This window comes from Musca autumnalis, unplaced genomic scaffold, assembly GCF_047663935.1.
Source record: "Musca autumnalis isolate F117 unplaced genomic scaffold, ASM4766393v1 scaffold_3, whole genome shotgun sequence".
NCBI lineage: Eukaryota > Metazoa > Arthropoda > Insecta > Diptera > Muscidae > Musca > Musca autumnalis.
In genome coordinates, this window is record NW_027411866.1 from 133371832 (window position 1) to 133497096 (window position 125265).

Sequence of the window (125265 nt, forward strand, 5' to 3'; positions counted from 1 at the left end):
AAACTTTTTGAAAAAACTTTTGTGTGACAACAATTAGCTAGTATATTGCGTTAACCCGCCCCGCTGAGTTGTTTTATATTTGATTCTCTCTCATGAACAAAACAAATGGCAAACAAAAATCATCCTCTGGCCTCTCCATAACAAAACGGCAAAAAGTACCAGACTACAAAAACGAAGCAAATATTTTTACGAAAACAACAGTTGGTGAATTTTTGGTCGGTTTTAGGGATAGGTAGTAGAAAGCAATAATCGATTTTTCGACTTTTCGATTTTGGGCTAAAACTATAAAAGCGATTTTTCGGTCTGGCGATTATTTCACTTGTCATAAAACTCGACTTTCGACTTTTTCATAACCGCAGAAAATCGATTATGATCGATTATTCGTCGATTTTCGAGTTTTCTTTTGATAATGTAAAACCGCCAAAAACTGTAAAACCGCCAAGTCAGTAATCAATGGGCAAACTCGAAAATCGATCACAAGATAATCGATTATGCGATTTTCCCTCCAGCCAAAAGGCGACCACGATTTTTAGACTATTAACTGCAAAAAGTCGACTAATCGATTAATCTAAAGTCGACTTACCTATCCCTAGACGGTTTTATATTCTTGTTCGATTTTTGTGTTTAGTATGGTTGCAATCTACCCCCAAAAATTGTATTCGAAAATGGCAATTGAGTGAAAAGATTGTGCACTCAATTCCTCTCTTTTCTTAAAATTGCGACAACTAATAATTTTTAAGCTATTTATTCTGATAGAAGACCATATGTGGGTAGTCGTTGGCCATATGTACATCCTGATATTAAAATATGCAAGAAAAGCTTGCAATCTATACCCAAAATTTGTATTAAAAAATGCAATTGAGTTAAAAGACTGTGCACGATTTCTCTGCCTTTGAGCGGGGTTTGCACTAGATATTTTTGCCGGGTTAACATTGATTATGAGGATTTATTTGACGCATGGTACAATAAAATAGAGGTAGGCCAGGTATGAAAATCACTGAGAAATGTCACCCTGCAGCCATGGCTTAAAACGTCAAATGGCATGGTACAATAATAATGGTATATGTACCTGCATAGGTATCCCGTATTACAAAAACATATGTCATATAGTGTAAAAACATTTCTTTAGCTAGGCTCCAGAATATTCTTGTTGGAAAAGTGTTCCAAAAATAGCAAAAGTTATTCCCAAACTTATGACAGTGAAAAAATGTCATTCACTTATTTTCTACTTGACAAGTTTGGCTAATCTGACATCGTGATTGCTGGCATCCGATTTGCAGATAAATGTCAGCAGAATTTTTACAAAAATTGTAATTTTTACATTCTCGTACTTTTGGAACAAATTTAAATTAATATCAATATTTGATAAATAGTTCATTCGTAAGTTTTGCTAAAAAAAAATCAACAATTTTATTTTGCCACGCGAATACACATTTTTTGTCCTTGTTTTCAATTTTAAGATATACCCCCATTATTACAACTTTCCTTTTGTTATTTTTTGGATTTAACGAACAGATTTATAGCTTTCCTGTTACCATAAAGTTAAAAGTGAACATTAAATTTGATGAAGGTCATTTGTACCATAAATTTTTACTGTGAAATTTATATTTTAAAGCCACCAAATTTCTCTATTATGCCTTTTAAAATCTAACCTTTAGCAAAAGGAAAGATGTAATAATGGGCCATAGTGTTACAGCAGAAGTTTTTTGTTGGAACAATTTAGCGATACATCTACCTTTATGATTGCATAATGTCAAAAACAGTACAAAATGTCAACCCTGCTTTTGACAGATTAGGCCATAAAAAGAAAAAAATTGTAATCAGCTGTTAGCTGTGGCCTACCTTTACTTTATTCTACCATGATTTGACGTTTACGCGATAGATTTGTCAAAATTCATTATTGTAAATAAGATTACATACAAAATGTAAACAAGCAATTCACAATAATACATTATTGTGACCAAATTTGACGTTTGGTATGATTTGATGCAAGATCTATTTAACAGGTCACGTAAGTAGCACAACAACAACTCATTTTTGGCAGAAAATTCTTCAATATGTCAAAATGCTTGTTTACGTTTCCATACAATTTATTCACAATAACAAAAATTTGACAGATTGAAACCAATCAGCTGGACGTTTTACGCCACCTTATTATTTCATCATGATTTGATGTAACATGCGTTTTCGCTTATATCAGGTTCTGGAACTGACTCTTTATGAGGATTTATTTGGCGTTTGCGCTATTGAATTGGCATTTGAAACCCAGTGTGTTTATTATTTCCGGTTACTTAAGTGCAAACGGGGTATCACATGTTGTCCGTAACGGGTTAATAAATATTAATAGTGATTGTGAATGATTGTTATGGTCAAAGACATAGAACTGTAAAGATTGGACATAGTGCATAATGCAGTTGATTTTTACTATGAAACCATAGATGGTGTTTGTGTATAACAGACAACTAACAGAACACGACGGCAACAAAAACAAGTATAACATAATTTTATGTCACCATATTGGAACATAACATTATGTTAGACCTCCAGCGCCATCTGCCGATGTATGGTAGCAATGAAAATGTCCCATCTTGTTATATTTAAAGTCTTTGTTATGGTTTTGGCCTAAGTGTATGGATTGTGTCTGCGATGGAAATTTATATAAAATAAATAATGCTATGCTATGACAGATGTCGCCCTGTGTCTTAAAAACCCGAACTCTGTTTTGGTCAAAGGTCACAGACACAAAAATAAAAATGCATTCTTTTGGTCGTCTATCTAAGTCCCTCTACAGTCAAACCTCTGAATGACCGAATCAAGGAACAAAAATTGAGATGGTTTGGTCATGTCGTAAGAATGCCAGCAGACAGACTTTCTCGTCAAGTGACGCATGCAAGGTGCGAAGGTCGAAGGCCTAGAGGCAAAATACGGATGACATGGGAGAAATCACTAACTGTTCCATTTAGAAAAAAACATAGATACGGAGAATGCAAAAAATATGGCCAGAGATAGAGTCAGATGGAAACCAGTTTGCAAAACACCCAACACTGAAAGATCCCGTCTACTTTGTATTAACTAAAGTAAGAAAGTAAGACCTTATTCATTGTAAAGAAAGAAAGTCGACTGCAGTTCATCTATAGACAAGAGGCCTATGGACACGAGATCTTCCATAGACCTTTCAATTTCTTTAAGCTTAAACATTGCTCTTATTTAGTTCTGTATTGTAAATAAAATACTTTAATATTGGAATAATAAAGGGATTAATAAAATCAAAATTTCATAACATTAACAAAGAGATTCCGCGATAGAGATTCTTTTCCGATATTTACATAAAAATCACAAAGTTCCACAAAGTTTTACTGGGAAACATAAATTTCAAATTCTTTGAACCCCATTTCTTCGCCGCCATAGGGTATATAACAGGATCCATGTGACGGTTGGACTTTTCCAACAGTAGTAGTGCCACCATGTTGAGCACGACCAATGTAAAGAGGTTCACCTTCGGCCGTTTGACCGCCAATTACAGCATTATGAGGCATGCTACCATTCCAGGGTACCCAACGGCCATAGCTATTGCACAAGACTTCATATTCTTTGTGGCTATGTTCAACACCACCGTATGGGACATAACAACAGCCATGAGATGGATGTAATTTGCCAGGAATTAAATCACTGCCGTGACGGGCACGAGCAATATACAAGTTGTCACTACCATCAATACCTCCGGAGACAGCATTGGGAGGTACCACCCCATTGGAGGCTGGTACCCAAGTTTCCGAAGCACCACCGCTGGGATAACTCATGGTAGTGGCTGCTGGATTCATGGAAGGCATGGGGTAACCCATGGCAGCAGGATTAAAACCGGGAGGTGGTTGATTGAAATTCATTTGTGGTACGCCCTGCATTGTCATCGATGGAGCAGTGGGTGCGGATTCAGCTAAAAGATAATAAGTTAAGGATCTATTACAGTTTCTTTGTTTTTTCTCTCACTTTTTAACTTACCTTCAAACGTCCACGATCCTGAGGCACCCCAACCAGTACAGATACCAACATATTGAATGGGAAACATATGTGGATCATGGAAGGTCATAAAGGCAGCAGCCTCACCCTCACGACCAACAGTAATGGTTTGATCATACCAACGAATCCAAAAGCCACGATATTCATTGGCATTTAAAATGCCTGGTGTGGGCACTTCAACAACATCAGGTTTTTGACGATTTTGACGTATTACAGATTTGGTATTACCCCAACCTCCGATGAATACCTCATACATTGGAAAACTTTCGGCAGGTTGTGCCGTCAAGGCCAAGTGAGCATCATTGGGAGCTTTTATCTTAAAGGTGAATACAAAATTCTGAGCTGGGAAAAATTGATATTCCAATTTGTCGGGAGTGTTGACTAAAATGGAAGATAAGAAAAAAATGAAATAAATATTTTTTAATGAATTTGTGTGTTTTGGTTTCGAAAGTCAATGCAAAAATGTGATTTAAATGAATTTGTGCGTTTTGGTTTCGAAAGTCAAGGCAAAAATGTGATTTACAAATGGTAGATAGTAGGTCAGATAGTCGTTAAAAAATAGTTTTTGAAAAATCTCATGATCCTTGAGAAAATAATAATTGAACAAATATTCTTACAAAGATCCACCAAAACATGGACAATATGTTGACAATTTGTAATGGAAAAGTTTTGCGACCACTGTGAACCTCACTTACTTACTTACTTAGCTGGCCCATTACAGAACATTTGTTCCAAAGACCGAACTAAGAAAAGATCTCCAATTCTCTCTGTTTAGTGCTTCACTTTTTGGAATACCGCGCCTTGTCATCTCTTCATCCACTTGTTTGCGCCATCTATTCTTTGGCCTGCCAATTCTGCGTGCACCGCCATGTGGCTCGAATTTATACGCCTTTTTAGCGGGTTCATCATCGTTCATTCTTATTATATGGCCTATCCAACGCAATTGCTGCATCCCGATACGTTTAACTATATTGGTGTTGTTGTATAGCAGATACATTCGAAGTCGATATTCACCGTCAACGCAGATTGGTCCATAGATCTTTCGAAGAATTTTTCTCTCAAACACACCAAGCACTGCTTTGTCTGCTTGCGCAAGTACCCAGGCTTCGGAACCATACATCAGAACGGGTAGTATCAGTGTTTTGAAAAGCGTTGCTTTTGTTTGACGAGGTATGGCTTTATTCCTAAACTGCTTACTCAGCCCGAAGTAGCATCTGTTGGCCAACACTATTCTTCTTCGTATTTCACAACTGATGTTGTTGGTTGTGTTTACGGCGGTGTCGAGGTAGACGAAGTCCCTTACTACCTCAAAATTATAGGAACCAACGCCAACAGTTGGCCCGATCTCTATGGACGCATTACGCGACGACACCATTAACTTTGTCTTCTCGTCGCTTACCGCCAGACCCACTTTAGCAGATTCTCCTTCGACTTTCATTAAGGTATCGGTTACTTCTTTTACTGATCGTCCCATTATGTCTATATCATCAGCATAAGCAAGTAACATGTGACTATTGGTGTAGATTGTGCCACCTCTTTTGACGTTTGCCACTCGTATAACCTTTTCTAGCAGGATGTTGAAAAGATAACACGAAAGGCTGTCTCCTTGCCTGAAACCTCTTTCGGTACAAAACTCTTCGGAGAGGTTCTTTCCTATTTTAACTGAAGATCTTGTGTCATTTAGAGTCATTTGACAAAGCCGAATGAGCTTTGCGGGGATAGCAAATTCAGACATTGCTTGGAATTCCTTTGAACGTAGCGGGCTGTCGAAGGCTGCTTTATAATCGACAAAAAGGTGGTATGTGTCGATCTGCACCTCTTGGGTCTTCTCCTGGATTTGCCGCAGGGTAAATATCTGGTCAATGGTGGACTTGCCAGGTCTAAAGCCGCATTGATATGGTCCCATTATTTCGTTGACCTAAGCCCATGGTCGTTCGCACAATATCCCTGACACTATCTTGTAGGTGATAGGGAGAAGACTTATGCCCATATAGTTGGAGCATAAAGTCTTATCTCCTTCCTTATGGACGGGACACAGGATGCTCAGGTTCCAATCGTCGGGTACGCGTTCTTCCTGCCAGATGGAGCTAACTAACACATGCATACACCTTATCATCGTGTCGCCTCCGGTTTTAAACAGCTCGGCTGGTAGGCCATAAGCTCCTGCTGCCTTATTATTCTTCAGCCCGTTTATTGCTGTCTTTACCTCATCTTGCCCGGGTGGTATACATTCAATACCATCATCTGGGATTGGATCTGTGGTATCTTCGTCGACTTCGCTACTATTGGATACCAACAGTTTGGAAAAATGCTCTTTCCATATCTTTAGCGCACTATGTGTATCAGTTACCAGATTACCTTCCTGGTCTCTACAGGAGGATGTGCCAGTTCCAAAGCCATCAGTTTGATGTTTCACTCTTTGGTAGAATTTTCGGACTTCATTCTGTCTCCTGTACATCTCGATTTGTTTACACTCCCGCTTTTCCATCTCTCTCTTTTTCCTGCGGAAAAGACGTTTCTTCTCTCTCCTTTTCTCTCGATACCTCTCTGGTGCGCTACGCGTTGCTACTGATTGTAAAGTAGCACGACACTCCTGGTCATACCATGGATTCCTTGGTGGAGGTCTCTGGTATCCAAGTACTGATTTTGCGGATGTTTGCATGGAGTGGGCAATGTTTTGCCATTGTCCTGATATGTTATCGGGACGAGGAGTGCTTTGATTAAGCAATTGGGCCAGTTGAGTGGAATATGCTGTGGCTATCTGTTGGGATATCAGCTTACCGATGTCCAACTTCCGTGTTGTATCTTTTGGCACATTTTTTGCTACGTTTAATCTGGTACGTACCTCGGAACGATCGTACATCCAACACGCTTGATGCATGTCTTTCATCTATCACAAAGTGATCAATTTGATTACTTGTTCTTTGTTATGAATATCGAGATGCTTAAATGTGGTACTACTAACTACCATGTTTCTTGCAGCTGCAAAGTCTATCAGCCTTATACCATTGTCAGATGTTTCATTGTGGAGACTGAATTTCCCGGCTGTTGCGCCAAAGATATTCTCCTTTCCAATTTTGGCATTAAAATCGCCATGGGCATGGGCAACGGTCATAAGCTTCTAAGCGCTCGTAAAATATACCTTTGGTCTGTTCGTCCTTTTCTTCAGTGGGGACATGAGCGCAAATAAAGCTGATGTTGAAGAATTTTGCTTTAATTCGAATTGCAGAGATGTTTTAACCTCCGACCAACTACAAATCCGCAACCAAACTCATGCTTTGTGTCATGGCAGCTATAATACAGTGCGTCACCTTTAGGTGTTGTTGTGACACCTTTCCCGTTCCATCGTATTTCCTGTATGGCAGTAATGTCGGTCTTGTACTTTTCAAGTACATCTGCCAATGCGTAAACTGCACCTTCTCTATAAAGAGTGCGAACATTCCAGGTGCAGATTCGCAGGTCATGGTCTTTAAAACGCTTGCGGGGTTCGTAAACATTAGAGGGGTTTGTTTTTCTTTTCTTTCGTTTTTTTCATAGTAGGCTGTAGGCCCAAACCCAAGTTTTTAACGTTCTTATGGGTGAACGCGCAGCACATGTTAGCTCACCACCTTTAACGGGTGTTAAAGACAGTTACCCAGGTGACACCACGGGGAGGTCAGCGTCCACTTGAGATGAAAGAGGGACCCAGATAAATCCTGGGCTTTGTCATGTTAAAGCCGGCCAGGACCGTTCCTTGGTATCTTTCATCCCCAACGTCCCCCTGTAAGATAATGAGACTAAATCACTGAAAATCGGGCGGTACCTTTCTAAGGGTGGCTATATCAAAACGTTGTAGCAAGGGGTATTTCTGTGTGGAAGTTTTGTAGGCCCAAAGACCGCTAAATACCAAATTCATTCTATTTTTGTGGCTAATGCGGCTAAAACCCTAAAAATACCGAAAATTGGGATGTACCGTCATATATCAAAACCAAATTTTTATATCAAAGTAGAATTAATAGAAACTTCTGTATCCAGTTATATGGAACTATCTTAAATAATACGATCTCTATCGTCATATCGACTTAGAATTTTGTGCTGACTTCGACGAATATTTTGATGTATTACAAGGTATGGTATGACAAGCTTAGTATAGCCTCCATCTTATAGTGGGGACTAAAAAAATCTGAATTTCTAGTTCGTCGTTGAAAAAATATTCTTTAAAAACAAAACATTCTCTGAACGATTGATGAATTAATATGTGAATATATAAGTGACGTCATAGTGAAACTGGTTGCTACAGTTCAAGTTCAGTTTGGGGTGACCTAACCATTGTAACATGTTACAACATAAGAACAACTAGCTATGATGACAAAAAAAAGTTTTATTTGATTTATATGTTATTGCCAAGTTATGCATCTAAAAATTCCGAAACAAATGGTACATGTATTTAAAATACATTTCAAATCAATATAATTTTATATGAATTTTTTCTTCATTATGGCAAAAACATGCCTGGCACTGGCATTTGTTTACAAATAATCGTCAAATTTGCCGATCATGCTATACACGCCCTCCTCCACTTTACGTTTTCTCCTGAATTGTTAACTTAAAATTTTGTTTTTATCCAAAAAAAAAAAAAAAAATTAAATTAAACAAATGTGTTTGCGAATCCACAAACATTAGGTATCTGGCATTGTCTATCTCTCCGCTGATGACATAAGCGCAACAGCCAATTCATTTGCTGTTGTCGTATGTTTGCTTTTAAAAAGAATTAACGAAAAATATAGAAAAATACTTGTTGACATGGAAAGTGGTAATTGTATGCATGTAACAGTTGGATGTACTACTAGGAGATTACCAGTCAAATCAATCTGGGCTACACATCTACATACATATGTATATACCAAGTAATTTTTCAATATGTCTGTTCCAGAACCTGCTAAATTTTACTAGCAAAAAGTTGTTTCCTTTATAATATCGAAACAATGTAAAAATTAGTAAAAACTTGCAGTTCTGGAACAGACCAAATATCTTCCCCGTATCACGTTAAAAAAACCTCTGTGAATCATTATTGTTGAGAATCCAAAAAATGATACATTTTCGCATTTATCTAGTTTCACTTCCAACTGGGTATATTCAGAAAACAATTCGCCGATACGCTTGAGATAATTTCGTATGGAGAACAGAAAAAAGTGTTATGACTCATTTCAAAGTTAAGCGCTGAATGTTGAAATAATCGCACCTCTCCTGTTATTCTCCAAAAGCAATGCAATTGCAAATGCGAACTACTAATTTGTAGGTGGTGGTTGCTATATTTGTAGTTGCAGCGACTTACAAATTATGATAATAAAATTGTTATTGTAACAAGTTAATGTGTATTGAATGTATAGCGCCCAGTCCGAGTGAGGTCAAGGTCGAGCAATATGCCGAGTGAGTAATAAAACAAGCAACAAGTAAAAAAGTATCAGTCGGCTTGGCGACAGAGATATTAACCTCAGCCTGTGTATATTGAAACAATTTTTCCCAAATAACGTATGTATTTAGAGGGTTTTAAAAATTTTAGAAGTATGAACCGACAAAAATGTTGATTAGTAGTAAAAGCAAATGTTTTGCGGAGGAAATACTTAAAGGAATGGATCGACATTGACCATTATGGAAGTGGATCTCCAGCCACAACATACGGTGCCATAGAGGGTTTTTACACCCTTCGGGCTGTTTGCTCAAGAAGTGTGGATTTGCCCCTGAAAAAACTTTTACCATTGTAAATGAGGCAGCGAATGCAAGTTGCTTCAACAAAAATCAAAATGATTCGATTTCAGGCCTTAAAGTGAACTTATCCGAAATTTTGTGTGGGAGGTACCGGATGGAGTGGGCAAGTATAGTCCATATTTGAACCTGATCTATATCTGGTAGATATATTAGGATGTGTAAGGTATAAACCAATTCGGCCACTCCTTTCAAGAGTAACCGTACGAACAATTTTTCCGAACATTTTTGAAATTTTGTGGGGGATGTACCTGAAGGATTGGACCGATATGGCTTGTCTTCGAACTTAAACTATGTTTCGACAAAATATTACTAAGGCCAAATTTTAGACCCAATCGGCAGATCCTTTCGAGAGTCATCTTGCGCTCCAACCACCTCACACGGTGTCACAGGGGTTTTGTGCAACTTTCAGGCTATTTTCTCAGGAAGTATGGACTTGCCCCTGATGAAACTTATACCGTCGTATGGAGGGCAGTGAATACAAGTTGCTACAACAAAAATCAAAGCGATTCGAGAGAAGTTCTTAAACTGAACTTATCCGAAATTTTGTGTGGGAGGTACCCGAAGGAGTGGACCAATTAAGTCCATATTAGAAACTCATCTAAGTCTAGTAGACATTTCACGATTTGCAAAGTATGGACCAAATCGGTTACTTTCTTCAAGAGTTATCGTACGTACAAATTTTCCGAGCATTTTCGAACTTTTGTGGGGGAGGTACCGGAAGGAGTAAACCGATATAACCCATCTTCGAACTTAAACTAAGTTTGGACAAAATATTACGAAGGCCAAATTTTATACCGAATCGGTTGATCCGTTCCAGAGTTATCGTGCGCACCAGCCAGACAGACAGACAGACGGACGGACATTGCTCAATCGACTCCAAATTGTCTGAAACACATTTCGTCCAAACATACTTGGGGTTTAAAACCATTATTTCGATGAGGCACATTTTGCCCGTATGAAAGTGTATATAACCTCGTTAGCATAAATGCTGAGGGCAAAAAACGGTATTAAGTTAGGTCGGGCCGAAGTTTTTATACACTCTATCACGAAATGTATTGAAGTGAATAGGAACAATTAGTATCCCTTTGTCTATGAAGGTACTAAGCCTCTTATTTCTTACTGGAGCAGATGATTTTGACTGATGATACTCCCTTTAAAAGAGCTCATATGGGGCGTCATCGTTGTTCTTTCCAAAACATGTACAACATAATTGAACTTTTTTTATGATTACAAGAAACCCCGCACAGATTATGAAAGAGGACCGAAAAAAAGAAGACACATATATCGGCGTTTTGAAAGTTTACGTCGGGAAGTAATCTAAATAGGCGTGGCAAGTACCGCTCATTTCTACAGGTTTAAACATATTCGACATCAGATTCTTTGGAATCCTTGCATTTTATGTATAAAGTATCTTTAGCAATATTACTGACAACAATGCGGGTTATCTTTTTATGATAAATATTAACTCTCAGGCGAGTCACTAAACGGGTCTTTTTGGTCCTTATTTCAAAAACTTTTAAAAACTTCTTTAAAATGTGATCGTATCAGATCAAAATATTCCACAAAATTATTTGGCTGCTCTGTAAAATTGACTGAATTAACCCTAGAAACTGACATACATGTCGCTCATTTACTCAAAGAGTGACATTTAAAAAAATGCGTTTTCTGAGTTGGCAATTTCTATTTTTTCTACGACTTCTACATTATCTTGTGTCAAATTTTCATGCTGATATCTCTAAAACTCGACGAGTTATAGCTCATTTACTACGAGTTTCGCACAATTCAACACAAACGTTTTTTGAGTTTATGAAGCACTAAAACACGTCAAATCATGCTTGAACATGCACAGAAATTTAGCACTGATATCTGGCTATCTGGTTGCAAAATATAGTCCAAGTAGTTATTTTAGTTTTAGAGTAATAATCTTTTTAAGTTGGGAAGTCAAATTTCAATCGCCAACTTCGCCAACGCGTTTTTCTCGAAACTTGATTTTTTGAGATGTGTCACTCTTTGAGTAAATGAGCGATGTGTGTAACATGAATGATCATAACAAATTTAATTAGGATATGGCTAGTTATTTGGATTTCAAGGGTTCATTCAGTCAATTTTGTCAGAGCAGGAGTAGTTGTCATCATTATAGTATTTAGGACCATCCAAAATCATGGATGTTAGGACCCGTATGTTAGATATATTCACTGGACTATCCCCGCAATTTTACCTATGACTTATCCTGATGACGTTATTTTAGTTTATAATACTAAAACGCATAATTTTTCAAAGTCCGATCTGGGTTATGAATATTTTCCCTATATATATTCACCATAGATATTTCGAAAACAGTTTGGATCGAGCACACGTAATCTTCTGAAAGAATTGATTATGAAAAAACATCAATAAAATATATTTTGTGGCAGCAGATAACGAAAATGTGGATAAAAACGGTAGCATATGGTCCTAAATCATATATAAAAAGCGAAAGCTTCTAGAGATGTTAAATGTTATAGCTACAAATTTCTTTTGTTCAGAGACTCATAATGAAATTTGATTTGGAACATTTCTTCTTTTGACACAATCCCCAAAAAGTGAGGTATTTTAGGAGGTTTAGGCTCAGTATGGAATAAATTTTAATTAAGAGTCTAAAAGTTTAACAAATAATTTCTACCTATAATATCTAATTTTGTAACGTCATTTTCTTAACAAAGTATTTTACTTAGGTATCTAGTTTGTTCTAGGACTTACAGTGAAATTGTGTGCAGAATATTTCTTCTTTTAACACATTTCGTCTTTAAATAAATTTCATGTTACTTTCATGTATCAACTCGAAAAAAGAACAAAACAAATTTATTCAAAAAATATTTGGGTGTTTTGTTGGCAAATTTGATGTATATATTTTCATGATATATATTGTAAATACATAATTTATTTATTCGGTAACTTATATTGAAATTTGATGGAGAATATGTTTGTCTTTGACGTCTTCTATCTAGAATGAAGTTTTGTGGGACAAATATTAATAAACTCAGATAAAGTACAACATTAACCCTAAAACGTGATTTTACTTTTGGCAAATTCCTGGCGTTTAGATACGATTTAGAGTTTTGGTGTATTCGGGGACCTATAGTAAAATTTTATGGCAAATAATTTTGTAGAATATTGTGATCTGATACGATTTAATTTTAATGGAGTTTTTAAACGTTTTTGAAAAAAGGGACCAAAAAGACCCGTTTAGTGACTCGCATGAGGGTTAATTTTTTCGTAAAAAGATACCCCGCATTGTTGTCAGTAATATTGCCAAAGACATTTTATACCTAAAATGCAAGGATTCCCAGGAATCTGATGTCGAATATTTCAAAACCTGTAGAAATGGGCGGCACTTGCCACGCCTATTTAGGTTACTTCCCGACGTAAACTTTCAAAACGCCGATACACGTGTCTTCGTTTTTTTCATAAACTGGCCGAATTATCTTGTAATGTTTTTTTCATAAACTGGCCGAATTATCTTGTAATTATTTTTTGTGTTGTACAGTGCAATTTTCCGAATGGAGGTTTTGTATCCTCTAGCAACATTTGACAAAAAAAAAAAAACACCGAAATTCATAAAATTGAGAAATACCGGCTAGACTAAAACCCGAATATACATGGATAGTTTTTTGCGAGTAAGTTTTTCTATATTCTGGGAACATAAAATTCCAATTAACAACCTATTCGGTAGAAAAATGTAACTAAGATCTTCAAAAAATCTTAAATGGGGACACTCTTATATGAGGGCTGTACCAAAACGTGGACATATCGTGTGATTTTTGTAAGGGATGATTTGTACCTGGAAACATGTGGTGTAGCTTTAACGAAGACTAAATTTCATTAATTCCGGTTGAATAATTTGGCTAAAACTTCCAAAATACCGAAAATCGGTACCGTTCTATGGGGGCTATATGAAGACGTGGACCTATACCGACAAATTTTAGATGGAAAGTTTTATACGCCCAACAAAAGAAGACAAAGTACAAAATTTCAGCCATTTCGGTTGAGGCCTCAACCTTCAAAATATCGAAAATCGCGAAGTACCGTTCTGCGGAGCGCTGATTTATATGGACAAATTATAGGTGGAAAGTTTTATACCCCCAGCAAAGACTAAATACCAAATTTCAGCCATTTCGGTTTGATATTAGTTACAGTTCAATGGAGGCTATATAAAAAAAAAATATAAAGCTCTATTTAAAAATTTACGAGCTGTATCTCGATTTCAACAGACGGACGTCTGCCTGTTGAAATCAAGACACAGCTTCCAATATTGAAAATAGAGCTCTATAATTTAAGCTAAAAAATGTGTTCAGCCAAGTGAAAGTGCTAAGTTTTATGACCACAGAGAACCTCAAATGTCAAATTACAGCTTGTACGGTTAAAAATTGTAGCTAAAATCCTTAAAATATGGGGGATACACCAAAACAAGAACCTATGTTGACGATTTTTGGTGGAGAAGTTTTGTGACCGAATCTGCGAATCTTCAATATTAAATTACAGGTAGTTTGGTCAAAAGCTAGCTAGCTAAAATCCTTAAAATACCGAATATCGGAAGGTACCGTTATATGGAGGTTATTCCAAAACCTGTACCTATCTTTAAAATTTTTGCTGAAGTAGTTTTTTGACCACTGGGAATCCCAAACGTCAAATTACAAGTAGTTCGGTAAAAAATATAGCTATAATCCCAAAAATACCAAAAACGGGTGATACCGTTATATGGGACTATACCAAAACGTGGGCCGATATACATAGCTCATCTTCGAACGTGATCTGCCTATGGAGAAAAGACACTCGGGTGCAAAAATACAGCGCTCTAGTTCAATTGTTGTGGACGCTAGAGTGATTACAACAGACGGACGGACAGACTGACATGGCTATATCGACTCCGAATTTTATCCTGATCAAGAATTAATATACTTTATAGGGTCGGAAATGTATATTTCAATGCGTTACAAACAGAAAAACAAACTTAATATACCCTCCATACTATGGTGGAGGGTATAAAAATCAGTTTTTACGGTCGTCAGTTACTTTAATTATTCAAATATTTGAAGATAATAAATGCTTTTAATTTTGGGAAAATATGGAAAAAAATTCACATTGCAAACAATTATCGGATTTGGACCCTTATATAGACAAAACTACTTGACGTATCAATGACAAAATGCAAAATCCTTCTAATTGGAATGTTTGCTATCGACTCCCATCAAAATATTTGTACTCCAAGGTACTTGTTTTTGACCGCTGTCGTGACACTGTGTGGCTTTCTTACTTGTTTATTTTATTTTAGCCGCATTATCCAGTCGAAATTTGGTTTTTATATAGCCTCCAAAGAATAGATTTTCGATAGTTTTAAAGTTTTAATTACATTATCCAACCGAAATGGCTATTTAGTCTCCGTTGGAGGTATAAAACAGTTGTGCAAATAGTCCCCATAGAACGGTATCTCTCGATTTTGGCAATTGTGTAGGTTTTAGCCATATTATACAACCGAAATATCTGAAATATTGCAGAGAATTCCCAGTACAAATCAACGTTTTTTCGTATAGACCCCTTAGAACAAATACTGCCCGATTATCGGTGTTTTTAAAGCTTTTGTTTCACTATTCAACTGAAATGGTTTAAATCTGGCTTCTTTGTGACTATTGAAAAATTATTTTCTCACACATAAAACATGTTCAATCTATACATATTATCCAAGTCCCTACATTGTATAGAACACTCCACATTCCCATTTGTTAACACTAAGAATATATTTTTTCCGCACTGGTCATTTCAGAGACAATTATAGGTTTTGTTATATTATTTTGTTTGTTGCACTAATTAGTACACAGTTTATAAACTTACCAGTAGGCATTATGATTGATTCTCTTAGATTTTTAACTCACACACAAATTGATTTCAGTTCCGACTTGAAGTAACCGCAATTCACTACTAAATAACGATTTTAAATTATTTTGAATAAAAACTCTGTTGAGACAAAAACATTTTTTTTGTATATTTCTTCCAGTTATCATCATTTGTTTTGTTAAACAAAACGAAAACAAAAACCATTTGAGTTTGTTGTTTTTGTTTGGATGTGGAACTTGACCGGCAAAACAACTCTTGAGTGACAAAAAAAGAGAAAAAAATATTCAAAAATAAAATAATACTGAGAGCATCATCGGTATTCAATAGATACAATTTATTGTTGTATTTATAATAATGGAGAAAAATATAAAGTTTACAATAGGGTGGAACGAGCAGCCACGAGAAATGGTTGATTAGATTGCCATTTTCAAACTGCAAGTAAAATATTATTGTTTTTGGATATAATAAAATAGCAAAGACAGAATGCAGAATAAAATCTACGGGAATTTGTATATTAGACGTATTAAATAAATATTACAAAATATTATGAAAAATATGATAATATTGAAAAAATGCACTAACATTGTTGCTATTTCTCCTGGTTTTAAGCTTTTTGTTTATCCCCTCTAATATATCAAATGTAGCTTTAATATTAATTGTTTGTACATATATATGTACATATATTCTAATACATTTGCGTACAAAGAGAGTAAAATATACACTGAGAACATCAAACAAACAAATATTAAAATAAAGAAAACAAAACAAAATTGTATCCATCAGCTAACAGCTGATAACAAAAATTAAACAAATTGTATCCCGCAAATGAGAAATTTAATTATTAAAAAATATACAAATGGTCAAGGTTATTTTATTAGAGATACACTGCCGCTCACTTGAAAAGAACCAACTACCAAATTTTTTTCAGCCTCCATTTTTTCCGATTTATACAAGATATGAAGCGTTGAACTTTTTTTAAATTTTGTTTCATGTGTTTGGAGTAAACCTAGTCATTCACTTGTATTCAAATCCGATTTTTATAAGAATTATACAACAAATGTGTGGTTTATTGTGTTTAAACGCATTACTAATTACGAAAGACATGGGTGTCCATTTCTTTCACCCTAAATGCGCACGACAAATTACAAATGAGTTCTAAAACAGGCATTTCTAGTAGTGAGAAGCATTTTTGGATGTCCGGAGTGGTAACTTCGTCACGATTTTATAAACTTTTGTACACTTCGAGTTATTAAATTATTAATTTTGAGAAGAAATGCGGATATCCTGAAATTAAAATTAACTTGTTGAAGGAATAAGGTAATACCCGTTAGCATTACACTTGATTATAAAAATAATCCTTGCCAAAGCAGGAGATACTGGTGTGTTCTTAATCAGAAAGGATATACTTATATCGAATATTACCGAAAGTTTTTTGTTTTCAATATTTACTGAATATGCTTCGATATTCTAATACAATCTTTCTGCATACCCAAGTTTGAAAGCAGGGTTCTATTCGAATTAACCACATTTTTTACTCAAGTTTTTGACTTTATTTTGCTTTCGTTGTATAATTCTTATATACATCGGATGTGAATATAAGTTGATGACTAAGTTTACTCCAAACACATGAAACCAAATATAAAAAAAAGTTCAACGCTTCATGTCTTGGATATATACATAAATAGGAAGAAAATGGAGGTTAAAACAAAATTTGGCAGGGGTTCTATTTAAGTGAGCGGCCCTGTAGACAGTTGTGGCCCTAAATTAGGGATAAATCTGTGTTTTATATGGAAAACTAAATATCGTCCATTTACTTAAAGAGTGTGATAACTTCTTTAATATTGGTCTCTTGTGGTGAAATTGAAAATTCGTCATTACAGTTAAAAAATAATAATAAACAATTTATGGAAAAACTTATTCAATGGTTGGTACCATTATATGAGGGATATACCAAAACACGGACCTATTCGGGACCTCTGAGCATTTCAAATGTTAAATTACAGCTAGTTCGGTTAAAAATTTTAGCTAAAATCCTTTAAATACCGAAAATTGCGAGGACCAAAGAAATGTCCTATGTGGACCTATGGTAGAGAAGTTTCGGGACCACTGAGAACCTAAAATGTCAAATTTCGGATAGTTCGGTTAAAAACTGTAGCTAAAATCCTCAAAATACCGAAAATCAGGGGGTACCGTTATATGGGGGCTATTCCAAAACATGGACCTGTATTGACAATTTTTAGTGGAGAAGTTTCGGGACCACTGAGAACCTTAAATGTCAAATGGCAGCTAGTTTGGTCAAAAATGTAGGTAAAATCCCTAAATACCTTAAATCGGGATGTACCGTTTTATGGGGGCTATACCCAAATGTTGGGCTATCCTGGCAATTTTTTAGAAGTTTAGTGGAGTATTTTTTGTTCATTTGGAACCTCAAATGTCAAACTCTCTTGGAACTACAGGTGCCAAATTGGAGACAATTTGTAGATTAGAGTCTCTAAATACCTTATATAAGGAAATTAGTGGAGAAAATTTTTGCCCATTGGGAATCCCAAATGTCAAATTTCAGAAAAATGTACCTAAAATCCTCAACATACTTTAAATCGGGTGGTAGCGTTATATACCAAAACGTGGACCTATGTAGCCCATCTTCGAACGTGACCTGCCTATGGAAAAAATACACTCGGGTGAACATTTTAGCATTCTATCTCAATTATTACGGACCCTAGAGTGATTACAACAGACGGACGGAGAGCCGGAAATGGCTATATCGTCCTAGAATTTTATCTTGATCAAGAATATATATACTTTATATGGTAGCAAATGATTAGTTCAATGGGTTAAAAACAGAAAAACATACTTAAAATGCCCTCCATACTATGTATAGTGAAGGGTATAAAATGGAAACATTTTATGGTTTAGCGACTATTTCGACATCCACATTTAGTCAGACAATTCAACCTTATTTGCATCATTGTAAAGTTGACATTTTCTACTTTCTGTCAGGCTTTTATTTTGGAATATCCTTAATAGAAGCGGAATATGTGCATAAGAATAAAACGTTGACTATTTCCTCATAGAAGTACAACTAAATATTATTTTTACCGCTACAATTAGGCTTCTTCCTCTGTGAGACATCCATATCCATCAACAAGTAAGAAAGTATCAGTCCGCTGTGCCGACTGAGATATACCCTCAGCCTCGGACCTAAACACAAGGATCTAACACAATACTTGTGACATCTATAGGGTTTTTTTTGAGTTTTTGGGCCAATTTCTCAAAAAAGTATGGATTTGCTCCCGAAAAAATTTACAATCTTAACTAGGGCCGCATACAGAACACGTTTCCAAAAATGTAAAAACGACCAGACGAGTCCTTAATCTGCACTCTTTCCAAACTTTGTGTGGGAGGTACCCGAAAGAGTGGTCTTATGTAGTCAATAGGCGGACATATGTATGTAGTTCGAGGCTGTAGAAAAGAATAATAAAATAGGATGTACAACGTTTGGACAATATCAATTTCTCCAATCGAGGGTTATCTCACGTACTACTCAGTTTAGTTAGTGCCGGCAGACTTTTTTCGTACGAACGCAAAAAAAAATTCAAAACCATCAGAAACGAGCTAGTAAAGTGCAACTTTCGAAGGCCGGGAACAATATTCCGACCTGATACATGACTATATGAAATAATACGATGTGCAAAGTTTGGACGAATCAGAATCTTCCTGCGATAGTAATCTAGTCGATTTGCCATTTTATTTAGTGCCGTCAAGATTTCTTGGAGCTTTTAGGCAATTATTTCAGGAAGTATTGACTTGTGCCCAAAAAAAGAATGTACCGTCGTAAAGGGAACCGCAAGGACAACCTGTTGAAAAAATTCAAAACGATCCAACAGGAGCTCTTAAACTTCACTTTACTCGAATTTTGTGTGGGAGGTACCCGAAGGAGTGGACCGATTTAGTCCATATTCGAACACGATCTATATTCCGAAGGCATAATACGATGTGCAAAGTTTGGACCAGGGCCAGAGCCAAAAATACCTCGACTCCGACTCCAGGCGAGTTTTTTTCACGACTCCGACTCCGGGTCGACTCCGAGAGGGAATTCCTCTACCACTAAAAATGAATAAAATGTGCATAAATTTTTAACTTTTTCCTATATTTTGGCCTATATAGGCTAATGTGTTAGTTTTTCCTTACTTATTCATTAGAAAGGGCATTGGTTCGAATACATTGGAACATATCAATACTGTTTCTGCCGAATCTTACATTGAAAAATAGCAAAGTTAGAAAGTTTTTTTGGGTTTTCATTTTTTGCACGAGTATATTCTGGACGGATTTCTTCCGCGTGAGAAAATCTTTAAGCCTTCAAAATATTTGAAAATGATAGGGCAATACAAATCGTAAGGACTACATGCAATAAAAACTATAAGCAATTTACGATTATGTGTGCTTAGCCTTAAAAGGAGACCAGTTGTAAAGCTCAATAAAAGCCATTTTTCATGATTTTTTTCCGAGAAAACTACGTAACTTTTTGGCAGAATTTTTTTTTTTCATCTGAAAGAGAAAAATATTACGAAGGTTTGAGGTCGTCTACGGAAATTTGTTTTCATTAAAGCATTTTGCGGTGCCAACTCTATCTCGAAAACTAATAAACCAATTGTCATATATTTTTGTGGCCGATTTCGAGAAAAACAAGGTTTATATGCTGCATACAAAATAAAATAAATTGTTCCCATCCAACGCTCATACTGAGGCAATATTGTACCGATCGACTTAAACATTTGACCACATATTCTATGCTATTTATACTTTCTACCTTTTTCTGAAATTTATAAATAGGGATCTCCCCTTAAACTAAAATTCAGCGCTCACATTTTGAAATTTGGTGTGGAGTGGATAATTTTATTGAAATATTTGAGATATATTGTGTACACCACTCAGCACGAAGGCAGATGGATGTTTTCTGGAACTGAAAAATTAGCAAACGATGAGATTTCGTGCATGCAAATATACTACAAATATGTTGCTAGGAAAATGTTATGTAGTGTCGCTTCACTAGGACAAGAAATCGATGTTGTCATGTTTTCATTGTCCTTTATCACTTTTACTCGATCCTTTCTTATGAAAACTCTATGATTATGGATTTCATTGAATTTCGTATGTATATGCAATTGAATGTGCAGAAAACTCTGACAGATTCTGTTACACTGTGCAACATTTTTAAGGTGATCTTGTGCAAACAATTCGAACTGAAGATTTTTTGAAAGTACAGATCCAAACGCCAAAACCCCTAGTTGGGTTTTGTTGTGTCAGATCCAGCTCGGAGTTTAGGGCCCCTTCTAAACATGGTTAAATATTGAGTTTTTAAAGAAATTCGGGGCTATATCTCTGAAACCAATGCGAATCTTCTTCTGACCTCTGAAGCAAATTTGTAGATAAAGACAAGAAAACAATATTTGGAGAAATAATGAACTCGAAAAACTACATTTATTGCCTCAAATTTCAAAATATATGCAAAATACCACAATTTTTATACATTTCGCACCGTATCTCCAAAACCGTTAATTTTTTCTGAAAATTTTCTTTTGGAAAAATATTCCCTGGAATGTAGTACACAACTCTTCAGAACATGTCATTGTTGTAAAATGCCTCTGTCCCGTTGTTTTCAGTACATTTCTCAACGACGATTTAATAAAAATGTCAATAATGTAGTGAAATCCGAAATGCGAGAATAAACTGTTGGTGTGAACTGTGTTTGAAATACGTGTTGTAAAAGATATGATGCAAAATACCGCTGAAACAACATGAAGTAAGCATTTTAGAATTTCAGAATGTTCTAAAGAATTGTTGAGAACTTTATTTGGAAGATTTTTGCAAAAGGTTACTTGGTTCAACTCCCAATAGTTTAGCCGATACTGACCAGAATTTCAGCAATTATGTAAATTTTTCTATATTTTATAGATTTTGATGCCCTAGATTGAGTTTTTCTTATGTAGTTTCTTCAAAAGATAAGTTCTACTAGTATATGGCTACAATATTGCTAAAGACAGCAAGGCCAAATTCCTATTCGTTTCTGAGATAAAGGCCTGATAAATGCAAAAAAGTGTAGATTTAGCCCGGTTTAGATGAGGCCATAAAATCCGAACTGGATCTGACAGGACAAAACCCAACTAGGGTTTTTGTAGTCTAAATATGTACTTTCAAAAAATTAATACTAGAAGTTGTTTGCATTTTCAGTGTTGCATAGTGTTATTTGAATATCTACATCTAAAGCCCTCATTGAGTATTTAATGAATCCTAGATGAAAGATTCGCCGTTTGTGAGGCTTCTGTTAACCGACAACGAATTTATTATGCCTAATTCAGAAGCGTAACCATCCGAATTTGATATATAGTTAATAGATTATGCAAAATTTACCGAAATACATAAACATACGTTTTTTTTGTTTTTGAGAAAGTAACGGGTAAAACTGATAACAGACAGTAAAAACGTGACAATATCGATTTCTTGGGTATGGGAAACCTACATATAATTTTCGGTGGAACATTTTTGTAGAAAATTTCATTTTGTTTTACTTTATGAGTTCAAGAACAAAAAGGACATGGAAGAAACTAAGCTAGAAGGACAGCATATTTGACATAAAGGTTCATCATTCCATTTAACTGAAAACATGTAATCTAAAAATGATGAAACAATATCTCCAAACAAAGATATACAGCTATTTTCTCAATGATTGATGAGGGTCAATCAAAAAAATCCTCATGACTCAGAAATTTCAGCTATGGGATCCTTTGGGGTTCTCAATTGGGGCTTTCATTCCCAAAAGGAATTTTCCTCCCCCAGATCTTAACTTCCGATTTGTGTCACAGTGTATTCAGTAAGATTTCCCATAGAGACCACAATGTCTTTAATAGAAGACAATGATGACTTCTCATAAAAAAAAAACAAGATGAGAATACCTATAGACCTTTGTGAGAAGACCTGTAAGACTTCTGACGAAAAAGGTTAAAGGTCCAATCTTAATTCGATTGATAGAACTTTACTATTGTTTGCAAAAATGTGAAGAAACAATTGGATCAACAAAATAGGGATGAATAGACTACACTTCAGAGGATAGTAAATATCCTGTGAATTGTCCTTTAACTTAGTATAATATATAATTTGCATATATATATTCTTTTACCTTTCTTTTAAAATAAATAATCATTTTAAAGAAATGTTCTTGTTGCAAATTTAAGGTTATATATCTATAACGTAGAAAAAAATTTTGCATGGAGTCGGAGTCGAGTTATTTTTTTCGACTCAGACTCCGACTCCAGCAAAATTGCTCGACTCCGACTCCGAAACCCTGGTTTGGACCAAATCGATTGTTCCCTGCGACAGTTACCGTTCACACCATTTTACAGATAATTTTTGAACTTTGGGGGGGGGGGGGGAAGTACCCGAAGGAGTGAACGCATATGATTCATCTTCGAACATAAACTAACTTTGGATTGTGATACTCAAAATTTGGTTCGAATCGGTTGATATCAAAGTTTATATACCCTCGTTAGTATAAATGCTGTGGGTACAAAAATTTCGTGACAATGAACAATCCGACGGACACATAGGTAGATCGGTTCAGTTCGTCGAGACATTTCTTTTGGTATATAGACTCAGGATAAAACTTATATGTATCTAATTTACATAATTATAAGCAAATAATAAAACAAGTAAGAAAAGCGTTAAGTTAGGCCGGGCCGAAAAAATAGAATAACTGTAATTTAGCATTTCGAATTTTCACTGGTCAGAACACATCCAGGTTTCATTGATGTTAAACATCGTATCATTGTATCATATAACAAACATATTCTACTCCTTCCACTTCTACTTAACGATGGTTTTGCTTTTTTTCCATTGAAGTGTTTAAACAAAGAAAGACGCATGCAAATGATAATGTAACGCCTAACTTTGAATGGAAATTAACCCAGTCACACTATAGATAACTATAAGGAAAATTTGTAACATTACTCATCGTTGTTTTGCAAAAGAATCAATTGTTATCGTTACAAACATTGAGATGAATACGTTTACTAAAATGCTATACTATAGTTTTAATAAAAATATATACACTGGTGACCAAAATTAAAGTAACTAATTTGCCTCTTTCACAAAATGTTTTTTTTTTGAAAATGCAGCATTTAGATGGATGCACATTAGGGTTATACTTTCCTGCAGTTTTTTTGCGAATATCAAAAATATCGCTTAAGAAATGTATGTGCCAACTGGATTCAAATTTTACATTGCAGAAATTTAATTTATTTCTTCATTACGACAGAAAAATAGTTCCTAATTAGGATCAAACAAGTGAGCAAAGGCTATAGTCGGGACGGGGCCGACCATACACCACTACCCCTGTGCATAAGCTTCTCACTGGTAAACATTTACTTTAGGGAACACAATCCGACTACCACCAAGCATATTTTGGCTTTTAATCAAAAACATATGCCTCTTTCTCTCTGGGACCCCCATAAGCAACCAAAATTTTGTGACCATCTGATCAAATATTCGACCTGTAGAATGGAAGAATTGGATGCATTACCGACTATTATGGTATATCCCTTTTTTGACCACCTTCGCCAACCTACTTTACACCAATGTACAGGTAATATTTTCTTCTTCCATTGACAGGCTTCACCGTTGAAATAACCCTACTAGAAATCGATATATTCACAAAGAATAAAATTTTGAATTTGTCTCCACATGAGTTTTTCCCCATTCCGATCCCTAAATAATATCCGACTATCACCAAAATCAATAGGCATCTTCCTCTGTGGGGCCCCCATCAACCCCCAAAAATACGTGACTATCCGATCAAAATTCCAACCTGTAGCGTGATTACAAAAAATGGAAAAATTGGATATATTATATTTTATAATATATTTTGCGACATCTCGGTTGTTTGCCCACTTACGCCAACATACTTGTCGTCAATATAAAGGACATCTTTTCTTCTTCCATTGGCAGGCTTTCCTTTTGGAATACTCCTACTAGAAGCGGAAATATTTGCATAAGAAAAAAACTTTGACTTTTCTCCACATAAGCTTTTCGCTTATTCCGACTCCTGAATATTATCCGACCATCACGAAAATAAATAGGCTTCCCAGCGAAAAGTTTGCCTCCAAAGAGGCAGTTAAATGATATGTACAAGTGATTTGGAAGTGCATCAAATTATGCATTTTCACTCATGATTTTTACAAGGGAGTGACCCCGGAAAGAGGCACTCCATTGCACCGCATTTTAACTGACCCTTTGGCATTGCATTTTAACTGAACCTTTGGCACTGCATTTTAACTGACCCTTTGGCATTGCATTTTAACTGACCCTTTGGGGTAGAATAGGAGGCAGTCCAGAGCACGTGTTTTGAATAACAAAATAAAATGCATTTATTATTTGTGTAAAACAAAAATATTAATAACTTTATTAAATTAACATTATGAAAATTCTCTATTGAATTCAATAACAAACATGTGTGTTCCTTCGCTCTTTATTTAATCCAAGCTTAAGTGCTTTTGCTTCTTCTGCTAAATGGGTTTGATATTGTCTTCCCATCACTAGTTAAGATTTCGACATGTACTCCAACAGCACCCCATTGGGAAATTTTCTTCTCGTGAGTTACCGGAAAAATGTTCACAAATTAAATATTATTTAGTTTGTATTAACAAATGTTTGGAAATGTTAACGCGATTATGTCTTTTATTCCGCTGCCTGTAGAGATGTATAAACTGATTTATGTACATGTAGGGATCTCTAACAACTGCTAATAAAATGTAGTGAACGGAGTGCCTTTTTCACGACTCCGTTTGCACTGCATCCGGATGCTGTTAAATTGTGAGGAATTGGAGTGCCTTTTTCACGACTCCGTTGAACTGCCTCCGGATGTTGTTAAAATGTGACGAATGGATGTGATTCTTTGGATTGCATCCAAATGCGGTTAAAATGTGAGGAATGGAGTGCCTTTTTCACGACTCCGTTTGAACTGCATAAAAACATGCCGTGAAAGAACTAGTCTACATTGCACTACTTCCAATTTATTTTGCTGGGTTCTTCCTGTGTGGGACCCGCATACAATTCCAAAAACTTCGTGACGATCCGATCAAAATTGCGACCTGTAGCGTGATTACAAAAAAATCGGAAAATGGGATGCATTACCGACTATTGCGATATCTCTGTTGTTTGAGCAGCTACGACAACCTACTTTACATCATTGTAAAGGTGATATTATCTACTTTCCTTGCCAGGTTTTGCTTTTGATACACCTCTTAAAGAAACAGAGATATTGAGATAAAACGTTGACCATTCTCCAAATAAGTGTTTGCCCATTCCGACCCCTGAACATTAACCGACCATCATCAAGATTAATAGGCTTCTTCCTCTGTGGGACCCCCATTAACCCCCAAAATTTCGTGACGATCCGATCAAAATTGCGACCTGTAGCGTGATTACAAACAAATCAGAAAATGGGCTGCATTATCGACTATTGCCATATCTCTGCTATTTGACCACCTACGACAACCTACTTTACATGGTTGTAAAGGTGATATTTTCTACTTTCCTTGCCAGGTTTTGCTTTTGATATACCTCTTAAAGAAACAGAGATATTGGCTTTGAAATAAAACGTTGACTTTCTCCAAATAAGTGTTTGCCCATTCCGACCCCTGAACATTATCCGACCATCATCAAAATCAATAGGCTTCTTTCTCTTTGGGACCCCCGTTAACCCCCAAAATTTCGTGACGATCCGATCAAAATTGCGACCTGTAGCGTGATTACAAAAAAATCGGAAAATGGGATGCATTATCGACTATTGCCATATCTCTGCTATTTGACCACCTACGACAACCTGCTTTACATGGTTGTAAAGGTGATATTTTCTGCTTTCCTTGCCAGGTTTTGCTTTTGATATACCTCTTAAAGAAAAAGAGATATTGGCTTTGAAATAAAATGTTGACTTTTCACCAAAAAACTTTTTTGCCCATTCCGACCCCTAAATATTATCCGACCATCACCAAAATCAATAGGCTTCTTCCTCTGTGAGACCCTCATTAACCCTCAAAATTTCGTGACGATTCGATTAAAATTGCGACCTTTAGCGTGATTTCCAAAAAAATGGATAAATGGGATGTATTGCCGACTATTGCGATATCTCCGTTATTTGGTTACCTACGCCGACCTAGTTTACATCATTGTAACAACGGGATCTTCTACTTTCATAGACAGGCTTTGCTTTTGGAAAGTTTCTAACCAAAGCAGTGATATTCGTCATTATAATTAAAATTGCGAAAGTGAAAATTTGGGTTTTATTTGCGACTATTGTGATATCTTCGTTGTTTGATCACCTACGAGCACCAACTTTACACCGTTAGAAAGGTTATATTTTCTACTTTCATTGTCAGGTTTTGCTTTTCGTATACTTCATACAGAAGCTGAGATATTCGCTTTGGAAAAAAAACGTTGTCTCTTTATCCACCTAAGTTTTTTGCCCTTTCCGACCCCTAAATATTATCCGACCATCACCAAAATCAATAGGCTTCTTCCCTTCCGGGACCCCCATCAATATCCAAAATTTCGTGACGATCCGATCAAAACTGCGACCTGTAGCGTGATTACAAGGTTTATATGGACAGACGGACAGACAGACGGACGGACACACATAGCCAGATCGACTCAGCTCGTCGAGACATTCATTTTGGTATATATAAGTATGGCTCTACGACCATTATTTCGATGCGTTACAAACTTTTTGGCCAAAACCAACTTATAATACCCTCCCCACATAGTGGTGTAGGGTATAAAAATACCACAGACTTAATAGCGTGCGACCTACTCGTAAGTGATTTAAAGGCAGCATTACTCATGCCAATTTTTCATATTGCTTATCAATTCTGTGACTTTTTACAAAGATTTCGGATTGGAAGACAATACAATTATAGCTCTGTTCTTTTACGTGCAAGAATCTTCAAGTTTTACGACTTTTTACTCGAAAAGCGTTTCTTTACTTCAGACACTATGCAATTCATATGGGACCAGTTTACAACTTTTACTACTTTAGCCGGTTTTACCATTTTCAAAAGTAAAGAAACAGACCACATGTTGAACTTATAGAGCCGCTGCACAGTGGGAAAAATACCAATCTAGCGTGCAGAAAATCAAAAAATGGAATTGAAAGAAACTATAAAACGTTAGTACAGTATTGAACTAAAGTGCTAATTAGTCACAACGGAATAACGGTACATTTAAAATAGATATTTTTAAAATGTTAATAATGACTTTTTTAGCTGTAAAATTGCGATACACATGTGCGTTCTGTAAATATATTATTGTGAAATCTTTTATATTTTTGATATACGGTAATGGTTTTTAATTAAAGGAAATATTTTTATAACCCATAATGCAGATGTTTCAGGCTAAATAGATGTAAATCCCATTTTTTGTAATTTCTTCGATTAAAATAGGGGTTGAGTATGAAAATCCATCGAGTTCCGCTTCGATTATTTTTTTAAATTTTTTATGTATCTTAAATTTCTTCCTGCGACTTTCGGTTTTATAGCAATTTTTAGGAAATATGCCAATTCGGGAAGGAATCTATTTTTAAGTTTGGTTCTAATAAAACTACGATTATGGAAAAATTTGATAAATAAGATCAGATATATTTTGGAATTGATCACAGCATAATAGATAAGAAAGTAGGGAAATTAATGTAGTGATGCGTTTCCAAATAAACTGTTCAATACAAGTGTTTATTACTAACAAGTAAGAACGGCATTAAGTTCAGCCGGGCCGAACTTGTAATACCCTCCACCACGAGTTGTATTGAAGTAAAATGGAACAAAATTTCGTTCATGAAAAAGACTAAATACCAAATTTCAGCAAATTCGGTAAAACAATGTGGCTAATCTTCAAAATGCCGAAATTCGGGAGGTACCGTTCCATGGGATCTATATCAAAACGTGGATCTATACCTGCAAATTTCTGGGGGAAAGTTTTTAGACTCAAAGAAGACCAAATACCAAATTTCCGATATTTCGGTAAAACTTTCAAAATACCGAAAATCAAGAGATACGCTTCTATGGGGGTTATAGGAAAACGTGGGCTTATACTAATATATATCTTCTGGAATATTTTATAACCCCATGGAAGACTAAATAACAAATTTCAGTCTTTCGGAAATTTCAGAATTACGAAAATCGGAAGGTACCGTTCTATGGAGGCTGTATCGAAACTTGGATCTATACCGAAAAATTTCATTGTCTGACTGCATTATTTGCATCACTGTAAAATTGGTATTTTCTGCTTTCTGTTAAGCATTTTTTGGAATACCTTTAATAGAAGCGGAGATATTTCCATAAGAATAAAACGTTGATTATTTCTTCATAAAATTATTTTGTTCATTCCGACACCTAATTATTATTTTACCGCTTCAATTAGGCTTCTTCCTTTTTGGGACATCCATCTCCATCAAAATTTTCGGGACAATGGAAAGACCGACGGACATATAGGTAGGTCGATTCAGCTCATCGAAAAAATTCTTTTGGTATATAGACTGAGGATAAAACTTATAACTGATATACATAGTTATTAGTATATAATAAAACTAGAAAGATAACCGTTAAGTTAGGCCGGGCCGAATAAAGAATAAGTTTAATTTGATATTTCGAATTTACACTGGATATAACACCTCGAGGTTTTATTGATGTTAAACAACGTATCATTGTAACAGAACAGAACAAAAGGAGCGAGCCAATGATAATGCAACAACTAAACTTTGAATCGAAATTAACCGAGGCACACTATAGATAACTGTATGGAAAATTTGTAGCATTACTCATCGTTGTTTTGCATAAAAATCAATTGTTATCGTTACAAACATTAAGATGAATACATTTACTGAAGTGTTTTACACAATAAAAATTACACATTGCTGACCAAAACTGAAGTAAATAATTTGCTACTTTTTCAACATGTTTTTTGTTTTAATTAAATATTTTCTGTATTCAGCTGCACTTTACAGCTTTCCAAAAAATAAATATTTGGTGGAATATTGAAATGGAAAAACTGCATTTATTGCCTCAAATTTTATAATATAAAATTCTATAAATTGTATATTTTTTGCAACGAATTTCCAAAACTTTGAAATTTTTCTTAATATTATCTTTAGGAAAAATAATCGCTGACATGTAATAAGCAACTCTTCTAACGCGTTGTTTCTAGAATATTTGTAACGACAACTTGATAAATACAGTGTCGGACATCAAAAAAACACAAACTTAAGGAATACTGAATTTAATAAACAAGTTAAAATTCAAAAAACATTTTAAATCGAAATATAAGAGGACAAAACTAAAACCCCCAATTTTAGGAAAAAACAAGTAAGAAAAGCGTTAAGTTCGGTCGGGCCGAACTTTTTATACCCTCCACCACAAATTTTAGCCAATTCGGTGGATTAATGTGGCCAAAACCTTCAAAATACCGAAATTCGGAAGGTACCGTTCTATGGGGGCTATATGATGGCGTGGACCTATACCTACAAATTTCTGGGGGAAAGTTTTATACGCCTAAAGAAGACTAAATACCAAATTTCAGCCATATCGGTGTGATAATTAGGCTAAAACGTTCAAAATATCGAAAATCGGGAGATATTGTATTATGGGGGCTATATCAACACGTGGACCTATATAAACACTTTATGGTAGAAAAGTTTCTTAGCCTCTGGAAACACAAAATACAAAGTTACAACCGATTCTTTGGTCAAATGGGTCTAATACATTCAAAATATATTAAAATGACGCGTACTTTATATGGGGCCTTATATGGGGGCTATACCAAAACGTGGACCAATATAACCCAACTTTGGTAGGAATATTTTTTGGCCTCTGAAGACACAAAATTCCAAATTACAACCAATTCTGTGGTCAAATGGGTCTAATACATTCAAAATATATTAAAATGACGCGTACTTTATATGGGGCCTTATATGGGGGCTATACCAAAACGTGGACCTATATAACCCAACTTTGGTAGGAATATTTTTTGGCCTCTGGAGACACAAAGTACCAAATTACAACCAATTCGGTGGTAAAATGGGCCAAATATCTTAAAAATTCCTTAAAACGACGACGCGTCACGCGTCATTTTGTATGGGGGCTATACGAAAGCGTGGACCTACATAGCCCGCTTTCAATACCAAAAGTCCTACGTAAATATAACATATTTTCCCAAAATTTCATCAACCTACGTCAATCCGTTCGGACGCTAGAGTGATTTCCACAGACGGACGGACATGGCTATATCGATGTAGAATTGCACGCTGATCAAGAATATATATACTTTGTGGGGTCTACAATGATTATTTCGAGTAGTTACAAACGTAGTGACAAACTTAATATACCCCCATCCTATGGTGGAGGGTATAACTAGTGAAATCAATATTTCGTTGCGTACCGGATAATGTTTAGCGGTACCTCGTTTTCCTACTAAATTAGCTGCACTTAGGTTTCATAGTGGTCACACAAATATTCCACCAAAAATTGTGGACCTGTGTCCACGTTTGGGTGTATTCCCCATATAACGGTACCTCCCGATTTCGCTTCAGTGTTGTCCACATATGTGTGAGACTTAAAATGTTTTTTTTTTTTTTTAATTTTAACTTTTTTTATTAACTTCAGAATTCCTAAAGTCTGTGTTTTTTTTTAATAATAAATAAGAAGAAAAATGCAAAAAATACAACCTTGTTTTCTTAAAAAAATATTATTTAAAAATATTATTTAGACATTGGTCCCACTTAGGTACAGCTCCCATATAAACGTACCTCCCGATATTCGGTATTTTGACGATTTTAGCCAGATTTTCCAACCGATTTAGCTGTAATTTTGTATTTTGAGTTCTTTGCACCTCCTTGCAAAAAATGTTCAATATAGGTCCACGTTTAGGTATAGTTCCCACATAAACGTAGCTCCCGATTTTCGGAATTTTGGCGATTTTACAGGCGTGGTATAAGAGGAATAACTTACAGGGTGGCAGCTGAGGACAGCTGGATCTCGTTTAATCGTAAACTAGAGATTTTCTCCTATATTTAAAAAAAAATGTACTTGACCTTACGGGGCCAACATTAGTAAAACTCAACATAAATTTATAGTAATGATTAGACATCGGATTTTTGCATGTTTTTTATTTCTCATCCGATTGGACTCAAATTTTGGATCTAGGCGTTTTAAGGGACAATTTTTCGATATTTGGGGTCATATCAAAAACATGCAAAAAGTATGCAAAATATATGCAAAAAATATGCAAAATATGCAAAAATATGCAAAAAATATGCAAAATATGCAAACAGTTTTTGGCCGAAAATCGTCATAAAAGTCGTAAATTTGTCAATTAAATTTGGAAAAACCATAAAAAAATACATAACAGTGTTCTAAACTAAGACTGTTGACCGTATAACATCGTTTTTTTCAGCAGATTATTATGTTATTGAGGGTATAAAAGGGTATAGGGTATAAAAGTATGGTATTGTAATACATTTTTATACCCTCCACCATAGGATGGGGGTATATTAAGTTTGTCACTACGTTTGTAACTACTCGAAATAATCATTGTAGACCCCACAAAGTATATATATTCTTGATCAGCGTGCAATTCTACATCGATATAGCCATGTCCGTCCGTCTGTGGAAATCACTCTAGCGTCCGAACGGATTGACGTAGGTTGATGAAATTTTGGGAAAATATGTTATATTTACGTAGGACTTTTGGTATTGAAAGCGGGCTATGTAGGTCCACGCTTTCGTATAGCCCCCATACAAAATGACGCGTGACGCGTCGTCGTTTTAAGGAATTTTTAAGATATTTGGCCCATTTTACCACCGAATTGGTTGTAATTTGGTACTTTGTGTCTCCAGAGGCCAAAAAATATTCCTACCAAAGTTGGGTTATATAGGTCCACGTTTTGGTATAGCCCCCATATAAGGCCCCATATAAAGTACGCGTCATTTTAATATATTTTGAATGTATTAGACCCATTTGACCACAGAATTGGTTGTAATTTGGAATTTTGTGTCTTCAGAGGCCAAAAAATATTCCTACCAAAGTTGGGTTATATTGGTCCACGTTTTGGTATAGCCCCCATATAAGGCCCCATATAAAGTACGCGTCATTTTAATATATTTTGAATGTATTAGACCCATTTGACCAAAGAATCGGTTGTAACTTTGTATTTTGTGTTTCCAGAGGCTAAGAAACTTTTCTACCATAAAGTGTTTATATAGGTCCACGTGTTGATATAGCCCCCATAATACAATATCTCCCGATTTTCGATATTTTGAACGTTTTAGCCTAATTATCACACCGATATGGCTGAAATTTGGTATTTAGTCTTCTTTAGGCGTATAAAACTTTCCCCCAGAAATTTGTAGGTATAGGTCCACGCCATCATATAGCCCCCATAGAACGGTACCTTCCGAATTTCGGTATTTTGAAGGTTGTGGCCACATTAATCCACCGAATTGGCTAAAATTTGTGGTGGAGGGTATAAAAAGTTCGGCCCGACCGAACTTAACGCTTTTCTTACTTGTTTTATTATTAAACTATGCAAAAATATAAAATTTTATAGAATATCAAACGCTCTATCTAAAATTCAATACTTTCTTTGTAATAATTTGTAGCGTTGGGCTGGTTATTGTTCAAAGGGAACAAATCGATGTCGGATTTTTTAAGGCTGCAACCGCATAAAGTTTTTAGTTGGGTCAGATTTTAAGACTGTCAAAGTTTAAGCACAATTGGAATATGTTAACATGTGCCACTGGGGCCCTGACGTTATGAAAATTTCGATTTTTTTTTTTTGGCTATTTAGCGATTTCGGCGACCCATTTCTCTGGAATGGTTAAAGCTTTTTGCCCATGTTAAGCATTAAATTAAAGGCCATTCTGTTTTTAACATTTCTTGCTGAACAACAAACTACGTAAGTATTGCAGAATTCGAGATAATAAAGCCAATTTCCCGAAAAAACGTGACTAGGTACGCCTTTGTGCGAAAATGGAGACTATTAAAAAAACATTTTCTTCATTTTTATCAATTTTTGGAATGAAAACAAATGTCTTTTGTTCTAAATTAAATTTATTCGAGTGTCAGACATCATGTGGTTTTAGAGCTATCTGGGTACAGCTGACTACTTGAAGAACGCTCTGCTATGTAGTTCGCAACTTTCAGGTTGTTTACCATACTTTGCGCCTCCTGGAAATTCGGAGTTAATGTTTAATCTCTTGAAAAACAAGAATTATGCCAGATCTTTTTCTAGGATTTTCGGCAGTTGCTCTTTTGGAAGTTTGGATCGAATATTTCTGAAGAAATTTGAATCTTTGCTTTGTTAAGATTTCTGTTGCCTTTTGGCTCTTTACGGCGTTTTGCACCGTTGGATCAAACAATACCAAGCGAACAAGTTCAGGTCTAAGATCCACAGGTGATTTATTATTTTGTTATTTCCTTTTTCTGATACTTGTTTGTCTATGTTTTCGTATTTCAATAGACTTTCAATGAGTTCTAGCTCTTGTTTTTATGCTAAACGTATCGTAGAATCTGAAGAACCATCTGTCCCGAAAACAATCAAGCGTGGCTTCAAGAAAATCGTAACTATGCAATTGTCATTGGTGCTGGACCCCTGTAAGGTGTATAGGAACGTTACTAGTATCATTATGGCTACAGTAGAAGCTATCGGAGAGGATCCCTACAAATATAAGATCTCTAGAAGCTTTATCCATGAACAGCGGAAAATAAACCGTGAAAAATAAACACAACAGCTTCAAGGAACGAGGCTATTTGTGCGCACTGGCATGGAAAACTATTACCAAATATTCTCAAAACAGAGAAGAAAAAACGGGTTGCTGTTCTGGTATCACAGTAGCTCATGGGAGAAACAAGAACTAGCAGTGTACAAATGCCTAGAAAAATGGGGTCCACGAGCTCGAGCAGATATTAGAGAGCTTCTGTACCACCGTACAAACTTGTTAGAAAATTGTTGAGAGGGATTTTTGACTGCAAGTTTGGAAGCACATCCGGACATCAACCAAACATATTCAAGCGATTTCTATAAGAATAGTCTGCGATTGACAAATCCAAGTTCGAAGTAGGCGAGAGTGTTTTAAAACTACTGACCCAGCCCACTTCCCAAGAACAAGAGGCCGTAGAAGCACCTTGCGTTTAAATCGTTCGAGACTGGTCGCCCCCAGAATGATTTTTTCTATTTTATTTATTTATTTGGTATCCCACACGACAACAACTGAGTGTAATAAGTGAGACTTTGGGTTATTGATTTTACAAAACGTATAATGAACAAGATAATGTTATAGGATATACTGGGTAAACATTATCAATAGGTTAAAAAGAAATAGAGACAATAGATTGAGTTTAATACAAAAAATAGTGAAAAGGATATTCAGAAATATTTTTAGGTCCAAAATATCAGATAAAGGAAATAGCAAAATGATAAATCATATGTGGTACCTTAGTCCTGAACTTATTGGTCTGGCATTATTATTGGAACTGATAGTGCAAAACTCCGTAAAGATCCAAAAGACGACAAAAATCTTAACAAAGCAAAGATAGAAATTTCTTCAGAAATAATCGATCCAAACTTACAAAAATCAACTGCCGAAATTCCTAGAAAAAGATTTACCAGGCATAATTACAAGTGAGACTTAATTGTTGTTCAAGAGATTAAACTTTAACTCCGAATTTCTTGAAAAAGATTCTGCACTTGACCACCGAACATCAATTACCAGGAGGGGTAAAGGATGGTAAATAACTTGAAAATTGTGAGCGACATAGCAAGGAGTCGAGTTCATCACCAAGTTGTCATCTGTACCCAGATGGCTCCAAAACCACATTATGTCAGTCCCTTCATGCCCGTAATTTCAACGCGTAGTTCATGGGTTCACGGATATATCCCGTGTAAGCAACATTTTATAATTTCAACGCATAGGTAACATTACTGAGTCAAAAACGGCCGTGTTACTTACACCAAGGATTTTACCTGGTTAATCGTTGCCAATGTGTTAAAAGTTGTAAAACACTTCTATGTGGCAATGATTTTGCGAAATCATGAATGAAAATCAACAATATTACCACATCATTTCAAAATTTAATTCAAACGCGTAGGCAAAGATAACAAATAGGTAGCTGCGTACCCGTATACCCAGACGTTGAAATTACGGGCATAAGTAAGTTAAAATATGTATGAACAAAATGTAAGCGTTTGTCATTGAAGCCATACAATGAATGTACAAATGTCCATCTTTGTAAAAACAAAATTGCATTTGAAAAAGGAAATGTTTGATGGATAGCGATGCCATTCCACGGCCGATATGTCAGATGAGTCTCTACAAAAGGCAAACCATGTCACATAATGGTGGTTGTGAGGGTTCGAATCTTCGGCTTTCCTTTTCACTTGCAAACATCATCGGTCATTAAGCTCGACTCCAACGAGAAATGAATTAAAATTAATATTAAAATAGATCTTCGCCCTAATAGGCAACATTTTCAAATAAAGTAAAATATATTCGTTTTCATCTTCTATATATATAAAAGAGCAGTGAGGTGAGGTATTCACTGACTGACTGATTCATCAACGCCCAGACGAAACCGCTGAAGCTAGAAAGTTGAAATTTTGGGTGTAGGTTGCTGTTGGTGTGTAGGGGTGAGATAAGGCTGGGTTTTTGGAAATTCGACCTAGAAGTGTACGAAAAGTACTAAAAGGTACTAAATATGGTACCCTTTGTATTTGGCAAACGGTAAGAGCTAGAATTCTGAAATTTGGAATGAGGGTAATTGATGGAGAGCTAGAAAGATGTACCAAAGGGTTTTTGGAAATTCGACCTCTAAGTATACGAAAAGTACTAAAATTTACAAAATTTAGTACCAATTGTATATTTTGAACGGATATAGCTAGAATCATGGAATTTGGTATGGAAATCAAGGTTGGGAAGTGGAGTTGATGTAATTAAATGGTTTTGGAAAATCGTACTAATGTGTACGAAAAGTACTAAATGATACTAAATTTAGTACAAATTATATTTGGGTGAGCTGGAATTCTGAAATTTGGAATTAAGATTACTGTTGAAGGGTAGGAGTTAGACATGAGGGTGATTTTGGAAATTCGTACTTATGTGTACGAAAATTACTAAATGGTACTAAATTTAGTACAATTTGGATTTGGGTGAACGGATAGAGCTGGTATCCTGAAATTTGGAATTAAGATTACTTTTAAAGTGTAGGATTGAGAAATGAGGGTGGTTTTGGAAAATCGTACTCTTGTGTACGACAATTACTAAATGGTACTAAATTTAGTACGATTTGGATTTTGGGTGAACGGATAGAGCTGGAATCCTGAAATTTGGAATTAAGATTACTGTTGAAGTGTAGGATTGAGACATGAGGGTGATTTTGGAAATTCGTACTTATGTGTACGAAAAGTACTAAATTTAGTACAATTTGGATTTGGGTGAACGGATAGAGCTGGAATCCTGAAATTTGAAATTAGGGTCAATTGTGGAGAGTAACAAAGAAAGGTTTTTGGAAATTCGAACTATAAGTGCACGAATTGTACTAAATGGTACAAAATTTAGTACAATTTGGATTTGGGTGAACGGATAGAGCTGGAATACAAACATTTGGAATGAGGGTCACTGATGAGGAGTAACAATGAAGGGTTTTTGGAAATTCGAACTATAAGGGTACGAAAAGTACTAAATGATACTAAATTTAGTACAATTTTGATTTAGGTGAACGGATTGAGCTGGAATACAGACATTTGGAATGAGGATCACTGATGAAGAGTAACAATGAAAGGTTTTTGGAAATTCGAACTATAAGTGCACGAAAAGTTCTAAATGGTACTAAATTTAGTACAATTTAAATTTGGGTGAACGGATTTAGCTGGAATCGTGAAATTTGTAATGAGGGTCACTAATGAAGAGTAAAAATGAAAGTTTTTGGAATTCGAACTATAAGTGTACGAAAAGTAATAAATGGTACTAAATTTAGTACAATTTGGATTTGGGTGAACGGATAGAACTGGAATACAAACATTTGGAATGAGGGTCACTGATGAAGAGTAACAATGAAAGGTTTTTGGAAATTCGAACTACAAGGGTACCAAAAGTACTAAATGGTACTAAATTTTGTACAATTTTGATTTGGGTGAACGGATTGAGCTGGAATACAGACATTTGGAATGAGGGTCACTGATGAAGAGTAACAATGAAAGGTTTTTGTAAAGGTTTTATAAGGGTACGAAAAGAACTAAATGGTTCTAAATTTAGTACAATTTGGATTTGGGTGAACGGATAGAGTTGGAATCCTGAAATTTGAAATTAGGGTCACTGATGGAGAGTAGCAAAGAAAGGTTTTTGGAAATTCGAACTACAAGTGCACGAAAAGTTCTTAGTGGTACTAAATTTAGTACAATTTGGATTTGGGTGAACGGATTGAGCTGGAATCCTGAAATTTGTAATGAGGGTCACTGATGGAGAGTAACAACGAAAGGTTTTTAGAAATTCGAACTATAAATGCACGAAAAGTACTAAATGGTACTAAATTTAGTACAATTTGGATTTGGGTGAACGGATAGAGCTGGAATCCTGAAATTTGGAATGAGGATCGCTGATGAAGAGTAAAAATGAAAGTTTTTGGAATTCGAACTATAAGTGTACGAAAAGTAATAAATGGTACTAAATTTAGTACAATTTGGGTTTGGGTGAACGAATAGAGGTGGAATCCTGAAATTTGGAATTAAGGTCACTGATGGAGAGTAAAAAGAAAGGTTTTTGGAAATTCAAATTAAAAGTATACGAAAAGTACTAAATAGTACTAAATATAGTACAATTTGGATATGGGTTAACGAATAGGGCCGGAATCCTGAAATTTGGAATGGGGGTCACTGATGAAGAGTAAGAAAGAAGTACCAAAGGTCGAAAAGTCCTAAATGGTAGTGAGTTTAGTATGATTTGGATTTGAAGAGCTGGAATCCTGAAATTTGGAATTAAGATTGTTGTTGGAATATAGAATTGAGATATGGAGGTAGCTTTAGAAAATCGTACTAATGTGCACGAAGCACAATTTGTATTTGCGTAAACAGATTACTGTTGGAGTGCAGGATTGAGGTAGTTTTGGAAATTCGTACTTATAGAAAAGTGCTAAATGGAACTACATTGGCTATAAATTGGGTTTAGGTGAACGGATAGAGCTGAGATATGAAAGTACATTTTGGAAATTCGTGTACGAATAGTGCTAAATGGTACAAAATTTGGTACCTTTTGGTATTTGCTATATGGTATAGAATTTTGCACAATTTGTGATTATGTAAAGGGTAGAACTGGAATTTTGAAATTCGGTACTAGATTAGCAATTGGTGTTTAGAGTGGAGGTAGGGAGGAGGTTTTGAAAATTCGTACTTATTTATACAAAAATTACTAAATAGTACTATAACGGGTTTCAGAGGAACGGATAAAGCTGGAAAAGTGAATTGGGGTTAGGATATAAGTTGAATATAAGGAAGTAATTTTTGAAACGTTTACCTAGGTGTACGAAAAGTTGGGTAACATGTTGGTACCAAAACCATTTTGGTATTGTGTAAAAAGTTAAGGTACTAAATTTGGTGTTGGGTGTAGGAACAAAGCTGGGATTATATAATTTGGAAATACGCTATTTGTACAAAAAATACGAAATGGAAAAATATTTGTTATGAATATCACTCTAAAATTCGAGACAAAGTTCTGAGTTTGAAAAATTGTACTGAATATTGTTCCATTGACTTGATGTTAACGCCAAGGCGTTTCTAAATAGTGTACTGAAATTAAGCAGTCAAACGCGAAGTATCTTTTTAAAAATGTTTTTGTTCTGACCGCTTTGGTATGTTAATTTGAAAACGTGATCCAATGCGAAAATTTTGTTAACTAGAAGTTATTTACCCCCTGATAATAAAAAAACCTAAATTGAAATGCCTCCAAAAAATTTTCCGTTATATACGGTGGACATACCCGTGCACATTAAGTAAAATTTTTTGTAAAAAGTTTTTCTAACCTTTCATGCTACAAATTCCAAATTTCAGTTGGAAAATGTGCCGAAGATCTTCAAAATACTCTAAATCTTCAAAATATCTCTTCTAATAAACTTTTATATCCTCTGAGTATTCAAGGTTCAAATTTAAAGAAAATTGGACAATATAGATTTGTTCTTCTTTTAAAATACACTAAGTCGAGAGGTACCGTTATATGGGGATATACGAAAACGTGGATTTTCATGACCATTTTGAATGCCGAAAGTTTAACGGACCTATTCGGATTCTGGGCGAAACCGCTAAAGCTAGAACCTTGCATTGGAAATGTGCGGGATTGTTGTTGTGAAGGGGTGAAATAAAGTTTAGTGTTTGGAAATTCGTACTGGAAGGGAATGCTGTGTTAGTGAAGGGTTAAAACCAGGAGTCAAATCTAAAATTTGCAATATGATACGTAGTTTTGGAAATTCGATATAAAAAATATGGCAATTTTTTTTTTTTGTAAATTCTGACTACAATCGAAAAAATATTGGTAATAAAATAGGTCTTAGTACAACAGAATCTCCAGTATTCACCATTCCCGTATTAAATATTGTTTATATATATTTTTTCCTTTCCGCATACGAAGTAGCGGGCATTTGCTAGTAATATATAATATAGGAAGAAAAAGGTTGTTTTTTTTTTTTTTTAAATAGACTCCATTTTTGCCCTAAGGCCTTTTTCGGGACATTGGGTTTATTAATTCGAATTCAGTAACACTTACGTACATTGTTGTTCAGCAAGAAATGTTAAGAACAGAATAGCTTTTAATTAAATGCGTAATACGGGCAAGTAGCTTTAACCGTTCCACATATATAGGCCGTCGAAGTCGCCAAATAGCAAAAAAATAGATTTTCATAACTTCGTGGCCCCAGTACCACGTGTTAACATATTCGAATTGTGCTCAAACTTTGGCAATCTTAAAATCTAATAATACAAAAAGGTTTAGGCGGCTCCCCGGCTAAAAAATCCGAGATCGATTTGGTCCTTTGAGTTAAAACCAGCCCAATGCTACAAATTAAATTAAGATGCTACAAAAAAGAAAATATTGAATTTTACATAACACGTTTGATATTTTATCAAATTTTATATTTTATATATATACATATTTATATATTTTTATTTATATACATAGTTTAATAATAAAAAAATTGTATTACGATACCATATTTTTATACCCTACACCACACTGTCATAAATGGTCTCAATAACATAATTATCTGCTGAAAAAACAATGTTATACGGTCAACAAACAGTCTTAATTTAGAACACTGTTATGTATTTTTTGATGGTTTTTCCAACTTTAAATGACAATTTTACGACTTTTATGACGATTTTCGGCCAAAATCTGTTTGCATATTTTTTGCATATTTTGCATATTTTTTGCATATTTTGCATATTTTGTGAATATGCAAAATATGCAAATATGCAAAATAAATACGAAATATGACCCTGCCATTGAATTTAGATTTCTTTGAAACGAATTTTGGTCCAATCAGAATCTTCGTATCTTTAATATTAAAAAATATGCAAATATGCAAAATCCGATGTCTAGTAATGATATTAAAAATAGCACAAAAATTCATTTACAAAGAATTTAGTTAGAAAATGAATTTTCAATATGTTTTTTTTTCGTAAAAACATAGCACGGTGAGCCTTAACTAATTTTAAATGGAAGGTGCTTACACCTCGGAAGTTTTTGCTGACTCTGAAACTACAATGCTCATAGATGAGAAATATCATGAAACAAAAAAAAAAAAAAAATCGCCGGAGGGATTTTAAAATAAATCGCGATTTAAGTTCACATTTTTAGGGGTTCTTTAGGTTTTCACGATTTTGCTTGGAAACCGCGAGTTCTATGTAAATGGCACTAAAGCAAATGTTGTAGCAGAGAAAATACTCCACAAGATTGGCATTTACGATATTTTGGTATATTTTACCGTTTTTAAGATATGGAAGTTCAAATTGGGACAATGCACTGACTGTATCGCCCCCTTATAAAACAATGTCATTACTGCAATTTCCCAAATAAAACTTATATATCTTGAAAATAGTACAACCTAGGAAAAAATAAGTCATCCAGTCTTGTAGAGAATTTTTACAGCTTCAACATTTTCTTTAGTCGCATTTTGATATGACTTGCGGTTTCCAAGCAAAATCTTGAAGACTTAAGATAAAAACCTAAAAATTTGAACTGAACCTCTATATCTCAAAAATGGTAAAACCTAAGAAAAAACCATAAGGTCAGTCTTATAGAGAATTATCACAGCTACAACCCCTCCGGCGATTTTTTCTGTTTTCTTTATTTTTCTTATCAATGAACATTGCTGTTTCAGAATCCGCGAAATCTTCCCATGTGTAAGCGGTTTTCATCAAAAGTTGGTTAAAGCGCACTGAGCATGATATTGTTTTATAAGGAGGCGATACAGTCAGTGCATTGTCTCAATTTGAACTTCTATATCTCAAAAACGGTAAAACCTACGAAAATATCATGAAGAGCAATCTTGTGGAAAATTTTCACGGCTACAACATTTTCTTTAGGCCTATTTACATATGACTCGCGGTTTCCAAGCAACATCGTGAAAACCTAAAGAACCCCTAAAAATGTGAACTTAAATCGCGATTTATTTTAAAATCCCTCCGGCGATTTTTTTGTTTCATGATATTTCTCATCTATGAGCATTGTAGTTTCAGAATCAGCAAAAACTTCCGAGGTGTAAGCACCTTCCATTTAAAATTAGTTAAGGCTCAGCGTGATAGTCAATGCCATGAACAATAAGTTTCATTTTGGAAATAGTACGTTTACCTCTTCAATTTTTTTTATTTCACTCATAATCTACGAATGCTTTGCGGATCTATTTTTCGTTTTTAAGGCACTGCATACAAGTCTCAAATTCTTCGACTTAACTTGACATATTACCGCGGTAAATTGACAAAAATAATATTGGATATTAAGAATTTAATGTGTTTAGAGAATATTTCTTTCAATCGGAATCAAATTTGTCGCTATAACATGTTCGATTTTTGTCCACGGGCGGAACCACTGTGTGAGGGGGTGCTTTAATTTTGGACGACACTCTAGGTGCCCCGATAAATTGGAACCTCCTTATTTTCAATATTTTTGAAGTTGTGGCCTCGGGCCGACCCAAAAAATGGTGGAAATTTGGCATTTGGTATTCGTATGCGGTATAAAACTTTCCACCTAAAATTTGTCGGTATAAGTCCATGTCTTGATATTGCCCCATTGAACGGTACCTCCCGATGTTCAATATTTTGAAGATTGTGGACTCAATGTCCCACCGAAATGTTTGAAATTAGGTATTTAGTCTTCGTTGGGGGTATAAAACTTTCCCACAGAAATGTGTTGTTATAAGTCAACTACTTCATATAGCCCCCATAGAACGGTACTCCCAATTTTTGGTACTTTGAAAGTTTTAGCCACACTATTCAATCTAAATGACTGAAATTTGGTATTTAGTCTTCGTTTGAGTTACAAAACATTCCTCCAGAAATTTTTCGGTACTGGTCGATGTTTTCGACCTCTTTATTTTCGACTGCAGCAAATGTTCGAAGTGACAGGTCACACATCCCACACCCAAGTTTAGCATCATGTGCTGGATCGCGTTCTTCTCTTTGTCATGGAAGATGAGCACCTTAGGTCGACTAAATAAGCAAAATATGCTGTACTTCTTTGTGCAGAATTTGGTAAGCAATTGAAAGGAGTCAGATCCTGTTGTAATTTACGCTGGAACTCTCATGGCATTCTATCACTTACTTATTTAGCTGGCTCATTACAGACCATTTGTTCCATAAACCGAACTAAGAAAATATCTCCAATTCTCTGTGTTTAGTTATTCGCTTTTTGGAATATCGCGCCTTGTCATCTCTTCATCCACTTGTTTGCGCCATATATTCTTTGCCCTGCCAATTCTGCGTGCACCGTCATGTGGCTCGAATTTATAGGCCTTTTTAGCGGGTTCATCATCGCTCATTCTTATTATATGGCCTAGCCAGCGCAATCGCTGGATCTCGATACGTTTAACTACATTGATGTCGTTGTATAGCAGATACAGCTCGGAGTTCATTCTATCACTTCTTGTGTTTATTCTGATGCCTGAAACCCGGAAAATGTTGCGTAAAAATCTACATTAATTTTTTTATAACGAATCACCCTACATGTAATATTTTATCTAAAAAAAGTAAAAAAGTCATCATTCTTATATATACATATGTATATTGTATGACTGTCGTGGACAATTTAGTGGTCCTAGGGAAAGAGAGTCTAGGATTTTTATGAACTTTTTTATTATCTACTTGGAACATTGGGTGCATATTTAAAAATTAAATTTGAAAGGAAAGACAAAAATTGGCATGATGTAAAACTTATGCGAAAAAAATATAAACAAATTGTCATATCAACATTTGTGGTCTTTTAATCGCGGCACATTAGAAATTGTCGGGTACTTTTTTATAAAATTTCGATTGCATTAGAAAATAATGTCTTCTCGGAATTAGATTAAATTTTTAGCAAAAACCACAAATGCATAAAAATCCCTTGAGTTGTTTAACGAAGGTCGACTTGTGTATGTACGTTACAATCTGTGAAAGCTTTTTGTTGCATTAATATTAAAAATATAACAACAAAAATATATCGTGTAAATTTTATTTCGTAACACTTATTCGTGGCATTGATAATGTAAAATAGGTTCTGGTCCACACTAGCGTGATTTTATTTAAACAATTTCATGAAGTTTGGCGTCCTTAGATCGAGTTCCCCACTGCAGCAAATGTCATGATATTACTCTACTATGGAGCTCGACCTAGGGAAGCATAATTTCATGTTTTTTTTTTCAAACCTATCTAGGATGAACGCAATGGATCATAGGGATATTTCATATTCAGAAATATGATATTTCATATTCAGAACAACGAGCATAATTTATCTAGGCCATCAGAATATAGATAATAATATATCTACGTTACCAGAGCAAAGTGGATAATTTATATACATTGCCATTTATCTACGATGTCAACACTGGGTGAATATTTTATCAGAATTGTCAGAACAATGTGGTTAACTTTTCTACGTTGCTATAAGAAAGTGGATAATTTATGTACGTTGACATAGCTAAGTGGATAATTTGTCTTTATTGTCATTTATCTACATTGTCAGAACAACGTGGATAATTAACCTACATATGTTGTCAGCACTAGGTGGATACTTTATCTGAATTGTAAGAACAATGTGGATAATTTTTCTACTTTGTCAGAACAATGTGGATTATTTATCTACGTTGTCAAAACAACGTGGATAATTTATTTACGTTGCCAGAACGGCGTGGATAATTTATCTACGTTGCCGGAATAAGGTGAATATTTTTCTACGCTGTCGAAATAACGTAGATAATTTTTCGACGTTGTCGCACAAAATGGATAATTTATCTACGTTGTCAGAAAAACGTGGATTATTTATCTATGTTGTCGAAATAACGTGGATAATTTATCTGAGTTGGGGAAATAACGTGGATAATTTATGTACGTTGTCAGAAACGCGTGGATTATTTATCTATGTTGTCGAAACAACGTGGATAATTTATCTACGTTGTCGAAACAAAGGGGATAATTTATCTTCGTTGTCAGAACATCGTGATTAATATATCTACGTTGTCAGAACAACATGAATAATTTATCTACGTTGTCAAAACAACGTGGATAATTTATCTACGTTGTCAGAATAACGTGGATAATTAATCTACGTTGCCGAAAAACGTAGATAATTTTCTACGTTGTCAGAACAAAATGGATAATTTATCTACGTTGTCAGAACAACGTGGATCATTTATCTAACTTGTCAGAACAGCGTGGATATTTTATATACGCTCTCTAAATAACATAGATAATTTTCTACATTGTCAGAACAATATGGATAATTTATCTACGATGTCAGAAAAACGTGGATTATTTATCTATGTTGTCGAAAAAACGTGGATAATTTATCTACGTTGTCACAACAACGTGGATAATTTATCTACATTGTCAGAACAGCGTGGATAATTTATCTACGTTGCCGGAATAACGTGGATATTTTATCTACGCTGTCGAAATAACGTAGATAATTTTCTACGTTGTCAAAACAAAATGGATAATTTATCTACGTTGTCAGAAACACGTGGATTATTTATCTATGTTGTCGAAATAACGTAGAAATTTTATCTGAGTTGTGGAAATAACGTGTATAATTTATCTATGTTGTCGAAACAACGTGGATAATTTATCTACGTTGTCGAAATAACGTGTATAATTTATCTACGTTGTCGAAACAAAGTGGATAATTTATCTACGTTGTCGAAACAAAGTGGATAATTTATCTACGTTGTCAGAACATCGTGTAGCATTTATCTACGTTGTCAGAACAACAGGGATAATTTTTCTACGTTGTCAGAACAGCGTGGATAATTTATCTACGTTGCCGGAATAACGTGGATATTTTATCTACGCTGTCGAAATAACGTAGATGTCAGAACAAAATGGATAATTTATCTACTTTGCCGGAATAACGTGGATATTTTATCTACGTTGCCAGAATAACGTGGATATTTTATCTACGCTGTCGAAATAATGTAGATAATTTGTTTACGTTATCAGAACAAAATGGACAATTTTTCTACCTTGTCAGGAAAACGTATATTATTTATCTATAACGTGGATAATTTATCTGAGTTGTGGAAATGACGTGGATAATTTATCTACGTTGTCAGAACAAGGTGGATAATTTATCTACGTTGTCAGAACAAGGTGGATAATTTATCTACGTTGTCAGAATAACGTGGATAATGTATAAAAGTTGTCAGAACAAAGATAATAATTTATTTCTAGATAATTTATCTACAGTGACAAAATAACGTGGATAATTTTTCTGACAGAACAATGTTGTCCTAAAGATGCTTAGTGAATGGCTATATGAACAGAGACTCTAATTCTAAAAACTATTTTACAAAAAAATCACCCAGAAAAACAGATTTCTCAATACAACAAGTTTATAAATTGACTTGCGTATCTCTCCCTAGTATTTTTGTTACCAAATGAAAAAAATAATTTAAAAATAGGGTTATTATGCAGTAACATCCTGGAAGCTAATTTCCAGCTACATTTATTCTCCATATTGTACATTATCGTTTATTTAGATTTGAATTTTGAAGATAATGTTATATAATCCAACTGTAGGGCATTGCAGGTTAACTTTACCACAACCACACTTCCCAAAATTATTAAGTATAAAAGAAGGTGTCACACAAGTGTGGGCAATAGTTGCAATCAAACGTTCACTTAATAAGACGTTTCGCAAACAAAAATATTATCAGCTTTGTGGGAAATAATCCAACCGAAATATGAAGACATATGGTAAGTTACAAAAAGGGGTATTTAAACAATTTTTAATCCATATTTGTAACCTTCCCCTAGTGAATACACCGAATCTAAAGAAATATATTTTCTATCCTGCCGCAACGAATGGAGAATTTCGATTTAAAGTTTGCTGCAGCAATGATTGCCATGTAGCCTTGGCAAGTGAACCTCAAGAAGGAGGACCAATGTATGAAATAGCAATAGGTGGCTGGACCAATACAAAGTCTGTAATACGGTATGTGGGCAAACAGCCTGATGTGGCAGCTGCAGATACACCAAAAATTGTTAATTCTAATGAAATGCGTGGTTTTTGGGTTCGTTGGCGTAATCAAACAATTTCTGTTGGACGAGAAGGCGAAATATCAGCATTTATGTCTCACAACGATCCACAATTATTTGATGTGAAATTTATTGGAATATGTACGGCTTATGGATCCACTGGTTCTTGGTTGTTTGATGGTAATTATAAATTCTTTTGTCATGAAGAATTCTATAGAAAAAAAAAACAAATATGCAATTACAGATCCCAATGCTAGTTCCATGGGCCCAAATGGCAGTGATTTAGAGGCCATTGAAAATATGACATTTGGTAAGTTTTAAATTTTAACGAGAATTCTAAACTAATTTTCAATATTTTCCACAGTTAAAACACCCAATGAAAAGAAATATAAATATTATCCTGCTCGTGGTGAAATTTTCGCTTTTTACGCTTGCTGTGCCAATGATTGTCACATCTCATTGTCCAGCCATGTCGATTGGGTGAAACCGATTTATGAGATAGCCATAGGTGGCTGGGCCAATACAAAATCAATTATACGTCTGATAGACCAGGAGCCTGATCTGGTTGCAGTTCAAACGCCAGATATTTGCAATCCTAATGAAATGCGAGGATTTTGGGTTCGTTGGGATAAGAATTGTATACAAGTTGGACGAAAGGGTGAAGCTGTGGCTTTTATGTCTTATCAAGATGCCAATTTATTTCCCATTAAATATGTCGGAATATGTACGGCATATGGTTCCACGGGTAGTTGGTTTGTTGGAGGTAAGTCGTTGAAGATGTCAATAGTAAATACTCGTATGATGAGATATGAAAACTATAAAATTTTAATTTGTTTATAGAGCACACATTTCCAGTTCACACCGTCCCAGTCGTACCCAACATGCTGCCAAACAACAGAAACTTGACGAGACGTAAGATTAAATGACAAATGTTTATCTAATGAAAATATCTATGTTATCATATGTGAACAATTTATCTTAGTTTTGAAGAAAACTATTGGTTTTTTAGAAAAACGGGAATAGTTTATCTATGTTGTCGGATCAGATCAATGCGCATAATTTATCTACGTTGTCAGAAGAACGTGAAAAATTTATCTACGTATTCAAAACGAAGTGGATAACTTATCTAAGTTGTTAAAATGTCGTGGATAGTTTAGCTACGTTATCTATCTCAGAGCACTGCGGATATTTTGTCGTGGGTAATTTATTTTCGTTGTCCTAACAACGTGGATAATTTTTCTACGTTGTCAGAATAACGTGAATAATTTATCTACGTTGTCGAAATAACGTGGATAATTTATCTACTTTGTAAGAACAACATGTATAGTTTATCTACGTTGCCAAAACAACGTGGATAATTTATAGACGTTGCCAGAATAACGTGGATAATTTACCTATGTTGTAAAAATAACGTTTATAATTTATCTACGTTGTTAGAATAACATGGATAATTATCAACATTGTCAGAACAACGTTGGTAATTTATAGACGTTGTCAGAGTAACGTGTATAATTTATCCACGTTGCCAAAATAACGTGGATAATTTATAGACGTTGCCAGAATAACGTGTATAATTTATCCACGTTGCCAAAATAACGTAGATAATTTATCTGAGTTATGAAATTAACGTTTATAATTTATCTACGTTGTCAGAATAACGAGTATAATTATCAACGTTGTCAGAACAACGTGGATAATTTATAGACGTTGTCAGAATAACGTGGATAATTTAGCTACTAATTAATTAATTTATGTTGTCAGAACAACGTGATAATTTATCTACGTTGTTAGAACAATGTGGATAATATATATAAGTCGTAAGAACAACGTGGATAATTTATCTACGTTGTCAAAATTACGTGGATAATTTATCTACTTTGTAAGAACGACGTGTATATTTTTTCTACGTTGTCAGAACAACGTGGAACATTTATCTGCGTTGTCGAAATAACATGGATAATTTATCTACGTTGTCAAAACAACATGTATAATTTTTCTACGTTGTCAGAACAACGTCGATAATTTATCTGCGATGTCCGAATAACGTGGATAATTTATCTATTAATTATCTATTAATTAATTAATCTACGTTGTCCGAACATTGTGGATAATATATCTAAGTCGTAAGAACAACGAGGATAATTTATCTACGTTGTCAGAACAATGTGGATAATATATCTAAGTCGTAAGAACAACGTGGATAATTTATTTACGTAGTTGAAATAACGTGGATAATTTATCTACTTTGTAAGAACAACATGTATAGTCTATCTACGTTGCCAGAACATCGTGGATAATTTATAGACGTTGCCAGAATAACGTGTATAATTTATCCACGTTGCAAAAATAACGTGGATAATTTATCTGAGTTGTGAAAATACAGTTTATGATTTATCAACGTTGTCAGAATAACGTGGATAATTATCAGCGTTGTCAGAACAACGTGGATAATATATAGACGTTGTCCAAATAACGTGTATAATATATCTACGTTGTCAGAATAACGTAATTTATGAACGTTGTCGAAATAATGTGTATAATTTATCTACGTTTTCAGAACAACGTGCATAATATATATATACATTGTCAGAAAAACGTGCATAATTTATCCACATTGTCAAGACATCGTGGATAATTTATCCTAGTTGTCAGAACAACATGGATAGTTTATCTACGTTGTCAGAATAACATGGATAATTTATAAACGTTGTCAGAATAACGTGTATAATTTATCTACGTTGTAGAAATAATAAATAAATAATTTATCTGAGTTGTGTAAATAATGTGTATAATTTATCTACGTTGTCAGAATAACTTGTATAATTTATCTACGTTGTCGAAATACACAGCGTGGATAACTTATCTACGATGTCAGAATAACGTGTATAATTTATCCACGTTGCCAAAATAACGTAGATAATTTATCTACGTTGTAGAAATAATAAATAAATAATTTATAGGGGTTGTGTAAATAATGTGTATAATTTATCTACGTTGTCAGAATAACTTGTATAATTTATCTACGTTGTCGAAATAACAACGTGGATAACTTATCTACGATGTCAGAATAACGGGGATAATTTATCTACATTGTCAGAACAGCGTGGATTATTAATCTACGTCGTCAGAACAAAGTGGATAATTTATCTACGATGTCTGAATAAGGTAGATAATGTACCTACCTTTTCAGAACCAAGCGAATAATATATCTAAATTGCCAGAACAATGCAGATAAGTTACCTACGTTGTCAGAACAACGTAGATAATTTATCTACGTTGTCAGAACAACGTGGAAAATTTATCTACTTATACAAAATAAAGTGGATAAATTATTTAAGTTGTTGAAATAATGTGGATAGTATAGCTACGTTATCTACCTCAGAGCACTGTGGATATTTTTCTACTTTGTCAGAACAACGTGGATAATTTATCTACGTTGTCGAAACAACGTGTATAATTTTTCTACGATGTAAGAACAACGTGGATAATTTATCGGCGATGCCAGAATAACGTGGATAATTAATCTGCGTTGTCAGAACAACGTGGATAATTTTGCTATTATTTAATTAATCTACATTGTCAGAACAACGTGGATAATTTATCTATTAACTTATTAATCTTTGTTGTCAGAACAACGTGGATAATTTATCTACGTTGTCAGAACAATGTGGATAGTTTATCTAAGTCGCAAGAACAACGTGGAAAATTTATCTACGTTTTCGAAATAACGTGGATAATTTATCTACTTTGTAAGAACAACATGTATAGTTTATCTAAGTTGCCAAAACATCATGGATAATTTATAGACGTTGCCAGAATAACGTGTATTTTTTGCAACGTGCATAATTTATCTGAGTTGTAAAAATAACGTTTATAATTTATCTACTTTGTCAGAACAACATGGATCGTTTATCTACGTTCTCAGAATAACGTGGATAATTTATAGACGTTGCCAGAATTTATCTGCGGTGTCAGAATAACGTGGATATTTTATCTGCGGTGTCAGAATAACGTGTCAGAACAACAAAACAAAGTGGATAATTTATCTGCGCTGTTGAAATAAAGAGGATAGTTAGGCTATGTTATCTATTGCAGAGCGCTATGGATATTTTTTCTACGTTGTCAGAATGACTTAGGTTGATAATTTATCTTCGTTATCAGAATAAAGAGTAGAATTTATCTAAACATTTTGGTTAACGCCAATAAATAATTGTCTTTATTATGCCCATTTTCTTTCAGTTAATACTCCCAATGAAAAGCGATACCGATACTATCCAGTGCAACAGAGTAATCTATTTATCTTCAAAGTACAATGTGCAAATGATTGTCACGTAGCACTGTCGAATAATAATGAGGAACGTTCACCAATTTATGAGATTGTTATTGGTGGTTGGGCTAATACCAAATCGGTAATTCGTAAAATTGGCAAAACTCCAGATCTAGTTGAAGTACAGACTCCCGACATTGTCCACCCAAAAGAATGGCGTATGTTTTGGATATGTTGGCATGACAATGTCATACAAGTTGGTCGTAGTGGTGACGAGGTGGCTTTTATGGCCTATAAAGATCCAACACTATTTAAGGCAAAATATTTGGGTGTATGTACGGCATATGGTTCTAGTGGTTCTTGGTTATTCAAGGGTAAGTAGATGATGATGGCTTTAAGTGTGGGAGGCTGATTTTGTTTATAATTATCTTACAGAACCGCTTGATGATGTTTTGACTTCAAATAAAATTTTGAAGGGTAAGAATTTTGAGGATTCTTTTCATGAACTAATTTTCTTTTAATAACAAATTATCGATTTACAGTTCATACGCCAAAAGAAAAGTCATACGCCTTTTATCCGGTATGCGGCAGTACCTTCCAATTTAAAGTTAAATGTGCCCATGACTGTCATATTGCTTTGTCTGCCCAGCCATTGGAGGGTATGCCCATGTATGAAATTGTTATTGGTGCCATGGGCAATACAAAGTCTCTTATACGAAAAGCTGGTACAGAACCTCCAGAAGTATTTGAAACATCTACCCCGGACATTGTTAATGCCCATGGTATGTGTGGATTTTGGATACGCTGGAATGATACAACCATTGCAGTGGGTCGTGAAGGTGAAAATATCTCATTTATGTTTCATAAGGATGTTAAATTATTCCCCATCAAATATGTGGGCATATCGACTGGCATGGGTGCCACTGGTTATTGGGAATTTGAAGGTAAGACGTTTGCATAGATATTTAAACGTAGTTTGGAAATAAAAAAAAAATGTTTCCTTTTTCTGATACAGATACTGCTGCTAAGTTGTGTAATTGATACCATACATCCGTCCTGTTTGCAGAAATTAAATAAAAACTCTTCGTTTGCATTAAAGGTTTTGTTTTTTTATTATTTTACATAGCAACAGCAAATAGCTCAACAATAGCTTTGATTCATGATAATTTAGATTATCTCATTTATGGCAAATAATGACCATATTCCCAATTTGTATTGGTAGCATCGGCATAACTTGGTAGAACTTTTGGTGTTTTATACATGGATTTTGCAAAGGTTGAATAGTCCTGATGAGAACACTAATTAATTATTGGCATTAAGGTATGATTATTTTAAACATCTTACCTTATCAGCTTTCCTCCGTCGTCCACCAATATCATTGTAATCTGGTGGTTGATCATTGGAGGCATTTAATTTATCATCGGCATTCAAAGGCTGTTTTTCTGTAACCACTGTGGGTGCAGTATACGATTTCATTCCCAATGTCATGTTAATCGGTGGTGGTGGTTGATTTTGAATTCTCTGTTCGATTTCTTCCAATTCTTGCTGCATAAAATATATGATTTGAATTGGGTTATTTTAGGTTAGGTCCGGCTCCACTGCCCTTTTTCTCTCATTAAAGTAAAATAAAACGTACCCGATTCTTATAGACCATACAGCAGGCTCTCAGTGTGAAATAATAAATAATTTCCACTCCGGACAGCAAAGAGAAACCCAAAAACAAACTGGCAATACCACCAAACGATACCAGCAAATCTACCCAACCGAACAATACTTCACGTTTGTAGCGAATGATGGGCCATGTAAGAAATTCTACCAAGACACCAGGGGCATCGGGACGTTCAATGCTAGATAGACAAAGTACAAAGAACAATTTATCAATTATTCAATGAATACTATATTAACTTATCACTACTTACTTTTTTATCAATTTCTCAATATTATAGACCGTTTTCGAACAACTCAGTTCACATTGCATGCAATCCTTAATGTTGGTTATATTATTTCGATAATCCGTTAAACAATCCAATTCACTTAGGCCACACATTTTAACGTTGGCTGTCGGGGGATAGAATTCATGAAATACATATTTTTTGTTGGAGAAATTTAACTATGTATCTTACCGACCGGTTTGTAAAAGGGTGGTAGACATTTGCAAAGTTTGATGGCTTTCTTCATGCGGCACTCTTTCATGCACGACGAAAAGGTATATTCTTCGGGAAAATATTTCAATTTGATTTCATCATGAAAAATACATTTACGTTGTCTGGAAGAATGAAAAAATCAGATTATGGTGGGTGAAATATGGGGGATGTTTTTTACAGGAATATGAAATTGCTTTGTTGTCGTCTAAATGAAAGACGACGCACAATGTCGAGAGTTCATATTAACTGTGGTCGAGAGTTCATATTAACTGTGGTCAAAATAGAAGGAGTTGTTGTAGGTGCATCGATTTTGGTAAAAAAAATTGGGTTGGTCGGTCCACGTTTTAATATCGACACAATGTTTTAGACACAATGACCGAAAGTATTCAAATTTTGTGGTTAGTCTTCGGCAGAGGTATCAAACATTCCAACAGAGAATTGTGGGCTTAGGTCCACGTTTTGATATAGCCCCCATACAACGGTACCTCCCGATTATCGGTATTTTGAAGATTTTAGCCTCATTATTACACCGAAGTTGCTGAAATTTGGTATTTAGGCTTCGTAGGGGGCTTTATACCTTCACCTGGAAATTTTCTGCATAGGTCCACGCCTTCATATAGCCCCATAGGACGGTACCTCCCGATTTTCGGTATTTTGGAGGTTTAAGCCTGATTATCACACCGAAATGGCTGAAAATTGGTATTAAGTCTCCGTTGGGGGACTTATAACCTTCCACCAGAAATATGTCGGTATAGGTCCTCGTCTTCCTATAGCCCCCATAGAACCGTGCCCCCTCATTTTCGGTATTTTGAGTGTTGTGGCCTCAATATCCACACGATATGACTGAAATTTGGTGTTTAGTCTTCATATTGTTTGTGAGCATATTGAATATATCAAACTCTTGTCTTTATATATGATAAATTTCCTTTAAAATTTTTTTTTGACCGATTAGTGGTCAAAAAACTGTAAATGTTTTGTAAAAAATCGAATTTTGATTTTCGGTGTTCACAATTTTTTTTTTAATTGATATTTTTAAAATTCTCTCGTTTTAAAGCAAGATTATTAGTTACTTAATAAGCCCACAAAAATATATGATGATCGGTTCTTTCGTTTTCGCGCTATAGCCAACACCGCAAAACGTTGTTGTTAAAAAAGGGGGTATCCTCTCAGTGAGGTGGTCGCTGAAAAAGAGAAATGACACATTCGTCTGCAAACCTCTGCAGCTGGGACCTCTATCTATTTGAAGTACTCACTTTTTACTACTCATACAGCAAAAAATATCGATATACACTTTTATACAATTTTTTCCCCACTCCACTCAATTTAAAATTTGCTTCAGAAAATTAATAAGCTTAGTAATACATGTTTGGGTAAATGTAAACACCATATGATTAATATTTACATGCAAACAAAAGTGTAGCCAAGTTTATTACATCCCAAGAGAACTTAGGAACCATTTTTGCAGCGACCGTTACTTTTAAATTTTAAATATTAACCCATAATATAATTTATTAATTTTAGAAAAAAAAAGCACAAAAATACGTATTAACTAAAATTGTCGGATTTAAATCCTCATATAGCAAAAAACACTTCACGTATCAATACCAAAATTCAGATTCTTCTTAATTAATATGTTTTCTTTCACTCCCCATCAATAAATTTGTTCAACGAAGTATTTAGTTTTTACCATTTTTGGCCACGGTCGTGACACTGTGTGTCGTAGTGTTTCGACTGCCGGATCACTAAAAATTGTAGTGTTCCGACTGTCGGATCTCTAAAAATCGAAACAATGGAACAATAAAAATCGTAGTGTTCGGCTGCGGAGTACTAAAAATCGTAGTGTTCCGACTGCCGGGTCTCTAAAAATCGAAACGCTCTTAATTATAATTTCTGAGGAAAATTAAATATTTAATGGGTTGTGGGACGAGTGAAAATTAAAAATAAAAAATAATAAATAAAATGTACGTGTTTTAAATTAGTTACAAACGTTGAGAGCTTTAGTAGAAAATTAGAAAAAAATCATCATCATTAATTGATGAATATTGTTTCTTGTACAAATGGCAACAGGTACAATTTCCCCAAAATAATAAGTGTGTGATTGTATTTATCCCGAAATCATAATTTTGACTTTAAATGTACAATCCTACTTGCGGAAAATCAGCACATTCTCATTGAGTGATATTGTTTGTTGTACAAATATCAACAGGTACAATTTCCCCAAAATAATAAGTGTTTTCAAACGTACAAGTCTACTTGGGAAAATCCACATACTTTCTTCAACTGCATTCACTGAGGAATTTTGTTTTTGATACAAAAAGTTACAGGTACAATTTCCGCAAACATTGTGTTGTTATCAATATTTTCCGTTCCTTATTTCTTTTGTTCACATTAAAAAAATTAAGTAATTCATGAAGATCAAGAAGACAAATTTTATACGAATATGTACATCTTTATGACACTAAATATTGTTATTCTGATACGTATATACTGACGTGTAATATATAATATAATATTCAGTAACGTGTAATATTTTAGATTATATGTAACAAAAATGTAATAAATAGTATTTTATAAAAATTTGTACCGAATACATCTTGTCATATTTTCTACTAACGTTCTCAAATTTTGTAACTAATTTTAAGTACATGGATATAACATGCTCATCTTAATTTGTATTTATTAATTTTTACTTGACCCAAAAGCCATCAAATATTTAATTTTCCTCATAAATCATAATAAACAGATGATTACCTAAACGTCGAACAGTAAAATTGTTACTTCTCCATTGTCCAAAAACCAGTCAGATGTTTTTCACATTTCCTATTAATTTTTATTTCTTAATTTGTATTTATTAAAAAAACATAAAATATTAAATTTTTCTCACGAATTATAATAAACTCATGTGTGGTACATTACCTTATTGTATTGCACGTGTACACTACGATTTTTAGTTATCCGGCAGTCGGCACACTACGATTTTTAGTGATCCCGCAGTAGGAACACTCCGATTTTAAGTGCTCCACAACCGAACACCACGATTTTTATTGTTTTTAGATATCCGGCAGTCGGAACACTACAATTTTTAGTGATCCAGCAGTCGGAACACTACGATTTTTAGTGCTCCACAGTCGAATACTACGATTTAGTGCTCCATTGTCCAAACCCCAAATCAGATGTTTTTCACATTTTCTTTTAATTTTTATTTATTAAAAAAATATATATTTAATTTCCTCAGAAATCATAATAAATTAATGTATGGTTCATTACCTTATAGTTTCAAAACGTGGTACAAAACGATTTTTAGTGCTCCGGCACGACGATCTTTGTGCTTCATTCCACAAAAACTAAATATTGTTTTTTCATAATTTGACCAAATTTCGCAATGTGTTTAATTAATTTAATCATACATGGATGTAACAATTTATCTTAACTTTTTTTTGGTCAAATTTAACCAAATATTTAATTTTCCTAAGAAACAAGTAAAAAAGTATCAGTCGGCTTTGCCGACAGAGATATACCCTCAGCTTGTGTATATTGAAGGGGATTTTAAAAATTTTGGGCCTTTGAACCGACAAAAATGTTGATTAGGATTAAAGATCAAAAGTTTTGCGGAGGAGATACTAAAAGGAATGGATCGACATTGACCGTTATGGAAGTGGATCTCCAGGCACAACATATGGTGCAATAGGGGGTTTTACACTCTTCGGGCTGTTTGCTCAAGAAGTATGGACTTGCCCCTAAAAAAACTTTTACCATCATAATTGAGGCAGCGAAAGCAAGTTGATTCAACAAAAATCAAAGTGATTCGGTATTAGGTCTTAAAGTGAACTTATCCGAAATTTTGTGTGGGAGGTACCGGATGGAGTGGACAAATATAGTCCATATTTAAACCTGATCTATATCTGGTAGATATATTAGGATGTGTAAAGTGTAGACCAATTCGGCCACTCCCTTCAAGAGTTACCGTACGAACAATTTTTCCGAACATTTTTGAACTATTGTGGGGGAGGTACCTGCAGGAGTGGACCGATCTGGCTTATCTTCAAACTTAAACTATGTGTGGACAAAATATTACTAAGGCCATATTTTGGACCGAATCGGCAGATCCGTTCGAGAGTTATCTTGCGCTCCAACCACCTCACACGGTGTCATAGGGGATTTTTTGCAACTTTCATGCTATGTTCTCAGGAAGTATGGACTTGCCCCTGATGAAACTTGTACCGTCGTATGGACGGCAGTGAATACAAGTTGCTAAAACAAAAATCAAATCGATACGAGAAATGGCCCTAAACTGAACTTTTCTGAAATTTTGTGTGGGAGGTACCCGAAGGAGTCGACCTATTGAGACCATATTAGAACCTTACATTACTCTGGTAGAAAGTTTACGCTATACAAAGTATGGACCAAATCAGTCACTCCCTTCAAGAGTTATCGTGAGCACAAACTTTCCGAACATTTTCGAACTTTTGTGGGGGAGGTACCGGAAGGAGTGGACCGATGTAGCTCATCTTCGAACTTAAACTAAGTTTGGGCAAAATATTACGAAAGCCAAAATTTGAACCGAATCGGTTCATCCGTTCGAGAGTTATCGTGCGCTCCAGCCAGCAGGACAGACAGACAGACAGACGGACTGACATGGATAGATCGACTCCAAATTGTCTGAAACACATTTCGTCCAAACATACTTGGGGTCTAAAACCATTATTTCGATGAGGCACATTTTCATCGTATCAAAGTGTATATCACCAATATTTTTGAAAATTTAACATAGCTGAAGCCAAGGTTTACCCTTTTAGAATACGCGACTTGTGGTTCTATATTATACAAATTAAATGTTTTTGGATAAAATGAAATGTTTTTGGACACGGCAAAAAATATTGGCCCTAAAAATAAATTGCATGAAAGCTGTGGCTATATTTATCTTAAAAAATGTGTAAAAATGGGTTGAAGCCACCATGTCTTTTTTTGTTTTTTCTCGATTTGTGAGTAAACCACACTTTTCTCGATTTTCCTGTCAAAGTAGAAGTAGAAGCAAACTAAATAAGGATCATCTCACTAATGTATTACTTTTCAAAATTTTAAGTGCTTCTACCATTAAATGATGTTGACATTTTGAAGCCAGATTTACAGTGTTTTTTGAAATTTTTTTTCTAATTTCATTCCGCAAACAGGTTTTTCAAAAAATCATATATAGGATTGTAGTACTTGCGATTCTGAGTTATTTGATACGTATATTGTGAATGTAGTCTGCACAGCTTCATAGTAATCTAAATCCAAATGCGGAAATTTTGTGTGAACATTTTCGTAAAAAACATATTTTTCTGGCCTAATTTGTACAATTCGATTTGCTCGTACTTGATTGCACATTTTAGTTTTTTACGTTCCGGATCTAATAAATCATTCCCCGTGAAAATCCATCTACAAAAACGCGAATTACAGGAACGTCCAAAGTAGAAAAATCACCTAAAATTGTTTTTGGAAATATCGCGTAATTTATCGCGTTTTCTTCGGTTCGTTTCCACTGCAATGAAACAACTAATACAGCATCTTCGTTTTAGCGGAAACAGAGATTTGAAAACTTCACTGATAAGGGAGCTACATTCATTTTATCCCAAAAAATAGTGTGTGATGCTACATCCACGGTTCTTCATTGATCGCCTTGAAATAAATATATAACGATGTAGATTTTCATGATGGACATTGAAATCGGATGCGGACAAAAATTGTATGCACTTTGCGCAAATTAGCGATATTTTATAGGTATTTTAATGCTAATATGCAGCTGATGCTACATCTTATCCTCCAAATTAAATTTCGAAAAATATATACAAATTAACAGATATGGTCTTGCTGTACATGAAAATCACATGCGGACAAAATGATTTTGATAATTACGCGATTTACACGTATTTTAAAATGCATACAAATAAAAATGGGTTATTTGACCTCTATTTCCATTTCAGAAGCTTTGACATATATCCTCATCAACGCAATTAGCTTTCCTAATGGGAAAGCTTTAATATGAATGTCAATAAAGCAAAATCCGTCTATTTTGTTGGGAGATTTAAGCAAAATGAAGGAAGTATTCCTATAAATGTTTACAATATTTTCCACTACATAATGCATGTGAAAAAATATTTTTTCAAACTAAAAATAATTTTTTTTGACCATAATATGTATTTATTTCGGCTGCAACGTCCAAACTATAACACCAATCTGCATGATTGTAGTCTCATTTGATTCGCCGTGAAGTTTTGATCCACAACAAATTTTTATGTAATTTTATGACCACTAAATGGGCCTTAATTTTGAAATAAGTTGACTTATATTCAATAATTTATCAATTTTATGTACATTCCGCGAATTTTGTGTAACATTTTGCAGGTATTATGCAATCTACTCGCTGAAGTCATTTCGAGAGAACTTTTTTGCAACAATTGTGCTCATTAAAATAATTGGCGTTTTTATAATATTTTCTTTCTTAAAAAGCGAAATAAAAGCGCCATAACTTTTGTCCGCAACATCCAAAAATTGGCTCGCGACCAGATTCGTAGTGGAAATTTTTTTCTTGACCTACATATCAAAAATCGTTGATGTAGCGCGAAAAAAATTTATCATTTTTTTCTGAAATGGAATATGAAATAATTGACAATATTCGTGATATACCCTCCTTAGCCTAAAGGCTGAGGGTATAAACATAATGCCTTTATTATTTTTTAGTGTTCCAACACGTGGTGCACTATGATTTTTAGTGATCCGGCAGTCGGAACACTAAAATTTTTAGTCCTCCGCAGTCGGAGCACTAAAATTTTTAGTTCTCCGCAGTCGGAGCACTACGATTTTTAGTGCTCCGGCAGTCGGAACACTAAAATTTTTAGTGCTCCGCAGTCGGAACACTACGATTTTTAGTCCTCCGCAGTCGGAGCACTACGATTTTTAGTGCTCCGGCATGCGGTACACTACGATTATCGTTGTGTTCCGGTACAGTATCACTAAAATATTTTTTAGTGTTTGTGTTCCGGAGCGGTACACTATCGTAGTGTACCTATCCATCTTGGAACGGTACAGAACGGTACGGTACGATATCATAGTGTTTATTTTCGAACACTGTTTAAATTAGAGAAGTCTCCCTTGTCCCTTCGGTGATGTTGTGGGAACATATGTATGTACAGTCGAACTTCTCTATAACGTAGCACTTATGACCGAAGAAATACTACGTTATAGAGAAACCAAGGCAAAATGGTCAATTTGACCTATGTATATACATGACTAATAAAGAAACAAACGTGAGTATATGAATAAATATAAATTGAATTTTTTTTAATATTGAAATCATAAGTGATTTTCATTTGTTTTTGATTTTGCCACTTTGATTTATCAAAGTCTTCACAATTTGCAATGGAAGAAAAAAATATGATCGGAAACATTGTTTTGAGACTCAAAAAAGGGATAAATTTTAGTTAAAGGATGGCAATAGACATTAACATGGTCTTCAATACCTATTGATACCATATTTTGGTATTTCAATATCATCATCCTCTATAGATGTACTAAGAAAAAGCAGCCACTTTAAAACAATCGTTAGTTGTTTTCATTAAGATAAATAAATGATAAATGAGTTTTGCTTCTATATTTTAACGTCGACTTCAATAAAAAGAGCGTTAAGAATGTGTTTTTTTTTCTCAGTTATTGTGTAGACATCAATGGGAAAATTTTTGACAAAAAATCGTTATGTAGAGGTTATTTTTTGTCAGAATTCCAACTTGTGAAATAAAAACACTTCGTTATAGAGAAGTATTCGTTACAGAGAAATTCGTTATATGGAGGTTAAAATAGGTGAAAGGGCTGGAAAAAGCTGTGTTTTTCAACTTTTCTTTGTTAAAGAGAAAAATTCGTTATAGGGAAGTTCGTTGTAGAGGAGTTTGACTGTATCTCTATATGAACTGTTGTCATTAAGTATTACTTCTTACCTCAGTTGCAATAGCCTTTTCAGACATTTTATTATTATTATTATCAGAGTTATCAAATTCACAGCGATTGCTGGAATTTACGAACCGGGTCTGTGACTAAAGGTTGCGCTCTGTTGGGATATTATATATCCTTTATTATTACACTTATTTATCCTATAGTTTTTCGTATTATAGAGATAGCTTTAATTATTATACATTTCTGCATTTCTGTCAGTATTTTGCTGCTTAAGTTAAGTTGCTCTATGCTTTTTGTAGTTTCCTTAGGTATTGTTCCTAGAGAGCTTATAACTATCGGAAGAATATCTATTTTCTGCAATGATATTGTGTTCTTCAGGTATTGTGATAATGGTTGGTATAGGGCTTTTTGGTGTTGATTGTTTCAATTATATTAGAATCTAGTGGAACAGCAAAGTTTATTATTTTTGCAGTATGGTTTCTTTTGTCTACAATTACCACATCCGGTCTATTTGGTATTGTTATGTCGGGTGGATTGTTTACTAGTATTGATCTATCCCAATATATTGTAAAATTATTTGTTTCTATTAGTTTTTAGTTTCGTTAACATTCAGAGATTTGAGTATGTTTATTTATATTATTTTGCCTATGTTGTTGTGTCTTGCGGTATAGTGATTGTGGGTTAGTACGGTGCAACTATTTAACAAGTGTGATATGGTTTCTGGGGCTCCTCCGCATCTTTTACATTTGTCGTCAGTGATCGTGTTATCATGCATGATGTATTTTCTGTAATTTTTTGTTTGTATTACTCCATCTTGTATTGCCATCATGAAACCTTCTGTTTCAGCATATATACTAGTATATCTGTACTTTAGCCAGTTTGTTGTATTTTCTATGTCCACATATGGTTGGTTTATTTGATTTGCATATTTCCCATATAGTGGTTTGGATATCCATTTTTGTAATAGTGATCGTGTGGTTTCTGGGGTTCTTTGAATATTGTTTTTAAGGTTTAGTGGAGTAAGGTTGTCGTCTGAGCTTACAATGGCGTTGTAGAGTGTGGATGCTGTTGCGTTTACATTAAGTGTGTGTATTTATTTGCCTGTCGTATAAGTTTTGGATGTTCTGGGGATGTACAGTCTTTCCATGCATGATTTAGGGTGGTGTTGGTTGTACTTTGTTAAGATTCTTCTGAATGTTCTATCCAGGTTGGACAGGCCTGTGGGTGACCACGATATTGTTCCAAATGTGTATGTAAGGAGGGATATTGAGTATGTGTTTATTGCCTTGATCAGATTTTTGCCATTTAGTTCGGTCTTGCAGATATTTTGGACTCGACATGTGAATTCTTGTTTTAATTTTGTTTTGTGAGCGGCATGGTCTATTGTTACGTTCTGCCGAATACCCAGGTATTTGTAGTGCTCCCCTTTTAAAAGTGGGGTTATTTGTTCTCCTGTAGACGTGTCGAAGGCTTCTCCTGGATTGTGTTTGCCCTTGGTAATGTTTTGTGCTTTACATTTGTCGATTCCAAATGTCATTTTAATGTCATTTGAGAAAAGTTCGACTATTTTGAGTAGTTGACTTAGATTGGGTTTGGTCCCTGCGGAAAGTTTTAAATCGTCCATGTAGAAGCAATGGGCGATCCTAAGATTATCGGATGTTTTGAGTTTATATCCGTATTGACTCTTTTAAGGAGTGTGGAGAGTGGGTTAAGGGATATGCAGAATAGTAATGGGCTTAGTGAATCGCCCTGGTATATGCCCCTTAATATTTTGATTGGTTGTGATGTAACGCTGCCCCTTCTATTTCCAATGTGGAGAGTGGTTTTCCAGTGCGTCATTAGTTGCTTTATGCAATTTATTAACACTGGATTAATTTTGTATATGGTTAAAACTTCGACTATCCAGGAGTGGATAGTCGGCAATAATGTCTTGTGATTCCCAATATTCGGAAATTTGTTGGCTTATACATGCCGTACATATTCTATATGCCGTATTTAGGCATGTTATAGGTCGGTATTGTGCTGGAGATTCTGGGGTATTCGTTTTGGGTTTCAGGAATGTGATACCAGAGCTCATATTAGGCGGTATGGTTTCTGGTTGTGTTAACATATTATTAAATATGTTAATTATTATTGGATGTAGTGTGATGAGGTATATATAGTAGAAATTGTGTATTTTGTCGGGTCCTGGTTGTTTCCAGTTATGGAGTTTCTGCGTTATTTTCTTGAACATGGGTTCTGAGATTAGATGGTTAGTCATATCGGGATTTGTTGAAATATCCTCGAGTATGGTATTCATCCACACGGGATTTGTGTTGTGTTTGGTCTCATGGCTCCATATTGTTTTCCAGAAGCTCCCTATTTCATTGATGTCTATGCTATTTTGGATAGTAGGATTAGATGTGCCGGGCTTTGTAATAGAGTTATAAAATCGTTTTTGGTTCATGTGAAACAGTTTATTTTGAGTGGATCGTTGGTAAATTTTCATGTATGTTCGTAGTCTATTTGTATATTTCAGTAGCTTTTGTTTAATGGTGTCGCGGATCTGTTCTATTGAGTTATTTGTAGGTTCAAATTGCGTGTGGATTTTGTATTTGCGTTTTATGTTGTTTAGCTTATTCTTGCATATTTTTCCTGTTTTACCATTAATGTAGCTTGCGATTACGCCTAAGTCCCTCCTGTATTCGTCTATCTTTCCCTGAATTCTTATTTAACAACGGGGATTTTGTTCAGTTTGTTGTTTGGGCGTTACTTTGTTGTTTTTGGTTTTCCGATTTCGGTTGTTCGATGTATTATTGTGTTTGGATGTATTGGGCTTTTGCATTTTGTTTGTTAGGTTGGCTATGGTGTTTGCGCTGCAGTATGTATATTATTTCATTGAGGTGGTGATAGTCAATGTTTTGCCCTGATATTTTGTGGGGTAGTATATTATTGTTTACTATTGATGTGATTTTCATGAGTAGTTTTATGGCTATTGGCTTTGGGATATATGGCCTGTTTTCGGGGCTGATCTCTGAAAACTTTATCTTTGATTCATTGAATGCTTGTATAGTTGACGCGGTAATGTCGGTACCTTGTGTTGCTATTGGTATGTGTGTCGTAGCCCTTGCGGTTTCCTGGCTTTCTGATATTGTATTAAATGTATTTACGGTGGTTTCTGTTATAATTGTTTCTGTTGTACTTGATAGAGCGTGAGTGATGTTTTGTTGCAGTTCGAGTTCGGCGTTTCTTCGTATTTCTTCCTGGATAGTTGCAGGGATCAGATTGTTCCTTACTATTGCAGCTCGTCTATCCGCGATGTTTTGTTGCGTGAGGTGGGATAATTCGGGGTACTCGGATATGAAGAAAGTGTACATCTGCTGCCTATATTCAACTGGATTTTCAGCGCGTGTAGCTTTAAAGTAAGCCTTCAGGACCAGGGTTTCGTAGTCGTAGTCTACGAGTCGGAGTCGAGCAATTTTGCTGGAGTCGGAGTCTGAGTCGAAAAAAATAACACGACTCCGACTCCGGGCAAAATTTTGTCCACGTTATAGAAATAAAACATTAAATTTGGAACAAGAACATTTTTTAAAATTAATTATTTATTTTAAAAGAAAGGTATACTAAAACATATGCAAATTGTATATTATACTAAGTTAAAGGACAATTCACAGGATATTTATTATCCTTTGAAGTGTAGTCTATTCATCCCTATTTTGTTGATCCAATTGATTCTTTACATTTTTGCATGCAAAAGTAAAATTCTATGACAATCGAATTAAGATTGGACCTTTAACCTCTTTCGTCAGAAGTCTTACTGGTTTTCTCACAAAGGTCTATTGGTATTCTCATCATGTTTTTTATGAGAAGTCATCCTTGTCTTCTATTAAAGACATTGTGGTCTCTTTGGAAAATCTTACTGAATACCCTGTTACACAAAATGGAAGTCAAGATCTGGGGGTGGAAAAATTTCTTTTCGGAATGAAAGCTCCAATTAGACCCCCAAAGGACCCCATACCTGAAATTTCTGAGTTATGACATAATGTGTTTTTTTATTGACCTCCATTAATCTTTGAGAAAATAGCTTATATTTCTGTTTGGAGATATTGTTTCATCATTTTAGATGACATGTTTTCAGTTAAATAGAATGAGGAACCTTTATGTCGAAAAAGTAAAACAAAATGAAATTTTCTACAAAAATGTTCCACCGAAAATTATATGTAGGTTTCCCCATATCCAAGAAATCGATATTGTCCCTTTTTCATTATTCTTTATCAGTTTTACTCATTACTTTCTCAAAAACCCGTATGTTTATGTATTTCGGTAAAATTCCCATAATCTATTAACTATATATGAAATTCGGATGGTTACGCTTCTGAATTAGGGCATCTAAATTCGTTGTTGGTCTACGACAGATTAATCCCGCCATAACTCATTTTATATTCAATGAGGGCTTTAGATGTAGACATTCAAATAACCGGATTTGTCCGCCAGGAACAGATATAGTTCATGTGTATCCGAGTTTTCTACACAATCAATAGCACATGAAATACATAATCGAAATTCTATGAAATACATAATCATAGGGTTTTCATAAGAAAGGATCGGGTAAAAGTTCCAGAAAACATCCATCTGCCTACGTGCTGGGTGGTGTACACAATATGTCTCAAATATTTCAATAGAGTTATCCACTCCCCACCAAAGTTCAAAATGTGAGCGCTGAATTTTAATTTAAGGGGAGATCTCTACTTATAAATTTCAGAAAAAAGTAGAGGTCAAATTTTTAAGTCGATCGGAACAATATTGCCTTAGTATGAGCGTTGGCAGCATATAAACTTTGTTTTTCTCGAAATCGGCCACAAAAATATATGACAATTGGTTTATTAGTTTTCGAGCTAGAGTTGGCACCGCACAATGCTTTAATAAAAACAGGGTTTCATAGATGGCCTCAAAACTTCGTAATATTTTTCTCTTTCAGATGAAGAAAAAAATCTGCCAAAAAGCTACGTAGTTTTCTCGGGAAAAAATCATTAAAAATTGAGCTTTACAACTGGGCTAAGCACACTAAAATGTTGGCTTACATCCAGTTTGAAACTTGTTCATGAATTGCATATAATTTTTATTGCATGTAGTCCTTATGATTTGTATTGCCTCTTAATTTTCGCTTATTTTGAAAGCTTAAAGATTTTCTCACGCGAAAGAATTCCGTCCAGAATATACTCGTACAAGAAAGGAAAACCGACAAAAAACTTTCTAACTTTGCGATTTTTCAATGTAAGATTCGGCAGAAACAATATTGATTTGTTCGAATGTTTTCGAACGAATTCCCTTTCTAATGAATATATAAGGAACAACTAACACATTAGTCTACTTTGGCCAAAATATAGGAAAAATTAAAAATTTGTGCACATTTTATTTATTTTTAGTGGTATATGAATTCATTCTCGGAGTCGACCCGGAGTCGGAGCCGGAGTCGTGAAAAGAACTGACATGTTCATGTCTTGCGTCAGCCCTATCTCGGCGGTCGTCCGCTCTCGGGAGACAGACGAAGCGCGTGTGACAGATGGACTCATGGTGTGATTAGCCCGTTCTTCAGTTGTGTTAATGTGTTGATTTTTGTTATAATTATTATCTTGTGACTCCATGTTTGTTTTTGCGGGTTTTGGGTATTTTTGTTAACATCTGCTTACTCGAAAGACGTTTGATGAACAGCCGTCCCTGACCTGGGGAACAGACGCTCACCCGAGAGCCGCTCGATATGAGGCAGACGCTTTCGGGATTCACTTGGTTAGGCCCGTCATTCCTTGTAGGGTATGCCTCTGCGGGGTTATTATTATTATTGTTATTATTATTACTTTTATTATTATTATTGTTATTATTATGATTACACTGTGTGTAATTTTTAGAGTCATGTTTTATTAACCATATTCTGACTCCACAGTGTGATAGAACATCAAAAATGAGAAGACACGTGTCTCGCCGTTTTTCCCTATCTCATCAACTTTCGCGGTTATAGGCCTCCAAAGGTTTGAGGCTTTGACGTAAAAAGGGTCATTTAGTCAGGACTATATCTTCCAAACCGTTGGGAAATTTGAATTTATCTCAGAGGCGAAGTTGTAGCTCTTGTCTTAAAGAACACATATAACCAATCAAACTTCATCTGCAAGGTCAAAATCGCCATGGTCAAATTTCTTATAAATTTTTTCTCAAGTTTTGTTATACAGCTTTGAAACCGATCAAACTTGAAGCAAACAACCAACTACAAAAATGTACCTCAGATCTCAATAAACATCTTTCTAGAATATACGAACTCTGTAGAAACGGATCTTAATGGTCAAAATAGCAAAACAATTGCGATTTTTATCCTCTTTTCTAGGATTCTGCTCCATAGATATTAAACCGTTCAAAATTCAAGAAAATAATCAACCACAATAGTGTAGCAAAGACTTCAATAAACAACTTTCTGGAATATGCGAAATGTCTATTAACGGTCCTTAATGGTAAAAAAAAAACAAAAATCTTTTGAAAATTTCCAATTTTTATACTTTTTTCTCCGACTCTGGTCCAAAGATACGCAACCGACCAAAAATTAAGGATAACATCAACCACAAAAATGTACCTAAGATTTCAATTAACAACTTTTTGGAACATATGAAGATTCTAGGAACGATTCTTCAAGCTCAAATTTCGATTATTTTAGATCATTATTTCCTGTTCAGGTCCGTAAATAACAAACCTTTAAAATTTCCTTGAGTTTTTAACAGTTTGTTATTTCCAAACCTGAGCAGGGGATACGTTAAAAAAAATTAATTGTTCGTGAATTTCAGCCCTGGGAATCATTCCTAGAATCTTCATATGTTCCAAAAAGTTGTTAATTGAAATCTTAGGCACATTTTTGTGGTTGACGTTATCCTTAATTTTTGGGCGGTTGCGTATCTTTGGACCAGAGTCGGAGAAAAAAGTATAAAAATTGGAAATTTTCAAAAGATTTTTGCTATTTTTACCATTAAGGACCGTTTATAGACATTTCGCATATTCCAGAAAGTTGTTTATTGAAGTCTTTGCTACACTATTGTGGTGGATTATTTTCTTGAATTTTGAACGGTTTAATATCTATGGAGCAGAATCCTAGAAAAGAGGATAAAAATCGCAATTGTTTTGCTATTCTGACCATTAAGATTCGTTTCTACAGAGTTCGTATATTCTAGAAAGATGTTTATTGAGATCTGAGGTACATTTTTGTAGTTGGTTGTTTGCTTCAAATTTGATCGGTTTGAAAGCTGTATAACAAAACTTGAGAAAAAATTTAAAAGAAATTTGACCATGGCGATTTTGACCTTGCAGATGAAGTTTGATTGGTTATATGTGTTCACAATTTTTGTTCTTTAAGACAAGAGCTACAACTTCGCCTCTGAGATAAATTCAAATTTCCCAACGGTTTGGAAGATATAGTCCTGACTAAATGACCCTTTTTACATCAAAGCCTCAAACCTTTGGAGGCCTATAACCGCGAAAGTTGATGAGATAGGGAAAAACGGCGAGACACGTGTCTTCTCATTTTTGGTGTTCTATCACACTGCGGTGTCAGAATATGGATAATAATTTTCGTGTTGCACAGTGTTATTATAATTATGATTATTATTACTTGACACTGTCTACAAGACTTCTCTGAAGATTGGTAATAAGAGTCTAGTAAGAAATCATTAATAATCACTTTACCCTCAGCATTTATGCATTTATTGAAGAGTGTAGGTTTACATATAGGGGGAGTATTTGCCATGTCCTTGGCAAGAAAGAGCAGACTTGCGATTTGGTTTGGCAAATCTCTGCTAGAGATTGGATCGTGTATTCAACCATGGGACGCAGTCTTCTAGACATAAGCATTGGACATCGATTAGTTTCTTCATTGAGAGTAGAGATGTGTTTCTTGGCTGTCCGGGTTGCCCTGGATACTTTACAGCTGGGCATATTTTGCCAAATTTTACGGTCATTATTCCGATATCCGTGTTCTGTCTGCCTCATGTAGCGTCACAAAGGTGGTTTGAAGGAGTTATCGATCGCAATTTCGGTTGACTCATTACCTTCGATATTGCAATGCCCTGGGATCCAACACAAAGTGACGATTGATTTTAGGGTCTCCAAACCGTTCTTGCTGTCTAAAGGCCTGCGTACATAAGCCGCTCGGCTTTCTTGCTTAATTCATTTCTGGTAAAATACCAAAGACCAAGTTCGACCTAATTGAAATGTGGTTCTGACATTTCTTTATTTCTTTACCAGAAATGAATTAAGCAAGAAAGCCGAGCGGCTTATGTACGCAGGCCTTAACACCGCCGCAGACTTTATAGAATGGGACCTGAGAGATGTAGGGGCCGCTTGAATATCGTCGTAGTCACCGGTCCAGCTATGTCCCTTTCTATATTTTTTTTGAAGATTTTGTTTTCATCTGATAGATCACACCTTGAGCTACTTTCGGGTTTTTTTGTTGAAAACACTGTTTTTACTAAAGCAGTTTGTGGTGGCCACTGTAGCTAGAAAACGAATAAACCGTTCAGCATACATATGTTTTTGTGGGATCATTAAGAACTTAATAGTCTTGTACTTAAGCGAAATGGTATAAAAATATTCATTTTTAAGAAAATTGTGAGCTGTCAAAAACAAAATTTCGATTTTAGTTTTCTCGCCATACATCCATCAAAAAAAATTTTTAAGTCTCTTGCTTAAGTACTAGCTTTTTATACATATGTATAATAATCCTACAAAAAACATATGAAGATCGGATCATCCGTTTTCGAGCTAGAGTGGGCATTCAAAAATGCCATTTCGAGAAAATCGCGTTTAAAACTTCGATGTTACATACAAATCACAATGAATTTTTTCTCTCTCTAACGTTCTTATCCCATTTTTTTCCGATCGACTCGAATTTTTTGTACCTTAAAATGAGCCAATAAATATTTTTCGATTTTGTAAAATTTGTAAGTGGCCATAACCCCTTAAATTAAATATATAAGTTCTTACCCAATAGACAGCTGTCGGGCATCATCTGTGGTATAGGTGTTCTTTTTCGAGATACGAACTTCGACAACTTCATTTTCCGACCATTCAATTTGTGGATTAAAATCCTGGCCAAAATATTCTTCATTGGAAAATATGTATATCTAAAGAAAAACTAATCAAATTCTATTCGCGCAGAAATACATTGACATCTTACCTTAACCGTGCTGTTGGGTACAAAAAATAAAGCCCATTTTTTGTCGGTTTCATACAAGTCATGTGGTGGTCCAGAATTTATACTTGAAAATATAAATGGAAATTGGATATTAAATAAAAATTTTAAGAATTAAGCAACACTTACTCTGCATCCTCTGTGGATTTGAAACGACTATTAAAGGCAAAACAATAACCATGTTCTGTGTAGACAGGTTGAAAGGCTTCACAACATTTAATGGGTTCATCGCGATATTTACATTCGGTTAGGACATCTTCACAATTGATGACCGACTAAGGGGATCGATCAAACAATCAAAAGGTATTAGATGTTTCTTTAAACAAAAACCTTTCAAAATTACCTCAAATGCCCATTGACGCAACGTTTTTTGATGTACACTTTCCATTTCAACCGAACTGGCAATGACTGCTGCCTCATTGAATGTTTCATACGAAAGGGAGGGTAGTAATTCCAAAAATGGTACAATATAACCAGCCAAGGAATAGTCACCATCGCTTTAGAAAGAAATATGAAAATATGTAGTTTTCTAGTTATGAACATTTTCGTTTTGATTCTCTACTCACGCCAATTGATTCAATGCCACCTCAAATGATTTGTCATGATCAAATGCGATTTCCGGACAAACCACTGTTGTGGGAAATACCACATTTTGATTATGGAAATCTGTGTCCAAACCTAACATAAGAAGGAAATAAAGGAAAGGAAATAAATTATGTTTTATTTCGAATGGGGTATTATGATGATGAGTTATACCTGTAATAGTTGGATTAGTTTGAAATTTCTCCCACAGACTCATGATAATAACCAAAGCAGTTACAGCGCCAATTGAAGTGAAACAGAACCACATGAACCTAATTTGTTAAAAATTTAATAATTAGGCCTCATTGTAGCGGTAAATAAAGAACCCCTTACTTTTCACCTACTGGCCTCCCAGTTTCAGCAATGTAGCGCACTCCATGCAGTGTTGAATTTTGAAAGAATTCTTTTGTTTGAAATATAAGACTGCGGCGAAAAATCACCATTGTATCCAAGACTTGTTTCACTCTCTCATTTTTCTTAAACTTCATGGTTGTTATTCTTGTCCACCGTCAAATTGACAAATGCAGAGATGTTCTTGGTTTAACAGTTGTCCGTGTTTACTAGCAAATGTTTATTTTTCGACTGACTCAATGGAGTTTCAATATATATTTGATTTCATTTTTCAATATTTTTGGTTAATCGTCGGGGCAGGGCATTAATTGCTTCGGCTAAAGGTTATGCCAGTAAAAAGCATTTTTGTGTTATTGTTGTAACATAATTTTAATTGTAACACGAACAATAGATATCGAGATATTAATCTTGATTTCAGCAGACATTTAGTGACTAAGCGGTTAAGGGTGAGATTTGTTAGCGTTTTCGGGAAAATTTATTGTTATTTGTTGCATTTTGTGAAGGAAGTTAGTTGTGAAATTAATACACGAAATTGAAGCTTCTGGAAATTGAAGTAATAAAGGTGGAATTTTGTGAATAATGTTACGAGAATAATTAGATCTATAAACGCCTTATTTTAGAATAAATTGTAAGGGACAATCAGAGCTTTAAGTGTGGATTTTATATAAATACTAGCAGACAAGCGTCCGCGTTGCTGTTTGTTTTTAATTGCAACTTTATATGCCTTTTGTACTTTACAACTCAAAAACAAGCCTACCCTCCCACGGTGCTCTTGAACCAAACTTAAATGGAAAGTGTTACACCTAGGAAGTTTTTGCAGATTTTGAAACTACATTGTTCGTAGAAAAAACGTCCTACTATGAAAAAACGAAAGAAAAGAAAAACAAACCCCTCTAAAGTTGACGAACCCCGCAAACGTTTTAAGGACCATGATCTGCGAATCTGCACCTGGAATGTTCGCACTCTTTATAGAGAAGGTGCAGTCTTCGCATTGGCAGACGTACTTGAAAAGTACAAGGCCAATATTACTGCCATACAGGAAATACGATGGATTGGGAAAGGCGTCACAACAACACCTAAAGGTGACGCACTGTATTATAGCTGCATGAGTTTGGTTGCGGATTCGTAGTTAGTCGGAGACTAAAACATCTGGTATCCAGCTTCACCCCAGTAAATGAAAGACTTGCTGCAATTCGAATAAAAACTAAATTCTTCAACATCAGCTTTATTTGTGCTCATGCTCCCACTGAAGAAAATGACGAACAAACCAAAGATATATTTTTCGAGCGCTTAGAAGAAACATATGACCGTTGCCCTGCCCATGACATTAAAATCATTCTAGGTGATTTTAATGCCAAAATTGGAAAGCGGAATATCTTTGGCCCAACAGTCGGGAAATTCAGTCTCCACAGTGAAACATCTGACAATGGTATGAGGCTGATAGACTTTGCAGCTGCAAAAAACATGGTAGTTAGCAGTACCAGATTTAATCATCTCGATATTCATAAGGGCACCTGGCTGTCTCCAGATCAAATAACAAGTAATCAAATTGATCATGTTGTAATAGATGGAAGACATTCATCCAGCGTGTTGGATGTACGATCGTTCCGAGGCGCAAACATTGATTCGGACCACTACCTTGTTGCAGCAAAGGTACGTACCCGTCTAAACGTTGCAAATAAAGCACGAACAGACTCAACGCGGAAGTTTGACATCGATAGGCTGCATACACAACAGATAGCCACAGCATATTCCACTCAACTAGCCCAATTGCTTAATCAAAGCACTCCTCATCCCGATAACATATCAGCGCAATGGCAAAGCATTGCCCACTCCATGCAAACAGCCGCAACATCCATACTTGGATACCAGAGACCTCCACCAAGGAATCCATGGTATGATCAGGAGTGTCGTGCTTCTACCGAAGAGAAAAATGCGGCATATTGGGCTACTTTACAATCCGTAGCAAGGCGTAGCGCACGAGAGAGATACAGGGAGAAAAGGAGAGAGGAGAAACGTCTTTTCCGCAGGAAAAAGAGAGAGATGGAAAAGCGGGAGTGTGAAAAAATCGAGATGTACAGGAGTCAGAATGAAGTCCGAAAATTCTACCAAAGAGTGAAACATCAAACAGATGGCTTTGGTACAGGCACATCCTCCTGTAGAGACCAGCAAGGTAATCTGGTAACAGATACAGATAGCGTGCTCAGGATATGGAAGGAACATTTCTCCAATCTGCTGGTATCCAATAGTAGCGAAGACGATGATACCACAGATCCAATCCCAGAAGATGGTATAGAATGTATGCCACCCGGCCAAGATGAGGTAAAAACAGCAATCAACCGGCTGAAGAATAATAAATCAGCAGGAGTCGATGGCTTACCAGCCGAGCTGTTTAAAACCGGAGGCGACGCGCTGATAAGGTGTATGCATCAGCTAGTTAGCACCATCTGGCAGGAAGAACGCGTACCCGACGATTGGAACCTGAGCATCTTATGTCCCGTACACAAGAAAGGAGATAAGACTGTATGCTCAAACTATAGGGGCATAAGTCTTCTCCCTATTGCCTATAAGATAGTGTCAGGGATATTGGGCGAACGACTAAAGCCAATGGTCAACGAAATAATTGGACCATACCAATGTGGCTTTAGACCTGGCAAGTCCACCATTGACCAGATATTTACCCTGCGGCAAATCCTAGAGAAGACCCGAGAGATGCAGATCGACATATTTCACCTTTTTGTCGATTATAAAGCAGCATTCGACAGTCCCCTCCACGCAATGTCTGAATTTGGTATCCCCGCAAAGCTCATCCGGCTTTGTAAGATGATTTTAACTGATACTAGGTCCTCAGTTAAAATTGGAAAGAACCTCTCCGAAGAATATTGTACCAAAAGAGGTTTCAGACAAGGAGACAGCCTTTCGTGTGACCTATTCAACATTTTGCTGGAAAAGGTAATACGAGATGCAAATGTCAAAAGAAATGGCACAATTTACTCCAATAGTCACATGTTACTTGCCTATGCTGATGACATAGACATCATGGGACGATCAGTAAAGAAAGTAACTGACACCTTTAGGAAGGTCGAAGCAGAATCTGCGAAAGTGGGTCTGGCGGTAAACGGCGAAAAGACCAAATTGATGGTATCGACGCGCAAAGCGTCAATAGAGCTCGGACCAACTGTGGAAGTTGGTACCTACAATTTTGAGGTAGTTAAAGACTTCGTCTACCTCGGCACTGCCATAAACACAACAAACAACATCAGTTGTGAAATAAGAAGAAGAATTGTATTGGCCAACAGATGCTACTATGGTCTAAGTAAGCAATTTAAAAACAAAGCCACATCTCGTCAAACAAAAATAACACTATACAAAACGCTGATACTACCCGTGCTAATGTATGGCTCCGAAGCATGGGTACTTGCGCAAGCAGATAAGGCAGTGCTTGGTGTGTTTGAGAGGAAAATTCTTCGAAAGATCTACGGGCCGATTTGCGTTGACGTTGAATATCGACGTCGTATGAACCACGAGCTCTATCAGCTATACAAAGACATGAATATAGTTAAACGTATCGAGATGCAACGATTGCGTTGGCTAGGCCATATCATGAGAATGAGCGATGATGAACCCGCTAAAAAGGCGTATGAATACGTGCCACATGGCGGTGCACGCAGAATCGGCAGGCCTAAGCTTCGATGGAGCAAACAAGTGGATGAAGAAATGGAAAGGCGCGGTATTCCAAAAAGTCAAGCGAAAAACAGAGAGGAATGGAGATCTTTTCTTAGTTCGGTCTATAGAACAAATGTTCTGTAATGGGCCAACTAAGTAAGTAAGTAATTGTTCATAGATGATAAAAATCAAAAAAACAAAAAAGAAATCGCCGGAGCGGTTTTTAAATAAATCGCTATTCAAGTTGACATTTTTAAGGATTTTTTAGATTTCCACGATTTTGCTTGGAAACCGCATGTCCTATCGAAATAAGACTAAAGAAAATGTTGTAGCTATGAAAATTCTCTACAAGATTAACTTTTATGATATCTTCGTAGCTTTTACCATTATTGAGATATAGAAGTTCAAATTAGGACAATGGATTGACTGTATCGCCGCCTTATAAAACAATGTCATGGCTGCAATTTCCCAACATACACTTACTCGTATATATCTCAAAAATGGTACAACGTAGGAAAAAAATACGAAAGCCAATCTTGTAGAGAATTTTTGCAGCTACAACATACTTTTTAGTCCCATTTCAAAAGGATTTGCAGTTTTCAAGCTAAAACCTGAAGATCTGAGAAAAAATCTGAAAGTTTGATCTGAACCTCTATATCTCAAAAATGGTAAAACCTAGGAAAATATCAATCAGCCAGTCTTGTACAAAATTATCTCTTCTAGAACATTTTCTTTAGTCCCATTTCGATAAGACTTGCGGTTTCCAAGCAAAATCGTAAAAACCTAAAAAAATTCCTAAAAATGTGAACTTTGATCGCGATTTATTAAAAAATCCATCCAGAGATTTTTTTCTTGTTTTTGCATTTTTCTCATCTATAAACATTGCTGTTTCAGAAGCCGCAAAAAATTCCCTGGTGTAAGCAGTTTTCATTCAAAGTTAGTTAGAAGCACTGTGCATAACATTGTTTTATAAGGAGACGGTACAGTCAATCCATTGTCCTCATTTGAACTTCTATATCTTAATAACGGTAACAACTGTGAAGATATCATAAGAGTCAAAGAGTAGAGAATTTTCATAGCTACAATACTTTCTGTAGTCCCATTTCAATAGGACTTGCGGTTTCCAAGCAAAATCGTGAAAACCTAAAAAAGCCCTTAAAAATGTCAATTTGAATCGCGATTTATTTATCTATGAGTATTGTAGTTCCAGAATCTGCAAAAACATCCTAGGTGTAACCGTTATATGGGGGTTACTCGTATACCAAAACGTGCACCGATATGGCCCATCTACAAAAATATATCACTCTAGCTCTATTATTGCGAACGCTGGAGTGATTACAACAGACGACCATGGCTATATCGTCTTAGAATTTTATACTGATCAAGAATATATATATGTACTTTATATGGTCACAAATGTTTAGTTCGATGTGTTACAAACATAACAAGTATAAAAGTATCAGTCGGCTTTGCCGACAGAGATATACCCTCAGCCTGTGTGGATTGAAATACTTTTTTCCTCAAAATTTTGGGCGTATGAACCGAAAAAATATGGATAGGATTAAAGCGCGGGAATATCGACAGATAGGGCTTTTTTACCATACTAGCCTAAGAAAAACATAATATCGCTATAAATAGGTAGGATCCTCGAACAGACCCTTAACCACACAAAAATGTTGAACATTTGTGTGGGTGGTACCACAAGGATTGGACAGATAGGACACAAATTTAAATATAAGCTTAGTTTCGACAAAAAGTTTGGACCAAATCGGTTGCTACGTCTTTGAGATATCGCGTACCATTTTAGCGAATGTTTTCGAACTTTTGTGGGGGAGGTACCGGAATGACTGGACACCACCTTCGAATAAATATTACGATATCCAAAGTGTGGACGAACGTAGTATTCTGTTCGAGCTCTCCAGTCACTACATATGGTGAAATAGGGACTTTTTACAACTTTCGTGCTGTTTTCTCAAGAAGTATGGACTTGCCCCTGATGAAACTTGTACTGTCGTGTGGGGGGAAGTGAATACAAGTTGTTGCAACAAAAATCAAAGCAATTCAAGAGCAGGTCCTAAACTCAACTTTTCCGAAATTTTGTTTGGGAGGTACCCGAAGGAGAGGACCGATTGTGTCCATATTGAAAACTTATCGAAGTCTGGTACACCAAATCGGTAACTCCCTTCAAGAGTTATCGTGTGCACAAATTTTCCGAACATTTTCGAGTAGAAGGAGTGGACTGATATAGCTCATCTTCGAACTTAAACTAAGCTTGGACAAAATATTACGAAAGCCTAAAATTGAACCGAATCGGTTTATCCGTTCGAGAGTTATGGTGCGCACCAGACAGACAGACGGACATTGCTAAATCGACTCCAAATTGCCTGAAACACATTTTGTACAAACATACTTGGGGTCTAAAACCATTATTTCAATGAGCCAAATTTTGCCCGTATGAAAGTGTATATACCCTCGTTAGCATAAATGCTGATGGTATAAAAACAAACTTAATATAACCTCCAGGGCATAACAATTAGTATCCATTAGTTTATGAAATTGCCAAGCTCTTCCTCTTACTTTTGGCAGGAGCAGAATACCTTGACTGATAATTCTCCATTTAAAAGAGCTCATATGGAGGCTCTACGATGGTTTTCTCCATAACATGGACCAATATTTAAAATATTTCGAATGGAGATTCCATGTATCCTCTGGAACACACAGTATTAAATCACGGCAATCTCGGTTTGAAAATTTGACAAAAATTTCGTTTGCGAGTAAGTTTTCTATCTTCTGGGGACTGTATGACGACGTGGACCTTTACCGATAAATTTATAGAGGAATGTTTCATACCCTGAACGAAGACCAAGTACCAAATTTGAGACCTTTTTGGTGGAAGGATATTGGTGCCAAAATCTTCAAAATCTCCGAAAATTGGAGGATCCTTTTTAATAAGGCTATATGAAGACATATGTGGATCAATACACGGAGGAAATAAACGGCTCTCTAACATATGTCCCAAACATATTTTGCAGCAAACATATACATATTTGCTTGCAATCAGTCCCAAACATAACATATGTTTGGATCCTGCAAACAAATATATGTTTGGCTGCAATCAAATACAAAACCAAAACCAACAAAGAAAATCACATGCACCAGTAGGCGCTTTTTGAGAGCAAGGGAGCGTAAATTTCAATGTGAAACACATTGAAATGTATGCTCACTTGCTCTCAGTAAGTGCTCACTGGCTATCTCAAACATATACACACATTTGTAAATGGTGGTGGTTTATTGAAAGGCATAGAAAAAAAGCAAAAGCAACAACAGACACATAGGTACATAAACAATTCAAAAGAAATACATAACAGACTTTAATAAAAGAAAAACTGAATGAAATAATTTATTATTTATTTTATTTATTTATTTTCGAAATATTTATTACAATTAAAAATCATAATAAAAAAATATAAAAAAGCACTAGCAACTAGGGCTATCGGCCTTATTTAGAACTAAATTACGATTAAGATAAATACGAGTACATACATAAGTAAAATTATATTTTATGATGAAGATTTAATATTTTGAGAAAATTAAATATATTTGTGATATTTTCATGAGAGGGACTTTGCAGTAAATCCAATGATGATGAAGATGAAAAACACTTTGATCGCAGGTTTTGAAGTGATGGGCATTCGAGGATCAAATGATATGTCGATAAATTTGTTCTTCTACAGTAATCCCATACTGGTGCTGGTTCTCTTTTAAATAAATGTGTATGGGTTAACTTGCAGTGTGTTAGTCTTAAACGTGTATAACATTTATTTTGAAGAACATTTGTGGTTGAAGGCAACACCAATGGTTTTCTGTTAGGGTTGATATTTTTATAAATATGTCTGTGCTCTTCCCAAAGTTTGTCGGATTTTTCTTTAATGAGGTGATTTGCATATTTAATTGTATTCTTTTTTGTAGAGGGAATAAATATATACGTAGGAAATTTCAGAGGAACACTTTTGGCAACCATGTCTGCAACTTCATTGCCTCTTATGCCAACGTGACTAGGTATCCACATAAGTTTAATTTTTGATCTGTTATTACAAATTTCTTGTTGGATAGATGTAATTATTTCATTCTTATTCCAACAGTTTGTACATGCAGTAAATACGGATAGGCTGTCAGTACAGATGAGGGTTTTGGAACGTTGTGTTTTGCATATCTCCATAGCTTTTAATACGGCAATGGCCTCTGCATCAAATATTGACCCATTGTGGGGAAGTAGTCCGTGTGATTTATAAAAAGAAACACCGTTGAACGCTTCTCCTTAGTTGTGAAATAAAACACATTTTTCTCAAAGTTGAAATCATCAGCGGGAAATCAGCATCTGGAATCAAATGATGATATAATGTAATAAATAGGTACATCCATATTTCAAATATATGTATGTATGTATATGAAAAAATTATTGATGTAATTACCAATATTAAATGCGATTTCTTCCTTGTCCAATAAAATATTTCCATTCACCTTTTTGATTCAATTATAAAATGTATTGGGCATTTAATTTACCAAAAAGCACCATTTCTTTAAGAAAAATACAAAACACTGATTTATTCACTCACTTTACCGTCTTTACTCAACGATTGTATTTAGAAAACTAAAGAAAAAAGAGCAACATAATTAATAACATTTTTTCTTTTCCTCTTCGCTTGCTACGTTGGTTAACAAAAACAAAGCACGAAACATACGTGTTTTACCGCATGTACACCACCAAAGCTTCTGCGTCTCCTATTATACCATACACACAGCTCTTTATTATAAAACAGCATTCCGCAGCCGCGAGAGCCCTGATGTTACTCTCTTTGACAAAAATCCCCTCCCCACCCATAAAAGATATGTTCTAACATAAAAAACAAATAAAATTGAGATATGTTACAGAATGTTGCAAACATATATTTGTTTGGACACAAACAAATTATGTTTGGATCCAAACATATATTTGTTTGCAACCAGCCCCAAACAAATATTTGTTTGGATCCAAACATATTTTTATCATATATTTTTCTTCGTGTAACGAACAATTTTAGGTAGAATGTTTTATACCCCAACGAAGCCTGGATGATACCCAATATTGAGGACACAACCTTCAAAATACCGAAAATCGGGAGGAACCTTTCAATGGTGGCTATGTGAAGACGTGGACCATTACCGACCAATTTCAAGGGGGCAAAGTTTTATACCACAACGAAGCCTGGATGATACCCAATATTTTAGGCCACCACCTTTAAAATACCGAATATCGGAGGTATCGCTCTATGGGGGCTATATGAAGACGTGTACCTTTACCGACCAATTTCAGGTGGAAAGGTTAATACCCACAAGGAAGACCAAATATCAAATTTCAGTCATTTCGGTGGGATATTGAGACCACAACCTTCAGAATACCGAAAATCGGGAAGTATTGTTCTCTGGGGGCTATAAGAAAACGTAGACCAATACGGACATATTTCAGGTGGACGTTTTTATACCCCCTACGAGGACTAAATACCAAATTTCAGTCATTTCGGAGGGATATTGGGGCAACACATACCGAAAATCGGGAGGAATTGTTCTGTGGGGTATTGTTCTATAGCGACCAATTTCAGGTGGAAAGTTTTATACCCCAACGAAGCCTGAATATCAAATTTCAGCCATTTCGGTGGGATATTGGGGTCACAACCTTCATAATACGAAAAATCGGGACGTACCGGTATATGGAAAGTTTTATACCCCCAACGAAGATTAAGTACCAAATTTCTGCCATTTCGGTGGGATATTGAGGCCACAATTCTTAAAATACTGAAAATCGGGAGGTACCGTTCAACGGAGGTTATATGAAGACGAAGACAAAATACCAAATTTCAGTCTTTTCAGGCCTTTCGGTGTGATAATGCGGCTTAAGCCTTCAAAATACCGAAAATCGTGATATAGCCAATTTTCAATACCGAACAACCTAGGAGTAATATAAACTTCTATACCAAATTATAAAACTCTATCTTAAACATTGCGAACTGTTTCTTGATTTCAACTGACAGACGGACGGACATAGTTATATCGCCTTAGAATTTTTTGTTGATCAATATGGTCTCCAACGAATATTTATTTCAATGTGTTACAAACGGAACGACAAATTTAATTATACCCTCTATATTATGGTGGAGGGAATAAACGTAGACATTTTCTCTCCTCATTTCTTTCAGGGAGCAAGAGACCTTTCCGAGTGAATGGAAAGATGGCATAATTGTAAAATTTGCTAACAAGGTGGTATTTGTGTACTACCGACAATAGCAAAAATAATTTCCAAGATTATCTTCAACCGTATCAAAGATCACCTGCAGGATTCCAAAAACTCGGCACAAGCAGGATTCCGATGTGGATGCTCATGCACGAACCATAGAAATATCATCCGGTTAATTATTGAGAGAAGTGCTGAATTTAATTCAGAGCTGCATCTTCTTTTCATCGATTTTGAAAAGGTTTTCGACAGCATTAACCGTGCCTGCATTTAGAATTCACTGAGAAAAGAGGTATCCCACCTAAGCTTATAAACCCCATAAACGAAAGTTACAATGGCGCAAACTGCTACGTTTTGCATAAAGGAAAATTGTCTCGACCTTTTCATTATCTCGCATATTTTATCTCTTCTTATGATCGGAAAGGTATAAAATGGCGAATAGATTGGATATTTGTGTCACAAACCTCCAAACCTCCAGATAAATTCAACAAAAACCAAATACATGAGCATTAAGACAAACAACGAACAACAGTTACACGCAGGAGGTCAAAACTTTGCCTCAGTAGACCAATTCTGTTATATGCGATGGTTGGTGGACCCGTATGGTGGCACGGAAGTGGATGTAGAAGCAAAGATTAGTAAAGCTAAAGCAGCATTTGGAATGCTGGCACCGATTTGGCAAAACAACAGCTTATTCCTACGAACAAAGCTCCGAATATTCTAATCCAATGTCACATCTGTCTTGCTGTATGGATGTACGACGTGGAATGTCACCAACGGCAGAGCTCTTCAGATGGATGTGGGATCCGAAATCTGAAAACGTAAATGGCAATGGATAGGACATGTTCTACGCCGTGATGACAATAATATAGCAAAACAAGCTCTACGCTGGAATCCGTTCAGCCAAGAAGGAAGAAGGGTTGGAAGACCAAAGAAAACCTGGATACGTTTCACGGAAGCCGAAATGAGATCTATCGGATTGACCTGGAATCAACTTAGATAAATATATCTCCACACCGAGTGAGATGGAAAACGGCTATTGTTAGCGCCCTATGCTCTAGTGGGAGTTAAAGGAATAAAATATAGTATATTTCTCACCGAACATTTTCTAAAAATTTCATGAAATTACGTTCAGTAGGATTGCAGATATGACATATTCAAAAAGTGGGCGTTGTCGGGTACTTAGGTCCCAAGGAAGTACCTAGATGATGAGGTGCAAGCACAATTTTTTTATTTAATTAATTTGCATTTTTTTTAATTTTTCCCTTCGAAATTCCATGGGTCAACTTTGATCATTGTCTGCAAATTTCATGAAAATCCGTTCAGTTGTGTTTTAGATATAAGTTATTAAAAGAAGTGGCAGTGGTTGAGCCTTTGGTCCCTAAATAAGAACGTATGGTCGGAGACACAACCTAGCAAATTAATTTTCAAACCGATACATACGTAATTTGTGCAAATACAGCATTTTAAACCAGTAAGGAAAGGATCAAGGTCGGGCGGGGCCGACTATATAATACCCTACACCACTGGGAATATGTAAAATATATAAGGTAGCTAAATACAAATCAGAACAGATTTCGATATAATTTTTCACATTTGTTTGTAGACCAAATTCCGTCACATAATTCAAATTTCATCAAAATTGGACATATAGCGTGTTTCGTGTATCAAATACCTCAAAACGATCGAAAATATATGTATATGGGAGCTTTATCCAAATATGAATCGACTTCGATATGATTTGGCACAGTTATTTCTAGACTAACCACCGTCACACATTCAAAATTTCATTGAAATCGGACAAATATAGCGTGTTTCGTGCATCAAATACCTCAAATCCGCCTAAAATATATATGAGAGCTATATCCAAATCTGAACCGATTTCGATATAATTTGGAACACTTATTTCTAGGCCAAAGCCCGGCAAACATTCCAAATTTTACTGAAATCGTACATATATAGCGTGTTTCGTGCACCAAATGGCTTAAATCGGGCGAAGATATATGTATATGGGGGCTATATTCAAATCTGAACCGATTTTTACCAAAATAAATAGCGTTCATCCTTGGCCGAAAAAACTATCTTCCCCAGTTTTCATGCAAATCGGACAATAAATGCGACCTGTACTTTGTTTACAAAAATACATGGACAGATGGACAGACAGACGGACATGCGTAAATCGACTCAGAAAGTGATTCTATGTATATCCCTAAAAGAACTATGAGTATATCTCGTCGTTTTGCATGTTACAAACTAATGCACAAAGACATAATACCCATTACCACAAGGTGGTGTAGGGTATAAAAATAGGATATTGGGGAGGTAACGCCGAAAATCAACTAAATATGAGACATATTTTCCCCGGATGGCATTCCCTGAAAATTTCAGGAAAATCTTTTCAGAAGTTTTGTAGATGTAGCATATTTAAAAAAGTGGGCGTGGTCAATTTTTCTTTCGGTAAAAACCTAAGATGGAATATGACGATCATTTCAAAGAATTATCCAAATCGGTTCTGCCGTTCTCTGATTTTTATAGATTTTTTTCACAAACCAACGACAGCAAGACGTGGAAATGTATGATTAAGGTAGGATAAATGGGGATTTTTGTACCCTTAACCGTTAGGCTAAGGAGGGCATGATCAATTTGATACGATGAAAATGTACCCCATTGAAATAATGGTTTTAGACATACTTGGGGTCTAGGAACGAAATCTGTTTCAGATAATTTGGAGTCGATTTAGGCATGTCCGGCCGTCTATTTGTCAGTCTGTCTGGCTGGAGTGCACAGTAACTCTCGAACGGATCAACCGAAAATTTGGTTATTCCAATTTTTGTCCAAACTTAGTTTAAGTTGGAAGATGGGCTATATCGGTCCACACCGTAGGGTACCTCTTCCACAAAAGTGCAACATTTTTCGGTAAAATGGTGCGCACTATAACTCTCAAAGGGAAAACCCAAATCTTTCAAATTTTCCAAACTTTACCAAATCGGGTTGTCCTTTGAGAGTTATTTTGCCGACTATTTTACCGAAAATTTTTAATATATCTTCCTCTTCAGTACATAAAATTTCGGAAAAGTCCCGAGTAAGACTTGCTCCCGAACCGTTTAATGCTTCCTGACTTAGTAGTCCAAAAGCTTTCTCGCGGCAGTATAATTTTTATCGGAGGGTTAGTCCATACTGACTGAGATAATTACCCTAAATCTGTAAAAAGCCTAACAATCAGTCCATGGGTAATAAATTAATGACATCAGAATCAAACATCAGAATAGACACAAGAAGTTTCATTGTGTGTTGTAGATATCTGAAATCTGCTTGAACTTTACATAAAAGATACAATTCCTCTCATTGGAGTGAGGTAAGACACGAGTGGGTCGAAAGAGAAACTTCATATCATATCCCAGTCGCCTTTTTCCTTAATTACAGTTTTACCATTGCTGAAGGCACAAAGAAGTTTTCGATGTTTGGTGATGTATTCGACTCACGAAACTAATCGTCCATAACAACGCGAAGAAAGCGATCCAGAACATGATGCTGCAACTGAGGAACTTGGGTGTAGGGTGACCTTTATTCTCTAACATTTGCTGCACTCTGCCTTTTTGACGTATTCATGATTGTTGTATCAATCATCACAATTAATTCCTAACACATTTTGGAGTCCTTCTGGAGTCCGATTGCTTGAAATTTTCCATCTTTCTATTTGAGGGCAGCCAATATAATTTCCATAAATGTATTTCTGAGGACCACGGTCTCAAATTTAAAACTCTCGCGGCAGTATAATTTTTATTGGAGGGGTTGGTCAATATTGACTGAGATAATTTCCCTAAATCTGTAAAAAGCCTAACCCATGGGTAATAAATTAATGACATTAGATTCAGATATCAGAATAGAAACAAGAAGCACGAGAGTTTCAGTTTCTATTGTAGATATCTGGGATCTGCTTGAACTTTATATAAGAGATATCATTGCTCTCATTGAAGTGGGGTAAGACATGTCATATCCCAGTCGCCTTTTTCCGTAATTTCAGTTTTACCATTGCTGAAGGCACAAAGAAGTTCTCGATGTTTGGTGACGTTTTCGACTCACGAAACTAATCGTCCATTAGAACGCGAAGAAAGCGATTCAGAACATGATGCTGGCAACTGATAAACAGGGGTGTGTGGTGACCTTTATTCTCGAACATTTGCTGCACTCTGCCTTTTTGACGGTATTCACGATTGTTGTATCAATCTATATCAGTCTTCACAATTGATCCCCACATGTTGAACTCATCTAACACATTCTGCAGTCCTTTTGGAGTCCGAATGCTTGAACTTTTCCATCTTTCTATTTGAGGGCAGCAATATAATTTCCATAAATGTATTTTTGAGGACCACGGTCTCATATTTAAAGCTCTCAATGTGTTTGTCGTCAAAGTGCATGTTCCACTTCCACATAAAGAGAGTTTACAAAGTAGTCCAACAACCAAGCAGCTTCCTTGTTGATTCCTGACTGAAATTGGTTTTTATTTCAATACTTTCAGTTGAAAGCTGGTGGCACACTGTTGCTGCTTTGTAGGATGACAGCATTGAGCTTATCTGGTAAGCGTGGGTACAGTCGCTTCACTTTCCCTTTTTCTCTTGGATGTGAGAATGGTATTGGCACAGCAGGTTTGCAGTATGAGTAATGCTGCCTTTGCTCTTAATTTGCAGTTTGTAGATGTTCCTTTCCACTTTGCACATCCATTTACTTTTTCATTGGTGTAGTCAAACACTTTCTTTAATGAACCAACATTTTGAAGGGAGTTTGAAGATGAGCTAAAAGGTGTCTCTTTAGATGGGCTGAAGAGAGTCTGTTGCGAGGAACTGAAGGAAGTCTCTTTATAGTCGAAGTGGAGAATCTTTATAAATGAGCTGAAGAGAGACTCTTTATAGACGAACTGAACAGAGTCTTCTTATAGACGAGCTGAAGGGTGTCTCCTTATAACGATCTGAAGGGAGTCTCTTTATAGACGAGCTGACTGGTGGATACACTTGGAGCTTTAAGAATGTCTTTTAAAAAATAGAGGTGGTGTCTTATTAGTCTACCGAAAGGGGGCCTTCTATAGACGAGCTATAGGGAGTTTTTATAAGCCACGAGCCGATGAAAGTCTTTATAGACGAGCTGAGAAAACTTTATAGACGAGCTAAACTGAGTTACTTTGCAGACGAGATCAAAGGAATTTCTTAGACGAGTTGAATGGAGTCTCTTAAAACGAGCTGTAGGGTTCCCTTAATAGACGAGCTCTTTTTACACGTAGGGATATTCTCTAAATTGGACCGCACTCTGCGACCGAAACTGGAAGTAAATCTAAGGATGCTCGGAAGAAAAATAACAGTTGCTTGAATTCGTTAAATGAAGAACTAACATCCAAAAGGATATCCAATCTATGATGCGAGAGATACAGGTGATATATTTAAAAGTAGCCGACGATCTGAATAAGGAAGCTGAGATACGTCAGGTAGGCAAAAATCAGGCCCAAACAGAAGCATTTAGTGACGTTTCGGACGATTCTAAAGCGTTGCAAGTATTTACAATAAAATCCCTACGAAAAGCATATAGAGGTACACAAACTAGGCGAACTGAATGGAGTCTCTTCCAATGTCTTTGCCTTACGTGTAGGCCGTTTGTTTTATTTTATTGATTATTCTATTTTATTCCGTTCTTTAAACATAGATTTTCCACGATTAAATTATTAAGAAGAGACAAAATATATACTCGTAACAATTTAAAACTGCACAATTTTACTCCTCACCTTATGTCTGACACTGAGTGTTTAATCGGGCGAATGTGGTCATTGTGGTCAGTATGGGATTGTCGTTGCATGTCTGAGCAAATCTCATGTCCTTTAGTGCTTACAGCAATAGTGCCACGCAAATTGTAATGAAATGCAATGATGATGATGTCGACATGCTGTAACAAAGCCCTGGTCGAATCAACCTTCTCCTGCTTGTATAAATAATTTATGTATTTTTATGAACAATTAATGAGTAATTTATACAATCCTGACACGATACTTGACAAGGATACGCACACACACACACTCGCAATGATGAAGATAAAGTTGTTTGCTGTTGAGGCATGTCCTTCTTATTGTTGTGGTCGTTGTTATACGAAACAATTTGTCTGACGCACAATAGTCGTACATACATTCATATGTACAATGTACATGTCTTCGGCTTTCTTATGAAGTGTTTAAAATGCAGCAAATGAACGACAACTGAATTACATTATGTTAATTCGTAATGTAATGAAGTAATTTTAACGCTGTTAACACACAATCATATTTAATTTATTTAATTGTGATATTACTGCAACTTAAGTGTTAAATGAGAACATGTTTTATGGTGGTATCTCGGTTAAAATGAAAATATATAATTCAGAGTGTACAGATGACTTCGTTAGGTGGAATTACCATATAGAAATGAGTTATTTCCTTTAAAACGTAACATCGAACATACTTATTTTGTTGTATTGTTCACGGATACTTGAAGGGTTAATGACGCAATGGTACAAGTTGGAGGCAAGACCTACAAATTGTACCAGTTCGAGGAACAAAAATCAGATAGATAATCGGGAAAAGCCACAGTAAAATCGAATCAACATGAGCTGACGCATACGTGTATTTAGTGATCGATGTAGAAATTAAGGAGTTGCAGGTTGGAAGGCAGCACATTACCAACGGGTTTGTTGTTACTTTTACCACTGATATTCTCTGTTTGCCGGATAAGCGACACAAATACGAGGGCTGAACGATAAATATCTGATCTAACAATGAAAACGCGAATATTTACCATCAACAACGGTTTTATTGTTTTCTATATATATATAGTTGGCAACCCTGGTTGAAACAAGTCGTGTTTTTATAAAGTCTGTTTGTTCTCCACAAAAATAAACATTTTTACAAATTTGTAAACAGTATCTTGCACTATAAACAAGATCAATACAACGAACAGTGTACACTCATACCTCTTTATACGGCATAGATACGTTCCCAAAATGTCGGCTGTAAAGCGAAACGCCGTAAAGCGAGGCAATACATTTCATACAAATCCATATTAACAGTAAGAGATCGGTTCCGTTTATTGCAAACATAAGGTTCGAATTTACAGTGTTTTTAATAAAAATCAATATGTAAAGCTATAAAAACAAGTAAAGCATGAAAATTAAGTAGGCATGTGTGTAAAAAACTAAAAACCAAAACAATTCATATAGTGTGTATGAAAATATTTTAAATATGTAATAAGTTTAATTTAAATCAAGTTTTTCATGGAACAGCTTTAAAAAATTTGTCCAGTGTCTGTTGTTTAACATTTCTCTGATGTTCTTCTAAAATTAACGATTTCTTCTGGCCGTATAACGAGGCACAAAGCGCCGTAAAGCGAAGGTGTTCCATAATTTAAACAGGCCGTTATAGAGAAATTCCGTAAAAAGAGGGGCCGTATAAAGAGGTATGAGTGTATATCAAACAAATCAAGAATGCCTAAATCAAGCAGAAGAAGTGTTGTAAAAAAGAAAATTATTTGTGGTGTTTGCAAAATGAATGTGGAAGAGAATGAAGAAAGCATAGATTACGATAATTGCAAGAAATCTATCCATGCCATTTGTACTAGATTAAACAAACGACAGTTCGCTCATTTGCTCTCAGATGAAGAAGAAGAATTTCTCTGTGAACAGTGTGATACCAAAAACAACAACAACGACAACAACGTATCTCTAACCACTGAGCAGCGTGACCGCTGGGAATTTTGAAAAAGTATCACAAAAAGTATCATTTCTGGAAAAAAGTGGCACAAGCTTTTTGAAAAAGTAGCACAAAAAGTGGCACAGTTTTTTTATATTGTTAAGGGGTTGTAGGCACTTATTAAGCACCAAAAAATTCATCATTCATGGATTTTTTAAAGAAATCTAAATAGAGCGTTGGTGGCTCTATATTGCATATTTTTCTGACAAATGCCAGCCTACGAAACATTGTTTTTATTAAACTTTTTGTAATGCCCATCGTAGTTCGAAAACAAATAAACCGATAAGCATATATTTTGTGGGATCAATTTCTTGTCCTTAAGCGAAACGGAAAATGTCGATTTCGTCATAAATGCGTCAAAAAATTAATAAAAGTCCCTCGCTCGATTTTTATGTTAATAATAATCCCATAAAAACATATGACGATCGGACCATCTGTTCAAGCTACAGGGGGAACAGTCTATGCTGGATTTAGCAAATCCAAACGATTTAAATTGTTGTTTTCATACAATATATGTATGTCCAATAAATCGGGATAATGGATAATGTATCGTCGTATAAGTGTATAGCCTAAAAGGCGTTGAACAACAACAATTAGAGACCACCTACCTAAGAACCCATCAATGAATGCGATTGTCGAAATCTTATCCAAAATGATCAAGACCACTGTGCCACTCATATGATTGTGGCACAGTTTTTCCCGTGCATTCATCGCATTCATCGATGCTTGCCGGGAAGTTTACATTACAATGTATGTAGTTAAAAAAAGGTGGCACAAGGTATGAAAAAGTGTCACAAAATATAAAAAAGTGGCACATTTGGTATCAATATAAAAAAGTGGCACAGAAGTATCAGTGCTGAAAAAAAGTATCAAAATTGATACTTTAGTGGCACAACGGTCACGCTGCCACTGAGTTAACAACAATGAAAGTGGAATTGAAAAATGAGTTGGCTGCTATGAGAGAAACAATGGAATTTATGTCCAAGCAGTACGACGAGATTTTGAGAGGTGTTACAGCGAATACCCTCCACCACAAATTTCAGCCATTTCGGTGGATTAATGTGGCCACAACCTTCAAAATACCGAAATTCGGAAGGTACCGTTCTATGGGGGCTATATGATGGCGTGAACCTATACCTACAAATTTCTGGGGGAAAGTTTTATACGCCTAAAGAAGACTAAATACCAAATTTCAGCCATATCGGTGTGATAATGAGGCTAAAACGTTCAAAATATCGAAAATCGGGAGATATTGTATTATGGGGGCTATATCAACAAGTGGACGTATATAAACATTTTATGGTAGAAATGTTTCTTAGCCTCTGGAAACACAAAATATAAAGTTACAACCGATTCTTTGGTCAAATGGGTCTAATACATTCAAAATATATTAAAATGACGCCTACTTTATATGGGGCCTTATATGGGGGCTATACCAAAACGTTGACCTATATAACCCAACTTTGGTAGGAATATTTTTTGGCCCCTGGAGACACAAAGTACCAAATTACAACCAATTCGGTGGTAAAATGGGCCAAATATGTTAAAAATTCCTTAAAACGACGACGCGTCACGCGTCATTTTGTATGGGGGCTGTACGAAAGCGTGGACCTACATAGCCCGCTTTAAATACCAAAAGTTATACGTAAATATAACATATTTTCCCATAATTTCATCAAACTACGTCAATCCGTTCGGACGCTAGAGTGATTTCCACAGACGGACAGACAGACAGACGGACGGACATGGCTATATCAATGTAGAATTGCACACTGATCAAGAATATATATACTTTGTGGGGTCTACAATGATTATTTCGAGTAGTTACAAACGTAGTGACAAACTTAATATACCCCCATCCTATGGTGGAGGGTATAAAAAGTCTAAGGCAGATTTAATGGCAGTTAAGCGACAATTAAAAGAAAAGGATGAAACGAAAGATGTTTTTATAAATGATTTTCTGAGCCGTGAAACTTTGAATCTATTTAAAAATGCCAAATCGCTAAAGAATGTTGGTTATCGTGCTATTTATACAAGTGGCAGCAGAGTATTTGTAAAAAGGAGTGAGTTGTCAAAACCTAAATTGTTGAAAAGTGAGGATGATGTTGACAAACTTTTATCGGAAGCAACCACCTTTAATACCCAACGCCGTTCTCGTTTAATTATTCCTGATGAAGAAGAACTATCTGATAACGAATATGAATCACCATCATAAGCCAAAATATGCGTTATAAAACATAATATAAATATTTTTTTTCTGATTTTTTATGAACTTTTATTTTACAAATCTTAATGATTTCAATTTAAATAATACAAATAAATATAATTTGAACATATTATCAATAAATATAAGAAGCATTTCTTCGATAGATAAATTTAACAAATTTAAAGCTCTTGTTTGTGAGCTTTTTAGCATACCTGCTGTAATATGTGTTCAAGAAACATGGATTAAAAATAATATTGCACAAGTTTACAACATTCCGGGTTTTAAATCAATACACTGCTGTCGTTCCGATGGTTATGGTGGGACTTCGGTATTTATACGGGAAAATATACAGTTTGTAGAGTTGGAATGTAAAAGTAATGAATTTATTGATTGTATTGTGGTAAAATTGAAAAGTATTCAAACTGAGAACAAGCCGGTAACCTTAATATCCTTTTACAAATCTCCGAAATGTAATATGCAAACTTTTATAGGATTCGTTGATCAATTACTTTTGTTATATGGGAGAACTCCAACAATTTTTGTTGGAGATTCAAATATTAATATCCTAGGGCAGCATACATCTGATGACATTCTCAATATATCGGCAAACTACGACTTCAGGAACTGTCATAATTTAATAACACGTCCAATCAGCAAAACATGAATCGATCACGTATACAGTAATATCTTAAAACCTGTTACCATTTCATCAATAGAATGCATCATTTCAGACCATAACTTAGTTCACATAAATTTTGATATAAAGTTCCATATGAAAAACACAATTCGGTACAAGTTTTCTCACTGTGATTACGAGACATTAGGTAGGTGTCTGTCCACCGAACTTTCAAATTTTGTGCATTCTGGTAATCCATCTTATGATACATCTAATTTGGTAAATTGTATACAATCAAGTATTGAAATTGCTTCTACGGAAAGAAGTACAAACATTCCATTAAAACGCAAGATGAATCCATGGATTAATTGGAATTTACAAAAATTAATCTCATACAAAACTCGGCTATTAAAGCAAAGGAAAAAGTCTCCTAATGATAATAATCTAAAGGAACGTCTAAGAAGAATTAGTAATGTCATCAAATATTCTCATAGGGAATCTATGAACAAATACTATGTTACAAACTTAGCCAGTTTTAATGATGATCCAAAAAAACTTGGAGGTTTTTTAAATGATACTCTTGGTAGGAAATCGCATAGCTTAGATACGGTTAAAGATATCAATGGCAATATAATATCAAATGACATTATAAAAACAAATGTTCTAAATAGATATTTTATAGCATCAGTAAGAGACTTGAAGGACAATATTGAAACTTCCCCATCAGACCACTGTAATTCACTAAGAACACTAAGGTCAACTGTTAATACATTCCAATTTAATGTTGTTACTAACGTGGAAATGAGTGTTACTTTATCTAACATATCTCCGAGTAAAGCTTCTGGTTATGATAACATTTCACCAAAAGTTATAAAGGAGTGTAGAAGCTATTTGATGCCACATTTCACAAGGATTTTAAATAATATAATTTGTACTGGTCAGTACCCAGACTCGCTAAAGGTACATAGAGTTATTCCTATACCAAAAACCAATTCAGATAATATTGTTTCAAACTTTCGCCCAATATCAGTTTTGTCTGCAATAAATACGGTGTTTGAAAGGATTTTGTATAGCCAGCTGGCTAATTACTTTAATGAAAACCACTTGATTGTTCAGAACCAATATGGATTCCGTAAAGGAAGTAGTACAGAGGAAACTATGATAAACGTATATTTTACGATTTGTTAAAAGCTTTTGATATGTTAGACCACAAGATTTTACTGGAAAAACTTCAGTTCTATGGGATACGTAATGTGTCACTTCTGAAATCGTATTTAGAAAATAGGAAACAATTTGTCCAAATTGATCAAAGTAGAAGTGAAATGTTAGGGGTTGAAAGCGGTGTACCGCAAGGTAGTATTTTGGGACCATTATTGTTCGTTATAAATATATAAATGATCTCATCAATTTGCAGCTGAATGGAAGAGTGTTCATGTATGCGGATGATATTTGTATATTTTATCCGTATAAATCTGAAACAGTAGTCAAATGTTATATGGAAAGGGATGCAGCTCTCATTTTGGAGTACATGAGAACAAATAAGATGTATATTAATGAACGGAAAACTCAATTAATTCGTTTTAGGCCACAAGGCAACTTTGATACAGCTTTTAGTGTCAACATAGGTGGGAAGATAATACAAGAAGTGCATGAAGTTAAATATTTGGGTGTAATTTTGCAGTCGAATCTCGCCTGGGATCAACACATAAATAAGTTAAAATCTAAAATTTCACCAGCAATTGGTTTGCTTTACAAATTTAAATATAAATTTGACCAAAAGACAAAATATTTAATCTACCAGACTTTAATACAAAGTCACATAAATTACTTAATTGCGATATACGCTTACAAGAACAGCACAGCCCTTAAATCTTTGCAGCGTTTACAAAGCAGGGCATTGAAACTTGTTGCAAATTTACCTATTTTGCATCCACCACAAAGTTTGTTTCAATATACTTTTAGTTCAGTTTTACCAATTTATGGTCAATATAAATATCAAATTATACTGTATGTATATAAATGTATAAATAGCATTGGGTACCACACAATACATTTTGTGCGAAATCAAAATACAGTTAACACTCGGAACAATTCACAGCTGCGTGTTGCTTTATGCCGCACTGAAAAAACTAAACAGCGTATAGAATATTCTGGGAGCCATGCTTATAATCTGTTGCCTGATAATGTTAAAAATTGTGTTACACTTTCCACTTTTAAGCAACAATTAAAACTCTTTTTATCACATGATATCGAAGAAATGTTATCTTAATACAATCTTACCTAAAAGTATTACTATAAGTCTTTGGAAGATGTTTACATGTAATAACAAACATTAATATTTTATAAACTTTATACATAAGAATTTTGTATAATTGCCAACTAGCCTCTACAATGCCCATTGGCGCTGAGGCAAATAAATCTAAGAATGTATACGATTTTGAAAATAAATAAAAAATAAAAAAAGTAATCTCCAGCATGATTTATACACATTTTCGTGCGCTCAAACCGATTGGCGAAGCACTTTCTCCACTCCGAATGAGACACCTCCAAAACATGGTTTTTGAACGTTTTTACAGCATCTTCAGGCAAAAAAAAATCGTTGACCACACCTTTTTTTCTTGATGTGCTGGAATCAAATGAAGTCATTGGACCCTCAGTCAAGGCTGTACGGCGAATGAACCTTCAATTCCACATTTGTTTCCGTCAAACAGGCGCTGGTTTGAATCGATGTATGAAATCCCACATTGTCACGATGCAGAATGATTTGTCTTCTCTTGTTCGTTTTTCGAATTTCTCAGGAGACTTCAGGCAAACGAATTGTAGTGTACCACTTAGAGTTAACCGTCCTACGTCCCTCAAGCCATATAGTAGTCACATGGTAAGCTTAACCGAAGAAACAGGCAACCATTTGCTTCGAAGTGTTTCTTACATGAACAACATTCGTTGGATTTGGCTCGCCTTCGAAGACACCCACGGTTGGGTAGTGTTTTGTGTGGGATGGATCTAATGTTAGTTGGCGGAAGAAATATCCAAGGATACCTCTATCTCACGGTATTTATCATGGTGATCTTGCATTATCCTTTCAAGCACGGCATAGTTTTTTTTCTGGCACAATGACCGATTTTGGACGACCCTCACGACCTTCGTTTCTTAGCGAGTGTCGGCCACGATTGAATTCATTAAACCAGTTTTTCATAGTGATATAGGATGTCCCTTTATCGACATACAAAGATTTAATTTGATAGATGCACTCTTGTCTTGATTATCCACTTCGAATGTTTTAAAAAATTATTGGACAAAGAATTTTACAACTAAATTCAATTTTTTGCAAAGTGATTTTTTCAAGTCACTGTAAATAACACAACACAGGATCGTATGTCAAACTGTCTTGAGTACGTTTAGGATAAAAACTGTCAAACTTAAAAAAAAAATAAATAAATAAATAATTCAAATGACGTCTGAAACCCCAGTGAATGAAAAACTTGATACAATATGGATAACAGAAACATGCATACGGCCGCAAAATCCATACCTCGATACCAAAGACCTTCTCCAAGCGCACGAGAGAGGTATCGCGAAAAAAGGAGAGGGATAAACGTCTTTTTTGCGCAGGAAAAGAGAGAAATGTTAAAGCGGGAGCCAGCAGGAAATCCGAAAATTCTACCAAAGAGTGAAACATCAAACTGATGGCTTTGGTACGGGGACATCCTCATGTGGAGACCAGTAAGGTAATTTGGAAACTGATTCAGATAGTGTGATCGGAGTATGAAAGGATAATTTTTCCAAACTGTTGGTATCCAATACTAGCGAAGACAACGAAGATACCGCAGACACAATCCCAGAAGATGATATTGAATTTATAGCGCCCGATCAAGATGAGGTATAGACTGCAATAAACACCTGAAGAATAATAAGGCAGCAGGAGCCGATGGCCTACCAACCGAGCTGTTCACATCCGGTAGCAACACGCTGATAAGGTGTATGTATCACCTAGTTGAGCAGCCTGTGTCCCGTCCACAAGAAAGGAGATAAGACTGTATGCTCTAACTACAGGGGCATAAGTCTGCTACCTTTTGCCTACAAGATTGTGTCAGGGATATTGTACGAACGACTACAGCCGATGGTGAAGGAAATAATTTGGTCATACAAATGCAACTTTAAACCTGGCAAGTCCATCATTTACTAAATATTTACCATGAGACAAATCTGGGAGAAGACCCAAGAGATGCAGATCGAAACTGGCCACCTTTTGGTAGTTTATAAAGCAGACTCGGCGATTGGAACCTGAGCAGTCTGTGCCCCGCCCACAAGAAAGGTGATAAGACTGTATGCTCTAACTACAGGGTCATAAGTGTGCTACCTTTTGGCTACAAGATTGTTGAAAGAAATAATTTGGTCATACCAATGCGGCTTTAGACCTGGCAAGTCCACCAATTACTAGATATTTACCCTGAGACAAATCATGGAAAAGAACCAAGAGGTGCAGATCAACACTCACCACCTTTTGGTGGATTATAAAGCAGCCTTCGACAGCCCCCCTACTCTCAATGGTATTCCAAGCCATGTCTGAATTTGGTATCCTTGCAAAGCCCATTCGGCTTTGTAAGATGACTTTAATTGATGACCGGTCCTCAGTTGAAATAGGAAAGAACCTCTCCGAAGAGTTTAGTACCAAAGGAGGTTTCAGACAAGGAGATAGCCTTTCGTGTGACCTATGGGTTCAATCTTCTGCTGGAAAAGGTTATACGAGATGGAGATGTTAAAAGAAATGACACAATTTACACACGATATTCCAAATTGGAAAAATAAAGCAGCAACAATTAAAAAAAGTATCAGTGAATTAAAATTTTCATCCACATACATATCGAATGCCGGCTACAAAACCAAAATCCTTTTCACCAAAAATTATGTATTTAGGAGGTTTTCAGAATTTTGTGGCCCTTGAACATTTGTGGGAGAGGTACCCTAAAGAGAAGGCTGATATAGACCATTTTAGAAGTTAATGAATTTGGACAAAATATTAGGAGATTCAAAGTTTGGACCAATTCTAGTGATATTTTTTAATTTTTTTTAGGGAGGTGCCGGAAGTTGTGGGCCGATTAAGCTTGGACAAAATATGACGAAAGCCAAATTTTGGACCAAATCAGTTGATCAGTTCGTGAGTTACCATGGGCTGCAGCCAATACCCATGGTACAATAGGGGGTTTTTACACTTTTCCGGCTATTTTCTCAGGTGTATTGACTTGTCCCTGAAACACTTTTACTGTCGTAATGGGGCAGCAACAAAAATCAAATAATCAAATCCCGCGACGGCCGGATCTATGCACCGGATTGACTCGGAGGAATCTTCGACCAGGGGCCATCACCTCAACAATTATGTGTTTTTGTTCGTGTTTTTTTTTCACAATGGTAGCGGCAATTTATCCCGGAAAGCCTGCTCCGAGCTCTTCTGGTCCGTGCCGGGATAGTAGGCGAACATAAGCGGAAAAAGTGGCTAGACCATCTGAAGCAATGCAACATTGGTGCAGGAATAAGTAAATTGTGGGCAACGGTGGACAGAACGGCTGTTACTTTCAACGGCGTGACAGTATCTGACCCAAAGAGGTGCGCGTGTTATTTTAACCGGCAGTTAATAGAGCACCCCGAGGGTGATAGGGCGAAAAGAAGTGTGCTACGCCGTATAAGAAGAACGCTTCCAGCCGAGGAGGTACCACCACAATTTACGATGAGCGATGTTGCAGATGCCACCCGAGACACTCAATCATCCAAAGCATTGGGCCCGCACCGAATATCGATGGTAATGCTTAAGCAGCTGGATGAATCTGGTGTTGAGTATTTAACAAGTGTTCTCAACCTATCGTTAGCCACCCATGTTGTACCAGATGCCTGGAAAGTTGGCAGGGTGGTCCCGCTACTGAAGCCTGGCAAGGATGCCAGCAGAGGTGAATCGTACAGGCCGATTTCACTCCTGTCGCCATTAGCTAAGATCTTAGAAGCGCTACTCTTCCCCACGATGAGAAGGTGTTTTCCAGTTACCCAACATCAACATGGATTTCGGAAAATGCATAGTACTACAACAGCATAAAACGCCATATCCACACATATCAGTAGAGGACTGAACCAGAAAAGGCCGTGCTACCGAACAGTCATGGTGGCTCTAGACCTATCGAAGGCCTTCGATACCGTCAACCATGCCAAGCTGTTCGAGGATATAGAGAAAAATAATCCTCCAGCCATGTTTGAAACTTTGGGTAATCAACTATATGTGCGAACGCCAATCGTTTGTAGAATTCAGAAACAAGAAGTCCAAAAACCGTAGAGTGATACAGGGAGTTCCCCAAGGAGGGGTGATATCTCCGGAACTGTTAACCTCTACCTTTCTGAAATTCCCCATCCTCCAGACGGCATAGAGATCGTGATGTATGCGGACGATTGTACGATCTTGGCGTCGAGTCCTATCGTCGATGACATATGTGATATGTTAAATGTCTACATAGCTGAACTAGTGCAGTTCTTCCATCTGAGGAATATGAAAATATCCGCCGCTAAATCCACAGCCACGCTGTTCACCACATGGACGGCTGAGATGAGGCACCCACTAAACCTATTGGTCGATGGTGCACTGATTCGGACCACTAACTACCCTAAAATACTGGGTGTAACGTTCGATAGCATGTTCAAGTCGTCCGCGCATGCCACAGCTATTTGCAATAAGATCAGAATTAGGAACAAGGTTCTTAAGTCGCTGGCCGGCAACTCTTGGGGTGCTGATAAAGAAACCTTATTGACCACCTACAATGCAATAGGCCGGTCTGCGGTAAGCTATGCGGCGCCAGCGTGGTCTGCAAAGGTTAGCGCATCGCGGTGGAAGAAGATTCAAACTTGCCAGAATGCCGTCATGAGGACTGCAACAGGGTCTCCACATGACACCAGTGGACCATCTTCATGAGGAGGCGAAGGTTTTACCGGTGCGTCAGCACAATAAGATGTTGTCGATGCAGTACCTGCTTGGGTGTTACCGCAGTGAACATCCCTGTCACGATTTAATGGAAAGGCTCCCCCGCCCAGGCACGTCAGGAGAGACCTTCATGATTTAGAGAGAGAGGTCCAAAGGTATAAAGAGAACCGCTAGATCAACGAGCCTATCAGGCAGGCTTGAATCGCTTTCACGCCAACATGGTTGCGTAAGCAGTGCGAAGATACAGTGTGAATGCCGTACTTGGAGTCCACCCCCCATCCATCGCAGCAGAAGAACGCCAGCTGCCAAGGCAAACACGAGTGGTTTTAGCTCAGTTAAGATCCGGACGATGCAGCCGCCTCAATTCGTATTGGGTCAGAATTGACGCCACGATACCCATCATATGCCCAGCATGTGGATTGAGACCACACGATACTCTGCATTTATTCAACTACCCAGCTAACCCAACTCACCTGCCTCCTCATTCTTTATGGACGCAACCAGTCCATAAAGATACAGAGGAACTTAATAACTGAAATATTACACGAACGAACACACATTTGTTGCTACAACAACTACAAATAATCAAATTGATTCGAGAGCAGGTCTTAAACTGAACTTATCCGAAATTTTGTATGTGAGGTAGCAAATTGCTAAATCGACTCCAAATTGTCTGAGACAGATTTCGTTCAAACATCCTTGGTGTCTAAAACCATTATTTCGATGAGGCACTTTTTGCCCATATTAAAGTGTATATAACCTCTCTAGCCTAAAGACTGATGCTATAAATAGAGAGCAATTTAAATAGTTTCTTAGTTCGGTTTATACAACAAATGTTCTATAGATGGTCAGCTAAGTAAGTGGTACTAGTATAAAGTCTTATTAAATGAAAGTAAGTGCTATAATTTTGAGGTAGTTAAAGACTTCGTCTTTCTCGGCACCGCTATAAAAACAATAAACAACATAATTTGTGAAATGCGATGAAATATCTACGTTGACAGTGAATATCGAGGTCGTATGAGCAAGAAGCTGTATCAACTATACAAGGACATAAGCATACCCAGCAAAAGGTTTGCCTCCAAAGAGGCAGTTAAATGATATGTACAAGTGATCTGGAAGTGCATCAAATTATGCATTTTCACTCATGATTTTTACAAGAGCGTGACTACTGAAAGAGGCACTCCATTGCACTGCATTTTAACTGACCCTGTGGCACTGCATTTTAACTGACTCTTTGGCTTAGCATTTTAACTAACCCTTTGGGGTAGAATTGGAGGCAGTCCAAAGAACGTGTTTTGATACAGGCATTCTGCAGAAATTGTGCAAGCCATTACAAAATATCCCAGAACAAAAAAATGCATTTATTATTTGTGTAAAACAAAAATATTAGGAACTTTATTACATTAACACAAATTATGAAAATTCTCCATTGAATTCAATCGCAAACATGCGTGTTTCCTCCGCTCTCCATTTAATCCAAGCTGAACTGTTTTTGTTTCATCATGTACTCCAACAATTCTCGTGAGTTACCGGAAAAATGTTCACAAATTAAATATTATTTAGTTTGTATTAACAAATGTTTGGAGATGTTAACACGCTTATCTCTTTTTGTAAAATGTATACCGGTGCCTGTAGAGATGTACAAACTGAGTTTTGTACATGTAGGGATCTCTAACAACTGCTAACAAAATGGAGCGAACGGAGCGCCTTTTTCACGACTCCGTTTGGACTGCATCCGGATGCTGTTAAATTGTGATTCCTCACAATGGAGTGCCTTTTTCACGACTCCGCTGAACTGCATCCGGATGTTGTTAAAATGTGACAAGTGGATGTGATTCTTTGGATTGCATCCAAATGCAGTTAAAATGTGAGAACTGGAGTGCCTTTTCACGACTCCGTTTGAACTGCATCAAAACATGCCGTGACAGAACTAGTCTACATTGCACTACTTCCAATTTATTTTGCTGGGTAGTTAAACGTATCGAGATACAACGATTGCGTTCTAGTCAACGCAATCGTTGTATCATAAAAATCACTGTTAACAAGACGTATAAATACGGGTGGCATGGCGACGCACGCAGAACTTGATGGAGCGAGCAAGTGAAATACCAAATCAGAAAATTCGATATCCCAGATTGGGAAAATTAAGCAACGAACAGAGAGAAATGGATATCTTTTCTAGTTCGGCGTATGTAACAAATGTTCTGTAAAGGGCCAGCTAAGTAGGTAAGTAGATTACGAATAGGTTACTGTTAACGAACTCACAACTTCTTTTCATTTTTCAAATGTTCGTTTAAGTAATAAGTACGTTCAAATTAATTTCACTGAGATTTATAATATTATATCACTACCTTTGTAATAAAATTTATATCAATTGCATATATAATTGATTCAAGTACCTCAATTTAACAATTTCCATTAAAATAATTGACAGAAAATGAAAATAATCCAATCTTCTTTATAGTTTTAATTTTACGATGAAGAGATTTTTCCCCTCTTGAATACGTTAAAGAACATTTTAAGTAGCATCAATTTTGTGGTGCTCTTCGTCATCATCTTACAGAGTGTCGTCATCAATTTCTGTCATTTATTTCTATTGTCAAGTGCAAGATTCCGAAAAAAATATATAGCGCAAGAGTACTTGAAAACATCAGTTGTTGCAGGAAAAGCATTAAGCAACAATGGTAATACAAAAGGTAGTTTTCTTTTTGCATACTTGTGATTCAACATAAGATGCACTTGCATTTCAATAGGATCCTTAGAGGTTTGAGAGGGAAAAATGTGTTGGCCTTTTTCAGTAGATAGTTTTTTTATAATGCAATTTGCTTGGAATTGCAGTTGGGATATTGAAATTGACTATTCTGTGTTTAAGATACGCGTATCAATGAAAATCCAATTCAAATGATTGTTCAGCAGTTGATTAACTTGAAATTTCTTTCAATAAAAATATGTGTTTAACTAAAAGTCAATTGATGCTTTAAAGTATTTGGTTGTTGATGAACTTAAGGTCAAAAATCAACGCTTCTGAGGGTTATTGAAAAAATATTCTTTAAAAAATCAACGCTTATTGGTCTGAGGTTCCTTGAAAAAATTATCTTTAAAAAATCCACGTTCATTGGTGTGAGGGTCCTCGAAAAAATATTCTTTAAAAAAATCCACGTTTATTGGTTTGAGGGTCCTTGAAAAAATATTCTTTAAAAAATCCACGTTTACTGGTCTGAGGGTCCTTGAAAAAATATTCTTTAAAAAATCTACGTTTATTGGTTTGAGGGTCCTTGAAAAAATATTCATTAAAAAATCCACGTTTATTGGTTTGAGGGTCCTTGAAAAAATATTCTTTAAAAAATCCATGTTTATTTGTTTGAGGATCCTTGAAAAATTATTCTTTAAAAATCCACGTTTATTGGTCTGAGGGCCCTTGAAAAAATATTTTTTAAAAAGTTTACGTTTATTGGTCTGAGGGCCCTTGAAAAAATATTCTTTAAAAAATTTACGTTTAATCATCAGAGGGTCCGTGAAAATATATATTCTTTAAAAAAATCCATGTTTATTGGTCGGAGGGTCATTAAAAAACTATACTTTAAAAATCCACGTTTAAAGGTCTTAGGATCCTTGAAAAAATATTCTTTAAAAAATCCACGTTTATTGGTCTGAGGGTCCTTGAAAAAATATTCTTTAAAAAATCCACGTTTATTGGTCGGAAGGTCCTTGAAATATATTCTTTAAAAAATCCACATTTATTGGTCTGAGGGTCCTTGAAAAAATATTCTTTAAAAAATCCACGTTTATTGGTCTGAGGGTCCTTGAAAAAATATTCTTTAAAAAATCCACGTTTATTGGTCTGAGGGTCCTTGAAAAAATATTCTTTAAAAAATCCACGTTTATTGGTCTGAGGGTCCTTGAAAAAATATTCTTTAAAAAATCCACGTTTATTGGTCTGAGGGTCCTTGAAAAAATATTCTTTAAAAAATCCACGTTTATTGGTCTGAGGGTCCTTGAAAAAATATTCTTTAAAAAATCCACGTTTATTGGTCTGAGGGTCCTTGAAAAAATATTCTTTAAAAAATCCACGTTTATTGGTCTGAGGGTCCTTGAAAAAATATTCTTTAAAAAATCCACGTTTATTGGTCTGAGGGTCCTTGAAAAAATATTCTTTAAAAAATCCACGTTTATTGGTCTGAGGGTCCTTGAAAAAATATTCTTTAAAAAATCCACGTTTATTGGTCTGAGGGTCCTTGAAAAAATATTCTTTAAAAAATCCACGTTTATTGGTCTGAGGGTCCTTGAAAAAATATTCTTTAAAAAATCCACGTTTATTGGTCTGAGGGTCCTTGAAAAAATATTCTTTAAAAAATCCACGTTTATTGGTCTGAGGGTCCTTGAAAAAATATTCTTTAAAAAATCCACGTTTATTGGTCTGAGGGTCCTTGAAAAAATATTCTTTAAAAAATCCACGTTTATTGGTCTGAGGGTCCTTGAAAAAATATTCTTTAAAAAATCCACGTTTATTGGTCTGAGGGTCCTTGAAAAAATATTCTTTAAAAAATCCACGTTTATTGGTCTGAGGGTCCTTGAAAAAATATTCTTTAAAAAATCCACGTTTATTGGTCTGAGGGTCCTTGAAAAAATATTCTTTAGAAAATCCACGTATATTGGTCAGAGGGTCTTTGAAAAAATATTCTTTAAAAAATCCACGTTTATTAGTCTGAGGGTCCTTGAAAAAATATTCTTTTAAAAATCCACGTTTATTGGTCTGAGGGTCCTTGAAAAAATATTCTTTAAAAAATCCACGTTTATTGGTCTGAGGGTCCTTGAAAAAATATTCTTTAAAAAATCCACGTTTATTGGTCTGAGGGTCCTTGAAAAAATATTCTTTAAAAAATCCACGTTTATTGGTCTGAGGGTCCTTGAAAAAATATTCTTTAAAAAATCCACGTTTATTGGTCTGAGGGTCCTTGAAAAAATATTCTTTAAAAATCCACGTTTATTGGTCTGAGGGTCATTGAAAAAATATATTCTTTAAAAAATCCAAGTTTATTGGTCTGAGGGTCATTAAAAAAATATTCTTTAAAAAATCTACATTTATTGGTCTGAGGGTCATTGAAAAAATATTCTTTAAAAAATCCACGTTTATTGGTCTGAGGGTCATTGAAAAAATATTCTTTAAAAAATCTTTAAATATTGGTCTTACTCTTAAAAATCCACGTTATTTGGTCTGAGGGTTATTGAAAAATGCTCTTAAAAAATCCACGTTTATTGGTCTGAGGGTCCTTGAAGAAAAAATTCTTTAAAAAATCCACGTTGATTGGTCTGAGGGTCCTTGAAAAAAATATTCTTTAAAAAATCCACGTTTATTGGTCTGAGGGTCCTTGAAGAAAAAATTCTTTAAAAAATCCACGTTGATTGGTCTGAGGGTCCTTGAAAAAAATATTCTTTAAAAAATCCACGTTTATTGGTCTGAGGGTCCTTGAAAAAAATATTCTTTAAAAAATCCACGTTTATTGGTCTGAGGGTCCTTGAAAAAATATTCTTTAAAAAATCCACGTTTATTGGTCTGAGGGTCCTTTACAAAATCCACGTTTATTAGTCTGAGGGTCCTTTAAAAAATCCACGTTTATTTGTTTGAGGGCCTTTTAAAAAATATTCTTTAAAACATCCACGTTTATTGGTCTGAGGGTCCTTGAAAAAATATTCTTTAAAAAATCCACGTTTATTGGTCTGAGGGTCCTTGAAAAAATATTCTTTAAAAAATCCACGTTTATTGGTCTGAGGGTCCTTGAAAAAATATTCTTTAAAAAATCCACGTTTATTGGTCTGAGGGTCCTTGAAAAAATATTCTTTAAAAAATCCACGTTTATTGGTATGAGGGTCCTTGAAAAAATATTCTTTAAAAAATCCACGTTTATTGGTCTGAGGGTCCTTGAAAAAATATTCTTTAAAAAATTCACGTTTATTGGTCTTAGGGTCCTTGAAAAAATATTCTTTAAAAAATCCACGTTTATTGGTCTGAGGGTCCTTGAAAAATATTCTTTAAAAAATCCACGTTTATTGGTCTTAGGGTCCTTGAAAGAATATTCTTTAAAAAATTCACGTTTATTGGTCTGAGGGTCCTTGAAAGAATATTCTTTAAAAAATTCACGTTTATTGGTCTGAGGGTCCTTGAAAAAATATTCTTTAAAAAATCCACGTTTATTGGTCTGAGAGTCCTTGAAAAAATATTCTTTAAAAAATCCACGTTTATTGGTCTGAGGGTCCTTGAAAAAATATTCTTTAAAAAATCCACGTTTATTGGTCTGAGGGTCCTTGAAAAAATATTCTTTAAAAAATCCACGTTTATTGGTCTGAGGGTCCTTGAAAAAATATTCTTTAAAACATCCACGTTTATTGGTCTGAGGGTCCTTGAAAAAATATTCTTTAAAAAATCCACGTTTATTGGTCTGAGGGTCCTTGAAAAAATATTCTTTAAAAAATCCACGTTTATTGGTCTGAGGGTCCTTGAAAAAATATTCTTTAAAAAATCCACGTTTATTGGTCTGACGGTCCTTGAAAAAATATTCTTTAAAAAATCCACGTTTATTGGTCTGAGGGTCCTTGAAAAAATATTCTTTAAAAAATCCACGTTTATTGGTCTGACGGTCCTTGAAAAAATATTCTTTAAAAAATCCACGTTTATTGGTCTGAGGGTCCTTGAAAAAATATTCATTAAAAAATCCACGTTTATTGGTCTGAGGGTCCTTGAAAAAATATTCTTTAAAAAATCCACGTTTATTGGTCTGAGGGTCCTTGAAAAAATATTCTTTAAAAAATCCACGTTTATTGGTCTGAGGGTCCTTGAAAAAATATTCTTTAAAAAATCCACGTTTATTGGTCTGAGGGTCCTTGAAAAAATATTCTTTAAAAAATCCACGTTTATTGGTCTGAGGGTCCTTGAAAAAATATTCTTTAAAAAATCCACGTTTATTGGTCTGACGGTCCTTGAAAAAATATTCTTTAAAAAATCCACGTTTATTGGTCTGAGGGTCCTTGAAAAAATATTCTTTAAAAAATCCACGTTTATTGGGCTGAGGGTCCTTGAAAAAATATTCTTTAAAAAATCCACGTTTATTGGGCTGAGGGTCCTTGAAAAATATTCTTTAAAAAATCCACGTTTATTGGTCTGAGGGTCCTTGAAAAATTATTCTTTAAAAAATCCACGTTTATTGGTCTGAGGGTCCTTGAAAAAATATTCTTTAAAAAATCCACGTTTATTGGTCTGACGGTCCTTGAAAAAATATTCTTTAAAAAATCCACGTTTATTGGTCTGAGGGTCCTTGAAAAAATATTCTTTAAAAAATCCACGTTTATTGGGCTGAGGGTCCTTGAAAAAATATTCTTTAAAAAATCCACGTTTATTGGGCTGAGGGTCCTTGAAAAAATATTCTTTAAAAAATCCACGTTTATTGGTCTGAGGGTCCTTGAAAAAATATTCTTTAAAAAATCCACGTTTATTGGTCTGAGGGTCCTTGAAAAAATATTCTTTAAAAAATCCACGTTTATTGGTCTGAGGGTCCTTGAAAAAATATTCTTTAAAAAATCCACGTTTATTGGTCTGAGGGTCCTTGAAAAAATATTCTTTAAAAAATCCACGTTTATTGGTCTGAGGGCCCTTGAAAAAATATTCTTTAAAAAATCCACGTTTATTGGTCTGAGGGTCCTTGAAAAAATATTCTTTAAAAAATCCACGTTTATTGGTCTGAGGGTCCTTGAAAAAATATTCTTTAAAAAATCCACGTTTATTGGTCTGAGGGTCCTTGAAAAAATATTCTTTAAAAAATCCACGTTTATTGGTCTGAGGGTCCTTGAAAAAATATTCTTTAAAAAATCCACGTTTATTGGTCTGGGGGTCCTTGAAAAACTATTTATTAAAAAAACCACGTTTATTGATCTGGGAGTCCTTGAAAAAATATTCTCTAAAAAAAATCCACGTTTATTGGTCTGGGAGTCCTTGAAAAAATATTCTCTAAAAAAAATCCACGTTTATTGGTCTGAGGTTCCTTGAAAAATATTCTTTAAAAAATCCACGTTTATTGGTCTGAGGTTCCTTGAAAAAATATTCTTTAAAAAATCCACGTTTATTGGTCTGAGGGTCCTTGAAAAAATATTCTTTAAAAAATCCACGTTTATTGGTCTGAGGGTCCTTGAAAAAATATTCTTTAAAAAATCCACGTTTATTGGTCTGAGGGTCCTTGAAAAAATATTCTTTAAAAAATCCACGTTTATTGGTCTGAGGGTCCTTGAAAAAATGTTCTTTAAAAAATCCACGTTTATTGGTCTGAGGGTCCTTGAAAAAATGTTCTTTAAAAAATCCACGTTTATTGGTCTGAGGGTCCTTGAAAAAATGTTCTTTAAAAAATCCACGTTTATTGGTCTGAGGGTCCTTGAAACAATATTCTTTAAAAAATCCACGTTTATTGGTCTGAGGGTCCTTGAAAAAATATTCTTTAAAAAATCCACGTTTATTGGTCTGAGGGTCCTTGAAAAAATATTCTTTAAAAAATCCACGTTTATTGGTCTGAGGGTCCTTGAAAAAATATTCTTTAAAAAATCCACGTTTATTGATCTGAGGGTCCTTGAAAAAATATTCTTTAAAAAATCCACGTTTATTGGTCTGAGAGTCCTTGAAATAATATTCTTTAAAAAAAATCCACGTTTATTGGTCTGAGGGTCCTTGAAAAAATATTCTTTAAAAAAATCCACTTTTATTGGTCTGAGGGTCCTTGAAAAAATATTCTTTAAAAAATCCATGTTTTTTGGTCTTAGGGTCATTGAAAAATATACTTTAAAAAATCGACGTTTATTGGTGTGGGGGTCCTTGACAAAATATTCTTTAAAAAATCCACGTTTATTGGTGTGAGGGTCCTTGACAAAATATTCTTTAAAAAATCCACGTTTATTGGTGTGAGGGTCCTTGAAATAATATTCTTTAAAAAATCCACGTTTATTGGTCTGAGGGTCCTTGAAAAAATATTCTTTAAAAAATCCACGTTTGTTGGTCTGAGGGTCCTTGAAAAAATATTCTTTTAAAATCCACGTTTATTGGCCTGAGGGTCCTTGAAAAAATATTCTTTAAAAAATCCAAGTTTATTGGTCTGAGGGTCCTTGAAAAAATATTCTTTAAAAAATCCATGTTTATTGGTCTGAGGGACCTTGAAAAAATATTCTTTAAAAAATCCACGTTTATTGGTCTGAGGGTCCTTGAAAAAATATTCCACGTTTATATGTATGTCTGAGGGTCCTTGAAAAAATATTCTTTAAAAAATCCAAGTTTATTGGTCTGAGGGTCCTTGAAAAAATATTCTTTAAAAAATCCACGTTTATTGGTCTGAGGGTCCTTGAAAAAATATTCTTTAAAAAATCCACATTTATTGGTTTGAGGGTCCTTGAAAAAATATTCTTTAAAAAATCCAGGTTTATTGGTCTGAGGGTCCTTGAAAAAATATTCTTTAAAAAATCCAGGTTTATTGGTCTGAGGGTCCTTGAAAAAATATTCTTTAAAAAATCGAAGTTTATTGGTCTGAGGATCGTAGAAAAATTATTTTTTAAAAAATCCAAGTTATTTGTCTGAAGGTCGTTGGAAAAATATTCATTTAAAAATCCATCTTTATTTGTCTGAGGGTCGTTGGAAAAATATTCTTTAAAAAATCCACGTTTGTTGGTCTGAGGGTCGTTGAAAAAGTATTTTATATAAAATCCAGGTTTATTGGTCTGAGGGCCCTTGAATAAATATTCCACGTAAGTAATTAATCTTATAAGCCCCAAGCTTAGGTTTTGTTGTTTTTGCAGTGAAATTTTGGGCAATGTCTGTTGGCTCACAACCTTTAGCAGCTGTTGAACTCCTCATGATACACCTTGAGGAGGGGTCGGTGTTCAGTTCAGAAAGATAAAAGATAAACAAATATGTACACTATATATGCCGCTCTGTTCAATGTAAAAGTTATCACACGGGTTATTATCTACTCAATTACTATTCACTATTGGCATAAATGTGCTCCGTTGAAATTGTCCATGGAACATTGTTTCATACATACAAAGGCCGGAGTTGTCGTGCAAATGAAAATTTGACCATGTTCACCCTCTTTCTTAAAGTCTTTTGCATGGTACAGTTATTTATGTGTACAATTTAAACTGAATGTCACGTCAGATATATCCTTTGTCATGTGAATGCACCTAAAGGACAACGAGTGTCCACAATCCAGTCGACGAAACCAAAGAAAATTGGCATGTTGAAATAATGCAATTTTCTTCTTCACTTACTAGCATGCAATGGTTGTAGCCACAATGTATGTCTGTTAGCAACTCACGCACAGCCAAACTCCCATAGGATCCACGAAGGACATACATCGTATGTATATCCTGCTTTACAGGCAACAATTGATGTTCATTTTTGAAGTCATGATTATCACCCACCCTACTCTTAAAAAAATCACTGTAGTCGCATGTGATTTTATATTGTGTACGAATAGCTGTATAATGGCCAGTTATACATAACATTTTTCTATAGGCAAACAAAATATGTACAACAGGATTCATGGTGAGGATACAAAAGTGTGAATATGTGACATGGAATTCGATTTCCATGTTGTTATTTTTCCATTCGAATGGAAATGCATAAATACCAGTTATTACAATAATAGATGCCTACTATTATAAAGTAAATGGGAGCTTGGGTTATTTCTGGCGTGTTATGGAGCTATGTATGAATGTACATAGATTAAAGAGTCAAGCTATGATATCAACAATAAGAAATAATAGTATTTTTAAATTCAATGGACTGATTTGAACTATGAGATATGGAGGTAGACATGGTAGTAGTTTGATATAGTCAATGCAAAAGTTAGTTGGTCTCAACAACTTCATTTACAAACATACATTAGTATGGGACAACTCATGGCGAGTTGAGGCTTTGAAAACATTTGACCACCAAGCCCACCAAAGCCCTCAATCCCACGGCAGCGGGTTCTTACGTACCTGATTGATCCGAAACCATAGTGTTTCGGCCAGCGGCTGCCAACCCAGCATCAAACCTATGCTTCAACGTACGTTTCATGCTGCTATAACAACAACAACTAGAAGGCCCTATCCAGACTATATCGAACCTAGTTTAAAACATTAGTTACTTTGTTGGCCTTTTACAGAACATTTGTCCTACGAACCTAACTATGAAAGTATTTCCATTCCATTTGTTGCTTAGCTTTTTGGAATACCTCGACGGTCTCGTCTTCCACTCGTTTGCTCGAAGCCTTGGCCTGCCAGCTCTGCGTGTACCATGTGTACCGTATTTATACGTCTTTTTAGCTGGTTCATCATCGCTCTCGCAGTCGTTGTATCTCGATACGTTTAAGTATACAGATGTCATTTCATAGCCGATAAAGATCGTAGTTAATACGATGTCGATATTCACCGTCAACGCAGATTGGCCCGTAGATCTTTCGAAGAATTTTTCTCTCAAACACACCAAGCACTGCCTTATCTGCTTGCATGCTTCGGAACCATACATTAGCACGGGTAGTATCAGTGTTTGTAAAGTGTTACTTTTGTTTTTTGTGGCTTTGTTTTTAAATTGCCTACTTAAGCCAAAATAACATCTGTTGGTCAATACAATTCTCCTTCGTATTTCACAAATTATGTTGTTTGTTGTGTTCATAGCGGTGCCGAGGTAAACGAAGTCTTTTACTACCTCAAAATTATAGGAACCAACTTCCATAGTTGGTCCGAGTTCAATGGACGCATTCCGCCAGACCCACTTTAGTAAATTCTCCTTCAACGTTCTTAAAGGTATCAGTTACTTCCTTACTGATCGTCTCAGCATCAGCAAGCAACATGTTGCGATTGGTGTAAATTTTCCCATTTCTTTTTACATCTGCATCTCGTATAACCTTTTCCAGCAGGAGGTTGAACCCATAGGTCACACAAAAGGCTGTCTCCTTGTCTGAAACTTCTTTTGATACTATACTCTTCGGAGAGGTTCTTTCTTATTTTAACTGAGGACCGGTTATCATCTTATAAAGCCGAATCAGATTTGCGGGGTACCAAATTCAGATTTGGCTTAAAATAACTTTGAGCGTAGGGGACTGTCGAAGGCTGCTTTATAATCCACCAAAAGGTGGTAGGTGTCGATCTGCATCTCATGGGTCTTCTACAGGATTTGCCTTAGGGAAAATATCTGGTCAATGGTGGACTTTTCAGGTCTAAGGTCACATTGGTATTGCCAAATTATTTCTTTCATCATAGTCTTTAGTCGTTCGCAAAATATCCCTGGCACAATCTTGTAGGCAATACAAGAAGACTTATGCGCCTACTCGTATAGTTAGAGCATACAGTCTTATCTCCTTTCTTGTGGACGGGGCACAGAATGCTCAGGTTCCAATAGTCGGGTACGCGTTCATCCTGCCAGATGGTGCTAACTATCTGATGCATACACCTTATCAGCGTGTTGCCACCAGTTGTAAACAGTTCGGCAGGTAGGCAATGGCATCCTGCTGCCTTATTATTCTTCAGCCGGTTTATTGCTGTCTTTACCTAATCTTGGTCGGGCGGTATACACTCAATACCATCTTCTGGGATTGGATCTGGGCTATCTTCGTTGTCTTCGCTAGTATTGCGTTCCAAGAGTTTAAAAATTTACTCTTTCCATATCCTTAGCACACTATCTATATCAGTTACCAAATTACCTTACTGGTCTCTACAGGAGGATGTGTCTGTTCCGAAGCCATCAATTTGATGTTAAACTCTTTAGTAGAATTTCCGGACTTCATTCTGGCTCCTGTACATCTCGATTCTTCACACTCCCGATTTTCCATTTCTCTATTTTTCCTGCGGAAAAGACGTTTCTCACCATTCTTTTTCTCCCCATATATCACTTGTGTGCTACGCGTTGCTAGTGGTTGTAGAGTATACCTATATGCAGCATTTTTCTCTTCGGTAGTAGCACGCCACTCCTAGGCATATCATGGGTTCCTCGGCAGAGGTCTCTGTTATCCAAGTATGAATTTTGGGGCAGTTTGTTTGGTGTCGGCAATATTTTGCTAATGTACTACGCTGACATATTATCGGAAAGAGGAGTGCTTTCATTAAGTAGTTGGGTCAGTTGAGTGGAATATATTCATACTTTGTTTGCTACGTTCGGGTACGTATCTTTGCTGCAACAAGGTGGTGATTTCATCATTGTCTTCTCCTCGGAACAATCGTATATCCAACAGGCTCGATGAATATCTTCCATCTATCACAAAGTTATCAATTTTGTATTTTTTTTTCCTTATGAATGTCGATATGTTTGAATTTGGTGCTGCTAACTACATTTTTTTATTTTGTTGCCTTATTAAGGCGAAGGTCGTTTAAATGGCATTTTTTTTATTAATTCTCTTTCGATTTGAGCAGTTACGTGTCCTTATGAATGTCGATATGTTTGAATTTGGTGCTGCTAACTACATTTTTTTATTTTGTTGCCTTATTAAGGCGAAGGTCGTTTAAATGGCATTTTTTTATTAATTCTCTTTCGATTTGAGCTGTAATGATCTAAGAGGTACGTTGAAAGATTAGGAGCCTACCGAATACCCATACATCCAACCATTATACTACGTTTCACGGATGGTTAAATTCGATAATCAGGCCTTATGATTTCTATGTACCTCTTAATTATTACATCTACCATGTTTTTTGCCACTATCAGCCTCATTCCATTGTTAGATGTTTCACTGTGGTTACCGGGTAGGGCAACAGTCATATATTTCTTCTAAGCGCTCGTAGAATATATCTTTGGTCTGCTCGCTCTTGTCTTCAGTTGGACCAAGGGCATAAATAAAACTGATATTGGAAAATTTTAGCTTTAATCGGAATTGTAGCAAGTGAAAGTGGAGACCAGATGTTTTATACCTCGTGCTTTATTTCATGACATACTATAGTGGGTCACCTTTCGGTGATGTTATGACGTCATTCCCTATTCATCGTATTTCCTGTATGGCAGGAATATCACCCCTGAACTTTGGAAGTACATCTGCCAGTGTATAAACTGCACCTTATCTATAAAGATTCATATTATGGTTATGGTCCTTAAAACATTTAACTTCAGAGGGGTTTGTTTTCTTCTTTTTTTATATTGGGATGTTTTTGTAATGGTTGGTTACTAATCCGATGCCCAACTGTTAGCTCCCTACCTTCAAAGAATTTATTACAGGTGACATTATGAGGAGTTGGAGTTGTCAGATTGATAAAAAAAACCGGTCTTTGTATACGCCACCTTCTGACAGTAATTTATGAAATATAACATCAGAATTAGAAGGAATGGGACCAGATAGAGCAGTTCTCACAATGTACTGCTAATATGGAAATTCACTATTAGCTTGAGAACGCTTCAACTTATGTTCAAAGCAAATTTAAGTATCAGGTGATGTGTCAAGTGTAAAAAGAAAATGGAGTAAAACTAACCTCATATGATCCAACAACAAAATTTAATATTTTTGATTTATTATAGGACTGAGAATTGTCAAACAGGGCAAAATTCACAATCTTTATAAATAAAAATCAAATGTCGTTCGTTGGTAATGGCATCAGTTGAGAACGGCTGGACCGATTTGGATAATTCTTTTTGTGAAATGTTCGCCATAGACCGACTTATGTTTTTATGCAAAGATTTTGACAACGCTAACTTTTACGCCCACTTTTTTCAATTTTTACTGATTTTTCTGAAATTATCAGGGAACTAGCCGGCCTTGTTGGCCCTTGAAACAGTTTTATGTTACCTTTTCTTAAGTAAATTATATTTTTTTGCATCGCAAATTAGTCGGGAACTGCAAGTGACTATAAATAAAACATCTTCGGAAATGTTGGTGTTTATATGAAATTTTGGCGGTATGTTAACTGATGACTTGAGACATGCATTTATTTCATCTGCTGAAATAGTATAACTGAAAGTGTTTGTCTGAAATCTAAACGTGAGTTGCTCTTAAATCCTTCAAGAATCGTTTTAAAGCTTCTTGGGAATTTTTTTGTGCCATCGTACATTCGTTCCAGATGATAACTTCTATTTAATATTGCATGCGTTTGATTCAATCAAAAGAATGTCCAGTGTCAACTTAGTGGTCGACTGTGTCGTCCTTGTACCTTCTTATAATGTATACCTGATGAAGCTATAGCCATCGATATGTTGCCTTCTAATTTAAAGACTTGCTATCCAGTAAGATCAAAGCTTCGTATAACATCTGGTATTTCCATTGATTTGTAACATATTTCAGAAATTGGGAGTGATCGGGTCTTAATGCTAAAATATGTAACACGGGCTGGGAAAACGGACCTGTACTAGAGTTGTATAGTTCATGAACGAACTAGTTCAATTGAACGATTCATTGAAAAGAGCGTATGAACTAGATCAGTCGATATAGTTCATTATAGTTCAATAGTTCACTGAACTATATTAAGTCGGTGACCGTACGATCAACGAACGATTCACAATCTAGTTCAACATGTCGTTCACAAATACATAAAGTGACGGCGTCGTCTATGTTAAAGGATGCCTTCGTAATGTGATCAGTTTGTTTATGTTTTGGATCAAGGTACATGGAATAGCTGTCGGAAAATGAAGATTTCTACAAAAACATAGAGACATAACGAATCCATTACCTAATGAATCTGCCTTTTTGGATAGAAAAAAGGGAAAAATAAAAAGAAACACACACGCACAAAGCATTTTCGCAATGACAATTTCTACACACACACACAGCATAAGATTTTTTTGCCAGCCACCTCAATGAAGGATGTTTTTTCTAAAATTAATTAATCTTTCTTTAAGAATGCACTAAAACTATGTAAATGTAATATTTTTGTTATGGAGTAGTTTAATTATATTAGTCTTTTGTTTGTTTGTATTTGGTGTATGTATGCGTTTTTATCAAACGACCGATTAAGAGCTGGTGAACGATTTTGATCCGAATGATTGAACTGGACAGTGAACTATGAACTAGATTACTGACCTAGTTCAGTTTAAAGAGCTGAGCTGTTGAACTAGATCTTTCAAATGAACTAGATTATACAACTCTAACCTGTACATCATCTGAAAATGAATTGGAAATCGGTTCAGAAGTTTTCACCACAGAAATTCAACAAAATATATAGCCTATTTTCACCAGAGGTCATCACTATCCATTCTTTGAAAATTTCAAGAAAATCGGTTCAGTATTTTCGTATATATAATATATTTAAAAAGTGGGCGTGGTCTGGTTCCAAATGAGTACATAGGGTCGGAGACATAACCACCATTGTCCCCAAATTATTTTTCTCTCCGATACGTTCTTCAGTTTTGTTAAAATATCGTTTTCAAAGAAATAGGGCTGGGGGAGGTTCCCCGCCCCTCCCCACTTCGTTCAAGAAAATATATATTCTAATCTCCCAGTAGATTCTCTGACACTTTCAAGAAAATCGGTTAAGCAATTTTTGATATATAAGCTATTTAAAAAAGTGGGCGTGGTCGGGTCTTTAGGCGCCAAATCAGTACGTAGGGTCAGAGATACAACAACCATTGTCTCGCAAATTAATTTTCTATCCGATACGTTCGTCAATTTTGTAAAAATAACATTTTTAAAAAATAGGGCATGGGGGAGGTATCCCGCCCCCTCCGAAATTCAACCAAATATACACCCTTATTTCGCCACGGGTGCTCCCAGTAGATTCTCTGAAATTTTCAAGAAAATCGGTTAAGAAGTTTCTGATAAATAAACTATTTATAAAAGTGGGCGTGGTCGGGTCTTCAGGACCCAAATTAGTACCTAGGATCAGAGACACAACAACTGTTGTCTCGCAAATTAATTTTCTCTCCGATACGTTCGTCAGTTTTGCTAAAATAGCGTTTTTAAAAAATAGGGCAAAGGGGAGGTAATCCGCCCCCTCCGAAATGCAAAAAATATATAGCCTATTTTCAACACCGGTGTTCCCTGAACATTCTCTGAAATTTTCAAGAAAATCGGTTCAGCCGTTTTTGTGTCTATACGGAACATACAAACACACAAACATACACACATTGCCTTTTATATATAAGAAGATGTACAGGGGTGGCCCCCGATTAAAATGAGTTACAAATTTTGTTGAATTTCGGAGGGGCGGGGTACTCCCCTATACCCTATTTCTTTAAAAATCCTTTATTTACAATAATTAGGAATGCATCGGTTTGAAAATTAATTTGAGAGACAATTGTGATTGTGTCTTCGACCTTACCTACTTATTTGGGACCAAAATACTTGACCACGCCCACATATTTAATATATTACAATCTACAAAACTACTGAACAAATTTTCCTGAAATTTTCGGGGAATGTACAGAAAAGGCCCCCGGTGAAAATAGGATGCATATTTTGTTGAATATTTTAAAAAACGCAACATTTGCCATAATAATAACGAATGTATCGGTTTGAAAAATTAAGAATTTATCTAGAATCTTTGTACTTATTTGGGGCCTAAAGACCCGACCACGCCTACTTTTTTAAATATGTTATATCTCTAAAACTAGTAAACTGATTTCCATGAAATTTCCAGCAAATGCTCAATGTTTGCCCTGGTAATATATAGTTTTTGAATTTCGGAGGAGGTGCGGTACCTTACACACGCCTTCTTTTTAAACGCTATGAATTATGATTATATCGGTTTTAGCATTAATTTTGAGAGGCAATGTGGTGTGTCTCCGATCCTAATTATATATTTGGAGCCAAAATCCCTAAATATCTTATATCTTGAAAACAGATGACCACGCCCACTTTTTTTCAATGAATTAATTTTTCAAAACTACTGAACATAATTTCATGAAATTTTCAGAAATGCCCCGTGGTCCAAAATGCTATATATTTGCTGACGAATTTCGGCGTGCAAATTAATTTTCGACGCAACGGTGGTTGCGCCTCCGATCAAATGTTCTTTAATGGGGCCTGATCAAGTTTTAAGTACGTTATATCTCGAAAGCAAACGAACCGAATTTCGGAGGTGGCACGTCATCACGTCCTTTAAGAAAAACCATATATTGTAATAATGATTGTTGACCTTTGGACTTTTATTATCTTCTTTTTAGTTTTGTTTGGCTCGAGGTCATATGAAAAATAAAAAACAATATTTTGTTTTTTGATTTTTAATATTTATTTTTCCAATATTTCGATCATATCCTATGATCATCATCAGGGATTTTTGGCTTTAAAGTATAAAAACAATAACGAATGGTTCTAAATTAATATTTAAGCAAAAACGTTAACATTTTTATAATAATTACATTTATTTTTCTTTTTTAGCACCACATTTTATGTTGTGTTCACGTTTGAGTTTAAATTTCAACTAAGTTTTTCTGTGCTTTTCGATTATGTTTCTATATATTTGCGCACAGTGTTCAGTATCTGTTTTATAATTCATGCGCTTTTCGCCAGGAATATTTATTATATGTAGCATTTCCAACATATACCTTCTTTTGTAGTTGTTCTCTTGGGTTAAAATATCTACTTTTTCGAAGTTGGGAGTATGTCCTGTTAAGGAACAATGAGCCGCTAGAGCTGTTTTTTGTTCTACAGGTTTATTCCTCGCTTTTTGGTCAGATTTGTGACCGCTTATCCTTGTTTTAAGCTTACTTTTTGTAGTACCAACATATACCTTCTGGCATATGTTGGACTTGTCACCATTGCAACTGATCTTGTACACGACGTTGGATTTATCTTCCAGTGGAGTTTTGGATTTTGTTTTACTGAAAAAGGCATTGTTGGTATTGCTGCTCTTTAAGGCAAGCTGAAATTGGTCTTTATTGTATAAATTTGATTTTGAAAAACGTTCGGAAAACCCAGGCACGTACGTAGACCTTTTATATGATTTCTCTATTCTTGGCTCTATATGTTGGGCTTTGTCAGTCTTAACATATTTTATAAGTTCTGTGATGGTTTTGTTGGGGAAATCATTCATTCTCAGGATTCTTCTGATGTCATTTTCATTTTTAGAATGAAATTTGTTGTCGCTGATCTTAAAAACTCTTCGTATGAAGTTGGTCGCGGTGTTTATTTTTATCCTGCGAGGATGTTTTGAGTAGTAGTTGATTAATCGCCCGGAAGCAGTGGGCTTCTGATACCAATCCAATAATATAGAGTTTTCTTGTCTAATTACTTTGCAGTCAAGATACGGAAGGTGATTATTCGATTCACTTTCCATTGTGAATCGCAGCTGATGGTTATAAGAGTTTAATGCCTTAAGTGTATTGTCAATTTGGTCCTTTTTTATGATGCAAAATATGTCATCGACATATTTTGTCAATAGTCTAGGTTTTTCATTCAGGTTTCTTGTAACTGAGTCAAGTAGGGTTTCCATAATTATGTCGGCAATTACTGGTGAAATTGGTGACCCCATGGGCATTCCCTTTTGTTGCTCATATATTTTGTCCTTGTACATAAAATATCGGGAGTCCTTGATGCACGTAGTTAATATATCAATAAATAATTTTAATGGAATATTTGTACATTCTTTGATTATGTTCCATTTTTCCTTAATTGTGTTGATTGCCAAATTCACGGGTACACTTGGAAAAAGTGATATGACATCGAATGAAACCAGAATTTCCTCTTCGTCGATGTATTGGTTATTAACCCTGGATTTAAATTCTACAGCGTCTTTAATATTATATTTGGAGTCTTTCGTAAGGATTTTCAGTATTGTGGCCATGTATTTTGATAATTCATATGTAGGTGAATTCATAAAGGAGCATATAGGTCTTACGGGGATTCCTTCTTTATGGATTTTCGGAAGTCCATAGATTTTTGGTGGCACTGACGTCTTTTTTATTAGTTTATTTTTCTCCATATCATTAATAATCTTAAGTTCGAATAGTTGCATTACCAGTTTATTGCATTTGTCTTGCAATCTTGTTGTTGGATCCTTTTTGATACGTTTATAAGTACACATATCCGAGAGTATTACATTCATTTTGGATTCGTAGTCACTTTTTAGCATTGCCACTGTCTTACCACCCTTGTCCGAATTGAGTATTAGGATATGATTGTTTTCCCTTAAAAACCTGGTCGTTTGTGTCACTGTATCTAATGTGTGACGATCTCTCTTACACAATTTTGTTTTCCTCATCTGGTCATTTATGAGTGTCACAAGGTTTATTCTCGCATTTTCTTGCCGTTCTCGATTTTCCAGAGTCTGAATACACTCTTCTCCTTCTGAAATAATGTTGAATAAAGGGAACGTTGTGTTTGTTGTAGGGAGAGCAAATTTTGGACCGAGAGAGAGAAGCCATTCTACGTTTGTTGGTATGTCAGTTTTTGTTGTATTAACAAACCACTCTTTGTTCTGCTTTAAGTTGAGCTCAGATCGTTGTTGTCGTTTTAATGTGTTTAATTTGGCAATGTGTGTTTGTTTTTGTTTTTTGGTCTCATTTTGCAGAATACTATTCTCACTCTCAATGAGTAAGTTAAAATCGTCTCTTTCTAAGAGATTGCTGAGTCGGTTTTTGGAGTTTTCTATCATCTCTTTTTTTCTATTTGACTGTTTATGTTTTTCTTGTATTAGTAATTTAAGTATTTTAATATGAAAATTGTAAATGAGTGTGTCTAGTGTTGTCCTTGTGTTTGTTGGTATTATGTTGTTGGTTTTGAATATGTCTCGTGTGTTCTTAGTTGAGTTAGAAATGAAGTTTGGTATTGTACCTGTTTGCTTGCATTTAATCAGAAAAGTTGTCGTCGATTTAAGACGTGCTGATTGCCTGTTACATTTTGCATATTCCTTGATGACTTTTTGTGTATCCTTGCTATATTTTTGCTTAATATTTGTATATAGATGCATGTTGATTGTTTAAATTTTACTCGGCGTGACACTCATAAATGACCAGATGAGGAAAACAAAATTGTGTAAGAGAGATCGTCACACATTAGATACAGTGACACAAACGACCAGGTTTTTAAGGGAAAACAATCATATCCTAATAGTCAATTCGGACAAGGGTGGTAAGACAGTGGCAATGCTAAAAAGTGACTACGAATCCAAAATGAATGTAATACTCTCGGATATGTGTACTTATAAACGTATCAAAAAGGATCCAACAACAAGATTGCAAGACAAATGCAATAAACTGGTAATGCAACTATTCGAACTTAAGATTATTAATGATATGGAGAAAAATAAACTAATAAAAAAGACGTCAGTGCCACCAAAAATCTATGGACTTCCGAAAATCCATAAAGAAGGAATCCCCGTAAGACCTATATGCTCCTTTATGAATTCACCTACATATGAATTATCAAAATACATGGCCACAATACTGAAAATCCTTACGAAAGACTCCAAATATAATATTAAAGACGCTGTAGAATTTAAATCCAGGGTTAATAACCAATACATCGACGAAGAGGAAATTCTGGTTTCATTCGATGTCATATCACTTTTTCCAAGTGTACCCGTGAATTTGGCAATCAACACAATTAAGGAAAAATGGAACATAATCAAAGAATGTACAAATATTCCATTAAAATTATTTATTGATATATTAACTACGTGCATCAAGGACTCCCGATATTTTATGTACAAGGACAAAATATATGAGCAACAAAAGGGAATGCCCATGGGGTCACCAATTTCACCAGTAATTGCCGACATAATTATGGAAACCCTACTTGACTCAGTTACAAGAAACCTGAATGAAAAACCTAGACTATTGACAAAATATGTCGATGACATATTTTGCATCATAAAAAAGGACCAAATTGACAATACACTTAAGGCATTAAACTCTTATAACCATCAGCTGCGATTCACAATGGAAAGTGAATCGAATAATCACCTTCCGTATCTTGACTGCAAAGTAATTAGACAAGAAAACTCTATATTATTGGATTGGTATCAGAAGCCCACTGCTTCCGGGCGATTAATCAACTACTACTCAAAACATCCTCGCAGGATAAAAATAAACACCGCGACCAACTTCATACGAAGAGTTTTTAAGATCAGCGACAACAAATTTCATTCTAAAAATGAAAATGACATCAGAAGAATCCTGAGAATGAATGATTTCCCCAACAAAACCATCACAGAACTTATAAAATATGTTAAGACTGACAAAGCCCAACATATAGAGCCAAGAATAGAGAAATCATATAAAAGGTCTACGTACGTGCCTGGGTTTTCCGAACGTTTTTCAAAATCAAATTTATACAATAAAGACCAATTTCAGCTTGCCTTAAAGAGCAGCAATACCAACAATGCCTTTTTCAGTAAAACAAAATCCAAAACTCCACTGGAAGATAAATCCAACGTCGTGTACAAGATCAGTTGCAATGGTGACAAGTCCAACATATGCCAGAAGGTATATGTTGGTACTACAAAAAGTAAGCTTAAAACAAGGATAAGCGGTCACAAATCTGACCAAAAAGCGAGGAATAAACCTGTAGAACAAAAAACAGCTCTAGCGGCTCATTGTTCCTTAACAGGACATACTCCCAACTTCGAAAAAGTAGATATTTTAACCCAAGAGAACAACTACAAAAGAAGGTATATGTTGGAAATGCTACATATAATAAATATTCCTGGCGAAAAGCGCATGAATTATAAAACAGATACTGAACACTGTGCGCAAATATATAGAAACATAATCGAAAAGCACAGAAAAACTTAGTTGAAATTTAAACTCAAACGTGAACACAACATAAAATGTGGTGCTAAAAAAGAAAAATAAATGTAATTATTATAAAAATGTTAACGTTTTTGCTTAAATATTAATTTAGAACCATTCGTTATTGTTTTTATACTTTAAAGCCAAAAATCCCTGATGATGATCATAGGATATGATCGAAATATTGGAAAAATAAATATTAAAAATCAAAAAACAAAATATTGTTTTTTATTTTTCATATGACCTCGAGCCAAACAAAACTAAAAAGAAGATAATGAAAAACCATATATTTACAAATTTCTTTAAATGGTGAGGTTCAACGTTCCGTCAGCCATGAACAACTAAAAACAGTCTCAATAAGCGGGATAATTTTATAAATATTATAATTAGATCGCTTTAGGATAAAGGTCGAAAAAATTCGTAAGAGAAAAGAAATTACAGACAAATGAATAACTCGGTTTGACAATGGACCCAAAGAATTACCTATTTTTGAATTATAAAGCATTATAAAGCAAAGGATGTCATTAAAACCCAATACGATGGGTTAGCAACGCGGACTCGGGTTTGCTAATCATATAATAGTTTGTAATGTCGGTACGGTTAGTGGGTAATCACATGGAGAAGTTCTCCTAATGGATGCAAATATTAAAATGTCAATAAATTTTGTAATGATTTTCACGTTGGAGTTGAGCTGAATGATCGAAGAAATTTTGCAAGTGAAAAAAGGAAAGCCGAAGAGTCGAACCCACACAACCACTATAAATTAATTACGTAGCTCAGCAGACATATCGGCTGTGGAAGTGGCTTCTTTGATTTTTCAAATGCAATGCGTTTTTGCAGCGACGGATATTTATGCGCTTCAAAGGGTTTTGGTAGAAAACCTCAAGTCAGAAATTTATCAATATAAATTGATTGTCATCAGCTGAAATATGCAGCACCTCCAACGAATCAGCCTTAACGTAGAGGAAGAGCTTAGTACTTTCATAAATGAAAGGAAACTAACTGTTCAATTCCATACATTTTGGGTCGCGCATTAAACAAGTTTCTTTTCACTTTTGTAAGATACAATCTTAACTGCTATAGATAAGGTAAGAACTCAACATTATGAGCTTCAATATATCTTTATTGTTTAAATGCATTTTATAAAACCTTGCTCTATAAAGGAATTATGAATACCATAAATATTATTTTATCTCAACAAAATGTTGAAAATATAGTGTTAGCATATTTTCGGTTTAATATCATTACTTTGAAAATCATTGAAGGGATTGGGTAAATTTAAGTGGAAAACTAGCAGGCTTAAGTTGGTGTTTGTGCATTAGTATCAAAAGGAATGGAAAAAAACTTGAAAATAAAAGTACATAAAGCTTACAAAAACATTCAAAGGCAAAGAAACATGTTGTACGAGTATTTTCACTTTTCTTTGACTTGGTTCGTTGAATCAAAAGAATTCATGCATGACTAATTTTTAAAGTAAATTTAAGCTAACTTGAAGTAAATGCCTTTTTATATATACTATGTAAAAGGAAAGTGTGTAAAAGGGAAAAGTATAAAAACATTTGTATTTAATATGTTATTTAAAAATATGTATATTTACTTGAAGTGCTTGATCGATATCAGCTAAAATAATATTCACGACTTCGATATAAATGAATGTATCTGCAGAAATCTTGAAAACATATTTTACTCTACTTCTGGTGCTTTACCACTTCTATTAGAATTGTATGTAATAATTGGTAGATCAACAGACTTAGGGTAGCGCCAACCATACAAGTACCATCAATACGAAAACATGTGCAAATTTATGAGTGGAAAATACAACAACCAAATGATCATTATCGCCACTTCGAGCTAATTCATCTGCTAAGGGCCACCTTACTATCGACATACTTTTATAGCCACGGGTCTAAAAAGGTTGCTTTCAATTTTTCTGCTTTCCCCAAAGCAAGAATCCCTGTTATAATACTGATATAATTCGGCTTAAATGAGTGTGGAATTGTCACAATAGACGCCGATCGCATTGTCTTCCTCCATATTGTATTCATCTGTATATATTGCCAGGCCGTCTAGGGCCAAAATGTCCATCCTCGGAATAATTGGAGATCCAGGACCACGTTCAAAGCGGCCTGAGGGGTGTTTTTGGTTGCTCCGGTAATCAGAATTGACGCAGCCCTTTGCACAGCTCATAGTGTGGGCAGAAGTGTCTAATTACCAAGTCCTAGCCACCAGTCACAATCATAAATTAAGATGGACAGAACCACGGTTACAAGCTGCCAGTGCGTGACTTGTGGTCTGAGAGAGCCGAGTGCAATAAGACCTTTCTTCTTCCGCACCTGGGTATTGCTTTGCCGCTGACAGCAATTGGGGATTTTTGTGTGTTTCTGGTGAATAGTACGAGTTTCGTCTTCTTCGGGTTGACTCCAAAACCAATTATCCAATTTCACTAGGATGGAAAGTCCTGTGTTGCTGAGATCATTAGGCATGGATTTCAACATTTGGAACTATTATATTCCTCATGTAAGGCTGTTTCTACTGATGTATGGCGTGCCGAGATCTACTATCTAAATTTTTGGAACCTAATTTCATGATCCAATAACCTTTCCATTATTATAATAGAAAGGAAAAGAAGACTCATTTCTCTAGGTAGATGTATTTCCTGTTTAATTAAATATTTCCATAGACCGGGTATGTGTGAAAACCGCATACATGTCTTAAAAATCCTCCTTAGGATCTTTAACAGGGAATCCGCAACATTCTGAAGCATTGCTGGCATTATACTATTCTGTGAATTGTAGTGCCATTCAGACTAGTCTTGGTTTTGATTCTGACATAACCGCGAAGTGAACCCCTGATAGCTGATGGAGAGTCATTAGTTCAGAGAAAGTCCAGGAACCGTTCCGTTTAATATTACCTAGCCACTTTATTAACACTATAGACTCACTAAAAATGACCCAAAACTTCTATTTAGCTTTTTGATTTCACTCTTATACGAGGGGTACTAAAAAACTTTCTGGCCTAGGCATCTCGCAGTGTCGCCAGGTGTCATTTAATTTTTTTTGGAAAGTTTGACAGTTTTTAAAAAACAAACAGGCGTTGGTTTGATGTATGAGAGCTCCCATTGTCATGATGCAGAACGATTCGTCTTCTCTTGTTCGTTTTTCGAATTTCTCAGGAGACTTTATGCGGGGCATACACTATGGGCATGCACGACAGCATTTGTAATAGTATTAGTAAA

At 35.4% G+C, this 125265-nt stretch overlaps 4 protein-coding genes across 4 annotated transcripts; 1 reads left to right on the top strand and 3 right to left on the bottom strand.

Annotated features, from left to right (window-relative positions):
* Positions 1-3206: 3206 nt before the first annotated feature.
* LOC141397771 (uncharacterized) lies at positions 3207-15774 on the bottom strand. The gene is made up of 3 exons (XM_073974471.1): positions 15634-15774; positions 4000-4398; positions 3207-3934 (listed from the first exon to the last, which is right to left on the bottom strand). Exons 1-3 carry the CDS (start codon positions 15641-15643, stop codon positions 3354-3356), a joined length of 990 nt encoding a protein of 329 aa, XP_073830572.1. The 5' UTR covers positions 15644-15774; the 3' UTR covers positions 3207-3353.
* LOC141397772 (uncharacterized) lies at positions 5782-15561 on the bottom strand. The gene is made up of 3 exons (XM_073974472.1): positions 15278-15561; positions 13586-13604; positions 5782-7942 (listed from the first exon to the last, which is right to left on the bottom strand). Exon 3 carries the CDS (start codon positions 6905-6907, stop codon positions 5936-5938), a length of 972 nt encoding a protein of 323 aa, XP_073830573.1. The 5' UTR covers positions 6908-7942; positions 13586-13604; positions 15278-15561; the 3' UTR covers positions 5782-5935.
* Positions 15775-15978: 204 nt separating the features above from the next.
* On the top strand, positions 15979-52742 carry LOC141398308 (uncharacterized). Its single transcript, XM_073975589.1, has 10 exons — positions 15979-16074; positions 46976-47152; positions 47213-47614; positions 47679-47744; positions 47799-48197; positions 48275-48346; positions 51674-52075; positions 52137-52178; positions 52244-52645; positions 52717-52742. The coding sequence occupies exons 2-10, from the start codon at positions 47140-47142 to the stop codon at positions 52740-52742; spliced, it is 1824 nt and encodes a 607-aa protein (XP_073831690.1). The 5' UTR covers positions 15979-16074; positions 46976-47139.
* A 46-nt stretch (positions 52743-52788) lies between these two features.
* ppk23 (amiloride-sensitive sodium channel pickpocket 23) lies at positions 52789-72221 on the bottom strand. The gene is made up of 12 exons (XM_073974473.1): positions 71889-72221; positions 71730-71827; positions 71540-71651; positions 71317-71470; positions 71103-71248; positions 70959-71040; positions 70766-70905; positions 53825-53967; positions 53621-53759; positions 53338-53548; positions 53046-53246; positions 52789-52987 (listed from the first exon to the last, which is right to left on the bottom strand). Exons 1-12 carry the CDS (start codon positions 72041-72043, stop codon positions 52883-52885), a joined length of 1686 nt encoding a protein of 561 aa, XP_073830574.1. The 5' UTR covers positions 72044-72221; the 3' UTR covers positions 52789-52882.
* Positions 72222-125265: the final 53044 nt, after the last annotated feature.

What these genes read in the sequence shown, in the direction of transcription:
- LOC141398308 (XM_073975589.1), top strand. An exon ending in TTCAAATAAAATTTTGAAGG is followed by an intron (nt 52,179 to 52,243) that starts GTAAGAATTTTG and finishes ATCGATTTACAG; the next exon opens with TTCATACGCCAAAAGAAAAG. An exon ending in TGGTTATTGGGAATTTGAAG is followed by an intron (nt 52,646 to 52,716) that starts GTAAGACGTTTG and finishes TTTCTGATACAG; the next exon opens with ATACTGCTGCTAAGTTGTGT.
- LOC141397772 (XM_073974472.1), bottom strand. Translation starts at nt 6,907, where the DNA reads ATGAAAGACATGCATCAAGCGTGTTGGATGTACGATCGTTCCGAGGTA.
- LOC141397771 (XM_073974471.1), bottom strand. An exon ending in AGGATCGTGGACGTTTGAAG is followed by an intron (nt 3,935 to 3,999) that starts GTAAGTTAAAAA and finishes ATTATCTTTTAG; the next exon opens with CTGAATCCGCACCCACTGCT.
- ppk23 (XM_073974473.1), bottom strand. Translation starts at nt 72,043, where the DNA reads ATGAAGTTTAAGAAAAATGAGAGAGTGAAACAAGTCTTGGATACAATG. An exon ending in AACTAATCCAACTATTACAG is followed by an intron (nt 71,652 to 71,729) that starts GTATAACTCATC and finishes TTCTTATGTTAG; the next exon opens with GTTTGGACACAGATTTCCAT. An exon ending in GTATGGTCTATAAGAATCGG is followed by an intron (nt 53,247 to 53,337) that starts GTACGTTTTATT and finishes TATTTTATGCAG; the next exon opens with CAAGAATTGGAAGAAATCGA.